Here is a 138,150-nt window from a genome sequence, read left to right on the forward strand (position 1 = left end):
ACCAAATCTAAATCAACATATTATCTCCTGTCATATTTTTTCGGCTCAACTCCATAAAAGGTACAGCAAAAGCTCCCGCTGAGGACCTTTTGAGGCCAATCACCCTAAGAGACACCAAAACCGCTTTTTCAACCCCTGAAAGGTACGACGGGCACCCCCGTCCTTTTTATGTGGGAGTCCGCCCCTGATTCAAGTTATTTCCCGGTTAAGTCAGAAGAAACCATCAGATGTCTGATGATTTGAGACTGATGAAATGGTTTTAATTAATTTGTTGTCCAACGGCGATAGAGTTTCCTTTATATCCATAGGCCGGCCATGTATGTTGAGTGGTTGTTTAGGATAATTGAGTAAACAGTAGCTTATTCAACTACACCGCATGCAATCAGACAAATATATTAAGACTTGACACTAAGTACGCTAATCGACTCGTGTGGGGGCTAATCGACTTTGGGCTAAACGATCAATTTCCGCGTATCGAAACAGAACTGATGCAGTGAACTTTGTGACTCGCGGTATCAGCTGAGAGTCTAAATTCACGCCAAAATAATTCGATTTATATAAGATAGCCAGATCAATGTTTGCGTAAAGCCCTGGCCAAACGGGTTCACAAGTAGTCGCAAGTTGAACTTGCATAGAGACTTGTGTTGGGTGGCCAAACAAAAAATAACGGACCCGCAAGTTTCTTCGCAAGTACACGCAAGTCACAAAAAAAATAAAAACATTTTAAGGCAGACATGTCTTGCATTTCATGGGCTTATAGGTTGCTATAACAACAAAGAGAGGTCACTCATTAACTTGCGTTGACTTGGGCTGGGTGACCAAACGGTGAAAAACTTGCGTCGAATTACGTGCAAATTTGATCTCGACCAAATTGATCGCAAGTCATCGCAAGTCAACGTAAATGTGCGTAAGGCCTGGCCAAACAGAGTCGCAAGTAGACCCCAGTTTTCTACCTGCGTCTACTTGCGAATAATGTCTTTCCAAATGCACACCTAGCAAACATAGTTAATCCAAGAATCTCCTGCCCTATGGGAAGACCAACAAATGTCTTATCACCAATCAATTTACAAGCAATTGCAACTTCCCTCGTAAAACAAATTTTCAAAATCGCGATCTACGTTTTGGAGATGCAGACTTTTGGGTTCGACCCTCTAGAGTAATCTGGGTCAAGATCGGTGATCCAAGATTACTCAGATCATATATGGCCAATCAAAGGAACCGATGAATCCATTCTGGTCACGAATTCATCGGCTCCTTTGTTGCACCACGATCCGAGCGATCTAGGATCACTGATCCTGATCCAGATTACCCCAAAGGAACGCACCTTTAGCTAGACTCCTTCGCAGCTGTTACATAGTTGGTCACACAACGCTTCTACTATAAACGCTACTAACTTTCCACAAGGAGTGAAGCGTTGCGTGACGATAAAAGGGAGACTATGCAGGGTTGATGCCATGCGGAGATTCTTGATGATGAAAACACGAGTAAAATACTCGGTCCACCCTGTACAATCACTTAAAAGTGGCCGAAGCAACCAAAAAAGTATGGGCATTCACGGTTAATATTTTACATTATTATATGGCTGTGTCTCACAAGGACTGGGAACTACAGAATTCACGAATTTGATTGGCTGAAATCGATATTGACCGCGGTCTAGATTTTCCCATCTAGACCGCCATCTAGACCGGTTTCATTTTGCGTTGAAAAAGTAGCAAACTAAAATACAAAAATGTTCACCATTTTCTTTTATTTTCTTCTCAATCATTTATGGAAGTGCCAAAAAGCCTGATGACAAAAAGAAAGTAAAGAGGACGAGCAAATTTCGGCAGGTTTAAGTTAAGCTCATCGCCGTTCGCAAGCAAAATGTTAGGAAACCAGTTACATTAAACGAATTAAAGTTTTCTTCTTTGCCATACAATAAACATCTTATTAACCGAACTAAGTCGGTCTGTATGGGAGAATCTTGACCTCGGTCGTGTGTACAGACCTCACTGCGTTCGGTCTGTACTCACGACCTCGGTCAAGATTCTCTCATACAGACCTCCAGCTCGGTTAATAAGAGCTAAGTCACGTTAGATGAGCGCACAATTTTGTTGCGATTGTCTGGGAGGTCTGGGGACGAGTCGGCCGGACAAAGGTAGCGCAGCGTCGACGCGCAACGGAGAGCGATGTAGAGCCGGGCGCTTATATGTAGAGGGATCAACTGCACCAAGTGAGCTAAAAGGGTATGTATTTCAAACGTTCTTGTTCTACATTATCAGGGCGAAGAATTATCTGTTAAAGATGTTGATAGCAAGCTAAGCAAATCTGCAAGCCGTGATGCACAAACTACACAAATACTCTTGACGCGTTTAGGACAACGAACTCAATACGATTTACGATTATAAGCTTAATTTCACGACTTGAAGCTAAGCAATGTCTTTTTAATATTAGTGCAATTTACACTCTATTATACAAACAAAATCTACAAAAACATGCGACAGAAATTGTCCGCTTCGTTCAAACTGGTGAGCTTTTCTTCATTTCTCCATTTGCTTTATCCATTGTAGTAAATAACTCAAATCCTCACGTGGCGCTTTAATGAAAAAGCCCTGAGGATTAAAGACAAATGACTGGGTTAATACAACTGCAGACACAAAACTGGACAAAGAAAGTTTTTTTTTTTATCACTAAAACATCTTTTATGTCTCACAGAGCACTCGATCCTAAGGATGAAAATACCAGTTCTCCTTACTGGTTTTCTTATTCGTTATTTGGGATAGTTACGAGAATTTGATGGTGAGGGGCTATAGGAAGACCAAGAAATCTAGGCTTTCGCTAACTGGTCATTTGATCTGTCACATTGCTGTTCTTATCAAATGATTTCATGATCTGAATTCAGCAAAATGACTTTTACAAACTGGTAATAAAATATTATTGAGCCAACCCCAGTGACTATTATCTCATGGTTTGAAGTGGTCTCCCCTTTGTAATACCCTGGGTGCCAGTGGCTTTTCTTGCTGGTTAGTGTAGAACACAGACTGCGGACTGCAGACTGCAGACCGGAGGTAAAATGCAGACATCAGACTATAGACCTTTAAGTATATATTGGATTATTTCCATTATTATACATTGAACTCACTATCTCTTTTCTGATTGGTGGAAAGCGTACGGTGAATTTTCAAAATCAGCGCCCGTGACGTCATAATAATCGCAGATTATACAATAATCATGTCAAGGACACTCAAGGTCACAGGTAATCATGTCATGTATGACCGCAGTGCATGATCTCTAAGGGTAATCATGTGAAGTTTGCGTGCTTTCTGCTGCTTGCCGTCAGTGAAGAAGCAAAAACATGACTATCATTTTTTTCCATTCAATATATAATAAAATAATTATTAGATTCGGTTTTTGTGATATCCAGAATAATTGAGGTCTCGGTAGGGGTTATTAGCCTCAGTGTTCGCCTTCGGCTGATAACCCCTACCTCAACCTCGATTATTCTGGATATCACAAAAACCTCATCCAATAATTGTTTATGATCAAGTGCTAACCATAAATAGGGTTATTCAGGCTAACTGCAGTGAAAGTCTACACTTTGGTTAGACTGAATATCACTCAGGTAAACCTAAATAAAGCTCCAGTAAGCCTGTTTAAGGTTAGCTCTCAGTGATGAAAATGGTAACAAATTTTAGTTAAAAAGTCTATAGTATACAGTCTGCCTTTTACCCCTGGTGTGCAGTCTGCAGTCTGTGTTTTACAACTGACTGCTTTTCTTGCTCGATTTCCGATTTCAGCCAGGACTTAATTGATGGTAAGCTGTCTTGCAGCTTACCGGGTCGTAGTGTTGGCCTCTGGTCAATGTCGATCCCACAGCACAAAAGAAAAATCTCTCTGCCTTCCAGGGTACTCTTATGGAGTGTAATCAGATTTCATACTGGCACCAGTTTCATTCTGTTATTTGCAGCAATATTTCATTTTGCACCTCCTTACTGAATCTGTTTTCATGCACATACAAGTTTCATTCAGAGACAAAGTGGTTCAAAGCACATGTCTGGTCCTCATGCGAGGGGGGACTCCCTTATGAAAAGGTCGGGCAGGCTTGTTGTCTTGCTTTAGGGTATAAAGCAAGGATTCCAATCTCACTAAGGTGTTCATGACAAAATGCCACTATTTTTAGCTATCAAGGTAAGTAATAATAAGCTGCTCATATGTCTGATTTTGGGCTTACGGACCAGTCTCTCAAGTCCGGTCTACTAGCACAGGCTCCTTTCCCAAACAGCCGTTGGTAATAAAGCCTATTGTGCAGTTCCAGAAAATATCTCTACTTCCCGTGCAGAATAAATTGGAATTTCCTGGGGGTGGGGGGGGGGGGGAAGGGGGGGGAGGGGCTCTGTAAGACCAAAACATTTAAAGAAGTATGAAGCTTAATTGGAATTTCCAGGGGTGGTGGTGGGGGATCTTAAAAAAAGTCCCTTCCATGGGGAAGGTATGGATATGTTCTGGAACTACACATTCTATTTAAGTGGTATCTTTTAGGGATCAAATAATGCTCAATCCACAACCAGATTGGTCTCCTTTAGGGGTTTAATTTACATTTACTCACAAGCATCCCCAACCTTTTCATATAGGAGTCTCCCCCCCAGGGTCTGGTCACTGACTTTGCATTGAAATGAGTAGTCACACATTCATGGCATTTTCATTTTGCATTCACCAAAATGAAAATCTATTAAATAATCCAAGATGAACTCATTGGATACCACGGCATCATTATAAAGCACATGCCTGTTGTGTCATGTAAATTAAGACCACCTTAAATGCCCCCTGGGGGGGTACTCTGTAAATCTTTCCAGGGTAGGGTTAAACCATTGGGACACTGAAACCCTTACCCTATACTAGGGGTTTCATTAACAATATTAGCAGAAAGGCAACTGGTTTTCACAGGCGGGCAAAACTATTAGAACTGAACTTCTTTGTAAGAAAACTTCACACTAGATGGTTAAACCAGCCAGGTAAATTGTCCTCGCAGCCATTCAATTTGCACGGTGCCTGGCCCTTTAAATGAAACTCCTGCTATACTAGACATGATTGACTTGAATCTGGAATACTATTCTACACTAGGCACCAAAAACCCCTACTCTATCCCAGAATGGCTATTTTCTATGTAGATAACCAAATTACAGTCATAGTCCAGCATATGCTAACTAAACCAATATCTAACAAAGTCACTTCCAAGTTTTAATTTCTATTATTAATGAACCGGATATAATAAACCGGGTATAATGAACCAGTTCTAGACTAAATTGTTTATACACTGGCCACTTTTCAGGTAAACGATACCCTATTCTGGACCAAAACTGACTGATTTTCTATACCCTATCCCAGACTAAACTGCCTGAAAACCATACTCTTCACAGTGGTACATAGCCCAGCAATAAGTTCATATAAGTGAGTTCTATGCCACTAGGCATGGAACTGCTGTGGCTTAAAATGGACTGACTGAGAAACAAGAAACATAAAGTTTATTGAGTTCTTTCAATAATAATTCAATAAAAAAAGGTCAGTTTTGGATTTCTTTATAGATTGAGTTCAAATTTATAACATTGTTTATCTTTTTTAGTTAAAATCTAGAAATATTGGTTAATTTGGAAGAGGGAGATTTGTTGAAAACTCTGATGTCAAGGTGAGAACTGAGAATATTGTAATAATTATTAATTTTACTTTTATTATCATATTGGGTGCAAGAATGAAATCAGACAATGTATAGAAACTATTCATTTGACACCTTTCCTACCTTGATGTTTAAAATCGAATTGTCATCAATAATCAATTTGAAATGTTCCAGATTTGAAGAGTACTGCATTTACATTAATTAGTCTTTAGTTTGACCTTTATTTTAGTCTATTTAAAGTTTTTTTTAGATATTTTTCCAGTTGATGATATTACTTTTGCTGTATACATGTCTGATAAAAATAATTTAAATTATCAGTAGAAAAGGACATGTTTATACTACATCTGAGTCAGATGAACTTAGTTGTTACACAGTAAGTGACATTTAAAGTTATTCAGCACTGAAGTATTAAATCTGAAGACACTTGGAATCAAGCCTATGGTTGTCTGCTGGCAAAAATGTTCCTGCGCTTAATTCTAGTGCCAATTATTAATAGTAATTTATTTCAAGTAAAAAAATTAAGCCTGAACATTAAAGATCCTTAGATGATCATTAATCAGTGACAGTGCTTTACCTTCCACCCCCTCTCCGTACCCTCAGAGGGGATGCCAGTCCATCATAGCCAATCTTGCCGCCCCCCATTTTGTCCCAACAATTTGTTTGTATCTATTCATATACCTTGGTGCTTGAAAAGGTCACAGTGTAAGGTGCATGTTAAGTGTCTTGCCCAAGAATACAACACAAAGACCCTGACCAGGGCTTCAGAACTCCAGAATCTGGGTTCTTAAAATGTTTTGAAGTAATCTGTATTATTGTTGGGGTAGGTGGCATCTCTGCAAATGAATGAGATGAATTTCACAGCTGAGTAGCTGGCTGAGATAATGATAATGGTAATTTTTATCAGCAATGGCTGCTTTTGACAACCCTACAAACTTCTCAATGTGGAGTCTTATGCACTTAATGGTTATGCCAGTGTGTTTCTACTGAAAATGTTTACCCTTTAGGCTAGGTGTGTTAAGTCTGCATACGAGCCATGTGGCCCATCAGGCCAGAGCTTATTCTGTAGCATGCAGCGACTAGGAGTATTTCTACTACCCCCTGAATGGGATGCTAGTCCATTGCAGGGTTACCCCCAGCATTAAGTTTGCCGGTACCCATTTGTACACCTGGGTGGAGAGAAACACTGTAAGAGTAAAGTGCCTTGCCCAAGAACACAACACAATGTCTCCAACCAGGGCTCACACCTGGATGCTTGATCTGGAGACAAGCGTACTAACCATGAGGCCACTGCCCCTCCACAACCCCATATGAGGCAATTTCTAAAGCTTGCTGGTATTCTGTAATGGTCATACTCAGATTGGTGAGAAAGCCTGCTGGTCATTTTACATGCTGTTCTACTACAAACATTACCCTGCACAAAGTAAATGTCTGATTTTATGGGAAGTCATGCTGTTAGTTTGTTATGGTTCCAATTATGGCAGTTAGGATCTTTAAATGTTTTGAAATCCCTGTCATGGTCTTAGTTTACCTTGCTTCATTTGTCCGTAGTAAAATGTTTACTCAGCTACAGTTGCATAGCTTTGCTCAAGATATTCTTTGCAGTTGCAAGCAGGAAGGCTATCTCTTTGTTTTCAGCTTTCTGTTTGACATTTTCTACTTTCATCAGTGTTGCTTTCTAAACACTATTTCTACCCTTCTGAAATCTCTATCATTCTCTTTGAAAAGAATGGAGTGCAATTCTGTCTGTGTTATGAATTGCTCAAGGGCTCATTTGCTTTTAAATTGTTTACATAATTCTCTTGGTAAATATCTGCTTATAATCCAGTACTAATGCACTTTTGGGTATAATTGTCTTCATGTAGTGCTGCATGAAATGTCATTCTTGATTGCCACCGAATTGCCCTATACAGTAGACTCACAAAAAAAAAAAAAATTTTGGTGTAAGTAGTGAATTGCAAGAGAAAACAGATACTTTTTGTAGGTCTGTACTGAAGAAAAAAATTGGAAATTATCTGGTTGCTATCCAAATGCACTTTTATATACTTAAGATAATAACCTTTCGGTTTACTGGACAATGAAAACAAAAAGTCTAGCTTGTTTTCTTTTGAAGTAAAAATCAATACCTAATTTCTCCTTACAATCCTAATACACTATCAAGCAAACAGGTAATGAGAATTCATAGAATCATCAACTAGGGGATATTGCCCTTAGGGGCCCTCATATAAAATTAGAGGATGAATGAAAGCCAATTTTGCCAATTGTACTGTGACCATTCGAATTTCAGTACGAAGTCACCTGGTGCAAGGTCTGGAACCGAGAAATGTTCGGAAACAGTTCGGAACTGTACTCTCGGTGTACGATCGGATCCTCCGAGAAAAGTAGATTTGCACGATACTTTCATTTGACTACGACTGCCAGAATCCTTCACTTTTTCTGTTTCTTATGTTAATTAGGGTAATTGTTCCAGACCCGTAAGTTTTCGCCTCCTGATTTCGCGCTAAATGAATGCGTATTTAAAATTCAAAATGGCCGCCACGAGGTAAAAGACATGCTGCATGTTTTATTTGTTGAATGTTCCCTAATTTTTATGGGAGGGATCCCTGGGTGTTGTCTTGATTCAACACCAAATTCTTATAAGCAATACCAGAGACGTAATGGAACCCGCTGAGGAGAATTTACATTTTCATACAGGTACTACAGGAGCTAACGTATCTCACATTCCCAGCGCTGAGTTTAAATTTCTAACTGCTCTTTTCCAACACTATTTAAAACACGATTTAAACGAAAGTTAGTCGCAGGTCATTTTTGAACATGAGGCTGGTTGATCTGAGGAAAATCTCTCCCATGATGAACTTAGGAAATGTGTGGTAATCTTAAAAGAGAATTTTGATCCTACGTCTAATGGTGTGGTGGGCTACTTTGACGCTTTTTTGGGTTTAAAACCACTAGAAAAACACAAAGGAAACACATGGAAGCTAGATGGAAAGGCTTGTGGATAACAGTGGGCGAGATGTAGACAAATTACATTGAGATAAACTTAATTTCTTTGTGATTGACAGGAATCATGAATTGGTCTGTTTTTGTCAAAACGTGATTTACAATTTCCTCAGAAATCAGCATTATTCCTGTGGTATTCGAGAACTGGGCGGTAAATGAATACATTGTATTTCGTGACATGTTTAAGCTTGCAGTTTAGAATTGCCCAAAACAGGCAACTGAATTCAAGAACAGCTTTAAATTTATTGCTACAGCCGGCACCGGGTTTTCTCTGAGTTTAGCCGCTAATTGCCTACGTTTTTCGTCAACACCTTCTTATCTTTTTGTGTCATGCAAGCAATGTTTGGAATGATCGGATATGCCTTGCTACTCAATAAAAGCATTGTTGGTTGAATAAACTATATTGGTCAGATATGCAAATGTATCAACTATTGCCTGCAGCAGAATGCTTTCCTACGCTTTGGTCGAATTCCTTCGACTAGAAAGGAGCCTTAATTACGCTCAGTGGACTAGTTGCTTCTAGAAGGTATGTTTTGGCTTTGTTTTAGGTATGAGTTCTGCAAAACAAAACTGAAATGATATCATTACTCCTAGACAAGTTAATATCACTAAACTACACAGACCAAAACGGGGCAGCTCGCATTTTCTGCCATATTGAAAAGGGCGCGAACGTTGTGTGGAATATACTGTTTCTTTGGGACTTCTATGTTCGCTTGTTAAGCCTAGCTGTATGTCAGAGTCCTTATTTAGGTCATCTTATACACAAATATCCAAAGGGCTTAAGGAGTGACTACAGACTAACACGTAAATCATATCCATCAAATCTGTTCAGTAAAACCCTTTATTGAAATCAAATTTACCATTGGGAAATCAGCTTTTGCTTTTTAGTCATTTCATACAAATAGTGATTCTTTCATGTCATGTTTTGTGCTGTTCAAAGTGGTAGATAAAAGTACGAGGAGGCTATTTCTTTTGCAGAACGGATGCTCTGGTTCACTACGAATGGTACGCTACAATAGACCTTTACTAAGCCTTTAACTCATTAACGCAGACTTAAAGTTTCAACTTCTAACAAGCGTGTATCAACATCTTTGACTTACAAGCGGAGTTCAAGTATTTTCGACAAATTTCAGGACGATGTTAAATGTCTGCTTGTGCAATGGCATTTGCGGCGTACAAAATCTGATGAAGGAATTTTTTCGCTTTTTTTTCTGTGCTTAACTTGAGTACATGTATCTCTTTATCCATTGTCAGGCATCTCTTTGAATATTCAGTTGTCAAAAGAGTTTGGCGAAACAGCAAGGAAATATCATGTCGTTGACGAGTACCTTTCTTCTCATCACCATCTTCCTTGATGATGTACGGTTATTGTTAGGAGAAACTGGAAGTTGGTCTCTCTCATGCCTTGAAAAAATGATGCTTTGCATGTTACCTGGCGTTTTGTTTATGCCATTAACTACCAAATGTTGCTTTTCGCTCTGTTTTCAACATTTTAAATTCCTTCTTGCATTACTTTTTTTCGTTGTTGTTATGCTTTCACTTACATATGTTTTTCTTATCTTCCTCTTGCTATTTTCACTTTGTCATCTCATCTTCTTTAACAAATACACTCAAAATCTTTCCCTGTCGGTTTCATTTTCAATTTAACTGAGATATTATTTTAAGCAAATCAGATACAAAGTAATTAAGTTAATTGGTCAGTCGGAACTATCTCAAGTTGGAGTGAATTCATTGTCTGACAAGAATTTTGACTATTTATTCGATAACGCTGTGCTGTCTGTTTGTTCTAATTTGCGCTAATTTTAATGTCATCTCTTGCAAATAATGAATCGATTCACGCTTACCTCTTGCTAGCGTCCCTTCTTGTTTTCAGTAGCAACAAGTCTCCCCCCTTCAACTTTGACTTCTGCAAGAAACGAAAACGAATTTTTGAGTGTTGTCTCTTTGACATACGTTTTCGTATACTCTCAGCAATACAACTTCTCACCTCCGCTCGTGAATCGCTTTACAACGATGATATGATTGTCAGGGCAGGCGATAACGATCCGTTGATAGGGTGACGATTTTGGTCCATCACTGCTCCCTGAAAACTCCGCTTCTTTGTCACCTGTCGCATTCTCCATGTTCTCTTGAACTTGGAAAAGCTAACTCACCAAGGTGGAGTGCTTATTTCAACTGAGCAACCTTATGACGCCTTTTTCTGTTTACCGGTGTGTTCGTTACGTTTCGGTAGAGGTATGCGGTGAATTTTACTTCTGCAAGCATTTCCATCTATGTTTTAGTTGTGGCTATTACAACCCTGCTATTGGCTAACTGCTGTTTTACCTTCACTCAGCCAATCGTGACAGCTCCTTGTCATGGGGGAATCCCTAGATATTGCTTCTTCATTTGAAAGAGTGATTACAAACTCTGTCTTTTGTCAGGGGTTTTTTCCCTGGTTGTTTCCCTAGAAAAGAACGATTTCTGTTTGTTTTGTATGCTCTTGGAGGCCTGTTAACCCTTTGAACGGTTTTGACGTAAAACCTCGAGTCATACGATGCGGCTTAAACTGCCTGATGCTATTGTGTGACCATTCAAATGAAAACTATTGAGTAGTGCTTTCTTGTGATACTGTTCATTATGCGACACAAGGTGGTGCTAACTTTTTATGATATGGATAACGCACTCTTGTTGTGTGACCATTCAAATGAAAGCTTTGGAACTATGCTTTTATGTGGTAGCGTAAAAGGTGGCTCGAACTTTTGAATCTGGATGAAACCCCATTGTGTGAACATTGAAATAAAGCTATTGAGCAGTACTTTTACGTGGTACTGTTTATTATGCTGTACAAGGTGGTTCGAACTTTTCAGTCTGTGGACGAAACTTCGTTGTGTGGCCGTTCATGTGAAAGCTATCGAAGAATACTTTCTTATGATTCTGTTGTTAAACTGAACAAGGTGGTTTCAATAAGTCTGGATTAAATTCTAATGAAAGCTATTGAAAGCAGTTTTTTCAGGTCGTACTGTTTACTATCATGTACAAGGTGGCGTTAGCTTTGAACTCTGGATAAAACAATAGTGTGTGAATATTCTAAGGGCCGATTTACACGGTACAACTTTGTTGCATGCGACAAGCTTACGACAGGCCTACGACATGAATTGTTTCGTGTAAATCAAACCTACTACTCGCTTACGACTGTTGTGTAGGTCAAAAAAATGTCGTGGGATTTTAAAACTATCGTAGCCGAAATCGATAGAAAATTAAGTATCTTGTGACAAATTTCTACTGAGTAGGGGACGAAGGTGATGTTTTCTTGCGTCAAAATGGCGGACGAAGTTGCTGTTGACTGATTCACATGAAGTCGTTTCTCGAAAAGTATTGAACGAATTAAAGCGAAAAACATCTCGTTAGAAAGTGTTTTCAAAGCGCAGGACAGCTAAAATATTTGTTTACCGTTTGTTAGAACTTTCGCTCCGAAAATCCCGGTGCAAACTCTTGCAAATTTAATTTTGTAAGTGAAGATGTCGTGCGCGTTTAAATGGTCCTAAGTCATGTTGTGGGCCTGTCGTAAGCTTCCCGCATGCGACAAAGTCGTACCGTGTAAATCGGCCCTAATGGAATCTTTGACCGTATTTTCCTGTGGTGTTTCTTTGACATTTTACAAGAGGGCAAACTTTGTCAAATTTGTTCAGTTTGACTTATCTACATTGCTGAACTGCTGGTTTTGAACATCTACAGAACATGATGCAGACAGACATGATTTAGTCACAATCGCTATGGCTGCTCAGGGTTGTACTGTTTCATTAGGATGTTCTAGAAGAGTCGATCACCAAGTGATCAAAATGGATCTATGGCCATCTTTTAGTCAGCCTAATGTCAGGGAAAAACAACCCTTAAATATTGAATGTAGCCAATTTCATTGCAATACGCTCACAAGCATAACTTACGCCAATTTGTTGGGAGAATATCGAATGAAGCCAACAGTCTTTGGGGCAAATTACTCACAAAACGAGCGAAAGTTGTGTGTGGTTTTAAAGTATGTTTTTTCATACGATAAAGCCTCTAGCAATATGAGTTCTTCCTCTGAGATGGACGCTAGTAAACAGCACACTAGTACAGGTTCTAAAATTCTGTCAGATGGCTAGATCAAACGCCAAATGGCAAAATTTGCTAGTTGCCATTTATACACCAGGGAGGAGAGGGTAGCGTGTCTTGTCCAAGGAGCCTGGTCAGGGATTAAACTTACTGGAGAATCTAACGTAATATTTGACACGTTGTTATGATTGTAATGTTAATTATATAAAAATAGTTTGAATTTGGATGGTTCTTGAGCAGCTTTATCCTCGAAAGGGTATAAACTGAACGTTGAGTTACTATATTTTTGATCTGGATTGTTTATTTGTGCTTGTCGTGTCTTACCACGTTGTTATGTACTGCTAAAGAAAAGGGACGTTATATCATCAAAGCATTCAGACATTCCAAGTATGACACAAATAAGCAAATGAAATACGTTCCAATTCGTTTTTCTGTCGCGATTCTTCCAAATGACGTGAGGTAGATGTGTCTGTTTCGTAGTATTCTGTCTTTCTTCTTCTGATTGTATTGCCCATTGCTTTATGGAGAGAAATGCGAGGAGACCTCTGGAATTCCTTCCATTGATCTATTCATTACGTTTCCATGTAAAGAAAAGACTTTGTAACGACCAAGCGCTCAGCTTTCCTAGCATCTAGTGTGTTGTATAGAAACGCCACTGTGTAATTTTATGTATTGATCACACAAGCACGAGAAAAATCGAGGGCCTAAGAAAGACATATCATTGTTTGTGAATGACGTCGGTGATTGACAAGCTGTCAAATTATGGCCTGACCTCCTCCAATGACGTTTTGCCCCAGGTGCTTTGGGGAATGTGCGTCCCAACAAAATAAAAGTACACGACCAATAGCTTCTCATAAAAGTATAAACGTCACACTTTAAATTTTCTGTGGCTGTTTAAGAGGCAAGGAAAGTTCCAGTCGTTCTGCGATGTTTATTGCGCAGTAGAAAAAAAAAACGTGTTTCAGAGAGATTTTAATGTTCGTAAATATTGTGTTTGAGACATACAGTTTGAGTAGAGAAGAGCTATGGAGGAGATGAACGCAATTGAGGGTGCGTTTCCTCTTATTTGTTTCTATAATGATATAAGGCTTAATAATCTGCGCTCTAAGCTCGGTCTTGTTCCATCTAATTGTTTTCGACTGAGCCTGTTGTAATTGAGACGGAAGGTAGTACGTAGATCGTGAAATTCTGATCCACTGTCTCTTCTGATTTGAGCATTAAGTTCCCATGATAGTTTTTGTCCGAATTTAGACTGCCTCGTTTCGTTCAGTTAGCATTTCGTCACATTTCTGTGATGTACCTTTACAATCAGTTTCGATGACAAATGGAATGGCTAACTCGATTGTTAAATTTTACTAGTGTTGGCTGTGTGTAGTAGGATAAAACGACAAAAATTTTCGCAGGCGCCATATTTTACTCTGGAATCTTTTTTAGCCAGTCTTTGTGGATAGATCTCAATGTTACGTAATGTGCGCGCCTCGTTTGTTTGTATAATCAGTCGCAGTTTAGAATCAAAATTGTCGTTTTGACGGTTTTAAAGCGGCTCTATGGTTTGATAGCTTTACAGAATGTACTCTTTCAAGTAAATAGCAAAATGTGTTTTAGTACAGATCTCCCAACATTGAAGAGCAAAATGTCTTGTTATGAAAACGTAATTCCATGATGCTTTTTCTCAGCGTGAGGTATCTGACTCAACAACAAAGAATGCTTATTAATCAGTCCTCCTTAGGAAGAGGATGAGCGAAGGTAGGGAGAGAACAAATTTGGATCTCTAGAATCGCGCGCGTGCGGGTCTTAGCATTTCGAGACATGACATGGCATTTAATTAAATGAGATCTTTTCACTCTTCTGTATAATGCTCGTGTTGTGAACGCATTTCTGATTTACTATTCGTCGGTTAGTTTGATTATATTTAAAGTTCCGACTCGTTTCTACCGCAGTGCAAGTGTTATAAAAGTTTAACATCATACGCGCGAAGTATAGTTGAATGGTCTACACTTGAATTTAACAGAATCAGTTTATTATCAAGATCAGCAATGTTTTTACATGTAACTACTATTAATTTTGTCATGAGGCATTCTGTAATTGCTGATTCTTGCTTAAGTCGTCACCAATCTGTTGAGAAAATGAATTTTGCTTCAATCTATGTCTAGATGTTTCGTAAATGAATGTAAAACGGCAACTAGCGTTGAGCTAGCGAACGATTTAAAGATACACGAGAATGTCAGAACGCTGTGATTTGTCAGTAGATGAAACCGTAGCTGGCTTGTGTAAGCGCTATGTTAAGGACTGATCTTGGCAATGCGCCATCGTGTTTGTGTTGCTTATACTAAATTCAGTATTACTTTGCGTCTTAGAAATTTGTCATTTGTTGGATCGATTATTCGTTGCGTTTATTGATAAAGAGATAGAAGTCTCTTACCTTGGTTTTACCTAGCTGGCAAGTAAGTTCTTGACGTGGAGACCTTGCCGTTTCCATCTGCAATTGTGTATTTGCCTTCGTCTTTTCCTTTAAAAGTACACAAAATTATCGAAGAAGTTGGCTACAAATAGCAGCAAGACAATAACAGCGTGGCAGGGTATATTTCATTAAATACCTGGTTGTCGTTGAATCGTTTTTATTTCTCCTGTAGTCGAGATGATTTTAAAAGCCTTGTTGCCATTCAGTGTTCCTTCTTCAATAATGTACCCTACTTGAGCCGTAAACCCTACGATGGTATAAGACAGTGTTTGTTAAAAAAAACTGCCGTGAAACTGTTGGAAAGATGACGCAGAATGTACTTACTCCCGTTTCTCGAATCGTACATTACGACTCCTTGTAGATATTTGTCGAGGAAACCTCCCCATACTTGAACAAATTCAACGAAATTATTCGAAGGATCTCTCAGCTGGGCCATATTGGGTTTGATTCGAAACTGTAATTGCACTCTTTAAGTTGAAAGTGCCCTGACTCTTGCTCAGAACAACGTGCTTTAATCGGCGAGTGATATACCGACCACGCGCGCAAATTATGCTAATACCTTAATGACGGCAGCACCAGAATAATCTAATTTTAGTCCTCTCTGTCAACCAGTACGTTCTCTCACACGCGTGCGCGTGAAAACGCGTCCCCCATACGCGCGCGGTAGCGTGCAAACGCTTGTTAGTGATTTCTTTCTTTTGAACCTGTCAAATAGAATCGAAGCTTTGCGTCATCGTCGGTTGCATGGCTCTAAACCTGTTTCTAATATTTGTCGAACTTAGCAGTCCTGTATATTTTGTTTCCTGAGAAAGTTGAAGTATTTGCCCTTTGGCTTTGCTTGTCGCATATTGAATGTGGTTATAAATGGGAGGGTTAGAGGTAGAGGGAAAATAGTTTCGGATCAGTAGCACCTCGTGGGTTTCAATCGATGTTTCTAGACGCTTGGCACATTGCATAACATCTTTCACCACCCGCGAGATTCGTGTTTTCATCTTAAGTCTTGTCGTGTCCAAAAGGCTGTGAATTACAGTATACTTTGCGCGCACCAAATGACGAGCCATTTCACACAAAACAATTTCATAAAGTTGATATTTCACTGATTTTATTTATCGATCAGTCACATCATCATTAAATCCTTTTGCAAAGGTGTCTTCCTTTCGTGGTCAACCTCGTCAACGTGGTGTCGAAGCTGTCGAGGAAATTGAACTTTTGTCAAGCCTTTGACAACATGACGTTTACAAATGACTGCACAACAGGAACAAAGCTCAGGTTACTCAAACTTGGATACGCGCGCAAATCTGTTAGTTTCACTGGATAGATAACTCATAAAGAGCTGATGTTATTCTTTGATTATGCGTCCTAACAAACCAGCAGAAGACATTTTACTAAGGCTGTAACTGGGCACCTCACAATGCAAACATGGATGTTCTTTTTGTATTATTTTGGTGTTGAATTCTACAGACTAATTCGAACAACAGTATTCAAGAGTAGGTTGTATTTTCAGTGCGCCTGTGTTGGCTGCAGTTGAAAGACCTTTTCTGATTTCGTTTTAGGAAACAAGAGGTTTTCTTCAAAACGGACACTGGTTTTGATCCAGTTGAATCGATAATTAAAGTGCGCACGATAAATGCGTGGTATATTTCTTACCTCACTCAAAATTTATTCTTTTCTTTGTGAGAACTTCTTTGATAATCTCGTAACCTTAAAAGAAAACATGTTTCTTGTAGCATAGCCTTGCTAACTTAATGTTAAAATTGATCATTTGGTGAATCAACTAAGACGTCTTTACCTGTTTCACGCTTTCGCTGAATTTCAACGATTTCTGCGTCTGATGTTACGAGCTTGAAGCGATCCCTATTTCCCGAAATCTTTCGTCCTAACTGGACTTCAATTTCTGTAACAAGTACAATTAAATGTTACCTGTTGGAATGATTCTGGAAAGGTGCGCGAACAAGAGGAATTCAGCAGCATTACCTCCGTTTGAGTCATAAATTATGATTGCCACAGGCTGGGCACTATAATGATGCTTCCAAATTTTGATCATTTCAACAAAATTGTTATTCGGATCGTCCATGTTCAGTTTTAAGACTTCTCTCGCGGTATGGATAAGTGGTATTTCTAAGTTGCATATGACGTGGATTCCAAGCGCGTCCACCTATTAGGTTTATCGGCGCCAATGACGGGTTTGCGCAGACAAAAGCGCCCAGATATATCTTTTGTAAACAGATTTTTGTCGATATTGGGTGGTTACCCACGTCGACTAATAACCGCAACAATTTCGCGCGCGTAGGGCGTCTTTTTCGTCTCGGGCCGTTTCCTGTTACATGTACAGAGCTATTTTTATTCCCGTCACTTTTGAACGCGAACAAAGAAATCTAAGAATCTTAGTGATGCAGAAATTGTGTGGCTGATTGCCATGTTCATCCAGTGAAGGATAGTTAAGTCATAATATTTGCCCTCGGGCTGCTTTACAGACCTGCAGCTCTAATTATGCGATCTCTCTCCAACTGTAACTACAATTAGTTTCCGCCCAAAGCAAAGAGGAGGGACTGAAGATTCAAAGAGGTGTTATTTTAATCACTGGACATGGAGATGAGCATTTATGTCCGCAACTTCGTCATGTTTTGAAAGATAGCTCTCTAGTGCTCGCTGATTCGTTACCATGTTTTGGTCGCTGTTGCCGGAATGTGTTGTAGTTCGCGCAAAGCAGAACATTTGCTAATGCAGAGGTGCCGAACGTTGTGCGCGTAAAAGCTGATGGCCCGCCTGTCAAATGTTCGACCGCAGTTTGACCCAAGCGCTTCTATATGCGCGCGCGAAACTTGCTCGAGCATTTACACGGGTCATTTTACGCACAAGTAGATGGTATATTTTAGGTCTGTTAGCGAGTAAAACTCGGTCATTGGAAGGACGCATAATAAATCGCCTTAAAAATTACACATACACACGTTTCTGCTTTCAAAATGTGTTCTTTATAGACTTAACACTGTGCAATTCTTTGAGCAGTTTGCAGACATCCAAGCTTTCCATAATATTCTGCAAGCAAAATCACAAAGGAGAACATTATAATTGCTAAATCGACAAATTGCAGACATTTTAGAGAAAAACATGCATCTAGTTACAGACATTCTCTTAAATCTCGTAAAGCACAGTTTGGATGAGTAAAGTGTTTCACCTCCTTACCTTAATACTTTGGATTCTTGTACCTTTTCTCAACTTTTATCCAAGTGCAACAATCGTCGACCTGGTATTCTGTTGTGAAGAACAAAAAGAAGTATTTTTTGACGTTGAAGTGATTTGATTCACTTAACGTCTCAATTCTCGATACAATAGAAACACTCTGCCAAACAAGCAGGCCAAGAGAATTAAGAAAATTGTGGACTAGAAGACATTGTCGTGGGGGAGTTTTAGCAAACCACAGGCGTAACGCCAACAAGAACGTCGCTAAAAGCGTTCCATGAAAAGAGCAGTATCTGTACTCGTGCGTTATTTATCTTGGCACATTTCTTTGCCGTCTCTGCAAGACAAGTTGAAGTGATCAAATTCTGTGTTACGCCGGCGAGAACGGCAACCACATGGTCAAGACTTAATTTTTCTCTTTAGAATTAAATGCTGTAATTCGATATTCATTTGAAAGATGGCTTTACATGCGGCAGGTAAATTGAATAACTGTAAATGATGCGGAAATTGTTTGTAAAAATATCAACTCCTGTTTTAATTCACGCGGTACTCGCCGTCGCAGTCGTAGTTGTTGAAACTCCCTTTGAAAAGAAATCCATGGCCGTGTGCGAACAGAAAGGAAAGTTAATAATAGGTAATGTGATCATCCATACAAACCTCCTCCTGGATCTCGCGTGATGTGGAATTCGCATCCTCCCTTAGCTTTGACTGTTAATTCAGTTGGTGTGTTCGTTTGTGTTCGTTGTGGCGTTTTTCGGATAATTCTTCCATTCAGGGCCCTGAAATCTAACAGAATTCAACTCAAATTTAAATAAATTTAAAACTTTTTGCAAAGCGAAATTGTGGTATAAACACCAACCTCCAGTGCTTGAGTCATACTCTAACATGACATTGGAACAGCACAGAGGAAATCGTCTTCCAAGACGCACCTCTTCCAAAAAGTCGTTTGTAGGATCGTCTGGACCATAAAGTGCCATTTTTCGTCAGATCGTTTCGATAGATGTTTCCGTCTTTTATAGCGAATCAATGGTTGTTTTCGCGTTAGCAATATTATTCTGGAAATCTGCTTCGCTAAACAAAAGTTTATTCAAATTAGGTCTTTGGGACACCGACGTCATGGCATGTATCTTTAAGCTCAGTGGGCGGAGCAGGCGGAAGGGAGAGAACCGATTTTGAACAGATTGTCCTAAGATCGTTTTCACGTGACGTCAAAAAGTTCTAAAATCTTCGAGATTATAAACGTAAGCCAGTAATTCTATTCTAAATATTACGTATGCACAATTTCTAGGCACAAAACATGACCTTTATTTCTTTCTCGCTACAGTGCTAAGGAAAGGTTGCGTTGTTTTTCTCACTGGCGTGCGCGTGTTAATCGAGGGTGTGCTTGTAATAGATTCACGCGCCCTCTCGCGTGCACGTTTCATTCTCGGACGACTGCTGGCTGTGCGTTTGTTTATGTATTTCCTCGCAGTTAATTTCAGTCTCTTCGACGCGAACGAATATTTTAGCTCCACATTTGTTTCTTCCTGGTTTGAATTTGATTTCTTATGAGTTGTTTGCTAGTTTAAAACTCCTTTTTGTCTTAGCAGCAAGCTCTATTTTCTTGTGCGTGGCTCATCAAATCTCTAATCTTTCCCTGTACGCTTGAATGGAGTAATTCAAGTCCAGTGGGCGGAGCAGGATGAAGGGAGAGAACCGATTTTGAACAGACTAATGTGTCAGAAGTCTATGCTCATTTCCGACTTGTTGACGGCGCATCATATCCTGTTTAGAAAGTGTACGGTAATTCCATTTTGACAGCAATTGGTCCTTTTTCTAAGCCTCGTAACCAATTGTGTGCAATTTTTGACCTTGAGCGTACAAAGTGAATACAAATGAATTAGACTATTGCAGTAGAGCAGGATTGTTGTGGCTTGAAAGCTGTTTTGAGGGTGTAGTCGTCGGATGTGGTTGTTTTGTGAGTAGACCTAGACAAATAAAATCCGTTCCATTATAAAAGGGTCCACGCGTCCCTTCTCGCGCGCGCTTGTCCCTGTTGGTTGTTTTCATTTTTTAACTAGCATCACTTCTTGACGAACACAGGGAAAGTAAAGAAGCGAAACTGTATAGCTAAGCGACACAGTTATCCACCTTAGCATATCAGAAGTCAAATATTTGCCCTTGCGTCGCTTGTTGGAAGCGCGCCTTTATTTATGCGTATCTTTCTTACGAAGTGTGAATTTTTAAGGTGCATGACATGGATTCGAAGCGCGCCCATGTATGAACTTTGTCGGCGCCAATTGCGTCAGAGCTACTTGTTTGTGCAGACAAAAACGGCCAGAAATTACTTTTATAAGAAGATTTTTGTTTATATTGGGTGGCTGCCCACGTCGACTAATAACCGCAACAGTCTCGCGGGTGTAGTGCGTTTTCTTAAATGTGCGCGTTTTCCTGTTGCAAGAACCACGGCTGTTTTTATTCGCGTCACTTCTATACCCGTACAAAGAAATCTACGAAGCTTAGTAACGCCAGAAATTGTGTAGGTGATTGCTATCTTCGTCCGCTTGAGCATCTCGAGGTCAAAATATTTGCCCTTGGGCTGCTTGTCAGACGTGCAGCTTTGATTATGTTGATCTCTCTCCAGCTGTGAATACACTTGGTTTCCGAGAAATGAGGAGGCACCGAAAATTCAAAGAGGTGTTATTTCAATCACTGGACATGGAGATGAGCATTTATGTCCGCAATTGCGTCAGGTTAGAAAAAATAAAGCGCATTTTCTTGACTTTTCGCTGACTCATCGTATCTGTTGCCGTTCGCGCGCAAAACAAAACAAGTAGACTTAAACCACGAAATTGACATTTATTGGGTTAACTACACTGTTACAATGCCTTTTCTTTGACTTTCTTCGCCTTATCAGACCATTCTTCTTTACTCCATGTGTTGTCACTCGTTCTGTTGGTAGAGTTAATGTTGGTTCATTTACTGTATACTTGCGTCGAATTACGTGCAAATTTGATCTCGACCAAAGTGATCGCAAGTCAGTGTAATTGCGCGTAAGGTCTGGCCAAACGGAGTCGCAAGTAGACCCAAGTTTTCTACTTGCGTCTACTTGCGAATAATATCTTTCCAAACGCACGCCTGCAAACATAGTTCGAGAATCTCCTGACCTATGGGAAGACCAACAAATGTCTTATCACAAATTGCCCTTTACAAGCAATTGCAACGTCCCTCGTAAAACAAATTTTGCAAATCGCGATATACGTTTCGGAGATGCAGACTTTTGGGTTCGATCCTCTGGAGTAATGTGGGTCAAGATCAGTGATCCAAGATTACTCAAATCATATATGGCCAATCAAAGGAACCGATGAATCCATTCTGGTCTCGAATTCATCGGCTCCTTTGATGCAACCTGATCCGAGTGATCAAAGATGATTGATCCTGATCCAGATTACCCCAAAGGAACGCACCCTTAGCTAGACTCCTTCGCAGCTGTTAATAGTTGGTCACATAACGCTTCTACTAACGCTAGGAACTTTCCACAGGGGGTGAAGCGTTGCGTGACGACAAAGGGAGACTATGCAGGGTTGATACCCTGCGGAGATTCCTGATGATGAAAACACGAGTAAAATACTCGGTCAACCCTGTGCAATTACTTACAAGTGGCCGAAGCAAGGAAAAAAGTATGGGCATTCACGGTTGATATTTTACAGTCACGTCAGTTAAGCGCACAGTTTTGTTGCGATTGTCTGGGGGTCTGGGGGCGAGTCGCCTCAGGGCGCACCTGGTCGCCCGGACAAAGGTAGCGCCTTGGCAATAGCGTCGATCGCGCAACAGAGCGATGTAGAGGGATCAACTGCGCCAAGTGAGCTAAAAGAGTATGTATTTCAAACGTTCTTGTTCTACATTATCAGGGCGAAGTATTATCTGTTAAAGATGTTGATAGCAAGCTAAGCAAATCTGCAAGGCATGACGCACAAACTACACAAATACTCTTGACGCGTTTAGGACAACAAACTCAATACGATTTACGATAATCTTAATTTCATAACATGAAGCTAATCAATGTCTTTTTAATATTGGTGCAATTTACACTCTATTATACAAACAAAATCTACAAAAACATGCTACAGAAACTTGTCCGCTTCGTTCAAACTGGTGAGCCTTTTCTTGCTTTCTTCATTTGCCTTGTCCATTATAGTAAATTACTGAAATCCCCACGTGGCGCTTTAATGAAAAAGCCCTGACGATGAAAGACAAATGATTGTGTTAATACAACTGCAGACACAAAACTGAACAAAGATTGTTTTGTTATCACTAAAATATCTCTTATGTTTCACAGAGCACTCAATCGTAAAGATGAAAATACCAGTTGTCTTTACTGGTTTTAATACAATTCTTATTTGGGATGGTTATGAGAATTTGATGGAGACTAAGAAATCCAGGGCGCTTCATTATGCCAGAGCGAGTGGTCAGAGACCAGTGGGAATGCTCGAGGAAAATGGAACAACATTTTCCGATCAAACCGGGCCATCCAAGAGGAATGGCTGTTACCCTTTTTTTTCCTTTTCTGAATTCCCTACGTAAGTGAAGAGACGTAGAGCAATGAACTGGTTTGTCAAAATGGAACAGCAAATCTTGGTTGGAATATTCTGACCAGAATATTCGGAATCACCTCCATAGGTGAGCCCGAATATTCCGGTTGAAAGGAATTGAAGCGGGCCTTTCCATTTGATTTCCGACCAAAATTTCTGGAATCTTTGGCATAATGGAAAGCGTGCCTAGACTCTCGCTAGGTGGTCATTTGATTGGTCACGAGCTTGTTCCTATCAAATGATTTCATGATCGGAATTCAGCAAAATGACCTTTACAAACTGGTAATAAAATATTATTGAGCCTACCCCAGTGACTATTATCTCATGGTTCGAAGTGGTCTCCCCCTTGTAATACCCTGGGTGCCAGAGGCTTTTCTTGCTCGTCAGTGTAAAACGCAGACTGTGCAGACTGCAGACTGCAGACCGGGGGTAAAATGCAGACTGAGGGGTAAAATGCAGACTGCAGAGTATAGACCTTTTAAGTATATATTGGATTATTTCCAGTATCAAGTGCTAACCGTAAACAGGGTTGTTCAGGCTAACCACAGTGAAGGTCTGCACTCCCGTTAGACTGAATACCACTCGGGTTAGCCTAAATAATGCTCTGGTTAGCCTGCTTACGGTGAGCTCTCAATGATGAAAATGGCAACACAATTCAGTCTATAGTACGCAGTCTGTCTTTTACCCCAGTGACGTCTGCAGTCTGTGTTGCTTTTCTTGCTCGATTTCCGATTTCAGCCTGGACTTAATTGATTGTAAACTGTCTTGCAGCTTTTGGGGTCATAGTGTTGGCCTCTGGTCGGTATCAATCCCACAGCACAAAAGAAAAATCTCTTTGGCTTCCAGGGTACTATTATGGGGTGTAATCAGATTTCATACTGGCACCAGGTTCATTCTGTTACTTGTAGCAATATTTCGTTTTGCACCTCCTTCATGAATCTGTTTTCACGCACGTAGAAGTTTCATTCTGAGACAAAGTGGTTCAAAGCACATGTCTGGTCCTCATGCGAGGGGGGATTCCCTTATGAAAAGGGCGAAGGTGCTTGTAATCTTGCTTAGGGGTATAAATCAAGGATTCTGATCTCACTAAGGTGTTCATGACAAAACGCCACTATTTTTAGCTGTCAGGGTAAGTAATAATAAGCTGTTCGTATTTCTGATTTTGGGCTGATAGGCTAGTCTCTCAATTCCAAGCTACTAGCATGGGCTTCTTTCCAAACAGCAGCCGGTAATAGCCTATTGTGCAGTTCCAGAAAATATCCCTACTTCCCATAGAGAATAAATTGGAATTTCCTGGGGGGTGGGAAGGGGGGTCTGTAAGACCAAAATATTTAAAGAAGTATGAAACTTAATTGGAATTTCCAGGGGGTGGGGGTCTTTAAAAAAAGTCCCTTCCGAGGGGAAGGTATGGATATTTTCTGGAACTACACATTCCGTTTTAAGTGGTATCTTTTAGGGATCAAAATAATACTCAAGCCACACCCAGATTGGTGTCCTTTAGGGGTTTAATATAAATTTTCTAACAAGCGTCCCCAATCTTTTCATATAGGAGTCCTCCCCAGGGTCTGGTCACTGACTTTGCATTGAAATGAGTAGTCACACATTCATGGCGTTATCATTTTGCCTTTACCAAAATGAAAATCTGGTAAATAATCCAAGATGAACCCATTGGAAACCACTGCATCATTATAAAACGCACACCTGATGTTTCATGTAAATTAACACCACCTTAATTGCCTGGCGTGGGGGAGGTACTCTGTAAATCTTTCCAGGGTAGGGCTGTGCCATTGGGACACTGAAACGCTTACCCTATACTAGGGGTTTCATTAACGATTTCAGCAGAAAGGCAACTGGTTTTCACAGGCGGGCAAAGCTATTAGAACTTAACTTCTTTGTAAGAAAAACGTCCCACTAGACGGTTAAACCAGCTGGGTAAACTGTCGTCACAGCTGTTCAATTTGCGTGGTGCCCGGCCCTTTTAATGAAACCCCTGCTACACTAGACATGATTGACTAGAATCTGGACTACTATTCTACACTAGGCACCAAAAACCCCTACCCTATCCCAGAATGGCTATTTTCTATGCAGAAACCGAATTACAGTCATAGTCCAGCATATGCCAACCAAACCAATATCTTACAAAGTCAGTTCCAAGTTTTAATTTCTATCATTAATAGAACTGGATATAATTAACTGGATATAATGAACCAGTTCTAGACTAAATTGTTTATACAATGGCCACTTTTCTGATAAATTATACCCTATTCTGGACCAAAACTGTCTGATTTTCTACACCCTATCCCAGACTAAACTGCCTGAAAACCATACTCTTCACAGTGGTACATAGCCCAGCATTAAGTTTATATAAGTGAGTTCTATGTCTCTAGGTATGGAACTGCTGTAGCTTTAAAAAGGAATGACTGAGAAACAAGAAATATAAGTTTACTGAGTTATTTCAATAATAATTTAATAAAAAAGTCAGTTGTGGATTTCCTTATAGATTTAGTTCAAATTTATAACATTGTTTGTCTTTTTAAGTTAAATTTTAGAAATATTGGTTAATTTGGAGGAGGGAGATCTGTTGAAAACTCTGAAGTCAAGGTGAGAACTGAGAATATTGTAATAAATATTAATTTTACTTTTATCATCATATCGGGTGCCAAAATGAAAGCAGACAATGTATAGAAAGTATCCATTTGGTGCCTTTCCTACCTTGATGTTTAAAATTAAATTGCCATCAATAATCAATTTAAAATGTTCTAGATTTGTAGAGTACTGTATTTACATTAATTAGCCTTAAATTGTAGCTTTAGTGTAGCCTATTTAAAGTTTTCTTTAGATATTTTTCCAGGTGATGGCATTACTTTTGCTGTATGTTTGATAAAAATGATTTAAATTATCAGTAGAAAAGGACATGTGTATACTACATATAAGTCAAATAACCTTAGTTGTTACACACTAAGTGACATTTAAAGTTATTTAGCACTGAATTATTAAATCTAAAGACACTTGGAATCAAGCCTGTGGTTGTCTGGTATCAAAAATGTACCTGTGCTTAATTCTAGTGCCATATTATAGTAATTTTTGTTAAGTTAAAGAAATTAAGCCTAAACATTACAGATCTTTAAATGATCATTAATCAGTGACAGTGCTTTACATTCCACCCCTCCCCACTCCCCTTACCCACAGAGGAGATGCTAGTCCATCATAGCCAATCTTGGCCACCCCCCACCCCCCAACCCTTATTTTGTCCCAACAATTTCTTTGTATTTGTTCCTATACCTTGGTGCTTGAAAAAGTCACAGGGTAGACTATTTGTTACATGTCTTGCTGAAAAGACAACACAAAGACCCTGGCCAGGGCTTCAGAACTCCAGAACCTGGGTTGTCAAAATGTTTTGAAGTAATCCGTATTAGTGTCGGGGTTGGTGCCATCTCTGCAAATGAACGAGATGAATTTCACAGCAGAATAGCTGGCTGAGACAATGACAATGGTAATTTTCATCAGCAATGGCTGCTTTTGACAACCCTGCAAACTTCTCTAAGTGGAGTCTTATGCACTTAATGATTATGCCAGTGCGTCTCCATTGAAAATGTTAACCCTTTAGGGTAGGTAGGTAAAGTCTGCATACGAGCCATGTGGCCCATCAGGTCAGAGCTTATTCTGTAGCATGAAGTGACTAGGAGTATTTCTACTCTCTCCTGGATGGGATGCTAGTTCATCGCAGGGTTATCCCCCAGCATTAAATTTACTGGTACCTATCTGTACCCATGGGTGACGAGAAGCACTGTGAGAGTAAAGTGACTTGCCAAAGAACACAACACAATGTCCCCAACCAAGGCTCACACCTTGATGCTCAAGCTGGAGACAAGCGTACTAACCATGAGGCCAGTGCCCCTCCACAACCCCGTATGAGGCAGTTTCTAAATCTTGCTTGCTTGCTTGCTGTTCTACTACAAACATTATCATGCACAAGCGTACTAACCATGAGGTCACTGTGCCTCCACAACCCCGTAGGAAACAATTTCTAAATCTTAATGGTGTTTAATGGTCATACTCAGATTGGCGAGAAAGCCTGCTGATCATTTTACATGCTGTTCTACTGCAAGCATTATCATGCACAAAGCAAGTGTCTGATTTCATGGGAAGTCATGCTATTAGTGTGTTATGATTGCGAGGATCTTTAAAAGTTTTGAAATCCCTGTCATGGTCTTAGTTTACCTTCCTTCACTTGTCTGTAGTAAAATGTTTACTCAGCCACAGTTTGCATGGCTTTGCTCAAAATATTCTTTGCAGTTGCAAGCAGTAAGGCTACTTCTTTCTTTTCAGCTTTCTGTTTGACATTTTCTACTTTCATCTTACAACTTTCATCTTACAGCTTTTAAATCATTTTATTCTGTGATTTAGTTATACTTTTTGTACTTTTAATTGATTTTATCTCTTATCTCTTGTATTTTATTCGTTATATTATTTCATAGTTATGCCATAGTTTTACCATCCGTATTGTACATAATTTTTAGAGAGCCACTGGTTTGTTAGTATTTTTATACTATTTTAGTGCTACCCTCTTTAAATATAGTCTTTACTCACTCACTCACTCACTCACTCACTCACTCACTCACTCACTCACTCACTCACTCACTCACTCACTCACTCACTTATATCACTGTTGCTTTCTTAAGGCTATCTCTACCCTTCTGAAATCTCTTACTATGTGTCTATTTGAAAAGAATGGAGTGCAATTCTGTCTGTGTCATGAATTGCTCGAGAGCTCGATTGCTTTTAAACTGTGTATATAATTCTCTTGATAAATATCTGCTTATAATCCAATACTAATGCACGTTTAGGAATAATTGTCTTCATGTCGTGCTGCATGAAATGTCATACTTGATTGCCACCTAATTGCCCTATACAGCAGACTCACAAAAAAACAAATCTTGGTGATAGTGGTGAATTGCAAGAGAAACTAGATACTTTTTAAAGGTGTGTACTGAAGAAAAAAAATTGGAAATTATCTGGTTGATATCTAAATGCACTTCTATATACTCAAGGTAAAAACCTTTCAGCTTACTGGACAATAAAGACAAAAAGTCGAGCATGTTTTCTTTTGAAGTAAAAATCAATACCTAATTTCTTCTTACAATCCTAATACATTTTCAAGCAAACAGGTAATGAGATTTAATAGAGTCATCGGCTAGGGGATATTGTCCACAGGGGCCCTCATATCAAATTAGAGGATGAATAAAAGCCAATCTTGCCTGTTGTACTTTGACCATTTTGAATCTCAATACGCAGTCATGTGCTGCAAGGTCTTGAACCGAGATATGTTCGAAAACCGTTCGGAACTCTACTCTTGGTGTACGATCGGATCCTCCGAGAAAAGCAGATTTGCACGATAGTAGGGTAATTGTCCGAGACCCCGTAAGTTTTCGTCTCCTGATGTCGCGCCAAATGAATGCGCACTTAAAATTCAAAATTCCCGCCCCGAGGCAAAAGACAAGCTGCATGTTTTATTTGTTGAATGTTCCCTAATTTTTATGGGAGAGATCCCTGGGTGTTGTCTTGATTCAACACCAAATTCTCATTACCAATACCAGAGACATAATGGAAGCCGCTGAGGAGAATTTATATTTTCATACAGTTACTGCAAGAGCTAACGTATCTCACATTTCCAGCGCTGAGTTTAAATCTCGAACTGCTCTTTTCCAACGCTATTTGAAACACAATGTAAACGAAAGGTAGTCGCAGGTCATTTTTAAATATAAGGCTGGTTGATCTGAGGAAAACTTCTCCAAGATGAACTTAGGAAATGTGTGGGAATCTCAAAAGAGAATTTTGATCCTGCGTCTAATGGTGTGATGGGCTACTTTGACGCTTTTTTGGATTTAAAAACACTAGAAAAACACAAAGGAAACACATGGAAGCTAGATGGAAACGCCTGTGGATAACACTGGGCGAGATGTAGACAAATTACATTGAAATACACGTAATTTCTTCGTAATTGACAGGAATCATGAATTGGTCTGTTTTTGTCAAAACGTGATTTCCAATTTGCTCAGAAATCAGCATTGTTCCTGTAGTAATGGAGAATTGGGCAGTAAATGAATGCATTGTATTTCGTGACATGTTTAAGCTCGCAGTTTAGAATTGCCCAAAACAGGGAACTGAATGCAAGAACAGCTTTAAATTTATTGCTACAGCCGGCACCGGGTTTTCTCTGAGTTTAGCCGCTAATTGCCTACGTTTTTCATCAACATTTTCCTATCTTTTTGTGTCATGCAAGCAATGTTTGGAATGATCGGATGTGCCTTGCTATTCAATAAAAGCATTGTTGGTTGAATAACCTATATTGAGCAGAGAAGCAAATGTATTAACTATTGCCTGCAGCAGAACGCTTTTCCACGCTTTAGTCGAATTCCTTCAACTAGAAAGGAGCCTTAATTACGCTCAGTGGACTAGTTGCCTCTAGAAGGTATGTTTTGACTTTGTTTTAGGTATGAGTTCTGCAAAACAAAACCGAAATGATATCATTACTCCTGGACAAGTTAATATCACTAAACTACACAGACCAAAACGGGGCAGCTCGCATTTTCTGCCATATTGAAAAGGGCGCGAACGTCGTGTGGAATATACTATTTCTTTGGGACTTCTATGTTCACTTTCTAAGCCTAGCTGTATGTCAGAGTCCCTATTTAGGTCATCTTATACACAAATATTCAAAAGGCTTCAGGAGTGACTACAGACTAATACGGAAATCATATCCATCAAATGTCTTCACCGAAACCCTTTGCTGAAATCAAACTTACTGTTGGGTAATCAGTTTTTGCTTTCTGTTTACTTCATACAAATAGTGATTTTTTTCATGCCATGTTTTCATCCTGTTCAAAGCGCTAGATAAAAGCACGAGGAAGAGGCTATTTCTTTTGCAAAACAGATGCTCTGGTTCACTACGAATGGTACTCTACAATAGATCTTTACTAATCCTTTAACTCATTATTACAGACTTCAAGCTTCAACTTCTAACAACCCTGTATCAACATCTTAAACTTACAAGCGGAGTGCAAGTATTCCCGACCAACAATTTCAGGACGATGTTAAATGTCTGCTTGTGTAATGACACTTGTGGCGTACAAAATCTGATAAAGGAATTTTTTTCGCTTTTTCTCTGTGCTTAACTTGGGTACATGCATCTCTTTATCCATCGTCAGGCATCTCTTTGAATATTCAGTTGTCAAGAGTTTGGTTAAACAGCAAGAAAATATCATGTCGTTGACGAGTGTCTTAATTCTCATCACCTTTTTCCTTGATGATGTATGGTTATTGTTAGGAGAAACTGGAAGTTGGTCTCTCTCATGCCTTGAAAAAATGATGCTTTGCATGTTACCTGGCGTTTTGTTTATGCCATTAGCTACCAAATGTTGCTTTTCGCTCTGTTTCCAACATTTTAAATTCCTTCTTGCATTACTTGTTTTCGTTGTTGTTATGCTTTCACTTACATATGTTTTTCTTATCTTCCTCTCGCTATTTTCACTTTGTCATCTCATCCTCTTTAACAAATACACTCAAAATCTTTCCCTGTCGGTTTTGTTTTCAATTTAACTGAGATATTATTTTAAGCAAATCAGATACAAAGTAATTAAGTTAACTGGTCAGTCGGAACTATCTCAAGTTGGAATGAATTCATTGTCTGACAAGAATTTTGACTATTTATTCGATAACGCTGTGCTGTCTGTTTGTTCTAATTTGCGCTAATTTTAATGTCCTCTCTTGCAAATAATGAATCGATTCACGCTTACCTCTTGCTAGCGTCCCTTCTTGTTTTCAATAGCAGCAAGTCTCCCCTCTTTAACTTTGACTTCTGCAAGAAAAGAAAACGAATTTTTAAGTGTTGTCTCCTTGACATACGTTTTCGTATAATCCCAGGAATACAGCTTCTCACCTTCGCTCATGAATCGCTTCACAGCGATGATGTGATTGTCAGGGCAGGCGATAACGATCCGTTGATAGGGTGACGATTTTCGTCCATCACTGGTCCCTGAAAACTCCGCTTCTTTGTCACCAGTCGCATTCTCCATGTTCTCTTCAAATTGAAAAAGCTAACTCACCAAGGTGGACTGCTTATTTCAACTGAGCAACCTTATGACGCCTTTTTCTGTTTACCGGTGTGTTCGTTACGTTTCGGGAGAAGTATGCGGTGAATTTTACTTCTGCAAGCACTTCCATCTATGTTTTAGTTGTGGCTATTACAACCCTGCTATTGGCTAACTGCTGTTTTGCCTTCACTCAACCAATCGTGACAGCTCCTTGTCATGGGGGAATCCCTAGATATTGCTTCTTCATTTCAAAGAAGAGCGATAACAAACTCTTTGTCTTTTGTCAGGGTTGTTGGGTTTTTCCCCTGGTTGTTTCCCAAGAAAAGAACGATTTCTGTTTGTTTTGTATGCTCTTGGAGGCCTATTAACCCTATGAACGGTTTTGACGTAAAACCTCGAGTCATACGATTTGGCTAAAACTGCCTGATCCTATTGTGTGACCATTCAAATGAAAGCTATTGAGCAGTCCTTTCTTGTGTTACTCTTTATTACGCTGTACAAGGTGGTTCGAACTTTTCATTCTGTGGATAAAACTCCGTTGTGTGACTATTCAAATGAAAGCTATTGAGTAGTGCTTTCTTGTGATACTGTTCATTATGCGACACAAGGTGGTTCTAAATTTTCATGATGTGGATAAAGCACCGTTGTGTGACTATTCAAATGAAAACTATTGAGTAGTTTAAAACTCCGTTGAGTAGTGCTTTCTTGTGATACTGTTCATTATGCGACACAAGGTGGTTCTAACTTTTTATGATGTAGAGAAAGCACTGTTGTGTGACCATTCACATGAAAGCTTTGGAACTATGTTTTCATGTGGTACCGTAAAAGGCGGTTCGAACTTTTGAATCTGGATGAAACCCCAGTGTGTGACCATTAAAATAAAGCTATTCAGCAGTAATTTCACGTGGTACTGTTTATTATGCTGTACAAGGTGGTTCGAACTTTTCAGTCTGTGGACGAAACTTCGTTGTGTGACCGTTCATGTGAAAGCTATCGAAGAAAACTTTCTTATGGTTCTGTTTATTATGCTGAACAAGGTGGTTTAACAAGTCTGGATTAAATTGTAATGAAAGCTATTGAAAGCAGTTTTTTCAGGTCGTACTGTTTACTATCTTGTACAAGGTGGCTATAGCTTTGAACTTTGGATAAAACAATAGTGTGTGAATATTCTAATGGAATCTTTGTCGCCATATTTTCGTGTGGTGTTTATTTGACATTTTACAAGAGGACAAACTTTGTCGAGTTTGTACAGTTTGACGTATCTACCTTGCTGAACTGCTGGCTTTGAACTTCTAGAGAACAGGAAGCAGACAGACATGATTTAGTCGTAATCGTTATGGCTGCTCGGGGTTGTACTGTTTCATTAGGATGTTCTAGAGGACTCGATCACCGGGTGATCAAAATGGATCTGTGGCCTTCTTTTAGTTAGCCTAATGTCAGGGAAAAACAAACCTTATATATTGAATGTAGCCAATTTAATAGCTATACGTTCACAAGTATAACTTACGCCAATTTGTTGGAGAATATCGAATGAAGTCAACAGTCTTTGGGGCAAATTACTCACAAAACGAGCTAAACTTGTGTGTGGTTTTAAAGTATGTTTTTTCATACCATAAAGCCTCTAGCAATATGAGTTCTTCCTCTGAGATGGATGCTGGTAAACAGCACACTAGTACAGCTTCTAGCATTCTGTTAGATGGCTAGATCAAACGCCAAATGGCAAAATTTGCTAGTTCCCATTTATACACCAGGGAGGAGAGGGTAGGGTGTCTTGTCCAAGGAGCCTGGTCAGGACTTAAGCTTCAAGTGTGTTATTGGGGAATCTAACGTAATATTTGATAAGTTGTTATGATTGTAATGTTAATTATATTAAAATAGTTTGAATTTAGATGGTTCTTGAGGAGCTTTATCCTCGAACCTGAACGTTGAGTCACTATTTTTTTGATCTGGATTGTTTATTTGTGCTTGTTGTGTCTTACCACGTTGTTATGCACTGCTAAAGAAAAGGAACGCTATAACATCAAAGCATTCAGACATTCCAAGTATGACACAAATAAGCAAATGAAATACGTTTGAATTCGTTTTCTGTCGCGATTCTTCCAAAAGAGGTGAGGTAGATTTGCCTGTTTCGTAGATTCTGTCTTTCTTCTTACGAATGTATTGCCCATTTTGCTTTATGGAGAAAAGTACGAGGAAACCTCTGGAATTCCTTCCATTGATCGATTCATTACGTTTCCATTTAAAGGAAAGTCTTCGTAACGATTAAGCGCTCAGCTTTCCTAGCATCTAGTGTGTTGTATCGAAACGCCATTGTGTAATTTTGTTTATTGATCACACAAGCACGAGAATAATCGAGTGCCTAAGAAAGACATATCATTGTTCGTGAATGAAGACGTTGATTGACAAGCTGTCAAATTATGGCCTGACCTCCTCCAATGACGTTTCGCCCCAGGTGCTTTAGGGAATGTGCGTCCCAACAAAATAAAAGTGCGCGACCAATAGCTTCTCATAAAAGTATAAACGTCACACTTTAAATTTTCTGGGGCTATTTAAGAGGCGAGGAAAGTTCCAGTCGTTCTGCGATGTTTATTGCGCAGTAGAAAAAACAATGTTTCAGAGAGATTTTAATGTTCGTAAATATTGTGTTTGGGACATACAGTTTGAGTAGAGAAGAGCTATGGAGAAATGGACGCAATTGAAGGTGCGTTTCCTCTTATTTGTTTCTAAACTGATGTATGGCTTAATAATCTGCGCTCTAAGCTCGGTCTTGTTCCATCTAATTGTTTCGACTAGGCCTGTTGTTGTACTTGAAACGGAAGGTAGTACGTAGATCGTGAAATTCTGATTCACTGTCTCTTCTGATTTAAGTGTTAAGTTCTCATGATAGTTTTTGTCCGAATTTAGACTGCCTCGTTTCGTTCAGTTAGCATTTCGTAGCATTTCTGTGAAGTATCTTTACAGTCAGTTTCGATGAGAAATGGAATGGCTTACTCGATTGATAAATTTTACTAGCTGTGGCCGTGAGTAACAGGATAAAACGACAAAAGTCTTCGTGAGCGCCACATTTTACTCCGGAATCTTTTTTAGCCAGTCTTTGTGGACTGATCTCAATGTTGCGTGATATGCGCGCTTCGTTTATTTGCATCGCAGTTTAGAATCAAAATTGTCGTTTAGACAGTTTTAAAGCGGCTCTATGATTTGATAACTTTACAGAATGCACACATTTAAGTAAATAGCCAAATGTGTCAAGTACAGATTTCCCAACATTGAAGAGCAAAATGGCTTGTTATAAAACTTAATTCCATGAGGCTTGTCCCTAGCGTGAGGTATCTGATTCAACAACAAAGAATGCTTGTTAATCAGTCCACCTTAGGAAGGGGAGGAGCGAAGGTAGGGAGAGAACCAATTTGGATCTCGTGCACCGCGCGCGTGTGGCTCTGAGCATTTCAAGACATGACATGGCATTTAATTAAACGAGATGTTTTTCTTAGAATGCTTGTGTTGGAAGCGCATTTATCATTTACTATTCGTTGGGCTGTTTGATTATATATACAGTTCCGTCTCGTTTCTACCGCAGTACAAGTATTTTAAAAGTTTAACTATATATGCGCGAAGCGTAGGTGGTTGGCCTACACTTGAAGTTTACAGATTCAGTTGATACCCTAGATCGGCAAGCATCCTCTGTAATTCCTGATTCTTGCTCAAGTCGCTAAGCTGTTGAGAAAATGAAGTTTGATTTAAACTATGCCAGGTTAGATTTTCACAAATGAATATAAACTGGCAACAAATGTTGAGCTAGCGAACGACAAGATGCTCGTGAATGTTACAATGTTGTAACATGTCAAATAACTGACGTCGGAGTTGCTAAGACTGATCGTAGCAATGTTTCATCGTGCGTGTGTTGCTTACACTGAATTCAGTAGTTCTTTGGCGTCGTATAAAACTGTCATTCAGTGGATCGATAATCACGTTGCGTTCATTGACAACAAGATGGAAGTCTCTTACCTTGGTTTTGATAAGTTGGCAAAAAAAGTTTTAGACACGGTGATGTCCTTTCCGCTTCCATCTTCCATGGTATATTCTCCTTTAAAAGTAGACAGTATTTGCAAAGAAGTGGGTTACAAACAGTGACAATAAAATATCAGCGTGGCACGGTGTATTTCAAGAAATACCTCCTTGTCGGCGCCGAATCGTTATCATTTCTTCGGTACTCGTGATAATTTGTAAGCGCTTCACACTATTCACTTCTCTTTCGAAAAGCTTGTATCCTACTTGAACCGTAAACCCTGCAATTTTTCGAGAAAGTGTTTGCTGGAAACTTTCTCAGACTTTCGACATAAGACGCAGCATATGTACTTACTCCGCCTTCGTGAGTCGTACATTATGACCGCTTCCAGATAGTTGCTGAGGACACCTCCCCATACTTGAACGAATTCGATAAAATCATTTACAGGATCTCCCGGCTGGGCCATATTGGGTTTGATTCGAAACTGAAATTGTAATCTTTAAGTGGAAACTGCCCTCACTCTTGCTCAGAACAACGTGCTTTAATCGGCGAGTGATAAACCGACCATGCGCGCAAATTATGCTAATACCTTAATGACGGCAGCACCAGAATAATCTAATTTTAGTACTCTCTGTCAACCAGCACGTTCTCTCACACGCGCGCGCGTGAAAACGCGTCTCCCATATGCGCGCGGTAGCGTGCAAACGTTCGTTAGTAATTTCTTTCTTTTGAACCTGTCAAATAGAATCAAAGCTTTGCGTCATCGTCGGTTGCATGGCTCTAAACCTGTTTCTAATATTTGTCGAACTTAGCAGTCCTGTATATTTTTTTTCCTGAGAAAGTTGAAGTATTTGCCCTTTGGCTTTGCTTGTCGCATATTGAATATGGTTATAAATGGGAGGGTTAGAGGTAGAGGGAAAATAGATTCGGATCAGTAGCACCTCGTGGGTTTCAATCGATGTTTCTAGACGCTTGGCACATTGCATGACATCTTTCTACGCGCGAGATTCGTGTTTTCATCTTAAGTCTTATGTCCCAAAGGCTGTGAAATACGCTATACTTTGCGCGCACCAAATGACGAGCCATTTCACACAAAACAATTACAAAGTTGATATTTCACTGATTTTATTTATCGATCAGTCACATCATCATTGAATCCTTTTGTAAAGGCGTCTTCCTTTCGCGGTCAACCTCGTCAACATGGTGTCGAAGCTGTCGAGGAAATTGAACTTTTGTCAAGCCTTTGACAACATGACATTTACAAATGACTGCTCAGTAGGAACAAAGCTCGGCTTACTCAAACTTGGATACGCGCGCAAATCTGTTAGTTTCACTGGATAGATAACTCATAGGGAGCTAATGTTGTTCTTTGATTATTCGTCCTAACAAACCAGCAGAAGACATTTTACTAAGGCTGTAACTGGGCACCTCACAATGCAAACATGGATGTTCTTTTTGTATTATTTTGGTGTTGAATTGTACAGACAATTCGAACGGCAGTATTCAAGAGTAGGTTGTATTTTCAGTGCGCCTGTGTTGGTTGGAGTTGAAAGACCTTTTCTGATTTCATTTTAGGAGACAAGAGGTTTTCTTCAACATGGACACTGGTTTTGATCCAGTGAAATCGATAATTAAAGTGCGCTCGATAAATGCATGTTATCTTTCTTACCTCACTCATAATATATTCTTTTCTTGGTGAGAACGTGTCCTCCTTTGATAATCTCGTAACCTTAAAAGAAACATGTTTCTTGTAGCATAGCCTTGCTAACTTAATGTTAAAATTGATCATTTGGTGAATCAACTAAGAAGTCTTTACCTGTTTCACGCTTTCGCTGAATTTCAACGATTTCTGCGTCAGATGTTACGAGCTTGAAGCGATCCCTATTTCCCGAAATCTTTCGTCCTAACTGGACTTCAATTGCTGTAACAAGTACAAGTAAATGTTACCTGGTGGAAAAATTTTGGTAAGGTGCACGAACAAGATAAATTCAGCAGCATTACCTCCAGTTCAGTCATAAATTATGATTGCCACGGGATGGACACTGTAATGGTGCTCCCAAATTCTGATCATTTCAACAAAATTGTTCTTCGGCTCGTTAATGTTCAGCTTTTGAAGACGAATGTAGCGGCAAGTCTGCGAAATATGAAACTTCTCGAGCGGTATGGATAAGAAGTTTTTCTAAGTTACATATGACATGGATTAGAAGCGCGCCCACCTATTAGGTTTACCGACGCCAATGACGTGTTTGCGCAGACAAAGCGGCCAGAAAAAACCTTTGTGAGCAGATCTTTGTTGATAACCTCAAAAATTTCGCGCGTGTAGGGCGTCTTTTTCGTCTCGCGCATTTTCCTGTTACATGTGCACAGCTATTTTTTATTCGCGTCACTTTAAAGCGCGTACAGAGAAATCTAACAATCTTAGTAACGCAGAAATAGTGAAGCTGATTGTCATGTTCATCTAGTTATGCGAGCTATATCAAAATATTTGCCCCTCGGGCTGCTTGGCAGACGCGCGACTTTAATTATGTGATCTCTCTCTAACTGCGATTACAATTAGTTTCCGCACAAAGCAAGAAGGAGGGATTGAAGATTCAAAGCAGTGTTAATTTGATCATTGTACATGGAGATGAGCATTTATGTCCGCAACTTCGTCATGTTTTTGAAAAATAGCGCATTTTCTCGAGTCCTTGCTGATTTGTTGCCCTTCGCTGTTGCCGGAAGATGTGTTGTAGTTCGCGCAAAGCAAATAATTTGGTAATGCAGAGGTGCCGAAAGTTGTGCGCATAAAAGCTGATGGCTCGCCTGTCAAATTTTATACCGCATTTTGACCCGAGCGCCTCTATATGCTCCCGCGAAACTTGCCCAAAATATTTACACGGGCTATTTTACGCACAAGTAGACTGTATATTTTTAGTCTGTTAGCGAGTAAAACTTGGTCATGCGAAGGATGCATTTTCAGACTGTAAATCTTCTTAAAAAATTACACCTACATGTGTATTTTTTAACACATATATGTGTTCTTTATTGACTTAACACTATAGAATGGTGCCTGAGCAGTCTGCAGACATCCAAGCTTTCCATAACATTCTGCGATCAAAATCACAAAAAAAGAGGTAAATCGACAAATTCGAGCCATTTTAGAGATAAACATGCATCTATTTACAGACATTCTCTTAAATCTCGTAAAGTACAATTTGGATGAGTGAGATGTTTCACCTCCTTACCTTAGTACTTTGAAATCTTGTACATTGTCTCAACTTTTATCCAAGTGCAACAATTGTCGACTCGGTATCTTGTTGTGAAGAATAAGAAGTACTTTTTGACGTGGAAGTGATTTGATTCACTTAACGTCTCAATTCTCGATACAATAGAAACACTCTGTCAAACAAGCACGCCAGGAGAATAAAGAAAATTGTCGACTAGAAGATATTGTCGTGGGGGAAGCTTAAGCGAACCATAGGCGTAACGCCAATAAGAGCGTCGCTAGAAAGGTTCCATGAAAAGAGGCAGTGTCTGTACTCGTGCGTTATTTATCCTGGTACATTTCTTTACCGTCTCTACAAAAGTGATCAAATTCTGTGATACGAAGACGAGAACGGTAACCACATGGCGAAGACTTAATTTTTCTGTTTAGAATTAAATGTTGCAATTCGATATTCATTTGACAGATGGCTCCACATGCGGCTGGTAAATTGAATAACTTTAGATAATGCGGCAATTTTTTGTTAAAATATCATCTCCTGTTTTAATTCACGCGGTACTCGCCGTCTCACTCATATTTGTTGAAACTCCCTTTGAAAAGAAACCATGGCCGTGTTCGAACAGAAAGGAAAGTTAATTATACGTATTGTGATCATCCATACAAACCTCCTCCTGGATTTCGCCTGATGTGGAATTCGCATCCTCCCTTAGCCTTGACCGTTAGTGTAGTTGCTGTGTTCTTTTGTGTTCGTTGTGGCGTTTTTCGGATAATTCGTCCATTCAGGGCCGTGAAATCTTACAGAATTCAACTCAAATCTAAATAAATTTGAAATTTTCTGCAAAGCGAAATTGTGGTATAAACACCAACCTCCAGTGCTTGAGTCATACTGTAACATGACATCGGAATAGCACAGAGGGAATCGCCTTCCAAGACGCACCTCTTCAAAAAAGTCGTTTGTAGGATCGTCTGGACCAAAAAGTGCCATTTTTCGTCAGATCGTTTAGATAGATGTTTCCGTCTTTTATAGCGAATGGTTGTTTTCGCGTTAGCAATATTATTCTGGAAATCTGCTTCGCTAAACAAACATTTATTCAGTTTAGGTCTTTGGGACACTGACGTCATGGGATGTATCTTTTAGCTCAGTGGGCGGAGCAGGAGGAAGGGAGAGAACCGATTTTGAACAGATCGTCCTAAGATCGTTTTCACGTGAAGTCATCAAGTTCTAAAACCTTCGAGATTATAAACGTAAGCCAGTAATTCTATTTGAAATATTACGTATGCACAATTTTCTAGGCACAAAACATGACCTTTATTTCTTTCTCGCTACAGTGCTATGGAAAGGTTGCGTTGTTTTTCTCACTGGCGTGCGTGTGTTAGTCGTGGGTGTGCTTGTAATAGATTCATGCGCCCTCTCGCGCGCACGTTTCATTCTCGGACGACTGCTGGCTGTGCGTTTGTTTATGTATTTCCTCGCAGTTAATTTCAGTCTCTTCGACGCGAACGAATATTTTAGCGCCACATTCGTTTCTTCCTGGTTTGAATTTGATTTCTTATGAGTTGCTTCTCGTTTAAAACTCTTTTTTGTCTTGGCAGCAAGCTCTATTTTCTTGTGTGTGGATTATCAAATCTCTAATCTTTCCCTGTACTCTTGAATGGAATAATTCAAGTCCAGTGGGCGGAGCAGGATGAAAGGAGAGAACCGATTTTGAACAGACTGTGTCCGAAGTCTATACTCATTTCCGACTTGTCGACGGCGCATTATATCCTGATTAGAAAGTGTAGGGTAATTCCATTTTGACAGCAATTGGTCCTTTTTCTAAGCCTCATGAGTGATGGTGTACGATTTTTGACCTTGAGCGTACAAAGTGAATACAAATGAATTAGACTATTGCAGTAGAGCAGGAATGTTGTGGCTTGAAAGCTGTTTTGAGAGTGCGCTACTCGTATGTGGTTGTTTTCTGAGTAGACCTAGACAAATAAAATCCGTTCCATTATAAAAGGGTCCACGCGTCCCTTCTCGCGCGCGCTTGTCCCTGTTGGTTGTTTTCATTTTTTAACTAGCATCACTTCCTGACGAACACAGGGAAACCGAAGATGCGAAACCGTATAGCTGATCGAAACAGTTATTTACCTTATTGTATCAGAAGTGAAATATTTGCCCTTGCGTCGCTTGTTAGAAGCGCGCCTTTATTTATGCCTATCTTTCTTACGGAGTGTGAATTTCTAAGGTGCATATGACCTGGATTCGAAGCGCGCCCACGTAACAACTTTGTTGTCGCCAATTGCGTCAGAGCTACTTGTTTGTGTAGACGAAAACGGCCAGAAATTACTTTCATAAGCAGATTTTTGTTGATATTGGGTGGCTGCCCGCGTCGACTAATAACCGCAACAGCCTCGCGGGTGTAGTGCGTTTTCTTAAATGCGCGCCTTTTCCTGTTGCAAGAACCACGGCTATTTTTATTCGCGTCACTTCTATACCCGTACAAAGAAATCTAAGAAGCTTAGTAACGCCAGAAATTGTGTAGGTGATTGCTTACTTCGTTCGCTTGAGCATATCCAGGTCAAAATATCTGCCCTTGGGCTGCGTGTCAGACGTGCAGGTTTGATTATGTTGATCTCTCTCCAACTGTGAATACACTTGGTTTCCGAGAAATGAGGAGGCACCGAAAATTCAAAGAGGTGTTATTTCAATCACTGGACATTGAGATGAGCATTTATGTCCGCAATTGCGTCATGTTAGAAAAAATAAAGCGCATTTTGTTGACTTTTCGCTGACTCATCGTATCTGTTGCTGTTCGCGCGCAAAACAAAACAAGTAGACTTAAACCACGAAATTGACATTTATTGGGGTAACTACATTGTTATAATGCCTTTTCTTTGACTTTTTCGCCTTATCAGACCATTTTTCTTTACTCCATCTGTTGTCACTCGTTCTGTTGGTAGAGTTAATGTTGGTTCATTTACGGTATACTTTTGTCGAATTACGTGCAAATTTGATCTCGACCAAAGTGATCGCAAGTCAGTGTAAGTGCGCGTAAGGTCTGGGCAAACGGAGTTGCAAGTAAACCCAAGTTTTGTACTTGCGTCTACTTGCGAATAATGTCTTTCCAAATGCACGGCTGGCAAACATAGTTAATCCGAGAATCTCCTGACCTATGGGAAGACCAACAAATGTCTTATCACAAATTGCCCTTTACAAGCAATTGCAACGTCCCTCGTAAAACAAATTTTGCAAATCGCGATATACGCTTCGGAGATGCAGACTTTTGGGTTCGACCCTCTAGAGTAATCTGGGTCAAGATCGATGATCCAAGATTACTCAGATCATATATGGCCAATCAAAGGAACCGATGAATCCATTCTGGTCTCGAATTCTCCTTTGATGCACCATGATCCGAGTGATCAAAGATGATTGATCCTGATCCAGATTACCCCAAAGGAACGCACCCTTAGCTAGACTCCTTCGCAGCTGTTACATAGTTGGTCACATAACGCTTCTACTAACGCTAGGAACTTTCCACAGGGGGTGAAGCGTTGCGTGACGACAAAGGGAGACTATGCAGGGTTGATACCCCGCGGAGATTCCTGATGATGAAAACACGAGTAAAATACTCGGTCAACCCTGTGCAATCACTTACAAGTGGCCGAAGCAAGGAAAAAAGTATGGGCATTCACGGTTGATATTTTACAGTCACGTCAGGTGAGCGCACCATTTTGTTGCGATTGTCTGGGGGTCTGGGGACAAGTCGTCCCAGGGCGCACCTGGTCGCCCGGACAAAGGTAGCGCGGGTGCAATAGCGTCAATCGCGCAACAGAGAGATGTAGAGGGATCAACCACACCAAGTGAGCTAAAAGGGTATGTGTTTCAAACGTTCTTGTTCTACATTATCAGGGCGAAGTATTATCTGTTAAAGATGTTGATAGCAAGCTGAGCAAACCTGCAAGGCGTGATGCACAAACTACACAAATACTCTTGACGCGTTTAGGACAACAAACTCAATACGATTTACGATAAGCTTAATTTCACAACATGAAGCTAGCAATGCCTTTTTAATATTGGTGCAATTTACACTCTATCATACAAACAAAATCTTCAAAAACATACTACGGAAACTTGTCCGCTTCGTTCAAACTGGTGAGCTTTTTCTCGCTTTCTTCATTTGCTTTGTCCATTGTAGTAAATTACTGAAATCCCCGCGTGGCGCTATAATGAAAAAGCCCTGACGATGAAAGATAAATGATTGGTTAATACAACTGCAGACACAAAACTGAACAAAGATTGTTTTGTTATCACTAAAATATCTCTTATGTTTCACAGAGCACTCAATCGTAAAGATGAAAATACCAGTTGTCTTTACTGGTTTAATACAATTCTTATTTGGGATGGTTATGAGAATTTGATGGTGACCAAGAAATCCAGGGCGTTTTCATTATGCCAGAGCGAGTGGACAGAGACCAGTGGGAATGCCCGAGGAAAATGGAACAACATTTTCCGATCAAACCGGGCCATCCAAGAGGAATGGCTGTTACCCTTTTTTTTCTTTTTCCGAATTCCCTACATAAGTGATGAGACGTAGAGCAATGAACTGGTTTGTCAAAATGGAACAGCAAATCTTGGTTGGAATACTCTGACCAGAATATTCGGGAACACCTCCATAGGTGATCCCGAATATTCCGGTTGAAAGGAATTGAAGCGGACCTTTCCATTTGATTTCCGACCAAAATTCCTGCAATCTTTGGCCTAATGGAAAGCATGCCTAGACTCTCGCTAGCTGGTCATATGATCGGTTGCGTGCCTGTTCCTATCAAATGATTTCATGATCGGAATTCAGCAAAATGACCTTTACAAACTGGTAATAAAATATTATTGAGCCTACCCCAGTGACTATTATCTCATGGTTTGAAGTGGTCTCCCCCTTGTAATACCCTGGGTGCCAGAAGCTTTTCTTGCTCGTCAGTGTAAAACGCAGACTGTGCAGACTGCAGACTGCAGACCAAGGGGGTAAAATGCAGACTGAGGGGTAAAATGGAGACAGCAGACTACAGACCTTTTAAGTATATATTGGATTATTTCCAGTATCAAGTGCTAACCGTAAACAGGGTTATTCAGGCTAACCACAGTGAAGGTCTGCACTCCCGTTAGACTGAATACCACTTGGGTTAGCCTAAACAATGCTCTGGTTGGCCTGCTTACGGTGAGCTCTCAGTGATGAAAATGGTAACACAATTTAGTTAAAAAGTCTATGATCTGCAGTCTGCCTTTTACCCTGGTGTGCAGTCTGCAGTCTGTGTTTTACACTGACTGCTTTTCTTGCTCGATTTCCGATTTCAGCCAGGACTTAATTGATTGTAAATTGTCGTGCAGCTTTTGGGGTCGTAGTGTTGGCCTCTGGTCAATATCAATCTCACGGCACAAAAAAAAAGTCTCTTTGGCTTCCAGGGTACTATTATGGGGTGTAATCAGATTTCATACTGGCGTCAGTTTCATTCTGTTATTTGCAGCAATATTTCATTTTGCACCTCCTTCATGAATCTGTTTTCATGCACATACAAGTTTAATTCTGAGACAAAGTGGTTCAAAGCACATGTCTGGTCCTCATGCGAGGGGGGATTCCCTTATGAAAAGGTCGAAGGTGCTTGTAATCTTGCTTAGGAGTATCAATGAAAGATTCTGATCTCACTAAGGTGTTCATGACAAAACGTCACTATTTTTAGCTGTCAAGGTAAGTAATAATAATAAGCTGCTCGTATCTCTGATTTTGGTCTCATAGGCTAGTCTCTCAAGTCCAATCTACTAGCACGGGTGCCTTTCCCAAACAGCGGCCGGTAATAAAGCATATTGTGCAGTTCCAGAAAATATCCCTACTTCCCATAGAGAATAAATTGGAATTTCCTCGGGGGTGGGGGGGGGGGGGGGTTGTAAGACCAAAACATTTAAAGAAGTATGAAGCTTAATCGGAATTTCCAGGGGGGGGGGTGGGGGTCTTAAAAAAAGTTCCTTCCGTGGGGAAGGTATAGATATTTTCTGGAACTACACATTCCGTTTTAAGTGGTATCTTTTAGGGATCAAAATAATGCTCAAGCCACCCCCAGATTGGTCTCCTTTAAGGGTTTAGTATAAATGTTCTGACAAGCTTCCCCAATGTTTTCATACAGGAGTCCCCCCCTCCCCCCAGGGTCTGGTCACTGAATTTGCATTGAAATGAGTAGTCACACATTCATGGCATTTTCATTTTGCCTTTACCAAAATGAAAATCTATTAAATAATCCAAGATGAACTCATTGGATTCCACTGCATCATTATAAAACACATGCCTGATGTTTCATGTAAATTAATACCACCTTAAATGCCTGGTTGGGGGGGTACTCTGTAAATTTCTCCAGGGTAGGGTTGTGCCATTGGGACACTGCAACCTTTACCCTACACTAGGGGTTTCATTAACGATTTCAGCAGCAAGGCAACTGGTTTTCACAGGCGGGCAAAACTATTAGTACTGAACTTCTTTGTAAGAAAAACTTCCCACTAGATGGTTAAACCAGCCGGGTAAATTGTTCTCACAGCTGTTCAATTTGCATGGTGCCCAGCCCTTTAAATGAAACCCCTGCTATACTAGACATGATTGACTTGAATCTGGAATATTATTCTAGACTAGGCACCAAAAACCACTACCCTATCCCAGAATGGCTATTTTCTATGCAGAAACCGAATTACAGTCATAAACCAGCATATGCTATCTAAACGAATATGTTACAAAGTCACTTCCAAGTTTTAATTTCTATAAATAATGAACTGGATATAATGAACTGGGTATAATGAACCAGTTTTAGACTAAATTACTTATACACTGGCCACATTTCTGGTAAATGATACCCTATTCTGGACCAAAACTGTCTGATTTTCTATACCCTATCCCAGACTAAACTGCTTGAAAACCATACTCTTCACAGTGGTACATAGCCCAGCATTAAGTTTATATAAGTGAGTTCTATGTCACTAGGTATGGAACTGCTGTGGCTTAAAATGGAGTGAGTGAGAAACAAGAAATATAACTTTATTGAGTTCTTTCAATGATAATTTAACAAAAAAGTCAGTTGTGGATTTCCTTTTAGATTGAGTTCAAATTTATGACACTGTTTGTCTTTTTAAGTTAAATTTTAGAAATATTGGTTAATTTGGAGGAGGGAGATCTGTTGAAAACTCTGAAGTCAAGGTGAGAACTGAGAATATTGTAATAATTATTGATTTTACTTTTATTATCATATTGGGTGCAAGAATGAAATCAGACAATGTATAGAAACTATTCATTTGATGCCTTTCCTATCTTGATGTTTAAAATTAAATTGTTGTCAATAATCAATTTAAAATGTTCCAGATTTGTTGAGTACTGTATTTACATTAATTAGTCTTTAACTTTAGCTTTACTTTAGCCTATTTAAAGTTTTCTTTAGATATTTTTCCAGGTGATGGCATTACTTTTGCTGTATGTTTGATAAAAATGATTTAAATTATCAGTAGAAAAGGACATATGTATACTACATATAAGTCAAATAACCTTAGTTGTGACACAGTAAGTGACATTTAAAGGTATTTAGCACTGAATTATTAAATCTAAAGACACTTGGAATCAAGTCTGTGGTTGTCTGCTGTCAAAAATTTACCTGTGCTTAATTCTAGTGTCATATTATAGTAATTTTTGTCAAGTTGAAGAAATTAAGCCTGAACATTACAGATCCTTAAATGATCATTAATCAGTGACAGTGCTTTACCTTCCACCGCTCCCCCCCTCCCCTTACCCTCAGAGGAGATGCTAGTCCATCATAGCCAATCATGGCCACCCCACACACCTATTTTGTCCCAAACATTTCTTTGTATGTATTCCTATACCTTGGTGCTTGAAAAGGTCACAGGGTAGGCTATGTGTTACATGTCTTGCTGAAAAGGCAACACAAAGACCCTGACCAGGCCTTCAGAACTCCAGAGGCTGGGTAGTCAAAATGTTTTTAAGTAATCCGTATTATTGTAGGGGTAGGTGGCATCTCTGCAAATGAACGAGATGAATTTCACAGCAGAGTAGCTGGCTGAGATAATGATAGTGATAATTTTCCTCAGCAATGGCTGCTTTTGACAACCCTGCAAACTTCTCATTGTGGAGTCTTATGCACTTAATGGTTATGCCAGAGCGTCTCCATTGAAAATCTTAACCCTTTAGGGTAGGAAGGTAAAGTCTGCATACGAGCCATGTGGCCCATCAGGCCAGAGCTTATTCTGTAGCATGAAGTGACTAGGAGTATTTCTACTCCCTCCTGGATGGGATGCTAGTTCATCGCAGGGTTACCCCCAGCATTAAATTTACTGGTACCTATTTGTACACATGGGCGAAGAGAAGAGCTGTGAGAGTAAAGTGACTTGCCCAAGAACACAATGCAATGTCCCTCACCAGGACTCAAACCCGGGCCACTCGTCCAGGGACAAGCGTACTAACCATGAGGCCACTGTGCCTCCACAACCCCGTAGGAAACAATTTCTAAATCTTAATGGTGTCTAATGGTCATACTCAGATTGGCGAGAAAGCCTGCTGATCATTTTACATGCTGCTCTACTGCAAGCATTATCATGCACAGAGCAAATGTCTGATTTCATGGGAAGTCATGCTGTTAATGTGTTATGGTTGCGAGGATCCTTAAAAGTTTTGAAATCCCTGTCATGGTCTTAGTTTACCTTCCTTCACTTGTCTGTAGTAAAATGTTTACTCAGCCACAGTTTGCATGGCTTTGCTCAAGATATTCTTTGCAGTTGCAAGCAGTAAGCTTTCAGCTTTTTGTTTGACATTTTCTACTTTCATCAATGTTGCTTTCTAAAGACTATCTCTACCCTTCTGAAATCTCTTACTATTTGTCTCTTTAAAAAGAATGGAGTGCATTCTGTCTGTGTCATGAACTGCTCAAGAGCTCGATTGCTTTTAAATTGTTTACATAATTCTCTTGATAAATATCTGCTTATAATCCAGTACTAATGCACTTTTGGGTATAATTGTCTTCATGTTGTGCTGCATGAAATGTCATACTTGATTGCCACCTAATTGCCCTATACAGCAGACTCACAAAAAAACAAATCTTGGTGATAGTGGTGAATTGCAAGAGAAACTAGATACTTTTTAAAGGTGTGTACTGAAGAAAAAAAATTGGAAATTATCTGGTTGATATCTAAATGCACTTCTATATACTTAAGGTAAAAACCTTTCAGCTTACTGGACAATGAAGACAAAAAGTCTAGCTTGTTTTCCTTTGAAGTAAAAATCAATAACTAATTTCTCCTTACAGTCCTAATACATTGTCAAGCAAACAGGTAATGAGAATTAATAGAGTCATCGGCTAGGGGATATTGTCCACAGGGGCCCTCATATCAAATTAGAGGAAGAATAAAAGCCAATCTTCCCTGTTGTACTTTGACCATTTCGAATTTCAATACGCACTCATGTGGTGCAAGGTCTTGAACCGAGAAATGTTCGAAAACCGTTCGGAACTCTATTCTCGGTGTACGATCGGATCCTTCGAGAAAAGCAGATTTGCACGATAGTAGGGTAATTGTCCCAGACCCCGTAAGTTTTCGCCTCCTGATTTCGCGCCAAATGTATGCACATTTAAAATTCAAAATGGCCGCCACGAGGCAAAAGACATGCTGCATGTTTTATTTGTTGAATGTTCCCTAATTTTTATGGGAGGGATCGCTGGGTGTTGTCTTGATTCAACACCAAATTCTCATTACCAATACCAGAGACGTAATGGAAGCCGCTGAGGAGAATATATATTTTCATACAGGTACTGCAAGAGCTAACGTAGCTCAAATTTCCAGCGCTGAGTTTAAATCTCTAACTGCTCTTTTCCAACGCTATTTAAAACACAATTTATACGAAAGGTAGTCGCAGGTCATTTTTGAATATAAGGCTGGTTGATCTGAGGGAAATTTCTCTCAAGATGAACTTAGGAAATGTGTGGGAATCTCAAAAGAGAATTTTGATCCTGCGTCTAATGGTGTGATGGGCTACTTTGACGCTTTTTTGGGTTTAAAACCACTAGAAAAACACAAAGGAAACACATGGAAGCTAGATGGAAAGGCTTGTGGATAACACTGGGCGAGATGTAGACAAATTACATTGAGATAAACTTAATTTCTTTGTGATTGACAGGAATCATGAATTGGTCTGTTTTTGTCAAAACGTGATTTACAATTTCCTCAGAAATCAGCATTGTTCCTGTAGTAATGGAGAATTGGGCAGTACATGAATGCATTGTATTTCGTGACATGTTTAAGCTTGCCGTTTAGAATTGCCCAAAACAGGGAACTGAATGCAAGAACAGCTTTAAATTTATTGCTACAGCCGGCACCGGGTTTTCTCTGAGTTTAGCCGCTAATTGCCTACGTTTTTCATCAACACCTTCTTATCTTTTTGTGTCATGCAAGCAATGTTTGGAATGATCGGATGTGCCTTGCTACTCAATAAAAGCATTGTTGGTTGAATAAACTATATTGAGCAGATAAGCAAATGTATTAACTATTGCCTTGAGCAGAATGCTTTCCCACGCTTGGTCGAATTCCTTCAACTAGAAAGGAGCCTTAATTACGCTCAGTGGACTACTTGCTTCTAGAAGGTATGTTTTGGCTTTGTTTTAGGTATGAGTTCTGCAAAACAAAACTGAAATGATATCAATACTCCTGGACAAGTTAATATCGCTAAACTACAGAGATACAGACAAAACGGGGCAGCTCGCATTTTCTGCCGTATTGAAAAGGGCGCGAGCGTCGTGTGGAATATACTGTTTCTTTGGGACTTCTATGTTCACTTGCTAGGCCTAGCTGTATGTCAGAGTCCTTATTTAGGTCAACTTATACACAAATATTCAAAAGACTTAAGGAGTGACTACAGACTAACACGTAAATCATAGCCATCAAATCTCTTCACTGAAACCCTTTGTTGAAATCAAACTTACTGTTGGGTAATCAGTTTTTGCTTTTTAGTCATTTCATACAAATAGTGATTCTTTCATGTCATGTTTTCGTCCTGTTCAAAGTGGCTATTTCTTTTGTAAAACGGATGCTCTCGTTCACTACGAATGGTACGCTACAATAGACCTTTACTAAGCCTTTAGCGCATTAACACAGACTTAAAGTTTCAACTTCTAACAAGCGTGTATCAACTTCTTCAACTAACAAGCGGAGTTCAAGTATTCTCTACCAACAATTTGAGGACGATGTTAAATGTCTGCTTGTGCAATGGCACTTGTGGCGTACAAAATCTGATGAACGAACTTTTTCGCTTTTTTTTTTTTCTGTGCATAACTTGAGTACATGTATCTCTTTATCCATTGTCAGGCATCTCTTTGAATATTCAGTTGTCAATAGAGTTTGGCGAAACAGCAAGGAAATATCATGTCGTTGACGAGTGCCTTTATTCTCATCACCATTTTCCTTGATGATGTACGGTTATTGTTAGGAGAAACTGGAAGTTGGTCTCTCTCATGCCTTGAAAAAATGATGCTTTGCATGTTACCTGGCGTTTTGTTTATGCCATTAACTACCAAATGTTGCTTTTCGCTCTGTTTCCAACATTTTAAATTCCTTCTTGCATTACTTTTTTTCGTTGTTGTTGTGCTTTCACTTACGTATGTTTTTCTTATCTTCCTCTTGCTATTTTCACTTTGTCATCTCATCTTCTTTAACAAATACACTCAAAATCTTTCCCTGTCGGTTTCGTTTTCAATTTAACTGAGATATTATTTTAAGCAAAGCAGATACAAAGTAATTAAGTTAATTGGTCAGTCGGAACTATCTCAAGTTGGAATGAGTTCATTGTCTGACAAGAATTTTGACTATTTATTCGATAAAGCTGTGCTGTCTGTTTATTCTAATTTGCGCTAATTTTAATGTCATCTCTTGCAAATGATGAATCGATTCACGCTTACCTCTTGCTAGCGTCCCTTTTTGTTTTCAATAGCAACAAGTCTCCCCCCTTCAACTTTGACTTCTGCAAGAAACGAAAATGAATTTTTGAGTGTTGTCTCCTTGACATACGTTTTCGTATACTCTCAGCAATACAACTTCTCACCTCCGGTCGTGAATCGCTTTACAACGATGATGTGATTGTCAGGGCACGCGATAACGATCCGTTGATAGGGTGACGATTTTCGTCCGTCACTGCTCCCTGAAAACTCCGCTTCTTTGTCACCTGTCGCATTTTCCATGTTCTCTTCAAATTGAAAAAGATAACTCACCAAGGTGGACTGCTTATTTCAACTGAGAAACCTTGTTACGCCTTGTTCTGTTTACCGGCGTGTTCGTTACGTTTCGGTAGAAGTATGCGGTGAATTTTACTTCTGCAAGCACTTCCATCTATGTTTTAGTTGTGGCTATTACAACCCTGCTATTGGCTAACTGCTGTTTTGCCTTCACTCAACCAATCGTGACAGCTCCTTGTCATGGGGGAATCCCTAGATATTGCTTCTTCATTTCAAAGAAGAGCGATAACAAACTCTGTCTTTTGTCAGGGTTGTTGGGTTTTTTCCCTGGTTGTTTCCCAAGAAAAGAACGATTTCTGTTTGTTTTGTATGCTCTTGGAGGCCTATTAACCCTATGAACGGTTTAGACGTAAAACCTCGAGTCATACGATGCGGCTCAAACTGCCTGATCCTAGTGTGACCATTCAAATGAAAGCTATTGAGTAGTCCTATCTTGTGTTACTCTTTATTATGCTGTACAAGGTGGTTTGAACTTTTCATTCTGTGGATAAAACTCCGTTGTGTGACTATTCAAATGAAAACTATTGAGTAGTGCTTTCTTGTGATACTGTTTATTATGCCACATAAGGTGGTTCTTTTCATGATGTGGATAAAGCACCGTTGTGTGACCATTCAAATGAAAGCTTTGGAACTATGCTTTCATGTGGTACCGTAAAAGGCGGCTCGAACTTTTGAATCTGGATGAAACCCCAGTGTGTGACCATTAAAATAAAGCTATTGAGCAGTTCTTTCACGTGGTACTGTTTATTATGCTGTACAAGGTGGTTCGAACTTTTCAGTCTGTGGACGAAACTTCATTGTGTGACCGTTCATGTGAAGGCTATCGAAGAATACTTTCTTATGGTTCTGTTTATTATGCTGAACAAGGTGGTTTCAACAAGTCTGGATTAAATTCTAATGAAAGCTACTGAAAGCAGTTTTTTCAGGTCGTACTGTTTACTATCTTGTACAAATTGGCGTTAGCTTTGAACTCTGGATAAAACAATAGTGTGTGAATATTCTAATGGCATCTTTGTCGCCATATTTTCGTGTGGTGTTTATTTGACATTTTACAAGAGGACAAACTTTGTCAAGTTTGTTTAGTTTGACTTATCCACATTGCTGAATTGCTGGCTTTGAACTTTTACAGAACATGAAGCAGACAGACATGAGTTTGTCACAATCGTTATGGCTACTCGGGGTTGTACTGTTTCATTAGGATGTTCTAGAAGAGTCGATCACCGAGTGATCAAAATGGATCTATGGCCATCTTTTAGTCAGCCTAATGTCAGGGAAAAACAACCCTTAAATATTGACTGTAGCCAATTTCATTGCTATACGTTCACAAGCATAACTTACGCCAATTTGTTGGGAGAATATCGAATGAAGGCAACAGTCTTTGGGGCAAATTACTCACAAAACGAGCTAAAGTTGTGTGTGGGTTTAAAGTATGTTTTGTCATACCATAAAGCCTCTAGCAATATGAGTTCTTCCTCTGAGATGGATACTAATAAACAGCACAATAGTACAGCCTCTAGCATTCTGTCAGATGGCTAGATAGAACGCCAAATGGCAAAACTTGCTAGTTCCCATTTATACCCAGGGAGGAGAGGAAAGGGTGTCTTGTCCAAGGAGCAGAATCTAACGTAATATTTGATACGTTGTTATAATTGTAATGTTAATTATATAAAAATAGTTTGAATTTAGATGGTTCTTGGGGAGCTTTATCCTCGAAAGGGTATAACCTGAACGTTGAGTTACTATTTTTTTTGATCTGGATTGTTTATTTGTGCTTGTTGTGTCTTACCACGTTGTTATGCACTGCCAAAGAAAAGGAAAGTTATAACATCAAAGCATTCATACATTGCAACTATGACACAAATAAGCAAATGAAATACGTTCCAATCTGTTTTTCTGTCGCGATTCTTCCAAAAGACGTAAGGTATATGTGTCTGTTTCGTAGTATTCTGTCTTTCTTGTTATGAATGTATTGCCCATTTTGCTTTATGGAAAAATGCTAGGAAACCTTTGGAATTCCTTCCATTGATCGATTCATTACGTTTCCATGTAAAGGAAAGTCTTTGCAACGACTAAGCTCTCAGCTTTCCTAGCATCTAGTGTGTTGTATCGAAACGCCATTGTGTAATTTTATGTATTGACCACACAAGTACGAGAATAATCGAGTACCCAAGAAAGACATATCATTGTTCGTGAATGAAGACGTTGATTGAAAAGCTGTCAAATTATGGCCTGACCTCCTCCAATGACGTTTCGCCCCAGGTGCTTTGGGGAATGCGCGTCTCAACAAAATAAAAGTACGCGACCAATAGCTTCTCATAAAAGTGTAAACGTCACACTTTAAATTTTCTGTGGCTATTTAAGAGGCAAGGAAACTTCCAGTCGTTCTGCGATGTTTATTGCGCAGTAGAAAAAAAAAATGTTTCAGAGAGATTTTAATGTTCGTAAATATTGTGTTTGGGACATACAGTTTGAGTAGAGAAGAGCTATGGAGGAGATGAACGCAATTGAAGGTGCGTTTTCTGTTATTTGTTTCTAAGCTGATATAAGGTTTAATGATCCGCGCTCCAAGCTCGGTCTTGTTCCATCTAATTGTTTTCGACTAGGCCTGTTGTTGTATTTGAGACGGAAAGTAGTGCGTAGATCGTGAAATTGTGATTGACTAGCTGTTCTGATTTAGGCATTGAGTTCTCATTGAGTTCTCTCCGACATTTAGACTGCCTCGTTTCGTTCAGTTATCATTTCTGTGATGTACCTTTACAATCAGTTTCGATGAGAAATGGAATGGCTTATTCGATTGATAAATTTTACTAGTTGTGGCTAGGTGTAACAGGATAAAACGACAAAAGGCTTCGTAAGCGCCACATTTTACTCTGGAAACTTTTTTACCCAGTCTTTGTGGACGGATCTCAATGTTGCGTGATGTGCGCGCTTCGTTTATTTGTAAAATCAGTCGCAGTTTAGAATCAAAATTGTCGTTTAGACAGTTCTAAAGGGGCTCGATGATTTGACAACTTTACATAATGTACACTTTCAAGCAAATAGCCAAATGTGTTTCAGTACAGGGCCTCCCAACATTAAAGAGTAAAATGGCTTGTTATAAAACATAATTCCATGAGGCTCGTTCCTAGCGTAAGGTATCTCAGTCAACAACAAAGAATGCTAATCAATCAGTCCTGCTTAGGAAGGGGAGGAGCGAAGGTAAGGAGAGAACGAATTTGGATCTCCAGTATCGCGCGCGTGCGGCTCTTAGCATTTCGAGACATGACATGGCATTTAACTAAACGAGATGTTTTCACGCTTCCGTATAATGCTCATGTTGTGAGCGCATTTCTGATTTACTATTCGTCGGGTAGTTTGATTATATTTTCAGAACCGACTCGTTTCTACCGCAGTGCAAGTATTATAAAAGTTTAAGCGTATACGCGCGAGGTATAGGCGAGTGGTCTACACTTGAATTTAGTAGATTCAGTTTATTATCAAGATCAGCAATGTTTTTACATATAACTACTATTAATTTTATCATGAGGCATCTGTAATTGCTGACTCTTGCTTAAGTCGTCACCAAGCTGTTGAGAAAATGAATTTTGCTTTGAATTATGTCTAGATTTTAGCAAATGAAACTAGAATGGCAACAAACGTTGAGCTAGCAAACGACTTAAGATGCTCGAGAACGACAGAATGTTGTGATATGTCAGATAACTGACGCTGTGGTTGCCTTGTGTAAGTGATATATGGACGACTGATCGTAGCAATGTTTCCTCGTGGGTGTGTTACTTACACTGAATTCAGTAGTTCTTTGGCGTTATAGAAATTTGCCAATCTGTTAGTTCGGCAATCACGTTGCGTCCATTGACAACACGATGGAAATCTCTTACCTTGGTTTTAAGGAGTTGGCAAGTAAGCTCTTTTCACGGTGATCGTTCTGCTTCCATGTACTACTGTATATGTGCCTACGTCTCTTCCTTTGAAAGTAGACAATATTTGCAAAGAAGTGGGTTAAAAATAGTGGAAAGAAAATAACAGCGGGGCAGTGTATATTTCATTAAATACCTTGTTGTCATCGAATCGTTATTATTGCTCCTGTAGTCGTGATGATTTGTACCCTTTTCAGACCGTTCACTACTCTTTCGGAAATCTTGAACCCCATTTGAACCGTGAACCCTGCAATTGTTCACGTTTTAGACAATGTTTGTTGTAAACTCTAGCGAAATCTTTGTAAATATAACGTAGCGTGTACTTACTCCCGTTTCTCGAATCGTACATTACGACTCCCTCCAGATACTCGTCGAAGCGACCTCCCCATACTTGAACAAATTCAATGAAATCATTAGGAGGGTCTCTCGGCTGGGACATGTCGAGTTTGATTCCAAACTGTAAGACTAATCTTTAAGTTGAAAAGGCCCTCACTCTTGCTCAGAGCAACGTGCTTCAATCGTCGATGTGATAAACCGACCATGCGCGCAAATTATGCTACTTCCTTAATGACGGCAGCACCTGAATAATCTAATTTTAGTCCTCTCTGTCAACCAGAACGTTCTCTTACACGCGTGCTCGTGAAAATGCGTCCCCAGTACGTGCGCGGGTAGCGCATGGTATTTCTAAGTTACATATGACATGGATTAGAAGCGCTCCCACCTATTAGGTTTATCGACGCCAGTGACGTGTTTGCGCAGGCAAAAGCGGCCAGAAATGGCTTTTGTAAGCAGATTTTTGTTGATATTAGGTGGTTACCCACGTCGCCTAATAACCGCAACAATTTCGCGCGCGTAGGGCGTCTTTTTCGTCTCGCGCCTTTTCCTGTTACATGTACACAGCTATTTTTTATTCGCGTCACCTTAGAGCACGTATAAAGAAACCTAAGAAACGTAGTAACGCAGAAATTGTGTTGTGGATTGCCTTGTTCATCCAGGTAAGGATAGTTAAGTCAAAATATTTGCCCTTGGGCTGCTTGGCAGACGCTCAACTTTAATTATGTGATCTCTCTTCAACTGTAAATACAATTAGTTTCCGCACAAAACAAAGAGGAGGGACTGAAGATTCAAAGCAATGTTATTTTGATCACTACACATGGAGATGAGCATTTATGTCCGCAATTGCATCATTTTTGTGAAAAATAGCGCATTTTCTTGGGTTCTCGCTGATTCATTGTCCCATCTAGGTCGCTAATGCCGGAATATGTGTTGTAGTTCGCGCAAAACAAATCATATGCTTATGCAGAGGTCTCGAAAGTTTGCGCATAAGAGCTGTTAGTGCAGACTTGATCTCATGAAAGCTTGATGGTTCGCCCGTCAAATTTTCGACCGCAATTTGATCCGAGCGCTTCTATATGCACGCACGAAACTTGCCCGAACATTTACACGCGCCATTTTACACCCAAGTAGATGGTATATTTTCGGTCTGTTAGCGAGTAAGACTCGGTCATGGGAAGGACGCATAACAAATCGCCTTAAAAAATTACACATACACTAGTTTCTGCACACAAAATGTGTTCTTTATTGACTTAACGCTGGAGAATGCTTTGAGCAGTTTGCAGATATCCAAGTTTTCCATAATAATCTGCAAGCAAAATCACAAAGGAGAACTTTATAACGTGTAAATCGACAAATTGCAGCCATTTTAGAGAAAAACATGCATCTATTTACAGACATTCTCTTAAATCTCGTAAAGTACAATTTGGATGAGTGAGGAGTTTCACTTCCTTACCTTAATACTTTGAAATCTTGTTAATTTTCTCAACTTTTATCCATGTACAACAATTGTCGACCTGGTATTCTGTTGTGAAAAACAAAAAGAATTTTTGACGTTGAAGTGATTTGGTTCTCTTAACGTCTCACTTCTCGATACAATAGAAACACTCTGCCAAACAAGCAGGCCAAGAGAATAAGGAAAATTGTCGACTAGAAGACATCGTCGTGGGGGAGTTTAAGCAAACCACAGGCGTAACACCAGCAAGAACGTCGCTAAAAACGTTCCATGAGAAGAGCAGTATCTGTATTCGTGCGTTATTTATGTTGGTACACTTCTTTACCGTCTCTACAAAAGAACTTGAAGTGATCAAATTCTGTGGTACGAAAGCGAGAACGGCAACTGCATGGCGAAGACTTAATTTTTCTGTTTAGAATTAAATGCTGTAATTCGATATTCATTTGACAGATGGCTCCATATGCGGCTGGTAAATTGAATAACTGTAGATAATGCGGCAATTTTTTGTTAAAATATCAACTCCTGTTTTAATTCACGCGGTACTCGCCGTCTCAGACGTATTTGTTGAAACTACCTTTGAAAAGAAACCATGGCCGTGTTCGAATAGAAAGGAAAGTTAATTATACGTAATGTGATCATCCATACAAACCTCCTCCTGGATCTCGCCTGATGTGGAATTCGCATCCTCGCTTAGCCTTGACCGTTAATGCAGTTGCTGTGTTCTTTTGTGTTCGTTGTGGCGTTTTTCGGATAATTCGTCCATTCAGGGCCGTGAAATCTAACAGAATTCAGCTCAAATCTAAATAAATTTGAAATTTTCGGCAAAGCGAAATTGTGGTATAAATACCAACCTCCAGTGCTTGAGTCATACCGTAACATGACATCGGAACAGCACAGAGGGAATCGCCTTCCAAGACGCACCTCTTCAAAAAAGTCGTTTGTAGGATCGTCTGGATCCAAAAGTGCCATTTTTCGTCAGATCGTTTCGATAGATGTTTCCGTCTTTTATAGCGAATGGTTGTTTTCGCGTGACCAACTTTATTCTGGAAATCTGCTTCGATAAGCAAAAGTTTATTCAAATTAGGTCTTTGGGACACCGACGCCATGGGTTGTACCTTTTAGCTTAGTGGGCGGAGCAGGAGGAAGGGAGAGAACCGATTTTGAACAGATCGCCCTAAGATCGTTTTCACGTGACGTCATCAAGTTCTAAAATCTTCGAGATTATAAACGTAAGCCAGTAATTCTATTCGAAATATTACATATGCACAATTTTCTAGGCACAAAACATGACCTTTATTTCTTTCTCGCTACAGTGCTATGGAACGGTTGCGTTGTTTTTCTCACTGGCGTGCGTGTGTTAGTCGTGGGTGTGCTTGTAATAGATTCACGCGCCCTCTCGCGCGCACGCTTCATTCTCGGACGACTGCTGGCTGTGCGTTTGTTTATGTATTTACTCGCAGTTAATTTCAGTCTCTTCGACGCGAACGAATATTTTAGCTCCACATTTGTTTCTTCCTGGTTTGAATTTGATTTCTTATGAGTTGTTTGCTCGTTTAAAACTCCTTTTTGTCTTAGCAGCAAGCTCTATTTTCTTGTGTGTGGATTATTAAATCTCTAATCTTTCCCTGCACGCTTGAATGGAATAATTCAAGTCCAGTGGGCGGAGCAGAAAGAAAGGAGAGAACCGATTTTGAACAGACTAATGTGTCCGAAGTCTGCACTCATTTCCGACTTGTCGATGGCGCATTATATCCTGTTTAGAAAGTGTAGGGTAATTCTATTTTGACAGTAATTGGTCCTTTTTCTAAGCCTCATAAATGATTTTGAGCAATGTTTGACCTTGAGCGCACAAAGTGAATACAAATGAATTAGACTATTGCAGTAGAACAGGATTGTTGTGGCTTGAAAGCTGTTTTGAGGGTGCAGTCGTCGGATGTGGTTGTTTTGTGAGTAGACCTTGACAAATAAAATCCGTTCCATTTTAAATGTTGCACGTTTTCCTTCTCGCGCGCGCTTGACCCTGTTGACTGTTTTCATTTTTTAACTAGCATGACTTCTTGACGAACACAGAGAAAGCTAAGAAGCGAAACTGTGTAGCTAATCGACACATAGCGTATCAGAAGTCAAATATTTGCCCTTGCGTCGCTTGTTGGAAGCGCGCCTTTATTTATGCGTATCTTTCTTACGAAGTGTGAATTTCTAAGGTGCATATGACATGGCTTCGAAGTGTGCCCACGTATTAACTTAGTCGGCGCCAATTACGTCAGAGCTACTTGTTTGTGCAGACAAAAACGGCCAGAAATTACTTTTATAAGCAGATTTTTGTTGATATTGGGTGGCTGCCCACCTCGACTAATAACCACAACAGTCTCGCAGGTGTAGTGCGTCTTTTTGGTTGCGTGCGTTTTCCTGTTGCAAGAACCACGGCTATTTTTATTCGCGTCACTTCTATACCCGTACAAAGAAATCTGAGAAGCTTACTAACGCCAGAAATTGTGTAGGTGATTGCTATGTTCGTCCGCTTGAACATATCCAGGTCAAAATATTTGCCCTTGGGCTGCTTGTCGCACGCGCAGCTTTGATTATGTTGATCTCTCTCCAACTGTGAATACACTTATTTTCCGAGAAAAGAGGAGGGACCGAAAATTCAAAGAGGTGTTATTTCAATCACTGGACATGGAGGTGAGCATTTATGTCCGCAATTGCGTCATTTAAAAAAAAAATAGCGCATTTTCTTGACTTTTCGCTGACTCATCGGATCTGTTGCCGTTCGCGCGCAAAACAGAACAAGTAGACTTAAACCACGAAACTGACATTTATTGGGTTAACTACATTGTTACAATGCCTTTTCTTTTCTTTGACTTATCAGACCATTCTTCTTTACTCCATGTGTTGTCACTCGTTCTGTTGGTAGAGTTAATGTTGGTTCATTTACTGTATACTTGGACATTGGCATTGAGGGCGCTGCGACAAGATTTATCTAATATGATGCGTGACAGGAATTGTGGACAGGACGCGCTTTCCAAGATGAGCGACGAAAAATTGCTTTGTCTTGTTTTGTTCATACCGCATTTAGAATGAAAGAACAGTAGAACCTCTGATCTAACCTAAAACTAGCTGAATGAATGAACACAGATCCTTGTTGGAGAAGCGTGTTATTGAAAAGAAACACAAACAAGACGGCGCTAGATTGATGTCTATTTTCTATTTGTTGTGACTCGACTTGAGGCGACTGATTTCAACGCTGAATTGCGTGAAAAGTGTGTCGGCTGCCTTACATTTGTAACATAAATGGAATAGGTAGGTTAAATTGTAATTCAAAGTAAGTAAGAAGCTGTGCAAAATGGCTGAATTTCGTAAGGAATATTTACCTAGTCTTCTAAGTACACTCGTTTCATCTCCCCCCAGACTTTATCCTTCGAAGTGGTGAAGGTCCAATCTTGAAAAGAAACGAGAAATATTAAAATGCCCAATCCCTATTTTATTTTCTTAATTGACTTTAAGACAGACTTTTACTTACTGCCTTTACCGCCTCCAGGACTACGAGCGATACCGAACGAGTATCCCTTAGTGGCAACAATTGTTAGCTTGCGTTGTCCTGAGTAGCGGACGGTCGACTCGTCGAATTTAATTCCTCCCTGGACTTTGAAATCTTATGAAAAACAAGCAAGGAAATGTTGAAGCAACTCCTATATAGTTCTGGCGATTACATCGTGAAAACCATTTGGAATTGTGATCTCGACCTACCTCCTCGTCCTGATTTAAACTTGTAGAATATCGTCACATCGTGAGGACGAATTTCTAGACCATTTTCTTTTCTTCCAACGTGAAGTATTTCACAGAATTTTGTTGCTGGTTCATCTCCCTCATACGCTGCCATCTTATTGCTGAGAGGTTTTAAGTTAAGATTGTTAAACTTTCGGACTGGCGAAGGTTTTAGTGAGAAAACGTGCTCCTGTAATCAAATTGACGGGGGCTGTTTGATCACATGACCATGCGCCAAATTGGGGATATTGCTGTAGTGTCGTGCGCAGGGCGGAAGAAAGTTTCATTTTGCAAGCGCGTGTCCTTTTCCGCTGCAGTTTATTAGTGCGATTTGTAGTGGGTTTTACTTTAGCGAATGTGGAAATCGAGCTTGAGTTAATCAACTGCTAATGCATAGGTCGCGAAAGTTGCGCCCGTCAGAGTTTTAAATGCAGACTTTATCAGTGATCATATGAAAAGCCGATAGCTTATATGTCAAATTTTTGTCTCGAGTGACTCTAACTGTGCGCCTGATACTTACCCAGGAAACTGTGCGCCGTTTCGCACACGAGGAGATATTAAATTGGTAAATTTCGGGCTTCTACCATAGTATTTTTAAGTCTGTAAGCGTGTAACGTTCGGGCATGGTAATGCCGCGATTATTTCAAGCCCGTTACTTAAGATATTACATATGCACACTTTTCTAGGCACAAAACATGACCTTTATTTCTTTTTCGCTACAGTTCTATTGAAAGGTTGCGCTGTAAACAATGTGGATTGGGCTCCTACATCAGCACGCTCCAAAACATTCTACAATAAGATAAGAAAACAGAAAATTATAGGAGGAAAATCGAAAAATTATTGTAATTTCAGTGCTATTAGTGCGATGTATTTCAACATAGGATATGCTTTAGTTCAACCACGCATGTTAACCGAGAAGCGTGGTCCACAACGGACGCAAATTTATCTTGACAGGCTATTGAGTGTTGAAACAAGGCTTCAATATCCCCTAGAACTCAATAGCAAAGGCGATGATTACTTTACGACGATCTCAGGGTAAACAGAAATGCCTAGGAATACTGAGCATAACCTTTCACTGACAATTTGCAGTCGTAACATTCGGAGTTTTGGGTTTCGTCTACTTACCTCAATTTATTGGACTCTATCGACCCAAGTCCACATGGTCTCGGCCTTGTAGTCTGTGGTGTGAAGAATTAACGGAAAGAGTAGTTTTTATGTCATAGAAGTGATTTATTGAACTCTGAAATACGAAACATCTGATTCCCGTTACTAGATCAATACTCTGTTAATCAAGTAGGCGAAGGGAGTTAAGAAAATAGCCTTGTTGCAGAGGAGTTTAATAGAACCAAAGCGGCGCGAACGCCAACTAGAAGGTCGCTAAAAGGGTTGAATGATCTCAGCAATGCTTCCACACGTGCCGTTTACATTTTGATGCATATCTTAGTGGTCGTTTACAAAACAGCGCGAGTGACCAAATTCTGCGGTGACGCCGGGTGAAGTTTTTATGTACGTTTTGTTTTAGAACTGAACGCCCTCTTTTCAAACTAGAGTATAGTTTCGTCACCAATCGATACGGATAGGCGAGCTCAATGTTCCATTCATACAAACCTCCTCGTGGATGTCGGCTGACGACGTAAGTGCTCCCTCCGTTAGATTCCACTGTCAGTGTAGTAGGAGTTGATCGATTGATCCGCTGTGGAGTTTTATTGATAATGCGTCCATTTCGTGCGTTGAAATCTAACAGGTTGTAATTTAAATGTAAGTAAATGTGAAATATTCAGCAAAGCAAAACTGTGACGAGGACGTACCCCCTGAGCGCGAGTCGAAAATTAATGTTACTGCAGCACTTCTACAGGTTGTACCAATGCGCACCTCTTCAACGAATTCGTTGTACGGATCGTCTTTTTGCACCCCTGTCATATCCCGTCAAACCTGTCACGGATATTTGTCTGCGACTTGTAGAGAACACAGTCGTTTGCGCGTTGTGAATTTCGTTTAGGAAGCTGCTTCGCTCAGCAAAAGTGTATTCAAATTAGGTCTTTGTTATGTAGACCAGAAATTCTTTTGATCGGTGGGCGGAGCAAGAGAAAGGGAGAGAACAGATTTTGATCGAGGTTATGCCGCTTGACTGCTTTATCTTTGGTTTGTTGACGTCACGCCAAATATCGTTTTACAAAGTGCAAAGGCAATTTCCCCTTAGGAGTGATTGGCGCTTTTTTAAGCCTGATGGCTTGGAATTACAAAGTAGATACAGATACTAGGTTGTAAATTTTCAACTTTTCTTTTCTTGGAGGAAAAACATTTTGTTCCTTGAAATTTACTTCAAACTACATAAGTAGAGCCGGGTCTGTGTGGCTTGAGAGCGTTGTCTTTGTACGCCTTGACTATTTCGCAGACATCGGCTGAATAATCGGTCGTTTGATAGCCGTACATTTTGGTGTGAAAATTTGTATTATAAATAGAGAACTCGAGCTAAGTGCAGGGACCGCGAAAGATGTGCTGTCAGTGGTTTTGACACTTAAGTTATAAATGATGTCATAGCATTTTCGATCCCAGAGCTCTTTCTTGCGCGCGGCAAATCCTGCCTGAGCATGTACGCGCGCCTTTTCTAACGAATTTGCCAGCTTCCATTAAATTGTAGTTGGTATACTTTAGAGTTGGGGCGAGCACTATAGTTTTCTAAGTCTCGAAAGAAGTACAATTCGGCCGTGGGAAGGACGTGTTTTGAGCCCATAAATCTAAATTACACATTCACAATGCGCAGTTGTCTACAGCAAAATATCAACCATATTTATTTCACATATCACATTTCACATTTGTTGTAAGAAATCCGCAGACATCCGAGGTTGCAGCGCTCCGGGGAACAATCTGCAATTAAGATCAGAAAAGAGGGAAATTGTTAATGGAAAATCGACTGTTAAAAGGAATTTCAGTACAATTAGTGTGATTTATTTAAACGTAGGATTATGCTTCACTTCAACCACGCATGCCAACCGTCAAACAAAGTACACAACGTTTTGTCGGTTGATTGAGTGTTGAAAGAAGAATTGAATATCGCAAAGCACTCAATAACAAACGTCATTATTACTGTAGGACGACCTTAAGATGACGAGATTTGTGTGAAGACATTAGGAGTCTTGTACTTTGCCTTCTTACCTTAGTTCACGCGAATCCTCTCAACTTTTACCCAAGTCCACCACCTGTCGGTCTCGTATTCTGTGGTGAATAGTTTTAGACAATGAAGTGATGTTAACTCTTTCATTTTCAAGAACGTCGGACGTATTTCTCCATACAAAATAAACACATTATTAAGGAAGTTGTTTATCCATACCTCCTCCTCGTCGTCGAGTTACAGTGAACCGGTGGCCATTGTCTGATACGACTGCTAGTGTGGTAGATAACCCCCGCTCAGCATTTTGGGGGACAATCACTCCGTTTAGTACTCCGTACCCTGACAGGATTCAACTAAAATCTAAGTAAATCTGGAATAATTTTCAAAAAGAAACTATGATAGGAAAAAAATCGAACGTACTTCCTGATCTCGTGTCGTAAGTTACTGTTACATCGGAAGAGAAATGGGGAAGTCTCCCAAGGTGTGCTTTTTCAAGGAAATCGAGTTTAGGCTCCCTTGGCGCAAACAACGCCATTTTTCGTTCGATGGCTTAGAATGTATTGGATAACTTCGAGTGAACGCGTGTTTGCGCGCTACAGATGTGATTCGGGAAAACTGCTTCGCTAAGGAGAGGTTTATTTAAATTAGTTCATTATTATGCAGACGCAGTGGATGTTAATAAATAATGTCGCATTATCGCTTTCGCTTGCGCGCGTTCTAGAGGCACAATTGTTTACCTCTCCTTCACGCTCGCGCGCACGATTCGGTTGCGCGTTTTTCTTTCACGCGTGCCTTGCTGCGCGTTTGTGTATGTTTTTGCTGTCAGTTTATTTCGATCTCTCACTTAAACGTATCTGTAGCTCCGCATAAGTTTATTCTTGTCGAATGCTAGTGCAAAACAACTTTTTCTCTCAGCTAACAGCTCTATTTTCTCCTGCGTTGGATTATCAAGCTTCTGATCTTTTCCTGCAATTGATCTGTTCTATACGCGCACACGTGCTGCAACACTTGAATGGTTTAATTTAGCTCAATGAGCGGAGCTAGAAGATTTTGAACAGACTAATGCGTCTGAAATATGTTTTCATTTCCGATTTTAGCAACGTCACATGAAATCTCGTTTTAGAAACTGAAGTGCTGGGGTAGTCCCCTTTTGGCAGTGATTGGTGCTTTTCTAAACCTTCTAATTGATGGCTAGAAAGCTTGATATCACGCTTGCAAATAAAACAGAGGTACTAGGTTTAAGTTTCAATGTTGTTTTTATTGCAGTAAACACAGTATTTTGTTACATGGGAATTGAATAGTGGAGCAGGATTGAGGCTTGAAAGCTGATTTCAGCATGCTCCTATAGAATGAGGTCGTTCTTGAGTAGACCTAGAAAAATAATATCCGTGTTATTTAAGATATATTCCCTAAGCGGAATTATACAGTCTTAACTTTGTCGGTAGTTAACTGGGCCACTCAAAACGCTCATTGTAAAGAAACTAGGTGGCGTTTCTTTGGTGTAACATGGCTGTTTTGTGATGAAGAGAGCTGCGTCGCTAAGATCATTACAGTTCTCTGTTTCTTGTGTCAGAGATATAAGTTTAAATTATTTGCTTGTAAGAGCTTAGGAAAACGGAGGCAGCGATAGGTAAATGTTTAGCCTCATTTTAGTCAAACTTCCTCTTAAATTCTGCCCTTTTCTTGTCGCTTTGTGATAGTTGCTTAAGTAATCTTAATTCTTTGGGGCTAAGGAAATACTCGAGTCTCGTATAGCAATAGTTTGAAATGCATAACAAAGCGCGCTTGCGAAGCGTGTTAACTTACATTCATACTTTCACTTTTCTTCCATCAAAATAATATTGTTTCCCGTTGGCGTCTACGTTGTATTCTTCGAAGAAGAAGAGACAGATCGTGTATTAAACTTTTTTCCACTAAAACTAAGATTTCTGTGACTCTTACAGAGACTCACCTCCGTTACTATATCGTTTGACTTCTATCACGTTAGCCTTCGAAGTAACAATTTTTAATCGTCGAGCCAGGGAGTTCTATGGTCAATGCGTCCAAACTGCACGTCGAAATCTGAAAAAATTCAGTTTTAATTTAAGGATAATTCGAGATTTTCTGCGAAGCAAAACTAAGTGAAAACCAACCTCCTTTCCTCGAGTCGAAAGTAAATTGAACATCGGGACATAGATGGAGACGTCTTCCAACCTCCACTTCTTCAGAGTAGTCGTTGTGAGGTTCATTTGAATGAAAGCAATTCATATTTGTTCAGACCGTTTAGGTATCTGTATGCAATTGGGAGAGAATAGTTGTTTGCCCCCTGAAAATATTGTTGGACAAACCTGCTTCGCTAAGCAAACGTTTATTCAAATTAAGTCTTTGTTTGTGCAGACGCACAGTGACTATCAATAATATTGTCGCAATGTTATTTTCTCTTACTCACGCGCGCGTGTCAGTCGTGGGTGTGCTTATTATGGATTCGCGCGCCCTCTCGCGCGCACGTTTCATTCTGGTACGACTCCTGGCTGTGCGTTTGTTTATGTATTTCCTCACAGTTAATTTCAGTCTCTTAGACGCGAACGAATATTTTAGCTCCACATTTGTTTTTTCAAATACAAGGAAAGCTAAGAAGCGAAAACACATTTATCCACCTTAGCATATCAAAAGTCAAATCTTTGCCCTTAGGTCGCTTGTTGGAAGCGCATCTGTAATTGTGCCTGTCTCTCTTACGAACTGTGAATTAAATTAGTTCCACACGAGTGAGAAGGCAGGGGCGGCGGTAGGGAGAGAAAGGAATTTCCGCCTCGTGGTAAGCATGTTTAGCTCTAGACTACATCATATCTCTGTAACAAAGTACATAGTCGCAAAGAAATGCTTGGATTTCTCGAGTTTTCCGTATGATCTCGGTGATAGCATTGTATTTATATTTCTTCTGTAGTTTTATTCTTGAGAGCGGTAAGCAGTACTTTTGCGCGCGCAAAGTAGAATGAATAGACATAAACACATAACATGTGAAAAGAACGTTTACTATGTGAATATCACTATTACAGCACGTTTTTCTTCACTAATGGTCTTGTGGTTACATGCCTTGAGTTTTCCTTCACCTTCGTCGAACTGTCGAGAGAGTTAAACGACGTTGTTTTAGCCATTCGGCCATGCTCGCAACATTTTAACGATCACAAAGCATGGCAACATCGACGACAATTGTGTCTATAAACACCTAATATATCGCTTACGTTAAACGCAGAATAAATTAATCCAGTGAGAAGCGTCAATGATCATTTTAATCTTTTAAGTTAGCGAATGGTATAAGCAAGACCAAAATCGTAGCGATGCAGTTATGCTATCCACCATCTTGTTTGCTCAATTGCGGAAAGAATTGAATAACTTGTAAGCTATGTGACTCCTTTCTCAACAGATCATCACAAATAAAGCAATTATTATTTACAGGCAGATTTTCAGCACATCACTTCTTAATTGTAATCGGTTAAGTTACTTCGATGGCGCGGACTCCATGACATCTTGTGCCATCTAATGTCTGTCTTGTTATTGAGAACTAAAGTGACACAATTTACAGTCGACTTACCTCGTTCAAACCGGTACAAATTTTGGTTCAGTTAATGAATGTCCAGCGGTGATCATTTGGTATTCTTAAAAGTAGAGAAAAACATTTCACTTACTTTCTTGCAATTATAGTAAATTCAAACAAGAAAAGCATTTGCGAAATACCTCCTGTCCCTCGGCGCTCGAACTCCACCACGTTGTAGGAAGCTGTTACGATTTTAAGTTTTCTTTTGTATCCAATCCAATCTCGGTTTCGTTCATTACTCACCAAGCAAGCTCCGTGAACTTCAAACTCTGTTGCAAGTAAACGATGAAGAAAGGTAATCGTAAAGGGTTTGATATTTTAACAAATAACGCGTCAAACTTGCTCAGAGTGCCTCACCTCCGTTTGGCTTTCGGAAGATCGTCGCTTCATGTTGATTTGGTTGATAAGGAATTATTCTGTATAGTTTCACTACCTCGCAAGCGTTACTAAAATCAGTAGTCTGATACCCACTCATTTTCGCCAGAAGTCTATATTTGAAATTGCAAGATTCGAACTCGACGACTTTCGATATCGATGTATCGCAATATTTTTACGAGTCAGCACTTTATGCACAAATGATGTCATATGTGAGTGATGTCATTTGTATCCCAAGCTCCTCTTGCGGGCGGCAATATTTATGCCACGAGTACGTCAGTAGTCACGAGGGTTGGTTGAAATCATAACTCAGTACAGCGTAGAAGTTCAACGAATTGTAGTTATCGCATACAGCTAATAAAGCTGCGCCATCGAATTCAGTACAGTTATGTATGTTCAATAAGCCAATTATACATGGAAAATTAACTCTTAAATCGGGCGTGATTCACTTTGCGCGACCAGAAGAAATTGTTTTCGCTTGCTTGGAGGCGAATTACTGTCCAACCTCTCGCTTTTTTAAAACAAACTCATGTGGTTAGAATTGCTACAATCCCACAGGCAACGCATGAAAATGTCTTCCAGAACTGGCTAGGACTCGCTTGAAGTGTCAACGAGAACACTGGTTTATCAAGCCCAAATTTTCATGGAGCTAAAAATCTCACGAATGTCTTTAAGATTTTAAACTTACAGAGACGTGGGTAGGATTCAATGTTGGGCCATTTTGTGGAGAGTAGATTTATAAAGCTCAAACTGTCGAACGACCTGTGACAATTAACTTGACGAAGTCTGTCACGCGCGCGTTTCTTTCGTGAATTTGTTATTGATCTGGGTCCCTCTATATTTTGTACCAGTAAAGTGAAAGGGTTTATGCTAAGGATCTCCTTTATGTGGAGCACAATCAGTGTTGAGTCAATCGTTTATATTATACTGATGCATGTTTCCCACACAGAATGATAAACTTTAATTCTTTGTCACTACAGTTTCAAATAATGCGTTACAAGCGATCTCAAGACTTCTATGGTCGCTGTGCTCCGAAGCAATCTGTAATCAAGATCAGAAAGGAGAAAATATAAATGGAATTATCATAGCAATTTCAGAGATAATGCGCGTCCATCGGCATGCTATCTCTTTTTGTAGCATTAGAAGTCTTATTCTCATGTTTCAACTTCTTACCTCATTTTAATTGAGTCCTCTTGAAGGTTACCCAAGTAAACCAGCTTAGAGCCTCGTAGACTATGGTAAAATTATGCAAGAATGATATTAGGAACTGAGATGATTTACTGAACTCCTAAATTTTCAAGAGTGCTGCCGGACATCTGGCTCAACCTTAGAATACGCGGCCGAATGTACAAGCGAGGAGATTGTAGACATTTCTGAGAGATACTTTAGGAACAGGCGATTACTCAGCACTCTAAAATCGCAGTAGATTTCTTCGCCGTCACAGCAAACAAACTGCATCAAATGACTAAACTCTGCTTTATGTAGAGTACTAGAACTGCCGCGGTAAAAATTCAGTGTTTCTATGTGCAAATGAAAGCTGTATTTAGTCGTTCATTTCTGGAAAGCTTTGCACCCGTTAGGCGAACTGGATAGCTCTACATAATGGCATCAATTTCCTATTTAATTCTCGCTGTACTCGGCGTGGCCGTTCAGTGGTTGCTAAATCTTCCTATTTTAAGAAATATTTGGCGATCAGCAAGTTAGTGAATGCCTAGTCTCTCGACTAAAGTCTAAAGATATCATCAATACAAACCTCCTTTTGGTTTTCGGTTGACAACGTAACGGGATCCTCTATACGATTGAACTGTTAACTTAGTTGTTGTTCCTTGGGTTATCCGCTGCGGAGTTATTTCGACAATATATCCCAACTTGGCGGTGAAAGCTAAGAGGTTGCAGTTTAAATCTAAGTAAATTTGTAATTTCCAGCAAAGGAAAACTGCGACAGAGACGTACCTCCTGTCCGCGAGTCGAAAGATACGATTACATCGGCATGGCGATGTATACATTCAGTGCCAATTTTCACTTCTTCTAGGAAGTCGTTGTAAGGCTCGTCTTTTTCCGTCCCTGACATTTTTGCTCGGATCGTTTAGATATTTGGTTCACAGCGACTTAGAGGGAATAATTGTTTGCGCGTCATAAATATCATTTGACAAAACTGCTTCGCTAAGCAAACGTTTATTCAAATTAGGTCTTTGTTATGCAGAGGCATTGAGTGTTAATACATTGTATGAACGTTAATTTCCTTCATCGCGCGCGTTTTAGTTGCGCGTTTTACGCAGAGTTAATTTCACCCTTTGACGCGAATGCATATTTTAGCTCCACATTTTTTTTTCCCCTAGTTTGCATTTAAATTCTTGCTATTCTGAAACTCCTCTCAGCTACAAGCCCCATTTTCTTCTGTGCTGGATTGTCTGATCTTTTCTGTAGTTTACCAGTTCTAAACGCGCGCGCGTGCCTGTAACACTTGAATGGTTTAATTTGAGTTCAGTGGGCGGAGCAAGAGGAACGGAGAGAACAGAGTTTGAACAGACTAATCCATCTTGAGTGTTTTATTTCCAATTCATTGACGTCACATCAAATCTCGTTTTACAAAGTGCAAGGGTAATTCCCTTTTGGCAGTGATTGACGCTTTTCTAAGCTTTGCTATTAATGGCAAGTAAACGAATACGTTTGACCTCCATTTTTCTTGAAGTAAATTACTGCTGCAAGGTTCCCATTGTCTCTGTGCACTTTGGCTATTTCACAGACTTGGCTACGAAATCGTTCGTTTGTAAGCTGTACATTTTAGTGGGAAATTTTGCATTACAAATAGCGCACTGGAGCTAAGCAACACTGATATAGATTAAGCCAAAGATTTGCTTCTAGCGTTTTATCAGTGATGTCGGTCACAAAGCACTTTTGCGCGCAGCGAAGCTTGCCTTCGCGACTTACGTGCGCGTGGTTTTTGCGCATTTTGCCAGCTTCTAATGTAGTTCGTAGACTCGGGTAAGGGTATAGTATCTGCAACCATACAATATACAATATTACTATTTCTCGTAATACTAATCGCGAATACAATAAAAGTAAGTAGTAACAAGTGTAGTAAGAAGGAAAATTCGATCATGGGAAGGAGGCGTTTTGAGCCAATAAATCTGTTTAAAACAATAACGCATACCCAGTACTCTACATCAAAAATCGAACTTTATTCACTTCACACTAGAGTTTGAAACATTTTGCTGTGAATAAATCTACAGATGTCCGATTTCTTGCAGCGCTCCGCGAACAATCTGTAATCAAGATCACAGAAGAGAAAATTAATTCTTGATAATCGACAGTTTATAGGCATTTCAGTGCTTTTAGTGTGATTTTCGTAAACGTAGAGTTATGCTTGCGTAAGTAATCTTAATTCTTTGGGGCTAAGGAAATACTCGAGTCTCGTAAAACATTACTTTGAAATGTATAACAAAGCGCGCTTGCGAAGCGTGTTAACTTACGTTTATACTTCCACTTTTCGTCCATCAAAGTAATATCGTTTCCCGTTGGCGTCTACGTTGTATTCTTCGAAGAAGAAAAGACGGATCGTGTATTAAACTTTTTTCCACTAAAACTAAGATTTCTCTGACTCTTACAGAGACTCACCTCCGTTACTATATCGTTTGACTTCTATCACGTTAGCCTTCGAAGTAACAATTTTTAATCGTCGATATCGTCGCCCATAGTTATGCCGTTCTTCATCTTCAGCCTTGAAGCCATCGCTGATTTTGAATTCTATGTACATGAAGAATACTTGAGCGTTTTAGCGACAATTTCACGTAAATTCATCTCAATTTTTGCAGACGCAACAACGAAATTTTTAAACTCAAACCTCTTTCTGGAGTATAAAAGATGGTCACTTCGGCGGTATCATCTTCAATTCCGATCTGGATCACTTCGCAAAATTTACGCGCGTTTGGTTCATCTGGGTTGTATCCGTCGCCCATTTTATCCGCCGTCTAATGTTGAAAGCTAGCTTATAGTCGAGTTCCTCGATTCGCTTGACGCTCCGGTGCGTCAGTTCGATTGTTCTTGCGCGTATGCGGTTGTAAACATGCGCGCCAAGGCACATGCTGATTTGCGTATTTGATATGTTTGGTAATCGATTATTTTTAGCTTCTTCCTATGATGTAAGAGAGATTTTGTGACAACATTGAAATAGAAAAACACGCCACACAATTCAAAACTTTATTACTTAGAAATGCTTTACAAATAAAAACCGTTATTTTAAAGTGTTATATGAAATCATTAATCTTGGGAATAGGTTCTGGTCCTCGTCAGGTAAGTCTAAATTGGAAGAAAAAGTAGAATTAGAGTATTTAGCCCGTTGTATGAATGAATGCAAATTGAACTCCATTTATCGACGTTTGGCGCCGTTACTTTGTTTCAGTAAGACTGCGACATGTATGTGCTAGACTGTCCGCACAGAAATAACAGATTTAGCCTATGTTCGACACAGTTGATGATTGATTTATCCTACGTTCGACACAGTTGATGATTGGTTTTTCATATTATCAAACTGCAGTTACCTTTGGGTTAGAAGTATGTACGTCCCAATTCTTTCTTCCAGAATCCACTGGTGTTTAAATAGTATCCTTTAAGATAAAAATGAATTGTCTTAGCGACACAAGTTTGATCGTATTTGTCTCCGACTGAGAAGAATGGAGCAGACAAAGACACAAACCTCCTCTTCCGCGACGACGGGTGATACTAAATCTTGCTCCGTGTTTAGTCTCAACTCTAAGTTTTCGATTTGTTTCGTCTGGCCTATCCCAGATTTTCTCTCCTCCGTCTGTGACACTGAACTCTAGTAAAAGATTGAAAGCAAACGAATGTTGGATATATGTATTTCAAAGCATTGCAAAGTCAAGATGGCGCAAAAAGCTAGAAGGAAACATTTTTTAGTTACCTCCTCTTCCTCGATTGTAGACAGTGTAAATGATTCTGACATCGTGGTTAGAATTACCATTTCTTCCGACCAGAACCTCCTCGTAAAATGAATTTGATGGATCCGGTGGCTGATGCAAAGTCATATTAGTTTTAGAAGGGTTGAATTACAGCGAAAAGTTGAATTATCACGCCTGTTATCGAGACTGTAGTCGCCGGGAATAACGGCATCCGTTGGAAATTTCACAGAGACTGTTGAGCTCATGATTATGTATACATTAAAACGCAACGCGTGATTGGCTGCTGAAACGGCACGTGTGCAGGGCTTCAATTAAACGCGCGCGTGTTCTCGAGTACGTTCTTATTTTGCGCCGCGCTTTCTTAATGTCTGTTTTACATTACAGAATAGTAACACAAATGACAGTAAAGTAAGGTTATACTGTGATCATTTCCGATGTTGTCAGGGTCACACGAAATCTCGTTTTTCCGTTGTTATTATCTCGTTTGACGTCTATCACTTGAGCCTTCGAAGTAACAATTTTTAGTCATCGATATTGTCGTTCTTAATTAATCTACTCCGCTGCCTCAGTTCAATTATACTCGCGCGTTTCCGCCGTACGTTATGCTGAGTTGCGCATTTTCATGTGTTTGGTAATCGATTATTTTTAGCTGCTCCCTGTGACGTGAGGGGATTATGTGACAGCATAGAAATAAACAAGAACGCCACACAATTCTCTTCTTAGTAAGATAAAACAACTTTATTACTTATAAACTGTGTTCACAATAAAACAATCGTTATATGAGGGTCTCATACTAAATCATCACTCCTAGGAATAGGCTCTTGTCCTCGTCTCAAAGGTCTAAAGTGGAAGAACAAGTAAAAGCACGTTGTATGAATTAGTGAAAATTGGAATATATTTAGCAGCGTTTGGCGCCGTTACAATTTTTCAGTAAGACTGCTACATGTATATGCTAGACTGCCCGCACAGAAATGACAGATTTATCGTACGTTGTTCGACACAGTTGATGATTTGTTTTTCTTATTTTCAAATTGCAATTACCTTGGGGTTTAATAGTAGTATGTTCGTTCCAGTTCTCTTATCCAGAATCCGCAAGTGTTTAAATCGTATCCTTCAAGATAAAAACGAATCGTGTTAGCGGTACAAATTTGGCCGTATTTGACTTCAACTCAGAGAAATTTAGCACGCAAACACACAAACCTCCTCGGTGACGACGGATGATTTGAAAAGTATTCCCGTATTTAGTTTGAACACCAAGTCTTCGATCTCCTCTGTCTGGTTGGTCCCATAGAATGCTTCCTCCATCTGTGACTTCAAACTCTAACAAAAGAAGACAAGCGAATGTTGGATATATTTACTTTACGGTGTTGCAAAGTCGAAATGGCGCAGGAAAAAACAAGTCGAAAGGAACAATTTTGATTTACCTCCTCGCCCTCGATTATAGTAGTAGATCGTCACTTCGTGGTAAAACCTGCCCTCTCTTCCGACTTGAACGGTCTCGCGAAAAGAATTCGTTGCATCTCGCGACTGAAACCAATTCATTTTAGCTTGAAAAGTGTCGAATTAGCGAAAAACTGACTAATCACGCCTGTTAGCGAGTCTCTAGTCAGCGGGAATAGCAGTGCTTGTCTCAATTTATTCAGGGTATTGAGCGAGTGATGGTGCAATACACTGATACGCAACGCGTGATTGGCGACGGAAATAGCAGATGTGCATGGCTTCACTTTGACGCACGTGTGGTCTCGAACATGTTTTTATATTTGCGCTGCGCAGCACCAACTGTCAAAACACATTTCAATATATGACAAATGAGACAAGAGAGGAAATGAGAATTTAGTTTTAATCACACCTGATCTTTCTTCATCATTTACGTCGGTCTACCTCGGATATCGTTGATGAAAAACATTCTAACCTTACCTGGAAGCATTTTATTTAGCGGCTCGACACTAGCTACAACACAAACCAGTAATAAATTGATTAGACGAAATAATTTGCTCAGGACAATTAACCATTCGAGTCAAAGTAATTTCAGAATAGTGCTACATTCATACTACTTTCTTCTACTATGACAGGGCTTTGTTTCTCCACATACAACCTGTGATAAAAATAAGGAATTGATGTAAACGGCGCCGGAATCGTGTTCTTCAAATCATAGCCTTTCTGTCGTCGAAAACGTGTATGAGTTGTTAGGTGATATTATTCCACTGGACACGTCGCGTATAAGAATGTTTCTGTGCATGTAGTGTCTGTAGTGATTAGGTACCTGACTCCGATTTTCCGGTATTTTCTGACGTTGTAGATGGCTTTAGTTATGGAATAAATGCCCGCATATTTGGACGGTATTTGATGTTTGTTGTTACTAGTTCTACCGCGTAAAGATGCTCGCGTGTCAAACGAAGAATTCTAAAATAATAAAACTACGACATTTAACTGAATTACCCTACCTTGCTTTAAAAATGAACTAGTTTAGGTCCAGATATTCAGTATCCTTCATCGACCCAGTAGACTTTCAATAGGAAACAGAAAGCAATTTTAGCACGGTTGTTGCAAAAATGATTGCGCACTTTTAGCAACATATTTTACCTCCGGTTTAAAAGCGCGTAAAATAAAAAGTGTGGCGTTCGTTAGCCATTGTAATCCACACTTGTCGATAGTCCGCCGTGGAATTTTCCTTAAGCTTGCACCCGCCTTCAACTTTAAATTCTAAAACGATCGAAGTAAAACGAAACCGCGTTGATTTCAACGGTCTACTGCTCGTAACTGGGGAGAAAATATCGACTTACTCCTATTCTCCGATTTGCAATATATTGTTACATCTGAAGACCAGTGGTAATCTCTGACAACTTAAATGATTTCAACGAATTTATGATCAGGCTCGGGTAGCTCCATGGCCAGAAATCTCGACCGTAATTATGAAATACTTCGGTAAATAAGAACTCGTCGCCAGAATGTTTGGTTTATTCTGCGTGTCATTATTGCGAGTTTCCTCGCAGGGTGCGCGCGCGCGTTTCGATGTATTATTTTGTGCTCTGAACTTGAACATATTACTTAACTTAGACATGAACCAAGCGAGCTGTCATCGCCAAAAGCAGCCTGTGCGAAACTAGCAAGACCTTATCCGTATATGATGGCAATATGTCTTGTCAAAATATTTTAGCTTGTTTGCACGGGAGACACTCAAGCCATCAGCATGACTAACGTGCTATTTTAAGAAATGCTTCGGTCGGGATAACAGGAAGGAGAAAAGGTACTTTGATTACGCTGAAATATAGGAACATTTTGCATTTTATATGGAGCGCGCATTATCGCGCATTATCGCGCATTATCGACGACAACACAAAGTTGAGCGATTAAAAGATTTCCTTTATTACTTCATGGCACAGGACAATATGGAACTCTCATTACATCGAAATAGCTATTTCTGGTTTAACACACAAGCTTGGTTCTATGTTAAATGCTGTTTCCTCTAAGGCGCTTGTGATAAACTCATCTACTTGTGAACCGCTGATGCTGAAAATTAAAAAAATAAACTAAGATCGGTTTGTTCAACGCTGTGTATATGATCCCTAAATTTGGAGTAAAGCTTTCTAGTCAGTGTGCTAAGTCGATTTTCACGTGCTTTTGTCAGAAGTAATTCCACCCAATATTCCTTATTCATGCTAAAATATCTAGATCAGGAGAGATTAGAACAACACAAAATGTTCTACATATGTAAATCAATAGTGTTTCTCGTTCGGGCAAGTCCCTGTCGTTATTTATTTATGCGCCACTCTAAAATATGCTTGCGGAACATCTTACCGAAATTCATCGCTTGCCAACATCCACTTGGCTTAAAACACGATATCCAGATGTGGTTACGACGAAGTCTAGGAAAATAAAAACGGTTGCAATAAGGCATCTTTACTAGAGTATGCTAAAGAACTGAAATGCGGAAAATCACCTCCGTCATCATTTCGGTGAACAAAACATTAGCTTTCCTGTTGGAGTGACTATTTTCAATCTTTGATATGATCTGCCGAGTCTCACCCCTTCATTCGTTTCTACTAAATAGCCGTTTTAAACTTGGAATTCTAACAAATACGAAACCAACAAATTCAGGTCGAAGTCTTCGAATTATGCGCGAGAAAGATAATCTAGTCTACCTTCGTTCGGCGGATAGAAGATGGCTAATTCCGCTTCTTCCTTGTTATTTTGCCCAATCCTTTTTGCCTCGAAGCTCTCATCGTATTTTGGATCGTCACCGTCACCATTCCCGCTCATGTTGGAATCAGTTGCTTGTCGTGTTTTCGTACACCAACAGGGTTTCAACCAAATGGTTTTCTTTTCGCGAAGGATTTGTTTTAACTGCCACGGCACAAGTTGGGTTAAAAAAATGCGCGTCTGCGCACAAGTAAAGAACTGCGTCATGGTCTATTTTTGATCCCAGCTGCGCGCGGTTACCTGGTATTGCTCGCGTATGCACAGTAAACAGACGGACATTTCAAGCAATCAAATCATCAACTTTATTGTGCAGTGATAAGTGGAAAGTTACAAAGGTGCTAAGTTCAGCATTCTTCTTTACTACAACAAGCTGATCTGTAAGGTATTCTGCAATCAAGGCAACAAAAGCGTTTTCAGACAAAATTCAACCGCAGATATTTTTATGCATCCATGATTGTACGCCCACACTAGACTTTACTTTGCTATTATGCTTCACAATCCTTCCTCTCTTTTCTTTCCTATTCTTAATAATCAACCCATCGTCGATACTTTGGCGATATTAGAATTTTGATAGTCTCAAAACTTTTGCCCCAAGAAAAAACGTTATGAATTGAACTCGTGTTTAGCAATCGTGAAACAAAACAAGTTATAGATAACAGTGCGTACTTACTTTGTACTAAGGAGAAGGGTCTTCCACAAGGACTTCGCACACATCCATTGAAAGGCTCGGCTCGATGGTGTACTTGTTCTGTAATCGAGGAACGGACTGATCTCTAGTAATTTTTATCACGCTACCATGTGATGCCAAAACTCGGAGTCTTTCAACGCCATATCGCTCGCGAGGTTCTTCGAGCATAAATCCATTATCCACATGATATTCTGTGGAAAGAAAAATGCTTAGATTAGTGTGGATGTCTTTCCTAGTCAAATGCGTTCGCAAAATTCGCCTTCACCTCCCCTAGAATTTCTGTAGATGTTAACAACTCCATGGGTAGGAACCCATATCTTGAGTATCTCGTAACGGGAATGGCCGGGAGGTTCGGGTTGGTTCATAGCGTAAGCTCGACAAAATTGCACTTAGCAGGCTAAGTTTTCCAGTGGCTCTCTTCGCAGTGAGCGCAACTGCAAAACTGTATTCGCGCTAGGTATTTATACATTGTAATTCATTGTGTGCCACTTATCCAATCAAAATGGGACACCGGAGCAGCAAAAAGGGAGAAATCCCTTGAATTTTGGTGCAGTTTCCCGCGTTACGTTATTAAGTATATCAGGGCGCCTAATTTTGGCCCTTGCACGTGCGAAATGAATTTCTGTGTGCGTCATTTGCTGGGGCGCTCGCGAAACCAAGATTGTAACTTGCTTACCAGTCCGTAGCTTTCATAGAGTACGTAGGGTGCTTTGGATTGTTTGCGCAGAAACATTTCTTATGTAGCTGGTCAATTCGTGGGTTACGCTTACTACGAAATAGAAGAGAGACGTGTTTTTCATTTCCTTACGCACTAAGAGTTTGGGGATGCAACGCGCATTAAGTTAATATCTTCCGCACTTCTCGAGAACGTGTAATTAACTTCCTAAATCTCATTGAAGGCGTGCGCAGTTTATATGGAAGCCTCGCGCATCGGGCTTTACAGTCATTGCTTGCTTAGATAAATACCAGAATCAAAAATTAGTGAATTGCGAACAATTTCATGTAAACAATGGAAGGTGTTATAGTTTTGAATATGAACACAATTGAAAGGAAATCTTGTGTATATCTGTCAGTGTGATCTTGTTGAGGGCGATTTTTTATAAGCTCATTTCCTCGCTTTCTCATACCCATTGCTCTGTTTAGCGTTATGCAAAGACTTACTTGTTATTCTGCCATTGTAAATGTGATAACGAAATTATTTCACGCTTACAAAGAAATACAAGCAAGTGGTCAGAAATGGAAACTCAGTTGAGTTATATATCTGAACAATAATTCGATTTCAATTCTTTCAAAATCAAGGGTAAATAAGATCCTCAGACCAAGACCTGGACTGAAAAGTCATGCACCTATTCGTCTCATATGAACTCAATCGTACTGAGATCTCTCAGAGATATCGGATAAACTTGCTATAGATTATTTTGCATTAATCCCTGTGGAAATCTAATGGTTATTTCGGAGTTTCTCGAACGCAGTTACTTCACCAAACAACGCTCGATGGATATTTTGTTTTCAAGGTTAGGTTTAATAATATTTGTGTCAGAAATACATACAAAGAGAAGGCATCTTTTAACAGCGAAGACTGTACGATCTTCACCATACAATTTATAAATAATTTCTCGTTGTAACTTATTAGGTTGCTCGTACCTTGCTAAATCATGGACGGCCATTGATGTTCCTTCCGAGCTAGGAGGAAAGAAAAGAAACATGTTTAATGCCCTTTAATCAAAATGTAATACTTAAGCACGGTGAGGAACAAAAGTGACTGTAGGATGCGAGAACGATCGGTGTTGATCGCTTTCCTTGGATTAAACCAAAGCTTTTCTTTAATGCAGGTTATTCCAATATTTCTTCAACATACAGACACGAGGCAAAAGAAGTATAGCGAAATGATTCGTACCTGGTTGTGCATACCTGCAGCAGAAGCTAACCTTATTTCTGTTAGAGATGATTAGTAATTTCATCTGGGTAGTTTTACTTACCTTCCTCTTGCTCGACTTTCGGGAAACAGGGATGTTTGTTTTGGTAGACAAACACACAGAGAAATTTTTCGCGTAGGCCAAACGTAATACATCCACGTTTCATGTGACACTTAATTACAGTCAAAAGGATATTGACATGGCATCTCTGCACGTAATCAAAATTTCCTTAGATTTTGTAAAATTCCGCTGTTCCGCGATTCCTAAGTTAGACAACCCCACAAAAATCTTGTCTAGGTAATTTAGCGTCTTTGAAATGGCTTCTAATCGAGCAATTTACAGCGAGAAGATCAAGGCGTAGATTCTCCTCACGTGCACCTGTCTCTGAAAGGTGATCGACTGCCTGTCAAGGATGCAGTGGCTTGAATCGTACGTGTCGTTCACCTTGGCAAAAAATGTATTTAGAGTAAACGGTCTTTGTTGTCGTGAAGCAAAGGTGCTTGCAAAGCCTTTCAGTTTCGTGTTTATTGTTACATAAGCGAACAAGAATGTGCTAAGCGACCAGTTTCGAATCCGTGGAATGTGCTAATGAAGCAGCTGTATTGTGAGCGAGCACGTTCTGCTATAATCTTTACCTTATTTGGTCATTTCTGACTTCATAGAACGGATCGTTAGAACGGTCAGATGGTCGATCCAGGGCGGTGAAATTGAGGTTTTGGACGAGCAACTTGATCCAAATTGTTCATGTCTTTTTGTTGAAGTCATTGCGTGCAGAAGCGTTTCCATGTTTTTTATTTGCATAAACGCTCGTGAAGGTTTAAGATCCTCGTTTGGTGATTGGTTGATCAAAATGTAAATATAGCTACCTCCACTGAGACATCAATTATTTCTACCCTGCAAGTGACATGGCTGTCCTGTTTGCAGAACGCTGATTGGTTGACAGAGCTCTAAGCGTTTGCGCTTGTCACAACAAACCTGAGGGCACGAGATATTGGGACTCCCCCGTCAGCTGTTTGTGGTATTTTAATATTCAGGTCACTGCCTCCCACGTTGGGCTTTGTGAAATTTATCATTTGCTATATTCATTCGCTGCGATTTGCGTCTTACTTCTTGTATAAACGAAATGGAGCCAGCCGCCGACGGAAAAGGTCTCGAAAAACGTCTCAAAGTGGCCGCTTTAGCATGGGGTTGTACACTCACACCACCAACGGGCTATGAACATCGAGAACCAGAGTTACCCAATGGTTTGTTTTGCTTTTATTTGAGCGATCTCAGGGCATCTTCGCTTCTGCATAACGTCTAACCCAACGCTAACGTTATTTCTTCGTTTCTTAGATGACACCAAGATTAGACGATGGCAAGAAGGCCGAAAGAGAAACACAAACGAAGTCAAACGATGAGAGTGCTTCGTGATTGAAGGTTAGAAACAACTCATTATCTTGCGTTGCAGCTCAGGTTTTGGACTCGAAACTGAGTAGAAAGCTATCTAAGTCAATATTCCGACGAACGGCTTCCTTTTGGCTACTTTTCTTAAGTGATAAATTGTAGAATAAGTCCTTAATAGGTGCTATAGTGAGGTTGAATATTTGCTTTTTGCACAAGATTGCTATTATTGAAGAATCGAGTTGTCTGTTTGTCTAAGGTTATCGGCCAAATGCGATCATCAGACAGTGCAGTATTTAATTCAGTGTTGATTTCAGCATTAGAAAGTAATAAATCCTCTTTGCTTTTGTTGGCAGGATAAACTCGGAAATGAACACACTATTTCACTGGACCAGATCGCATGAACGCCGAGCAAAGTGCTTTAACCTGCTTAGAAATAGCCAGCAGTGGATTTCTGGTTGATAGGATAAAAGAGTTGCATTGTTAGAACTGAGATATTTCAGAACCAAAAATCCCTTGTAACATATAAGTACTTTAGGCGAGATCGACTGAAAAGTTGGAAATTGAAACGTAGCGTTATTTAAGAGGCCGTCATAATAAAAATTCATGTATTTAATAATTGCCGATGGCCACACGTCACCTGGTTTGTTTCATTTTCGTTTTTGCGAAAAATGCTCTGTTTGAAACGTTTTTGCCCAAACACGTCCCCTCTAATTAACTACTATCTCTCATCAATATTATACCCGGTCATTACCTTACAGCGCTCAGTGTTTAAAAACTTGTTGGTCTGTTTTGCTTGTAAACATGAACTTAAACGCAGGTCTCTATCTTCTGTTCAACGTCAATAAAATCAAACTATAAGGCAAATAACTGTTCGTTGTGATATGATTACAGTTTAAATCGCTACTTTGAAGATTCTGTCGTATTGAAAGTCGATTACTTAAGATTATCTTATTGCAATCTTATAGTAAACAGTTACTATTGTTCTTTTAAGCTTACTCCTATCTTTACAAGTGATAAGTCCTTTATAAGCCTTCAATATCGGTAACATAGTGCTATAGAAAAGCTTTTTGTTCGTTACTACGTGAAGTTAAAAACGAATAATGTCTGAGCATGGAGTGAACAAGCTAGTGATGTAAATATTATTATGAATTTCGTCCCAATAAATTGTCAAACGTTTATGTCTGTCGTTATTTTAGGTAACTATGTCCATGTTGAGTCGTCTTACAATGTTTCTCAATTACTTTTTTGCTGCCTATTTATTCTCCTACTAAGAGAAGCAAAAAGAAAGGGTGCAATAATCGCAGCAAGGGTATAGTAAATGTCTTTGAAGATGACAGTTCAAGTCATCACTTAACAGGTATCACATATGGTTAGAAAGCAGCGAAATATTTTCCATCGAAAATACGCCAATGTTTGCTCTTTCTTTCCGAACAGAGCGTTACGTTATTTATAATCGACTGTACTAAGGACTTCATCGAAAATTTGTTCTTTCAAAACCTAGCTCTCGAGTTAACCTTAAAATCCATGATGTTTCGCTACAACGGGGCTTTCAAAGTGAAATGAAAATATTTCCTCGCTATGTAATGGAAATTTTCCTTCGTTTTTGGGGCTTTCCCTTTCGTAGTTGTGGTCACGTCACTTGGCAACTGCTTTCATTGTAAAAATAGAATAGAAATTAAGAACGTCGTACGATTTGTGACTCAAAACGATAAAAATTTCCCCCAAACACAAACTTTACAAGGCGTCCGTTTTCGTTTCCGCGTGGAGTCTGGAACGACTAGAGAAATAACTCGATTATTCTCACGAAATATTCGCTTCAAAGGGATTATTTTACTTTCCAGACGAAGAAAATTTAATGGTTCACGTATCGTTAGCACTTTATTTTCTATAATTAGTCTTAAAAGCTCGTGAAAATCATCGACAAAACTAAGTGATGTAAGAACTTAATGACCTTAATTGGATTCGGAGAAAAGTCCCTTCAGATTCCCGGAATTGAAACTGTCACGCAACCTTGAACGTAAGTTAACTTTTTCTTGATATACTGAAGTTAGCAGGCAGGAAATCTCGGTTTTTTTATGATCTTGCACTTTAATTAAGCCTTCTATTCCTGCCTGTTGAGCTTTTAGGTCTATAATATAGAAAGCTTATATTTTTAGTGACAACGGCTTTAATAAACAATCGATGCCATAAACATTAAAGGGTTTTCGAAAATTATTTCGGCTTACGCTTGTACTTTCATTCTATTAATTGGTCACGTTCTTGGTCTAAATCTAGAGACCTAATTTAAAGGTAAAATAATTTTGTGCAGCAGAATTCATCACTTTCAAACGAAATAGTGTTCAACAGAATTCACGTAAATTGAATTTCGGCGATGGGGTTTAAGTGAAGACGTCCATGTAACGCAAGACAATCCATGTATTTAAAATCATTTCATGCAAATTCCAGTCCAATGTCTTTCACAATACCTAACATGAATGGTTGTTACAAAATCATGTTTCACGACAGAGTAAGTAATAACTGGTTATAACTCGATTCTGACTTCCCAAGTTGAAGTACAGTTGAACATGTTTAACACAAAATATGTTTAACACATATGGACACTACGGAGGCATGCCCCTACAGGGGGGTACTCAACAGAGTTTTACACGGGGTATGCCCCAAGGTCCAAACCCTTACCCTTTAATAGATCCTTTTGTCAGAAAAGGCAACCCTTTCATATACCTTCTAAGAAAATGGTATCCCTTTCACATGCCATATACATAACGCTCTTGCCGACCCTAAAAAAGTCCTGCAAAAAATCTTTCTACCCAAAAGAGATCTACCAGAATTTTTTTCTTCTTACAAAAAACCAAATTGTTTATTTCAAACCCAAAAAATTTCTTTGCACCTAGTCACTAACATACCTGTATGAGGTATTTTTAAAGTCCCTTTTGGATACCTAAAGGACAGTTTTTCCTGCCTGGCTCAATACTTCAACTCATGCAAACCGTACCCTTTTATATACCTTCAGCCTGAGAAAGGACCCTCCCCATATGGCCATTATAGGGAGTGCCCCGTAAGGGCATGGGCAAACATCCTTATTGATGAGGTGTCCTTGTTATAGAGATAGAGATTATATTCACGAATCATATTCTGGTATCTCTGGGACAAACTGAACTGTTCATATTATAGAGGTGTCGATATTATGGGGGTGTCTAGAGGGCGAGGGACCACTAAATTAGGGCTGTCATTAAAGGCCATAACTCGTAACACATCAAGGGTGGATCCAGGATTTTCAAGGGTTGGTGGCTGGTATGTAAGGGTGTCAGAATCCATGGGTTCATGTCCTCAAACTGTTGCAATTTGAGAATTGGAACCAGATTGAAAACTGTTATAAACAATACTAGATGAGGTTTTTGTGATATCCAGAATAATCAAGGGCGAGGTAGGGGTTATCGGCTAAAGCAGAACGCTAAGGCTGATAACCCCTCCCTTGATATGGAATATGAACTAAATATATGGAATATGAAGTGGAATATGAACTAAATATATTAGGGGAAATTGTGAATGATATAAAGAAGATTTAGGAATTGTAGAAAGGTTTAATTCTATGATTTTTTAAAACATATTTTTGAATTAATTGTAATGATAATAGGTTACAGTATTTAGTATTTTTTCTTTTATTTTATTGCACGGGCCCCATAAGCTTATAGCTTTAATCTTTACCGTGGATAAATAAAGTCTTGATTTGATTTGATTACCCTTAGAAATCATGCTCCGTGGTCATACATGACATGATTACCTGTGACCTTAAGTGTCCTTGACATGCAGCTAGATGACATCACAGGCGCTGATTTCCAAAATTCACTGTGTGCTTTTGGACAATCAGAAAAGAGATAGTGGGTTCAATGTAAAATAATACCAGAAATACTTAAGCAATGCAATTACAATTAGCTACTTGACCAGTATGTTATCATTTATTTCTCTATAATATTCACAATATTTTTAATTTTTTTTAAATTTTTTGCAAGGGAGTTGGGAGGTGGGTAGCCTCCCTGCCCACCCCTCCCCCCCCCCCCCCACATCCACCCCTGTAAATCCGTCCCAGCACCCATCCTGGCATTGTATGCTTGAGAGGCTCTTGATGTTGTTGGTGAACTGGCTTGTTGCTGATTCATGCTTATGGCTGTAAACATCAAGATAACCAGCAACTCAAAGCTTTACATGTATGTCAGTCCTGTGTATAGTGAAAATTGTAAGAAATCACAGCTCACAGGTACTTGCCATTTCGCCATTGTTTCCAACATTTATGGCCCACCCTTGTAGGTGGGAAAGGGTAAATCTAAACTGGAATTGTGTTTTTCAGAAAATATCTGAGGTTATGGAAAATATTTTAGTTTCTATCCCCAACTGTCCAGAAATCTAAGTTTAGGTTCATGCTTGGAGGAGAATTTTTTATTTTCCTGAAAAAATTCTAACATCCACTCTCCAGGAATAAAATCTTTGTCCAAAACTATTCAAATTTCTCACCCATGTGTGACTATTATGTCAATTAATTCCAGAGATTGTGAGACAGTGAGATTAAATATTGAAATATCATTTCTGTAGCCCACTGACTTTGTTAGCCTTGAAAAAGAAATTGAGACTCTGGGACAATGTTGCCAAAAAAATTGAGATGAAGACACCCGTGAAATATGACTAAAATTCTACAAAATGCATAAACATATTTTCTGCAGGGCTCTTTGCCCCCTCCCATCTAATTCTAAATTAAAAGAATACTAAAAACATCAAAACAAAGCAAAATCATAAAAATTTCCCTCCCTGGGGTAGGTCTGGGGTGGGGTATGCAGATTTCGGTCAAAAATTAAAAAAAAAAAAAGAGTCATTATTGGTGTGCTTACCTGAGCTCAGAATGCCTGGAATCCCATTTCTGAGGACCTCAATTTCAAACATGGGGGAGGGGGAGAAGGGCAGGGGAGGGGAGGATGCCCTACAAACCCCTACATGGGACCACCTTCGATGGTACATATCTTGACGCCCCCTCCCCACTCTGAAATGCTGTATCCTCCCAAGCCTCCATCACGAAGTGACCTGAAGAAAGCCCCCTGTGATGCTCATTAACTAAGCTATCAAAATGTTGGACAAGTAAGCAATATTTGTATTGATTTCTTTACCTATAATAGAGAACATATTAGCAAGGTGCACACAGTTGCCATTGTTTAATACTTGGTTCAAAGCAATGATCTCATTGAGAAACAAAACTGTAGATACAGTTGAACCCTGCTATTCCAGACCTCGGGGGAAACAAAAAATAGTTCAAAATAACGGGAGTTTGAAATAACTGATAGTAAATGACTAAAGGGTGAATCCACTTGAGAAATGATTTTGAGTATGAAATGACAGGGAATTCAAAATAACCAACTGTACTACCTAACAACTGTTGATCTCAAATAACTGTAATATTCAAGCTCTACAAAATAATTCATTCAAGTAATAAATTTTCATTAATAATATTTATTTCTGAGCAACGACGTTTCGGTGTCATCCTGGCACCATTTTCAAGTTAAAAAATATTTGTGCGAAAAGTAAATTAATTTATACCAATGGTAGAGGTGCGAAATTGAATAAATTAAGATTAAGATAGCTGTTCAATGTTCATGTTCATTCCAATGAGGTGTCAAACACTGGTAATGAGTTCAGTGTCTGTTCAAAGCCTAAACAAATACTTTTGCGCGAATGGAGTCTGACTGTGTGTTAAGGCTCGGTTTCTTCTTGCGAATCCACAACATTTCGTGGATCAAGCAATCGAACTTTCCCTGACATTTCTTTAGGATCTTAAAGTTATTAGTCAGGTCACCAACTGTATCAACTCGGTGTTCATTTTGAAGGTGTTTTCCGATGGCGGTAAATCGGTGTTCCTCAATGCGCTTGTAAAGATGACGGCTAGTGTAACCGACGTATTCTGCATCACACAGATCACATATATAGTTATAAACAACGCACTGTTGATTGATCAAAGGTGGTTTTGGCTCTTGTACTTTGAGATCATCGCCAATTTTACGGCTTCTGAACACCGGCTGTAGTTTGTGATCAAGTTTATTACTCAAGTCCGAGAGATGTTTCTTTACTATGTCCGCTGATTTCTGGTCTTTAAAAGGCAGGACAATGCGGTAGATATTCTCTGTTGGAGGCGTCGATCTTGTGTCTGGTGACATCACTGAATTAACGAAACGGGTGATGGTGGAGTTCACAAGAGAATCTGAGTACTTGAGGTTAGAAAAGATCAGTTTAAGGCGTTCGCATTCTGTTGAGAATAGTTCCCATGTTGAGGACAAGCGGTAAGCACGGTTTAACATGGTTTTAACTAAAGATCTTTTATAGCGGTTGTCGACATGACTTTGGTGGTGTAAGAGGAGACCAGTGTTTGTGGGTTTACGGTAAACACTTGTTACCAGCTTGCAGCCCTTCTTGCATATTTCAATGCCGACAAATGGTAGTTTACCGTTAGATGCGATCTCCATGGTGAAGGATATGGATGGATGACAGTTGTTCAAAGTCTTCAGAAAGGCTTCTGCGGTTGGTATGTCTTTCATTGTGGCTAGTGTATCATCCACGTAGCGTCTGTAGAAGTCTGGCAACTTGTTCTCGTTTTGTAGCTTTTCCTCGATAGAACAAAGAAAAGTATTGGCCATTAGGGGACCCAAGGGAGAGCCCATCGCTACGCCATCAATTTGTTGGTAGAGTTGACCGTTAAATTGAAATAGCTGGTCCTTTGTTGCTACTGACAACAGTTCAATTAGATCAGCTTTGCTGATGTTTAGATGGTGTGTTTTGTTAAACCAGTTGTCAACAAAAGCTCTATCAGCAAGGATCTCGATGGTTTCTTGTAGTGGGACGTTCGTAAATAGCGAAGAGACATCATAAGATACTAGGATGTCAGATTCGTTGAGGCTCAAATTGCGAATCTCATCAGCGAAGGAAAATGTGTCAGATATTGTGTAGCTGTTGATCGACAGGGGCTTCAGTTTATCGTCGAGCCATCTCGCGAGGGCGAAGTTGTAAGTACTTGTGGCGGATAGAATGGGCCTCATCGCCAGTTTTTCTTTATGAGTCTTTGGCAGACCATAAAGATGGGCGAGTCGTGATCCTTTCGGGCAAACTGAGTCGGCAATCTGTTTTGGGAGAATTTTGCGCACGACAGATTCAAGGTGTTTCTCTTTCTGCAGTAAAGGGTGGTAGTTTTTGAGCGGTCGTCCACGCGTCTTGGGTCTCTCCGAACTTACGGCTAAAAAACGATACAGCTAAATTTACCGCCGTAAGTTCGGAGAGACCCAAGACGCGTGGACGACCGCTCAAAAACTACCACCCTTTACTGCAGAAAGAGAAACACCTTGAATCTGTCGTGCGCAAAATTCTCCCAAAACAGATTGCCGACTCAGTTTGCCCGAAAGGATCACGACTCGCCCATCTTTATGGTCTGCCAAAGACTCATAAAGAAAAACTGGCGATGAGGCCCATTCTATCCGCCACAAGTACTTACAACTTCGCCCTCGCGAGATGGCTCGACGATAAACTGAAGCCCCTGTCGATCAACAGCTACACAATATCTGACACATTTTCCTTCGCTGATGAGATTCGCAATTTGAGCCTCAACGAATCTGACATCCTAGTATCTTATGATGTCTCTTCGCTATTTACGAACGTCCCACTACAAGAAACCATCGAGATCCTTGCTGATAGAGCTTTTGTTGACAACTGGTTTAACAAAACACACCATCTAAACATCAGCAAAGCTGATCTAATTGAACTGTTGTCAGTAGCAACAAAGGACCAGCTATTTCAATTTAACGGTCAACTCTACCAACAAATTGATGGCGTAGCGATGGGCTCTCCCTTGGGTCCCCTAATGGCCAATACTTTTCTTTGTTCTATCGAGGAAAAGCTACAAAACGAGAACAAGTTGCCAGACTTCTACAGACGCTACGTGGATGATACACTAGCCACAATGAAAGACATACCAACCGCAGAAGCCTTTCTGAAGACTTTGAACAACTGTCATCCATCCATATCCTTCACCATGGAGATCGCATCTAACGGTAAACTACCATTTGTCGGCATTGAAATATGCAAGAAGGGCTGCAAGCTGGTAACAAGTGTTTACCGTAAACCCACAAACACTGGTCTCCTCTTACACCACCAAAGTCATGTCGACAACCGCTATAAAAGATCTTTAGTTAAAACCATGTTAAACCGTGCTTACCGCTTGTCCTCAACATGGGAACTATTCTCAACAGAATGCGAACGCCTTAAACTGATCTTTTCTAACCTCAAGTACTCAGATTCTCTTGTGAACTCCACCATCACCCGTTTCGTTAATTCAGTGATGTCACCAGACACAAGATCGACGCCTCCAACAGAGAATATCTACCGCATTGTCCTGCCTTTTAAAGACCAGAAATCAGCGGACATAGTAAAGAAACATCTCTCGGACTTGAGTAATAAACTTGATCACAAACTACAGCCGGTGTTCAGAAGCCGTAAAATTGGCGATGATCTCAAAGTACAAGAGCCAAAACCACCTTTGATCAATCAACAGTGCGTTGTTTATAACTATATATGTGATCTGTGTGATGCAGAATACGTCGGTTACACTAGCCGTCATCTTTACAAGCGCATTGAGGAACACCGATTTACCGCCATCGGAAAACACCTTCAAAATGAACACCGAGTTGATACAGTTGGTGACCTGACTAATAACTTTAAGATCCTAAAGAAATGTCAGGGAAAGTTCGATTGCTTGATCCACGAAATGTTGTGGATTCGCAAGAAGAAACCGAGCCTTAACACACAGTCAGACTCCATTCGCGCAAAAGTATTTGTTTAGGCTTTGAACAGACACTGAACTCATTACCAGTGTTTGACACCTCATTGGAATGAACATGAACATTGAACAGCTATCTTAATCTTAATTTATTCAATTTCGCACCTCTACCATTGGTATAAATTAATTTACTTTTCGCACAAATATTTTTTAACTTGAAAATGGTGCCAGGATGACACCGAAACGTCGTTGCTCAGTTTTTTCGCTAATCTTTATCGTTAACTGTATTTCCAAATTTAATATTTATTTCAGATTTTATTTTAGTGTATTAAATTTAATTATTAATTTTTTTATATAATCATCTACTGAACCACACAAACTTGTTAGGTTAACCTATATTTAAATAGTTTTTATTATTTGCCACAAAATCCCATGTTAAAGCCCCCCCCCCCAGTTATAAGACCCCCCCCCCGAATATAAGCTCTTCCATTTGCTAACAAAGAACAAAGATATTATTCTGGATATAACCCCGTCCCCCCGGATATAACCCATCTAATGTATATGGACGTTCCTTTTGCGTTTCTTAACAAACAACAAAATTTTTAATCAAAGTTATAGGCTAATAGATTAATAATGTAATTTGTGATAATCGATATTGACGTAAATTAATATTTTGATGACACGAAACAGAGAACTGGGTGCTAGCGTAGTTCGCAAAGGCTCATGGTTAGTACGTTTGTAAAAAGAGACGGTTGAGAAACTTGTGACATTCTACGGTCAGCCTGGCCACTAGCACTTTCGCATAAAGTTTATTTTTATTGTGTGAATAACGTTATCTGATATATCTTTCATTCGTTGCTCATATATCAACTTTAAAACCCCAAAGATGGTGCCACTATATTTGGTCACGGTCCCAATTTTTCATAATACGAGGTTTTGGGGCTTACGTGTCCGGCTTTGGCGCATGTAGGATGTTATTTGTTGTATCTCTTATCCGCTTTGTTGTAAGCTTATTGTCACAATGGAACATATCTTGGGCCTGGCTGACCAACGCGCCCATGCCCCAACCTTGAAGTGTTTGGTTGTGTAGTGAAGGCAGAATGGGCTAGATGTAACGGTATGTTAGCTTTAATTCGTTTCTCAGATACGTTTTATTTCATCGTTCCGAAACATTTTTGTTATTCCGCTTATATGCCCCCCGGATATTAGCCCCTCCGTTTATAAGCCCACTCAAATTCCCTTATTAAGTTATATAAGCCCAGGGCTTTAACGTGGGATTTTACGGTTTTATATTTTGGGGGGGGGGGTGGGGGTGGGGGGTGGGGTGCTTTCAACTAACTTTCAAGAACATTTAAGGTGATTCCTCACATTTGCATTGCGCATCCTTACTGCGCATAATTTATGGCGTCATTCGCGCGCGCTTGTGCATGCGAACATTGAAAACATGGCGGATTTGCCTTGAAATTGAGTTCCGTCAGTTGAAAAATGGCTAAAGCTCACTAACAAGCTCGAGCACCCCAAATTTATTTCCAGTTATTTCAATCAACTAATCATTAGCTTTTCGTGAGAAAAGACTGATCTGATTTTTATTATTGAAAACTGAATAAATAACGAAAATAGCAGCACTGTAGTCTTTTCTATTTTGCAGTTTAATAGCAGTGGCAAACAATTTGTTTCCAATATTTTAACAAGGATTTAGCTGTCTGTCAAAATCAAACTTAAAAAGTTTACTTGTGTCCGACTCAAGTATTGACTGTAGTTTGAGGCGTGTTTTCATCAGTCTGGGCTCACAAAGAGTTTACAATAACTTGGAATGCGTTCTTGTAATAAGCATTAAGTAATGCTAAAATGGGACATTTTCAATGCCTCACTGCTCCTCAACGAGCATGGGCATTTCTCATGATAAATATCGAGTGGACAAAGTTTGAACAAAAATCTATTGACAGTAATTCCAGGGTAATTACCTTAAAATCGTTTTCCTTTAACTGTAGTATGCCTTATGTAAACTTATTAGCCCCAAGGTAGTCCACCAGGCAAGAAAACATCATAAACCCGAATCTTGAATGATAATTATTTAGCAATTCTGCACGTATAACTTCCAAATGACTTTTCCCAAACTAATCGTAGCATCATTAGTTTGATGAATTCAGAAGAAAACTACTTGTCGGAAAATAATTTTAGCAACCACTGTTCAGCTGCTGCTGTTATCAGTCTAAGAAAAAAAAAAGAAAAAAATCAGTTCATATTTCATTCAGTGGCCTGATAACAATGCGCCCAACTTCTGTAGTCCAGCGTTCTACCACTCACGCGAGCTTCATTCACATATTTTAAATGCAGATTCTCGTTACTCCAGTTTAAGTGATAATGAGAGGAGTTAGTATTTACTTACAATAGACAATTAAGTTACATCTAAAGGAATAGATAAACACATTCATTTAATGTTTCAGAAAAGGAAAGAGATTCTTACAATGTAATTCACCAATGTGATTAGTGGTATGAGATTTCCAATTAATTGTATACGGATATGGTAAATGTTATTTTGTATTTTTATTAGTTAATGTTCGAGCCTTTATTGTAACTAGACCAATACCTCCCTTTCGAGAGTAAGGCACAAAAAAGATATACTATTACTCGCTCGCTCGCTCACTCACTCCTCTTCGTACCCATTAGCGCGTAAGGCAATGACCAGAGACCGGCCCTGTTTCCTGTCTTTCGCTTCCCTCCTTAGCTCTCTCCAGCTGACTCCGTCTGCCCATATCTCCTTTAATTCGCTACTGCCCGTCATCAGGTCTCTTTCGGTCTTTTTTTTTTTGTTTTTTTTTTCATCTTTTCCTGGGTGGGGTCCAGTGAATGGCGACTTTGGGATGGCAGATGGCCGTCCATCTTGAGGGCTTCACCAATCCCGGCCAGCGCTAACTTCTCTTCTTCATCTCAGAGTTGATGTTGTTTGTTGAGTTTGTCCGGGGTAGCTCAGTGTTCGAAATAGTGTTTTGCCAAAAGATGTTCAGGATAAGGTGCAGTATGCCGAGGTACGTAAACTCGTTGACTTTCTTCGACTACCTTTAAATGCAGTACGATCGGTGCGTCTGAGCTGTGGTTCATTCTCGTGTGCTTGGTTTTGTTCGTGCTGATCTTGAGTCCAAGCATAGCAGCTGTGGATGCTAGGTACACAGTCATGACCTGCATGGCTGTGTGGCGGTGGGCTAAGAGGCAGATGTCGTTTGCAAAATCAGGTCGCTGAGCACGCGGGAGTCGATCGGATGCCCCTTGGTTTTTTTTGCGACGCTTTTCATTACTTATTCGATACAGAGAAAGACAATAGAAAAGGGCAGAGTATGCATTCCTGCTTGACGCCTCACGTTTGGGGGAAGGCTTTGTCAACTTGTTTCCGCAGATTACTTGGGCTTGGCAATCGTGGTACAGCATTCTACCCGAGAGTAAAGATACATGTACGGTCACTGCAGAACCCCTCTTTGCGGAGGCCAGCTCGCTGTTTACCAATATTCTTCTCCAGGACAGCAGTCATGCGTTCTTACATGATCTCCCTGAACACTTTGCGTGTGAGCCTCAAGATCGTTATGCCCCTGTAGTTGTTACAATCAGAAAGATCGCCTTTTGTCGCGAGTTTCACGATCAAACCAGTCTTCCAGTCTTCAGGCACTTTCTTGGAGGACTAGATGTCGTGGAAGATCTTCAGACGGATGGTGACGTGGAGGATTCTCCTGCTTAAGCGGTTCTGTGATGATGCTGTCTGTCCCAGGCGCTTTACCATTCTTGATTTCGCCGATGACCTTCTTGATTTCTTGGATTAAATATTGACGGAGGCTACGTGTTAATTTCGACGTCTTTAGGCTTCACGTATTGAGGCTCTATCTTCAGGCTCTGATCGGTTGAGGATACCCATTCTGGAAATTTTCTTGCCATCTCTTCATATAGTCTTCTCGTTAGAACACTCTGCCGTTCTCATCCTTCACAGGCATGTTCGTTGCTGTATCTACCCCTGAGTTTCTTCGCGATAGTATACAACATCTTCTGCTTTCTCAGCCAGGCTCTCGATGTAGTCCTTCTTGTCCCTCTTGGCCATCCTCTTCACCTCCTTGTCCAGGTCTAAAGATAGCATTTCTAAAGATGACTATATTGAAGTCTCCCAACTGATACAAAAGTTTTTTAAATTAACATAGTTTATAATAATAATATTCTAATCGCTCATGTATGTGCACATTACACTGTTACTTTGTTTTCGGTCACCTGTATTTTTTCTATTGTCTCTATGTACCTTTCGTAATTTTGTTGTAAATTCTCATTACTTTTTTTCTTTCTTTCCTTTTTAATATCTACTCTTACCCCCGCCTCAGTTAGTTCTGAACTGTAGTTGCGGGAGCAAGCAATTATAGCTGTATGGAAGAAACAAAATAAAATTAAAGTTCAAGTTCAAGTTCTTTTTGTAGCGGTCCCTCACACTCTCTGATCTTGTTGAGTTTATTTTCTCTTTCGTCTGTTTTCTTTCTGTGATCTTGTCCCATGTTTCTTGCTGTATCCATTCCGAGGATCTCTTCTCCTGCTTTTCTCACTTTCCAGTGGAAACTCCTGAGGCCGATTCTACCCGTTCTTCCGCAAGGGTTTAGAACCGCCATGCTAACGGAGCTATAAAAACATTGTCCCAGTTAGCTCGAGTTGTATTGCTTCACAAAATTGTAAATTACTCTGGCTTTCAAAAACTGCAAAATTTCTGAGTGGCAAAAGCGCTAATGAGCTCCGACATTCTTTGTAAAATTTTGAGTTCTTAAACCCACGTCGCACAAAAAGTATTCAATACATCGTGATCAATTTCCATGGGAGAGTTATTCATGCTATGCCCTTTCAATCTTCAGAACTAATGTTTTTGTAGTTCCATCAGAAACTGTATCATAAATGCTAATGAGGCAAATGTTGTAAACAAACATTCTCCTATATTCTTTGCAAGAACTTTTGGTGACCAGATAGGAAGCGCATTTCCCTTGCTAAACTTATTAGATGTTCTCAAAGTAAATAACGAGTTTATAGACTCCGATCAAGCCCTGAAATTCACGCATCTTTGGCATAAAGGTCTCGTACCAAGCCTGTTTCAAGATCTCTTCCAATATGCCATTAAAGTACACGAATACAATTTCTTACCGAACGACTATTCTTTAGGACAATATCCCTACTCAATGCCTTCAACTTCTCTAAGTAAACGAAATTGTATTTACTGTCTGAACAACATTCTGTAAACTTGTATTGTTTTTCTCCATTCTATTATGCCATGTACACATATATCTTCTCTTAACAGTTCTGTATTATCTTAAATATCTATAGAAACCTTATGATAACTGGAGACTGACTAGAAAACTTTCGGGTTACTTCAGTTTCCAGTCTCAAATTGTACATTTTATTTGTGTTCTTCTATTTATATAGTATATTTATAAAACTGTAAATGTACGAGTGAATGAATAAAGTTGTTGTTCATGCCAAGAATCTTTCATTTCTCAGTTTAACGTTTATTTTACACAGAGAAGTGGCTGTTTTTTATTATTAACGCGAAAAACGATAAAAAGTTCATACCTCCATGGTTAAATTAAGTGTCATGTTATGTATGTAGCTGATAGCAAAGAATGTAGAGTGAATTAGATTTCTAATGATTTTGATGATGGTTGTTGGAAGGATGAATCAAACCAGGGTTGTGTTCATCTCACGATAGTTCCAATGTTTGAAGTTCTTGTTTGGGGATATCAAAAATTGTTAGTTCAATATACACGGTAAATGTTATCTAGTTCTTTCGAGGATAATATTATCAAACACATTTTTGTGGAAGAAGAAAATTGCGAAGACACTTTGGCCGTTACCCATAGACGTACGGGCACCCTCAGACTTAAGGAGGGGGTGGGCGGTGACCTTCTTGCCCAAAACAAATTACGCATTGCCTGAATGCGCGAGTGTCGAAATCGAGATGAAAACGCACTTAAATTGCTACAAATAGTCATATTGAAAGCTTGCATACTCAATGACCTGTATCATCAGCCTCAATTTTTGTCAATTCTTGCCTGAAAAATTACATAATTTCCGTAGCTGGGGGGCTGCAGCCACCCGCCCCCCCCCCTCCTCACTTCCCCCCAGCTCGAACGCTTATGCTGTAAGGTCAGCGAGATCTCTGCCACAGGATTGGCTATTTCTAGACCGTTCTGCTGAAGTTCCTCAAGCTGGCAATGATCTAAAAATAACTCGAGTGGTATTACCTTGGCAATAGAGCGAATATGAGGGATTTACTGTCTCTCCCTTCATGCTCTCTTAATCAAAAGAGATAAAGTCTTAGCGATAACTCCCTTCCAGGGACATGATAAACCTAAGTTCCACCCGCAAACTTGGCCTTTAAATTATCCCAAAGCGTTTACTGATTTCTCGTTTGTGCATTTTCGTCTTTACCGCTCAGCATATGGAATGGTTCAATGGACATTTGAACCCCGCAATTTCAAACTTTCAGGGGAAACCAAAAACAGTTCCAAATAACGAGAGTTCGAAATAGCCGATAGTAAACGACTGAAGGGTAAATCCAAGGGAAACGATTTTGAGTTCGAAATAACAGGGAATTCGAAACAACCAAGTTCGAATTGGCGAGGTCCAACTGTACGTGTGAAAAGAATCGATTTCGCGGGGCGACTTTAAGTTAAAGACTTTTTCAACAAAAAGTCTAACAACAACACCCACTCCTTCAGGTGCTAAGGGTTCTAGATTCTCGTAATGTACGTAATACTAAACTGTTTCAAGTAAGTTTTCTGACATCATTGAAAGCACATAAACTGCTCTGAGTTTTCACGTTCAACCCACGCGTACTGTACGAACTTATGTTAATTCAAGGTAAAACAGACATAACAAAAAGTTCACGCCAATATTTCACTACTGCCTTACATCGAGCTTAACGATATTAATAATAATAATAATAATAATAATAAGAAGAAGAAGAAGAGTAGCATTAATAATTACATTTATATTGCGCAGGTTACATGAATATATGATCACCTGCGCATTACAAAAGTGAGCTATAAAACAATTAAAAACTAAAAAGTATAATAATGTAAAATAAGCTAAAAGCTACAATAAAAACTAGATAAATAAAGATTAAATAACTTGATAAATATAGATAGATGCAAATAAATAAATAAATAAAATTGATTCTAATTAGGTCAAAGTTTTAAAAGCTAGCCTGAATAAATGCGTTTTCAATATATCTTAAAATTATCAAAAGTTCTACTGTTGTGAATTTTACTGGACAGCGAGTTCCATAGCTTGGGGGGCGACAAAACAAAAAGCCCTGTCCCCCAATGTCCTCTTAAATCTCTCTCGTGGCAACTCAAGGAGAAGCTCATTGTCTCACCGAATAGCGAGATGTACTCTTAATACTATTTAAATAATTGATATATTCCGGTGCAAGACCGTGAATAGTTTTAAATGCAGTACCTAGTAATTCAAACCTAATTCTAAATTGCACTGGCAGCCAGTGAAGCTTGAAAAGTGCAGGCGATATATGATCAAAGCGGAAAACATTGCAAATAAGGCGCGCGGCTGTGTTTTGGACACGTTGTAACTTAGACAACTGTGTTTGCTGCAAACCATATAATAAACTATGGAGCGAAGGAGCAAAGTCACTTTTGTATTGAGTGAAGCAAATTTTGTTGTGTAGCGATCTAACTTTTGGTTGGAGCGAACGGACTTGAAGCAATCTAACCATGGAGCGAAGTAGCCGGGTTCCGCATATTCGTTAGAAACAAACAAGGTCTGTTTTTTTCCAAGCCTGCCCAAACTCACCAAACCATGCAGCAGCTACAAAAACGTGTAGATACACTTATTAACACGGGGAGGGAATCTGGAACTGTAATTATGGACTACAGCTGGTTCATCAATATAAACATGAGACGGATGAAAGGTAGTTAAAAAATGAAAAACATTTTCCAAGTTTCTATCGATTTTTAGTCTAACCCGCTCACCCACCATCAGGTAAATGTGCCGGGCAAATGTTAGGCCACAAAGGGGCAGTCTAAATAACGATTGGTTTATTTGCTCGAGATTTCTATTTATACAATAGAGTGTTTCTGTCGAGGAAGTATCGGCTGATAGTTGCCCCGCGGAAATTTGGTGTTCTTAAAACAAATGTGCTAGTTTTAAGAACATCAAATTTTCCAGGGGCAACTATCAGACCGATAGTTCCGAAACAGAAACACTCTGTTGTCTTTATTGTTGCCCTCTAAATTTTCTTCCTCGCGCAAGTTCAAAAATCATGTTAACTAATTTTCAACTTTTTTAGATGAAAGTCATGAAAGCCAAATGTAAAATTTGAAATTGAAAACAGACAAAACCCATTTAATGCAATTTCAATTGTTTATTTTCCATAAAACCGCTTGTTTCTAGAAGAATTTTTACGGACGAGTACTATCCATCCGGGTATTTTCCGCGGACTGGCAGTATGGGCTGATAGTGTCTCTTTGCGGATGAACACTATCGCGTCACGTGATCAATTCAAACCAATAAGAACCGGAGAAAATTTAGTGGTGAACTATAATGGCTGATAGTGTGCAATAGCTCAGCCCATCAGATTGCAATATTTGCATAAGTGTATGAGTAGCATTCTACTAATTATCGATAAACAGCACCGGGAGCTGATCAGTCCTTGAAAATGGCATCAACTTCGCGTTTTTCGTGAAGTTTCAGAGATAAAAATATATTTTTTGGTTATTTCATGGATCGGTTAGTGGATTATGCAAATACATTGCTACCTGGTTAATGCGGACAATAAGGGGACATGCCATGGCGTCCGTATTATCCATTTGTCCATATTAAGGGGGCTGCACAGGGGACCCGAACACTGTATCAGCAATAACATAATCATTTACATTAATGTAAAACAAACTTACTATTATTTGGCTGTGTTCCTCGGTCCGCTATGAAACCTGAGAATCTTTCCCCCGATGACAGTTAAGAAAGAGGGACCGATTAAAACTAAACATGTCACGCTATTTTGCTACTATTTTGTAGTAATAATATCGTTTTAACCCTTAGAAATATGTTGTTATTTGAAAAGATTACAATGTCTTCAATTAGCACATACAGTTGTGACAATTAAATAGGCATTACACAGATAACCAGTGTTCTTAAAGTGGGGTTGACGATATATGAGAATTTTTTTAGGGGAAAATATAAGAGCTGCTCGTCGGGACAAAGGAAACTGTCCATTATATGCGACTGTCCTTATTAAGCAGGTATACGTAGAGCGGAGTTCCACTGTACGTTTAGGCGGCTTACTCTTCGTTTCTACCGACGGTGACAGTTAGTGAGGGGGGAAGTCTGACCGATAGAAACCTCGAACTTGCCTCCTACTTCTTAAATCGAAAAAAAGAGTGGCAGTTTTGGGAGAACCAGAAATGCCGTAGGAACACGAGTCGTAGGAAGGAATCGGTCCACAGCTTTTTGAGTTCTCCCAAACTTTCATGAGGGTTTCTTTACCTCACTAGATGTAAAGAAAACGTTCACTATTTCACTCATTTATTTCGATTGTCAAGATGTAATTCATTTTGCTCATACCGTCATTATACCAACAGCTTGTGCTATAGTTCTGTGCTGTTTTCGAGTTATAGAACGGGTGGTTTTTGATAAGCTCTGCAACAAGAAATCCAAATAAATTGTAATCAAAGACATGAAATTATAGAAGTGTACACCAAGCGCTGATTTATAAATATGTCCGAATTGGTGAAACAACCTTCCAAAACCTCTTTTGCGACTCTTACAGGAGAGCTGGCCATTTCCCCATTCTTCCACAACCTCGCCAGCCTGGAAACCCTAGACGTTCTGTTATTTCCAGCAGAGGTGGAATACAGAACGTATTCAAAATTTGTTGACTTCCACCTTAAACCTTCTGTACAGACGTCCCCATCCTACATCAAAGATATCATCCATTTTCTCTACCAGCTTCTTAAGCTTGGACCACTTCCCAATGACTCTACCTTCGCTACACTTGATGCTTTTACGCTGTACCCTCGCAAACACCGTTAAGAAGGATTAGAGACATGTCAAAACGAATAACTTCCTTCTGAGAGAAGATATCAATTCAGCTTGGACAATTTTACTATTAGCGACCAACACTTCCAACAGATTACTTGTACAAGAACAAATAACATGCTAGAGCTATTCCCGTCCTTTCTTATCCCTTCAGGGAATGGCGGAAAGATCAGAACCTATGCGATTTTGAGAGCTTGAAAACTGCAGAAAATCGTTTCAAGTGTATCTGCATCTGAATCTAAGCAATATAAAAGATTGTTGTAGAAAATCTTGAAATTGAGATGCAAAGATGCCGCACAATAGGGCAAATATTCTTGAATATTAGTAATCCGTCGCTTTCTTACCAAAAATCCCTTTTGATCCGTATGCCTCGTCAGTGCGACCATTAACACTTTTTGAGGTACCCAGCCTTTAGAAATGAGATTTTTTTAAACAGGAATAATAGTAGACCGTAGTGGGACGTGTTGACGAGGGATGGTTGTCTGATTTGATTAAGCTTTTATCACGGCCAAGAATGCTGTAATTAGTTAAATAAAAAAGGAACCATCAATCCTCATCTTGTTTGTCCGCAGTAAGGCGGCAAATAAAAAAAGAAGAAAAAGAAATGCGATAAAAAGTTGTTTTCGTCTAAAATAAAAAGATGCTTTATTTCCGTTAGGTTTACCGCGAAAAGGATTAGATGAGAGCTGAAATTCTATTATGCTCGGCATAGTATAATAATTTGTTTTTACGCCGCTACTACGGCAACCACCCCTGTTACTTGTAAGCCAACGTTTATGACACGTTTATGGTCTTTTTATTAGTGGCAGGCGCGCTGGCCTCATGGTTGGTACGCTCGCCTCCGAATCTGGCGGTCCGGTATCGAGTCCTGACCGGGGACATTATGTTGTGTTCTCGAGTAAAACACTTTACTCTCACAGTGCCTCTCTCCACCCAGGTGTATAAATGGGTACCGGCGAATTCAATGCTGGGGGTAACCCTGCGATGGACTGGCATCCCATCCAGGCGGGAGTGGAAAGACTTCCAGTCGCTTCATGCTACAGAAAACGGAGATATGCGCCAGACTGATGAGCCACCTAGTCCGTATGCAGACTTAACCTTTACCATGGTCAATTTAACCTTTGTTGAGGTGTTTTAAAAATTCTCCCAATAAGCATAATAAGAAATGTGTCTATCTGGTACATGATCTTCTCAAAGCAAATGGGAAATTTCTTTCTCACTCAGAATTCATCCAAAAATATGATCTTAGATGCAACTTTGTCATCTATTTTCAAGCAGTTTCTGCTATTCCTAGACACTTCACAGAAAGTGCGAGGGCAAAAAACACGGACAGATCAGATCTGCTGTTAAATAGCATGTTTCAGCTTTCCCCAGAGGTCTCCATAAATTAAACTAAAATGAAAATAGAGACTATTATCGGCTCCTCATAAACAAAGAACCAATCAAACTGAAGGCTAACTCTAAATTGGGAAAGAGACCTGCAAATTGATCAAACATCTCTAAAACATATTTTTTTAGCTGCGTGAAAAGTGTATGTAAAGATAACAAACTTAGGGAATTTGGAGCAACTTCAGAATACCCGGCCACTTCATTTACATGTGTCGGTGTGCTTTGAAGAACGAGGTATATAACAATAGTTGCTATTCTTATTCAATGAGATGCAAACTTTTATTTCAAACTTTTACATTATTCCTCTTTGGTGAGGCGGAGGACACAAAGTGTCCATATTGTGAAATGAATGATTCCACGATTCACACTTTCTATGGCGTTAATTGGAGCTAATTTTTCTCTTTAGAGGTCATAAAATGGTTCAACAAAGAAAATATCACCTCCTTCAGCCTTTCACTAACTGAATTAATTTTTGGTATGAAAGTTGACGCTTCAAGCTAAGCAAGGAATCAAACATTATCAGAAAGTTAAACTTCACCTTTTTATATGCCACATATTATTTGTACAATCAGAAATTAATACATGGCGAGTTATCTGTAAATGAATTTATAGTCAATCTTAAGCAAAAATATATTTTCGAAAAATTCTTTGTGTAGCCGTAGTAATGATGTTGATAGGAATGTAAAGCACTGGTTACAATAATTGTACATGTCAACTTAGTTAATTGTCTTCCCCTTTTGTCTCTCTCTGCTGTTGCTGTTTTTTTGTACAATCCAATTTTTACGTAATCTACTCCTTGTTTTGTCTGCCAATTAATATTTTTGCATGGCAGATGAATGTATTGTCAATCTTAAATGTAAGTAAACTCTTGACCAATTTTTGTATAGCTAGTAGCGATGTAAATAGGAGTGTAAAGTAGGAGTTACAGCCCCAGTCAATTGCACATGTTAATTTTGTTATTTGTTTTGTTTGTTTGTGTGTTTGCTGTGCAACAGAACATAATAAATAAATAAGGAAATAAATTAATAAAGGAAAAAAATAAGCAATGTAAGTATTTAATTATAAGTAGAATATTGTGCATTTACTAGTGAAAGAAACCAGCAGAGTAGGCAAAAAATAAGGTATGAAATTGTAAGCGACTAGTATTGCAAGGAATGTAAATAATGTACTGTAAATCGAGTATTGCAATGTGAGTGGTGTAAATAATGTAATTTTGTAAAGTAAGTATGTAAGTGTGTACTGAATGTACATAAGTTACCAATTAAATTAAAATGTTAAGAGGAAAGTAAAGATTATACGGTGACGAATCACCCTTTAGGTTTTTGTTGGATCCGTTAGGTAACATGTCATTATGTTTAGATAGACGTTTTTGCCTTTTTTGTGCCAAGTAATGTAAACGAGTGAAGCATATACAGTACGGTGTAGGATTATCGTCATAGCCGCCTAATCCCGCCGGAGCCCAGAATATTTTCACGCTTGCCTTGATTGCAAAGTCGACTGATTGGGAAGGATAATAATTTGTTCGCTTCATATTATTTTGATGTGAGCAAGGTTGCCAGAAAAAAGAAAGCAGATTCCTTTTTTTTTATTATGCAAACTTTATTACAAACACCTAGGAGATACGTCAGTTTCACAGTATACTACAAAGAAATAGAGTTACAAAACAGTAATCGTTGGATGTTGTTTCAGTTTCAGTACTTACAGTATACAGTTAAGACATAATACAACTATTTTGTTACTTAATGTATGTAATGTATGTAGTGCATTTCTGCAGTTCATACATTACATCCTTTATTAACAAAATAGTTTTTTCATCGATTTCGGTTTCCAGAAAATTCCTGCTGAAAATTATGTAATGGTGACAAGATTCACCCATGATGAAACCGGTCAGTGTAAATCGTAGATTGCAGACCGTGGGATAAAATGCAGACTGAGGGTCAAATGCAGACCGCAGGCCAGGGGTAAAATACAGATTACAGACTACAGACTTTTTAAGTATGTATCGGTTATTTCCATTATCGAGTGCTAACCTTAAACAGGATTATTCAGGCTAATCGCAGTGAAAGTCTGCTCTCCGATTAGTTTGAATATCACTTCGGTTAGACTGAATATCCCTCGGGTTAGCCTGTTTACGGTTAGCTCTCAATGATGGAAATGGTAAAACGATTCAGTTAAAAACGCCACAGTCTGCATTTTACCCCCAGTCCGCAGTCTGCAGTTTACAGTCTGCAGTCTGCGATTTACATTGACCGATGATGAAACAGTCTCGACGATAGATTTTTTTTAATTCTGCAGCGAATTTTATTTAGAGGCTGTAGATAAAAAAAGCAAGGGTAAATGCGATTAAATTAACAAATAATGTCCGAAGCTGCCAAAGAATTATGAGGCTATATATATTTACGTGTTGGCCTACTAGTAGCAATAAACGTTTTTGTGTGTGTGTGTGCAGCTAAGCAGGTATTCAACCTGTTTCTCTTTTGCTCAAAGTTCCCAAACTATAAAGCAGCATAAAACTCACGAGAAGCTAATGTGGAGTGGACCGAGTATCTTTGCATTTCTTGCTTCGTCATTATAATTCTTACTGTAGGAGAGAGACTTTCTTTATTCTCATTCAGCAAGTAGTTTCATCTTCCTCTTCTGAAACAAGCCTATAGATGCAGGCTGGGCTATCAGGTCAGTGCAAAACGCAGACTGGAGACTGCAGATTGCAGACCGGGGGTAAATTGCAGACTAAGGGTAAAATGACGACTGCAGACTGAAGGCTTTTTAACTGAATCGTGTTACCATTTCCATCGCTGAGAGCTAACGGTAAACAGGCTAACTGGAGCGTTATTCAGGCTAACCTGAGTGATGTTCAGGATAACCGGAATGATGTTCAAGCTACCCGGTGTGATATTCAGGCTAACCGGAGTGCAGACTCGCACCACGATTAGCCTGGATAACCCTGTTTACGGTTAGCGCTCGAAAATCGAAATAACAAGATATATACTTAAAAAAGTCTGTAGTCTGCAGTCCGTATTCTTCGTTTTACATGACTGCCGGGCTGTCACTACTCTGCTGTTGTTGAGAGAAAGAAACTGTTTCTTGCTCTCAAATGATAATTAGGCTGCCTTAACTAGAAAATATAACGTTGTATTCAAGGGAAGCTCTTACAATACCCTACGTATAAAAACATCAGTATCTAATCAGGACTTTCACATAACAACATTCGTTAGAATACACATAACGAAGCATTTGGAGACTCTATCTATTTGGACTCTCTATCTAATCTATTTGGAATCTCTATCTATAATTTCACCCAGGAATTTAACCTGGAGCTTTGATTCAATCGAATAACTCTGATGCCATTTCATTCCATCGCTGTAGGATGGCTGGGACCGATGCAAATGCAATTGATGCTATTTCTGTCCTCGATGCGCATTGGTCGGTTTAGCGTTGTTCACAGGCCTTCTCATTTATACAAAAAGGCGCGGCGACTAAGTCGACTCGAGAACATGTGCAACTTGACGAAAATTGTGACTCATGGAGAAAATTTTGGCCCTTATAGCGGTATCTTTAGGCAAAAAAGCTACTGTGTATGCCGTGGGAAGGGTGAGTACAAGCAATTACCCTGAGGTCCAGTCTTGTCGGTTTACAGATTTGCTGTAAGATGTAAAATTGCAAGGGTTATCGACTGAACTAAGCCCTGTAGCGACATTGTGAAGTTGTGGCAGAATGTTTTGTTGAGCTATGATATTTACCTGAATACGTTGAAAAACGTCTGTGACTGCCAGTAACTGAAGTTTTATTCAATCAAGTTTTCTATGAAGGCGACCCAGTGGCTTGCCTATATTTGGGTTAAATTTAAGGACAAGATAGGATATGTTTATAACCTCATGTGGAGATGACGTAATATATAACGCCACTTAAAATTTTGTTGTAAAACCAAGTTCGGTATGCTGCTGTTGTAAAAGAAAAAAGACAACAGCAATAGCCAAGGTCGCTTCTTGGAAAGATTGTAAGGTATCATAACAAAGTTTTTGTCAAGCAAAATGTTTTGTAAAGTTTGCATGTGTCCACTATGTTGTTTGAAGGTACATATTGAGAGCTGCTCTTCATGCTCTAAGTACCGGTACGGCAGTCACAACTAACCACTTCGCAGGAAAGTGGCAAACTATCTTTAATTATTATTATTATTATTATTGTTTACTCTTATTTCACATTTAAGAAATAGAAAACATGTACCGTGTTTCTGTCGAGTTATAGAAACACGAATGAAAGTTTGGGAGAATAAGAAAGGCTGTGGGACCACAAGCTGATAGGCGAGCATTTCCACAGCTTTTCTGAGTTCTCCCAATTTTCCACGAGTGTTTCTATAACTTGATAAAAACAAGGAGAACATGTTTTCTATTTCTCTTAGAAAAATACCACGATGACAAAAAGAAAAATGACTTCTTTACTTTGACCATCAAAATGTAAATTCTCTGCTCATGCCATCATTACGTCGACAGCTCATACTAGTTCTGTGTTTCTATTGAGTTATAGAAACACAATTTTAAACCGATAACAGGGCTCAAAATTGCGACTCACTGGTCGCCAATGCGACCAAAAATTGAGCACTGGCGACTAAATTTTCAGAACTAGTCACCAGCTGGCGACTCGCGTTTTGTCCGATAACTAAAGAAAACCACGACACAACTTTTGTTATTAAACCTTTATACTAGGAAATCAATTGGATATGGTAGCTAGTATACAACTCACCTTTCCGTTCCCAGTAAAATAATGTCTGAATATTACAAGATAATCGGAAAAATTGAATGTATTTTGACATGTCGATACTGCGTTCACGGCGCGCCATATTGTTTCAGCAGTTTCTTCCGAAACTGGGATCACAGGCGCACTTCAACACCATGTGTTTTTCATTTGCCGTGAAAATGGTGGCAGATACCAATCAGTTGAAGGAATTACATGAGTTTTACGTGCAGGGAATGAAGAATCAGCCAAAAGGTTAATCCGAACTTTGAATCCTTCGAGTAAAGCAAGTCAAAAATAAAGAACGGCATTTCGAAGAAGTAGCAAAGGGAAAATATGCAAGGACCCGTGTTTGTCTCACAATGAAAATCATGGACTTAAAACGTTTTATGCTTCGCTTCATTTAAAATGACTATGGAGACAACCATCACCTTTGGACCAGAGACATATCACCTGAGAACAACGGCAGCTTTATAACTAAGTGTTACTCATGTTGTTTCTAATTGTTTTCGTTCTTCAATTGTGACTTTTCTTGCATGCAAAGTAATGTATAAAATCGTGTTCTTGTGTAAGTTATTTATACAATAAGTTGGCGACCAAAATTTACGATCTGGCGACCAAAATTTTTCTGTTAGTCGCCAGCTGGCTCCTGAACGAAAAAGTTAATTTTGAGCCCTGGATAAGCACACATATTTTCTTTGGGCTATTTTCTAAACAAGTTTAACTGCACTAAACCTTAAAATGCTGAATAGATAAGGAAGAAAAAAAAATCAAAGAAGAGGTAATGCCAATCCAAACTGAAATTAAGGTTGTCAACTGTGAGCAAAATTAAGATCTATTAAAACTATAAGGGCCATAAGCAATTATGAAAAGAATTTCTTCAATAATTTGTATTGAAGTTAATTACTGCTTGATTTACATTAGACCTGCATACTCTGTCGTGCTAGCCCAGTGACATTGTCATTTTGAAATGTTATTTTTTCTAGTATTATGGATTTCCACGCCTGTATAGAAGATTTGCAGAATTCAACAGAAGAGTAACCTCCAACAGACAAACACTTAGAAGGAGACAGGAAGCGATGAAGTTTGTTTTTAGAATTCCAAATAAGATTTTAGCATTTTTCAGGTAGGTTACTAACGTGTTGCCTACGTGTGTACGTACTCCTACAATCCCAGACAAAATTAGTAAGTACACTTGAGGTGGATCATGTATCCCCCATCCCTCCTAATCAATGTTGGAAAATGTCGTGTTTTTTCAACATAAAGGGATAACATCACCTGATTATCAACATTGTAAGTTGGGGAGGGGAGAACTTGCTTGGTGTCCCAAGATTTTTGTCCGGTATTGTAGATTTGTTGATTTAGCATACGTGCAATGAGTGACAACAGTGTTGAGACACTTCACAGTGAAATTTGATGTTTGAATGTCTTGGAAACATTTTGGCCCTTTCTCCTCAAAACAATGTTGATTTTTTCTAGTTCTAAGATTGCATAGACCACAGCACCTACACATATTGAATTAGGGCAGGGGGTATCTGAGAATAATGCTATCCAAAAGAAATTTAGAATAAGATGTTAAATTTGAAAAAGCATCACTTTCTAAAAGTTACTCAACTACTTTTGTCACCCATTGTACACGTGGCAGGGCTCGACACTAACGGTAGCCAACTAGCCACAGACTAGTGGAAATTTGGTTTTGGCTACTACATTTTTGGCTTCCACTAGCCACTTGGGCTAGTAAACAAAATGAAATTGGCCGAACTACATGTAGTTTCTGTCTTCCTCAAGGAAGTCAAACACTAACACTTTACTCAGAAGTAAGGTCAGAATTGTGGACGTATCATGTTTACCTTTCACTGTGTGGTACTTGAAGGGTGTAAAAACTGAACATGTTATTATATTGAAAGAAATATTTGACAAACAAGACAGCTTTTTCTGAAAGCACACATCGATGTTCTTTTTTTGTTACATAATTAGTAGAACAAAACATGAGCATCCTGATAAAATCATGCGCAAAATCGTACGCAAATGTAAAAGGATATCATTTCATTTAGTGTAAAAACACATAGGTGATTTGTCATTGTGTCCATACTGACAAAACTTACCACTGCAGAAACAATTACATGAGAAATATTTATTTCCTTTGACATTTTTTGGCAGTTGAGCTTAGCTAATGCTGCTTTTGAAACAGTTTGACTGCTACAGCTCCTGTCTGTGAAGAGACTGAAGAAGTCTCAACAGTTTTTACAATGATGTCTTGCGGTCTTGATATTCAGAGTCCTGAAAGTCTTTTTGGGAAAATGCTGATTTTTCTTTGTGATCTGTTGGCCTGAGAGATTTGATGTGAGGAAAACATGAGGCTATTAAACAAAATTAAAACTGGCATAATTCGGTGATAAATTCCTTCGCCCTAGTGTTTAACAATACCATTCAAGTGTGACACAAGCTGTGCCGATGATATGTTAACTGGTCAAGAGGTTTCAGATGCAAAATTGCATTGTGTTGTTTTTCTTAAAATTCCATAATGGATATAAGAGGGTTTTTTACGAGCAGTAAGAAAGAAGAAGCCAAAAAACGAGAGTTCTGAAAAGAAACGACCTGCTCAGGAACAAGATGTAAGTCTAAAAAGTCCACCGCCAAAATGCTAATGCACTCTTTTTCATTTTTCACATTGTTTTATTAAAATAACATACTGCATCTTGTTGTTTTATTACTGGAACTGGTTTAAGTACAATGTAATTACCAACAATATGTATTAAAGAGAGACGCTTGCATGGTGCTTCTTGCTAGTAATTCTGCTGTTATTGGACCTAGCCAACATCAACCCTTGGCTAGTGAAATTTTTGTTTGGCTAGTAACATCTAAGTTGTCATTAGCCACTAGGCTGGTAAGTTGAAAAGTTAGTGTCGAGCCCTGACATAGTTTTCAGTTTGTACCTGGAAATTTTGTAACACTGTATTTTTCTGAGTGATGAGCAAACTATCTGCATGTATTTCATGATGTGCTTTATTTTCCTTGTATTTTAGGAATATTTTTTGCTTCTAATGAGTGTAGTTATTGTATTGAATGCTCCAAACTTTTGCCATTCTTATTTGTCTGAGTAACTCTCATCTCTCGTCCAATGGACTGGTAGCATGTCATCAGGAAATTTTCTGTTGCACATGAAAACATAAACACCATTGTCTCCTCTGCATTATATACACTCTTGGAGATTCAGTCCTTGACGGCAAATTTTCATAATTATAAATCTCACTCAAAACATTTAGCTTGAAAACTCATTTTGCGAAAACAAAACTGAAACCATTGAAAAGCATACAAAATTTAGGATTGAAACTAACCAATCAACAAATGGCAAAGTTTCTTGAGAGGTTTGCAACACCTCGCACTTTGTTGGGTTTTCAATTTTGTTATTAAGATCTATTGTGCATTTTCTTCAATGTTATCAGATTATTTGAGAAAAAGATTGTTATCCTTTGTTCTTAAGTAATGTTCTGATTGGCCAACTCTTTTCCAAGTGACCCGATTTGAGCAGTCGCACTGTAAATAAGATTGGTCAGTTTTGCACAATATTGGGTGTTTACAAGTCTTGTGGAAATTCAACCAGTTTAGGGATTAGTCAACCCTGGTAAGTTTATACCTGTCTTTAATTGTCAGTCAAATTGAAGTCTATGTTTTGTGTATTCTCTTGACCATGCCTTTACAGTCAATTAATATATAGTTAGGACTTTTTGACATTTCACAGTAATTCAAGTGTGATCTTTAAGTACTTCATTTCTCCCTGCTAAACTTACTAGACATTTTATTGACTGGCAATGCCAAGAACGTCTTATTTCAACATTTTCACTGTAAGAACAGTGACTGACCATATCATAGCTTTACCACTGGAGTGAAACATATGAATTCTCAAAGAAATATTCATTTCGTCCTCTTGGCTTGCATGTACATTGTAGAATTCTAATGGATGCTTTTTACTTCCGCAGAAGAACAAAGAGCATTAGATGACAAAGGGGAATGTAGAAATCATGAAAGACATTGAGAGAAATTCACTGTACATATTGAGCATCAGAAAGATTTGAAGACAATTGGTTCATTGTTCATTTGTAAATAAACACACTTGAGATCTTACTGTAACCAGTCACTCCACTTGTAAAGTTGTACAGCCAAAAGACTAAGTCATTCAACACTTTAAAATTTGACTTTTTAGGCTACCTCCTACAACAGGTACACATCTCTACTTTGAATGTAAACTTATGAGGGGTTAACATTGCGTCCTCGTGTAGCCAGGATCTGGAGGTAGGGTCTGATAATGGAAAATTTCCATTTCTGTCAGATCTTTGTGGGGACATTGTCATAGTGATTTGGGGGCATTTTTGGTAAAAACAGTGCTAAAATTATGACAGAGTAACTTTGCTCATGTACAAAATGCTCTTAAGACACAAGGATCAAGATATTCTGGGAATGGTGTGGGCGAATGAACTTTATTAATGTGTCTAATAGTATTTAGGAGAGAGAGAACCCTCTGCTGATGCAGAACACCTAACTAAGAGTAAACCAAATTGTGATAGTTGTAAGCATTTGTCAAAGGCAGAATGACTGAGTTTGAAATAATCTGTTAGACTTCACAACCTTTGTGCATGCAAAGCTCAATGCTGACTCTTAAATGTGGTTTATGTGGCGAGAAGTGACTCTGGGTATTTCAACTTTCCATTACATGCCACCTACAGAGCATTTTATTAGGTACTCATTCATACACCTGGACAGAGACAAGCATTGTCCGAGTAATGCCTTGCCCAAGACTACAGATACAGTGACCTTGAAGAGGGATTGAATCTGGACCTGTTGGCTTTTGTATGGGTTCTATTTGATTTGACGCTTGCGGGGGGCGGGGGTACTTGGGGTTGAAATATGGAAATATTACTAAGTTAACAGATATCCTGCTGATTCTAGTTCCTGTCTAATTCCTGTCTCTCCTTTCCCCAGCCCTGCCCCCATGCCCACATAACATTAAAATCGTATCAGACAGAACCAATCGAGACAGTGCTACTACACGCAGTAAGGGAGTGTTGTTTCAGTTGTGAGAGTAATTGCTTTCTAAGCAGTGTGGCCTGGATTCTGGCTTCTCTGGTTTATTCCCTTTGCAAAAAGAAACATTTAAATTCCATTTGATCTGAAAACAGTGGCCAGTCGATGGGTTTCATTTGTAGTCACTGTTTTGTGTTACCCTGGTTTGTGTGGTCTTGTGGTACTCTACTTCTTCCTATTGTTGCGTTGACTTTTAGAAGGTTGTGATAGGGCTTGGGCAGTGAATACAGTTAAACTAATGGCCATAAACTTATTCGTAGTTCACACATCTTTTGTGAATCTTTTATTTACATCTAACAATATTTTTATTAATAGGTCTCAGGGCGCGAATAACTTAATTTAATAGTATGTACAGATACTAATAGCTAATAATAATTATTAAGTGCACCGAACTTCAATAAATTAAATAATTTCAAGCATTTTTACATTTGCACAATATTGATAAATACAGGTATTGCTAAGATTAATGTCATAATGTACTCAGCCAAACCAGGTTTTTCTCGTTTTGTATTTTGCTCAGTGAAGTTCTGAGTGTTAAGGAATATATAACTTGGCAAACAAAATAAGGTCATTCATCCATTCTCGACTTAGATAATGTAATCTTACTTACGTGTTTAAATTGAACTTTCTGTTAAAAGTCTTGAAACTAGTAGCTCAACACGCACATCAAATATGAGTGAGCCTGGGGCTATAGCCGAGCGCCCAAGTGTTAATGGCACTTTTTCTTTTTGAACTAATGTTCTGAAGGAAATGAAAACTGATCGAAAACCAGAGCAAGAGTAAATAATTCAGCTATAACCTTTAAGGGTTTGTGAAGTAAGCAATTACTCCAGTGATTTTTTTGGTCTAAATTGCGGAAAACCGTCGGGTGCGTAACGCGACCTGGGAGGTCTTTCGGAGACCGCGCTCGGTTTAATCAGTTCGCTTCACACTGGAGAGCCTATATCAAACAAGGTAAAGGTAAAGTCTGCATGCGAGCCAAGTGGCCCATCAGGCCGGAGCTTATCCCGGTTTCTGTAGCATGAAGCGACTAGGAGTATTTCTACTCCCCCCTGGATGGGATGCTAGTCCATCGCAGGGTTACCCCCAGCATTAAGATCGCCGGTACCCATTTATACACCTGGGTGGAGAGAGGCACTGTGAGAGTAAAGTGTCTTACCTACGAACACAACACAATGTCCCCGGCCAGGGCTCGAACCCGGACCGCTCGATCCGGAGTCTTCTCAAATAAGCTATTGGACGACGCAGATTGCAGACTTTGCGTTCGGTTTCTGTAAGGCCGTCAATGTCTTCTTCTTGAACAGAGCCGCTTCGCCTGAAAGAAATGGCAAACAAATATTATAAAACATATCGATATTAGTTTAAATCTACTAGCGTTTTATATCATGAATGTCGATCGCTGATTGGCTACGATACTCACTATCTATTCTGTTGTAGATATTGAGTAGCCTAGCAGTGTGCGCTTGTTAGCAAAATGACGGCCGATGCTTCGTGTTTTGAACTGCTGGTAGATTTATACTGAAACGATTAGATTATTCGCTCACGATTTCTATGCGTGATCTCGAGCTCTTAATCTGATCGCTTAATAGCATTATTACTCTCTGCGATTGAACAAGAAGCTCAATATGGTTATTGAATATTCTTAGTTTTCCAAGGCAGAAGCTTTGTACGCACCCTTTCCTTGTGAAATTAGTCTGGCCACACAGAGAAACTCAAAGAAGTCCACAGTTCCGGAGTCGTCTATATCAACCTCTAACATTGCTTCCTGCAAGAGAAGTTTTCGGTTAACAAACTTGTTTCAAATGTTGCACGAATTAAATATAAACACTAGCAACTCTAGCTGCGCTCTACGCAAGGACTATCCGACATATTTCATTAAGTTGTTGACCATTGATACTTTGGAGTTTTTCAGCGTTTAACACTATATATGAGATGCAAATGCCCGGAAATGTCGTTTTTATGGTTAGTAAATAATACGTCTGACGAAAACTTCTAAGATCGTTAAGATTTAAAACAACCTTTGTCTAGACTGACAGAAGTTTAATGAAATGCGATTTTTACAAGAATATATGTTTGAGGTGGAGAAATGTAAATATGAACTCTTTTCCATTGGGGTTTATTGTTTGTTTGTTTTACATTTGTTTTTACATGCTTTACTTACAGTGTCGGAAACTCTTCAGGTTGGGGGGAATTGTATTAAGCGAAGGTGTGTTCTAAGCCGATACTTTCTGATCTCTGACTATTTCATACCTTTATTTCCTCTGTGGTCGCCATTCTACCCAGCGTGTCAGGAATTGCCCTTAATAACTGTCACAGGAAAAAAAATGAAAATAAATTTTTTTAAGGAACAATCTCCTACTGGATGAAATGTATTGTGGTGCTAAACTGCAGTATCAAATTCTACTGTGTAAGCATGTACAGCCGTGTAGGTCGCCTTTACCTCTTGCGTGTCCAGATTATAGTCGTCATTTGTGTCAAATCTTCTAAACTGATCAAACATGTCTTGGATCTAATAAGGAATGAAATTATTCATTTCTTTAGGTTGGCCAAATGCCAAAAGTTTAACCTTGATGGGTGAATTGTAGGTCAGGGAGTGTATTTGAGTTCAATAAGAATTGAATCATTGGGCAATGCAATTCAAGAGTTTTCATTGGCCCAGCCATCGTGGTTAATGAGCAATTATGCCCTGCTCTACAAATAGGTTAAGCATTCGCAAAATATTTGGAGGCGTTCTCATTTTTTATTTCACTTTAGTTTGCTATATTTGGGGGTCGTTTTTAATACAACAATTATTCCACTCGCACTTGTTGGATATGAGATGGTAGATAGCCACCTCGGCGCCAGGCGCCTGGTTGGCTATCTACCATCTCATATCCAACGCACGCTCGTGGAATAACTGTTAATTAATAACCTGGAGAATTCAAGTGGCCCTCATCATATCCGACACTATAGCTCCAGTTTCTTATAGCGAGAAGCAACCCACCCCCCCCCCCCCCACCCCTCCATTCATCGTTCAAAAGTCCAACACATCAACCAGTACGCGAATTCGTCACTGACCACCCCTCCGCTAGGCTAGAGAGGATCTCTACATGTAGTACAGGTTTCAAACAAATTCTTGTATAGTATTATTCAAAAGAATTTCTCTCGTTACCTCATTTTCGGACCATTCTGGAAAGTGTTCTTTAGCTTCTTTCAGGAGCGGTTTGCCGACCTTGCTGTCGACTAGACGCGGATGAACGCCAGTAACTAAAATATGTTCAAAAATATTGGTTAGAAAATGATAAGACGACAGCAAACCTCGGTGAAGACGGATCTCAAGAAAGCTTGAGAAATTAATGATAAAAATGATCAGAAATTATAAATTTTCCAGTGTGTGGTTACCGTAATAATTCAATTTAGCTGCCAGAGCGCTAATTTACTTCTAGTAACTCAAGGGGAGGGGCGCTTATTGGAGAGGGGAGCTTATTAAGGAAGGGGCGCTACTTTCTTTTTGAACATATACATCTGAATGTGATCAATTGTTTAAATGAAAAGCATTGTGCCAACAGATACTTTAACTCAAGAAACATAACAATAGGGGCTCTGATAGTCGTAATGCTCATTACTACTTTTAGATGTGAGAGCAAACTTCATAATTCGTTCACCTAATAAGCCTTTTTTATGTCACTGTCTTGGGTGTCATTCACAATAGGAGCGCTGAGGATTGGAAGGTGGTGCTCATACGTGGCGCTTAATTATTGGAAGGGGCGGGCTAAATCGAATCATAACTGAACCGTACTTTCGATTTCAAGGTGATTTTTTTACACTAATAATGAGCCTTGGCTCAAGAAAATCTGATGCCCTGACCTCGCTCTACAAGCAAATAATACATGCCATGGATGGAGTCGAATTTGATTGAATACTGACCAATAAATGAAGTAATAACCTCTTACCTTTGGATGATTTTGATTTGGAAAATTTCCGTGCATTTGCCTTCGCACTCTCGGACCTTCCTTCCCTCCATCCCGTCAGCAAAGGATGGTTGATATCAACCCTGCAATCATCAGATATTAAATAACCACAAAAATAAAGCTTTGAGATATTTTATAAAAATAGTTTTAGTTACCATTAAAGTTTTAGACCCGCGAATTTTCAGTTCTGAATAGACACGTTTGTGCAAGTTGTCCCTTCACCCATAGTTAATAGAGGGAAATAGTTAAAAAGGCCTGTAAACATCCAAAAAATAAACAAACAGACTAAAATTTATGTTGGCAGGTCCCTGACCCTGCACATCTTTTGTTTTATACTCATGGTCATAGAGTGTACATGAATTACAATCGCAATGCTGCTATTGGTTAGTTGATCCTCAATTTTCTTTGCAAATGTGCATTAAGTGTCAAGAGTAAATAAAGCATTGTTGTTCTTGTTCTTGTTGTACGGGCACACATAAACACCTTTTGCATTTTGCCAGGTTTTGTGCAAGGTCAACCACCAAAATAGTCAACAAAAACATACAACAAAGAACTTTGCAGGGTTTCCTAACCATTTCCCTCTATTAATTATGGTCCACCGCTATCATTTTTTGTTTTTGATCAAGGTATAAAAGGGTCACGAGATATTAGGAAACGCGCATGCTCGAGTCAACGTTCGCGTTCATTACGGAATCACAAGAACGTAAAAAAGATTTAATAACTTCTGAATGACTGAGTACAGTTTTCCTTCTTAGTTTGTCTTTTCTCTCGTTGTCTGTTTACTTGCCATGTGGATCTTTTTCTGTAATTAAGGTACCAAAGCTGGTTTTCCTCACCTAAACTCGGTATCCTCAACTTCTTGTAAATATGATTCCAAATCTTGAAATGGTCTGGTGAGTTTTTTGCCAAGTGGATGGCCAGAGAGATCCTGAAAGTAACATGAAAAAAACAAGGAATACTATTAACATTTAGAACAGGTAACATGTAAACGCAGGTTTAAGAAAAACTTCACGACTTATATCTATCGATACAAAAGTTGAAACACCTGAGAAATGTGTGAGACAATTTAAATGATATACAGTGGCCTTCAACTGTTTTTCGAGTGCATGGTTACATTCTTAATGGTACTTGTCTTTCAAGTTGATTTTTGTTTGTTGTTGATAATTTGATAACGAAGACAAAACTTTGATCTCTTCTAGCCAACGAGGATATTGACTTCTCAGTAAGAACAAATCCTGTCAGTATTACAGTTTGTTGGCGACTTTCCCGCGCTTTTAAAGAGTCTTATGTTCTTCAGCACTTGTCACCGGGTTACATATTTTCCAGGTTCTGTGATTACTTTTATATTTATTTAGTGTTGCTAAGGTTTTACTACAGACATGAGGATTTACTGTTCATTTTTACCTCGTTAATTCCAAGATAGTGTGAGGGCAAAGTCGCTCTAAAATCCGTCAAAGTTCCTAGAGAAGATGTATCAAGAAAAATCAAGATCCGCTACTTGCTACAAACGTATTAAAACTCTAATTTCAGAAGAACTGCTTATCAGTTATCTCCGCTACTAAAAATATGAGAAGCTAGTTAAACGAATTCAGGAAAGGAAGTAGCAAGATGAAGTTACCGAGACTGTCAGTTTTGAGGTGACTTACGTTCAATATTTCTAAATTTTTAAGGTCAGTTCACACGAGGAATTGCGCGGCAGGATCAATCGCAGCGACATGTAGCAACAAAGAAATTGCGAACTTTTCACACAAAGGGCCTTGTTACACGAACAAGTCTTAGCGAAAGCCCGTGCTGCACAATCTAGAATTTATGGGGACATGAGGAAACGAATAAATATGTCCCTGCAAAAGGACTCCTTAAGAAAAGCGACCTTTTTAGGTGTTTGAAAGACAGAAAAATCAAAAGAAATTTTAAGGTGCTAGTTGTTGTAGAACACTAGTCCTGTTCACTCACCTTCTTTTGCCGCAACGTACATTTTGTTCAGCATGGATGCGTAAGCTTTTTGATCCTTATTGTAGTCTTTAACTGTCAGATGTTGTCTTTCTAACATAATTCTGCAATATAATTATGAACGGCAACTTTAACAGGTACAATAACGAGTTATCACTGTAATTGCAACGGTTATGAAAGTTGCAGTATAGGATCAAACACAGCTGCATAGCTTTCTTGTGACGCTTACCTGAAGTCTCTGCTGAGTCCACTCATGAATCCTACGTAGTATTTTTGCTGTTTTTGAATCTCTCCTTCCGCTACTACTAGTAACTGAAAGAACAAAAAAGGCTCCGTCATAAGTCGATAATTTTCTTTGCATAGATGAAACAAATGTGGCTCTCAGTTTGTTTGATTTCTACTGAGTTAGTATGTAGATTCTGAACTGCGTTACCTGCCTGCTTGACCGGCCCTACCAATCTTTGGGAATTTATGCCCTTATCATCTGTCTTTCTGGGTTTCTGTTCGTCTGCCTGTCTGTCTGTTTGTCTGTCGGTCGGTGGGCTGACCGGTCTTTCTTTCTGTCGGTCTGTCTGTCGGAATATCACTCGGTATGTTGGTCCTTCCGTCCGAAGCTGGCTCGCCTGTAAACCTGTCAGTCCGCCTTGTAGCCAGCCAGTCCTGGCGTCCATCATACATCTGTCTGTCTATCTTTCTCTATCTATCTGTCCAACTGACTCTCTGTCTGTCTGTCTGTCTGTCTGTCTGGCTGGCTGGCTGGCTGGCTGCCTGTCTGTCGGTCGGTCTATCGCTCGGTATGTCGGTCTTCTGTCCGATCGCTTTCCGAATTGCTTGCTCGCTCGTATGCCTGTCCGCCTTGCAGCTCACCAGTTTCTGTCCAGCTATATGTCTCACTGGCTGTCTACATGTATGTCCATCGCTTCGTCCAATCAAGCGTTCGTTTTTCTGTCCATTCGTCTGTCTCTCTGTCTCTCTGTCTGTCCGTCGGTCTCTCTGTCTGTCTGCCTGACTGTGCGTGTACGTGTGCGTGTCTTTCTCTCTGTCTGACTGTCTGACACATGACTGAATTCTCGGGTTACGTACCCTGTCTTTTAGGAATAATTGCTGTTTTGCTTTCTCCATCTCGCTTGAAGAAACATTGGGCACTGAAATGAAAACAGACGTGAAACGAAATAAAGAATTGACACATATAAACAGGAAAAAATGGAGTAGACGGAAATCTATTGGTTATCTAAAGTTGCTAAATTGATCAACATTAGAGCTGGTCTACAACAACATTGTAAGTGTTATATTCCTTATTGTGTCCATAATTCTTGGTTTTGCCTTATGTGTTTATCATGGGTTACGTAACCTCCTTTGGGTATTATTAGCGGGGCGTCGGTATATATATTGCGTTATCTTCATTTGTATTCATTCGAGTCATACGACCGCCTCTTCGTTCTTGTTTTATACACGGCTCGTGTTGACACACCCCACAAGTGGTTGCTCATTACATGATAAATGTTTTATATTCGGTTGAGCGGGGCAGCGAATTAGAATATAAATCATGATATTTACCTCCAGGTCCATGTGTTCTCACCGTCCCATTCTTCAGGTTTTTCTCTAATTTAAGGTATTTAACTTGATCCATTAATTCCTAGGAGAAAACAGAGGGCCATAAATTGATTTTGTATAAAGTGAAATCAAAGGTTAACAACTTTTCTCTTCGCTTTCTAATCGTTTAAGCCAATCAATAGCAGCTCAGTGCACGTGCAAAATCTCGGCACGTGAAATCTCGACGTCATCGTCCGTCGGCTGACAAACTTGCTCTTGATTGGCTACCGAGCAACGAGAAAGCCAACAAAAAGATGCTAAGCTTGTTTGTTGAAGATTAACCAAAATCTTCCTGTTATGTTGTATAAAATAACGTCTCAGTGTAAAGCAATTTATATAGACACAATGCTTTTTTATTCCATACCATAATTCTTTGATTTAATCTCGATTTTGTATCTTCTAATTGATCTTTGGTCTCTTGAAGTTCCTTTGCAAGTCTCTCCTCGCTAAATACGAAATCAGACAAACACGATATGAGAAATTAAATTAAAAATTTAGTAGCACAGTTACCTTGTTGTAGCACAGTTACCTTGACTGGACGTCTTTTATTAGCTTCGCCTTTTCTCGCTGCCATAAACTGACAGTTCCCTCGCGATGAAGCCTGAAAGGCGTTATGGAAGGTCAGAGAAAACCTACATTAACAAAACAGCCTCATTTTACACATAACCGCACCCAAATTCGCAATTAGCCAATTAGAAGCCGTATCTACTGTCCTGATATCCAGCCATATCAGGTCACTGACCTGATATGGCTACGGTATCATGCTCACTTGGCCGAATTTGGGTTCAGTAAATACCTTATCGTACCTTTTCTGGTACGCTTCAGTGATATATCATGCTCGGTTGGTCTCGCCATGAGTATGTTAGCTTGAATACGTCTCGCCAAAATACGAACCATGTCTCGACCAAACTCGCCTCATATGCCGTCAAAGCGTACCAAAAAGATTCGATTAAGTATGAGAATTGTCTATAAAATTTTTAAGCAAGCAACCGGAACGATGATCCTGCTGGTATAGTACACCTTCAAAAAATCATTCTACGTTGTGTCGGTTTCTGCTTGTGTATTCTTCATAAGAATTGTCCACATGAGCAAAAGCTAGATATTGTGATGAAAGCACAACCGCAACCTGTATTCTTTTAACTTACTGTTGAATTTGTTTTCCTCTATCTTCTAACTGTTCCTCCAACTTTCTACACGTCGCAAGAACTGTATTCTTCTCGGCTACGGCGTATTCATGTCTTGCAAAATAGAGGGAGAAATGTTTTTAACTAAATTGTTGTGTTATTATCCGCGATTACCAAGACCGCATTTTCATTCGAGAAGCTCATGCACAACAGATTCCTGTTGCTTTTCTTTTTCTTCAGAAAATAGCAAAATTTGCGCTTATGAATCAGCTATGAATTGAAACAAACGGAAAATATTTTTTGTTGGGCAGAAACACTACCAGTTGTGGGAGTATTTGTGTTAAGACTTGTATTTCAACGGAAAGTCTCCGCTTTCTTCTGTTCTCACGACAGTGCGAATATTTGTTTCATCACTTCCCAGTGATATTTGACAGTCTATTTCCCTATGAAGGTGGAGCCGAGAGGTAAGGTGAGAGTAAAGTGTCCTTCCCAAAAAAAACACAGGAGTCAACCCGACCAGGGTTGGAGGACTTGAGCCTCTCACGTAGGGGCCAAACCACCGCCCAAATGTTTCATGAAGGCAATATTTGCTTGGTTTATATATTTCTGAACCAAGTTTGGCAGATGAACTTTCTTTGTTCTCCAGTTTATTTTAATTTGGAAGTTGTGACAAAATGCCAGATTATGACGTCATAATTGATGACGTCACCAAAACGTGCTATAATTTTTTGTAAAATCTGATGTAAAGATTATTTCATTGGAAAGGCCTTGACTTGAGGAGTAAAATGCTGAAAACCGTTTTTTGCTATGATGATTATTTTTTGAGATATGGTAAATTAAATATTTTTTTTGTTGTGCCCCCGGAATTTGCTTAACCATACTGTCCTTCTTAATTCAGTCTCTCTGGTTTATTTTTTTCAGTTTTATTCTAGGAAGGCTAATAATCTAGAAAAATAGAAAGTTTGATGTTGTCAAAAATCGTATGGTTTTAGAAATTTGATTTTCGGCTTTGTTAGGATGGTATTAATAGTAAAAAAACGGGTGAGGTCACAGGTTATGACGTAACAAAACTAATTTTAACGCAATAACACTAGAGGGATAATTTTTTATTCCGATTTTCTTCTTTATCTTTGCGTTAGTCATCTGGCACATCACATTGGCAACATAGCTGCATTTGCTGGAACAAAATTACGGCTCTAAATTTGGGAATTTTTCTCAAGGGGGGGACCCCATATTTTGCAGAGTTATTTTTCATATTTAAAAATGCCATATTTCATTTAATTTTTGTGATATGGACAAAATTTTTTCAGGTTTCAACTCCCCTTGATGTGCTCTTTCGAACACATTGTAAAAAAAATGCATATTAAAAACTTCAAAAGTGGCAAAAAACATGACGTCATAACTGTGGCGTCACAACTTTGACATTTACTGACATTTTTGACGTAAATATAATTGGCAATAGGTCTCCTGCTCATCTGCCAAGTTTGGTGTAGACAGAGTCAATACTTTTTAAGTAATGCGAAGTAATGTGAAATACCCAAGAACTGACGAAACATTTGGGGGGTGGTTTGGCTCCTACGTGTCTTGATGCGGAGCTCAAAACACGAAACAATTGACTAATGCGCCTACCAGAGTCTTCTAGAATACTTACGCTACATTCAATCTAGATTTCCCAGAAATTAAAGTTCTTTGTCCACATCACTTACTTTTGTCGTTGATGCATCGACTCAGCTTGTTCACGTTGTAAATCAACTGCAATTGACAGCAATATAAGAGTTAGCTTCTTGACTGACAAAAATTGGGGCTTGTTAGAATACGAGCCGTCCCTCTGTCGCTAAGTCCGTCATGCGTGACGCGAAAGACAATCGGGAGAAAAAATGGCCTCGCGAAGTCCTGGGGGCAAGAAACGCGCTTCTCGCCTCCAGGATTTCGCGCGGCCATTTTTTCTCGCGGTTCATTTATGGTCATGCTCCACGGACTAAGCGAGAGAGGGGTTACTTGTACTCTAGGTGCTTGCAACAAGACTGAGAACCCCTAGCCAAGAGAAATTGATCAAACCACACAGTACACTCACGTTTGAGTTTCATGTTTTCTTTCGTAAGCAATTGTTCAGCTTTAGTTTTTTCCTACAAATGTAAAATATGCAACAGTGAGAGTCTATTATTAACATTTTCAGTTTAAATTATGTTATTTATTATAAATACGACTGGAATAATTACTTCATTGGCTGAGAACAGCCAATTTATCGGTAAATTTTAGTTTCAGCCGTAGTGCAAATTAACGCGCGTACGTTCGTAATTTTCTCAGTCGTAAAACAAATGAATAGTTATACAAAACTTCGAGATATTAAGGATTTACACTACTCGCGAAAAATGACAATTTTTTGAAATGCAGCCGTCGTGGAGGCATGGTTGCCTCATGGTAAGTGCGCTCGTCTCCGAATCGAGCGGTCCGTGTTCAAACCATGGCCGAGGACATTTGTGTTGTGTTCTTGGGTAAAACACTTAACTCTTACAGTGCCTCTCTCCACCCAAGTGTATAAATAAGTACCGGCGAATAAGATCTAAATGCTGGAGGTAACCCTGCGATGGACTAGCATCCCATCCAGGGGGGAGTAGAAATACTCCAAGTCGCTTCATCCTACACAAGCCGCGATAAGCTCCGGCCTGATGACCGCATGCAGACTTACCTAGAGCAATTTTAAGAGAATTTTCAAATATCATTCGTGCTGTAATGAAATCCATAACTATACTCGCATTCATACGATTATCTGTACCGTGATCACATAGACTAAGAGTTTTACCTGGATGTATTGAATGATACTGTTCTTTAAGTTTTCCAGATCTTGAGAAACGTGGTTAATATACTGGATGTAAAACGTATCTGGAGATAAGAGAACACGAAGGGGTTAGACAAACGAATCAGATACGGTATCCAACAGAACAGAAAAATGCTCAAATCAAATTTTGCGTTTTTACCGTATTCTTGAGCATCTTTTAAATTTTCTGTGTCCTGAAACAGGTCAACTTTTTGAGGCTCTTTCTGTAAGATGAAGACAAAGAACATCAAATAAACCGAAATTCTTTTGATCATTAAAGTCTGTGGGAAATCAAATGGCCTAAAAAGTCAGTCACTGGATTTCAGGTTTAAATGTTTTGTGTTCTTGATAATGATAATGATAACGATGACGATAACGATGGCGATAACGATGCCGCTGCTGCTGCTGCTGCTGCTGATGATGATGACACTTCAGTCATTATTTCGAAGCCTCTCTTTTTAAGCGCCGTGTTTGGTGAATTTCGCGGAGGCAACCGGACATCGTGTTGTCTGTCAGGGAGGGGGGGGGGGGATATGTGATCAGTGGACTAGCATCATACCCCATTACATCCAGTTTTCTCGTTACAGCATCGAAACTTGAGAACGCCTAGCATAAATCATTCTTATTAGGGTAACTTACTTAAGGGAAGTCCCAGCTCTTTACTGATTAACATGCAAGCGTTTCTAGCTCACCTCAAGTTGCTGCTGAAGTGTTTTTAGCTTCTCTATTTCCTGCAACAGTGTAGGACGAAATGTTGATTAGTTCTTTTAAGGAAAGCTGTTGCCATTATTTACGGCATTGTTAAAGTAAGATTAATAATGCGTTGGACGTCTCTCTCAACAACTTTGAGAGCTTGTAATTCACGAGATTTACATTTAACCTTTGGAGTGCTCTGCTCACATTCTGCATGGATTTTAAGTTTTATATAAACAAGGAAAATTCTTGGTTTATACCTGTCATAAAACCACTACACTTTTATGTCTTTCACACCGTTACAATGGTCAACAACTCTTGATCAGATCACGTGATATCTTCTCTCAAGGTGCAAAGAGTTTAAAAGGTATAGCTTGCATTGTAGCGAAACGTGCACTAATTTTGACAATTATATTAACTCTGATTATTCTACTTACATTCGCACCCGTGAGGTAACTGAGATCTTGTTCTAACTCACTTATAATAATTGCCTAATTGATTCGTCGTGGCCAATTATGCCTCGCTGACTTCATGGACTCGTCAATTAGTCATTGAGAATTAAGAGCAAAGCATAAGATTCTTACCAAATCGAGTTTCCTTTTCGCTGATTCGCTGGTGGGGTTGTGATTAAACTCGATCACTTTATCGAACAGATCAAACATCTGAAAGAATCAAACCCAAAAGACAGTAATTAAACTACGTTCAAGTTTGTGTAGACAATGGCAGTGTCCAGAGCTCAGAACGAAGCCTTTCCCACGCGATGTGAAATAAGCCTACCTGACTAATCATTTCGCCACAGTGCGAAAGAAAACCAACAAAGGCTTGCATTTTGGTGGATTCCCGATTACTTTTCGTCCAGAAATGTGCAAGAAAGCCAGTTCAAATCAAACTGTTTTATCTGTACTTCTGTTCGTAGACAACAATACCATGGCGACCTCAAAATGTAAATTAAACCACAAACCGTTTTTAATTTGAGGTATTTTGTTCTTTTTTAATTACTTGCAAGAAACCCTGACGAGACTACATAATAGAACAGTATGCAGTCGTTCAGACAATACAAGACTAATACAGTAATCGTAAAGAAAAAAAATCAAGGAGGACTGAAAATTGTTATGGACTTTCGGTAGCCTTTGTCGACCTTTAATTTCCCGGAAATATACTTCGAATTAGTTGGGACTGAGCTAGAGAATTAGTTGAGACAGCTGGAATGTGGCATTGTCGTTACAATCCTTCAATTTCTAAGCCACGCTTCAAATAGTATTGCAGTGCTTGTCCCAGAGTTGATTTATCACCCAGGGTGTTACAGTTAGGAGCTCAAAGCCCGTTGGTTATTAGAGACACGGGGCACATTCTTTCACTTGTTACTAGGTACTCTGGGAGTCAGAGAGTGTCTGTGGTTCGCTTTCTTGTGGTAGCTTATAACTGCTCATTTTTCTTGACAAAGAAAAAATATCCCCGGGCACTTGGAGTTGTACTTAATGGGTTAAAAACCTATAAGTGCATGACTTTTATTGTTGACGCGAGAATATCGTTGTCTGGCGGTCTTTTCCTGTGTTTCTTGTTATGCCTTATTTGTAACTGAAGGCTAATTTGCATTTTCAGCAAACTCTGTATTGCGTTTAAAACATGGTTATATTTGTTCCCTTACAAAGATGCTCAGTACTATCACATTTCATAGACCTTTTGAGATTCTAGACAAACAATTTATCCTAAAGTAGATATATGGTGTATACACTGATGTATAATTAATTTCACCGATGATTTTTCTTCAGTTGCCGGTACAAAACTTTAAAAAGATTTAAAGGTACAAGCTGAAAAAAACAGCCACAATTTATTTTAATGTGTCCAAAGAATTAACAGTGATGCTTTGGTCACAATTTATTTTATTGAGTATCAAACAAAATAGTATAAATATGCAATGTAACGGAGGAGAGGACGGATCTAAGATATCTAATTGGTTGATAATCTTTCAAGTAACCCGTTTAGTTTTATTGCCTGGCAATTAAACCAATAAAAAGAACAAATGCCTACATAGAGAACCCAACTAAAGACTTTAATTAACTAGACTTTACTGGCTTAACAGAAAAATAGTGCATTTTCTGTATTTATTTGTAATATTTCAATGGATTCTGACCACGGAAGAGTAGTCTAAGTTGTAGCTGTCAGGCAAAACTATTGACTTTTATAAAGATCTTTACCTGCGGTCTGGTTGGCTTATTAAATCTTTCGTTGCATGCTTAAACAGCGAAAATAATAGGGTTTGGAGAAAACGTCCCTAACTAATTTCCAGTAGATTTTTCACTTTTTGAGGGGTTAAAAGGAGTTTCGTTCTCTATTTATCCACTAAGTAATCGGTGTAAAATTTTTGTAGTCAGCTGTGTGATGTCTTTACGTGACTTGGTCGAAAAAAGAGCTTCCAACCAAATTTATACGCGAGAGGGCATTTCGGTTTTTTAACTTTATTAGTTACGAGGTACATAGCTGCCTTGAAGCAAGAAAAAAAATTATCCCTCATTATATAGCAATATTGAGAAGCAAACGAGCCTTTGATCACACCTAACGAGGGATTATGTACACTTAGGTACACGAAGCAATAAATGGGACTTGGCCGCACGGATCCGTACGTGACAGGAATGTCTAATAAACGCACATAATTTTCTCAGTCTCTTATGAGTGTGACAACGAACAAACAGTACATAAGTGTTTTAAAAACACTATGACGCTGTATATATCTGCCAGGGAAAGTCAATGCAATATAATAAAACTGTGTAAAAACGCTTAATTAAACGGCCAAATTTTTAGATCATCAGTTTCTCTCTAAAGTGACAAAACGAATCACAATTTAATTCTAAACTTATGGTAATATCTAAACAAACATAATTTAAGTTTTAACATATGCCAGTTGTTAATTCGAACATGTCTTCAGTTGTGAAGTTGAACAACTAAATATTACTTGCAAAGCAAGGCACAAATTTCTTTATTTAGTCGAAATAGGAAATAAAATTAATTACGTTCAGTTTGTTTGCCATACGAAGGTTCGCCCTGAAATATATTCTGTGTGAAAGTTCAATGTCACTTCCTCGATGCAAAGATGCAATAAAAATATTCTCGATCGATGATGTCAAAAATCTTTAGAAATTATAAGAAAGATGACCATCTCTTTAAAGTGTTCCTTTTGCCAATTTGCCCCCAAGCACGATTTGGTAAAATCGTTATGGTCAAATGATCTTGGTTACTAGGCAATAAATGAACATTACTAGTGAAATTGCACCCATTAAAATAATATTCCGTGTGCTCAAAAAACAGCTGTCAAAATTTATGTATGCCCAGTGAATAAAACGCAAAGATAAGAAAGATTCTTGATAATTTACTTCGCTTTCGAACGTTAATTGTAGAATCAGTAATGGTTTTTGCGACCTCAATAAATGCTTTGTTCTTCGGCCTTAGTTGTGTATGTTTCGGAGCAAAGTCTGCGGTAATATCATGCCTAATTTTGGTTTTGGTAAAGATATTATTTTAAGTATTGATCAATTGCCATGATGCTCTCGTATACATTCGAGTCTGAAGTTAGGTTTCAAAAACTTGCGTTCGATAATCCAACTTCCTCAATAGTTTGGCTAATTATCTTTAGTTTACTAGAATCAAAGATGTCTCACATAATCATATGAGCTTCGTTTGTTTTGGCTGATCTCAGGAAAAGCTCTCTAATAGAAGATAACGAGAGAGTAAACTTTCCGCTTACGGCTGAATAGTTTCATCGACGAATTGAATTATTCAGAGCATTAAAGCAATTTGCCGAATAATACAGGCGAGGATAGTTTCATGTGAAACGCGAAACAGTGCAGTCGAACTAAAAGAGGTTCATAGAGATTACCTTCGCAACTCGTATTTTCATTTCTTTGGTCCTCTTCTTCATTTCAACGGATGAGCCATCCTCCTGTGAGATATCATCATAAACTGGCATTATGTTTTGCGGTTTATTCGACGAAAAAGAACATTCGATGAAGAGACACCGTTGTCCGCGTAACTGAGTGGATTCAACAATTGGTTGAATTGTTTACGAAGCGAGTGTTGATAACTCGGTCCAATATTATCTCACCTTCCCAGTGTTTCCACTGCGCATAGTTGTTGTCATTATAAGTGTGCGTCTGCAGGTTTACATATGTGTCATCCTTGCGGCCTTAAAACCGAAAGGTCCCAAACTGTCTCGTGTGGTGAACTGTAAACTAATCCCTTCACGCTTTCGCTGCGAAGGACAATGTTGCCATGGATGAATTACTTCATTTCAGCGAACAGAAGCCGAGTAAACTACGACCGAAATTTGGATTTCTGATTAGAAATTTTCCCTCTTCCTATGTAAACACAAAGCAATTTCCTCTTAGCTACCGCATCTGCTTATTAACTCGGTTGAATATTAAAAAGGCTCGGGGGAATAGGTCAATATTCGCCTGCCCAAAGCACTTCTGTGGGACGTCAAAACATGTTTAAAATTCATTTACTTCGCTTTCGCACTAAAAATCTTTTGTATAACAAACAAAGCACTTCAAAGCTAACTAATGAGTTTTTATTACCTAAATGAATTGTGGTCAAGCTTTTCGCTGTTTTATCGACCATGAAAATTAGAAATACACAATGACGATGAAAATTAAATACATTTTATCTCAACTTCGCATTTGACATTATAAAGTCGTTCCAGTGATACGGATCAATCCGCAAAAGTCATTATTTAGAAAACAAAGGGCGCAATTGTTTTCAGTCTAAACGTAACCATCAGCAAGACTGCTCGATTCAATGTTGAACATAATATCTGCAATAAACCTATTCGACAAATCTTCAGAAGTTTACGGTGAGCAAAAAGGAGACTAAGCGAGTTGAGAGAACCATTTCTGAGGAAGTCTTTCGAGCCACCTGCTATAGAAATTACACATGCGCCTTCGTATTAAAGATTGCTTTCTTTATCTTTACCTCCTTTGAAAGACCGACAAGGCTGGCCTCGACCGGCCGGTCTAATATAATTCGCATTAAGCTCATATCGGTCTATATCCGTTTATATCCTGTCTTCAAGAAATTTAACGCGGAATCTTGTAAAACCTAGATTGCTAAAAATGTTTCAAAACGATAATTAATTAAATTGGTTTTATTTATTTCTTTTCCAATTCCCCCTTCCACAATTCCATAATTGTGTGTTGCTAGGCGACAAGGTGGGGTCACAAGTTTCGGAGTTCGACAATTTTCTGCTTAGACAAATTAAAAAGAATATTGGTTACTCGACGTGCACGGATAGGAACTCAAGTGTCAAGGTTTCAGGCCGTCGCCAAGAGATTCTTCACCAAAGATAGCCCCCGAAAACCGCAATTTCTACTCTGAATTTCAAGAAAATCTTACACAATTTTTACACAGATACGGCAGTTTCTTTAATTTTGTGATTCTGAAAGTCAGGCGGCAAAGAATTGAAGTGTACTGAGATTTTTGGAGAGACCTGAGAGCCCCCCGAAGGGTAGGCTCGATTTCCAACCGATTTGGGAGTCCGGTTGTTTATCAATTCGAGCAGGCTTGGCTGTGATTGGCCCAAAAATACGATGGATTGACCAGTGATCCACCTGTGGTGTGGGGCAAGGAACGCGGGCTCACAAAACGGCTGGAAGTCGAGCCTACCCGAGGAGGGGGGGGGGGGGGGAGGTAATATGTTCCCTTGATCCCTTGAAAATGTCACCCTTTCTTTCTTGTCCCCTGTTAATAAATTCCATTGCTCCCCAAATGCCTTGTCAAAGTTCCTTGGCTTTAATAGCAGTTATGTCCGGTGTTCCCTCACATTACTCAAATTTATCTCAAAAAAATCCCTTGTTCCCTTCAAATAAATGATCATGTTCCCTCGTTCCCCAAAACCCCACCCCTGTAGGTCACAAATGAGGTAATGCCAGTGAGCTGGACTCCGGAACGAGCGATCCGGTCTCGAATACTGACCTTTTAGTCGTTGTTGTTGTTGTAATCTCGGACAAGGCACTTTACTCCCACAATGCTTCTTTCCATCCAGGTCAAGAGAAAATGACATGGTTTCTTGATCCAGGGGTATAAATGCTTGGGGATAACTTTTTATTTTGCCTGTAAAACTAGTATTACATTTTTTATTCCTACAGTGAGTTTAAACTTTTGATCTTCGTAGGAAAGCTATAGCCAAAGATCTAGTTCAGTTTTACCTCGCAGTATTCTTATATATACTAAATTTTTTCACACGTAAACTTCCCCCCAAATATAAGCTAACTAGTTTTGAAACGCAAAATTTCCGGGCCCAACGGAAAGCACCGCGAAAATAATAAAGGTAAGCTCAGAATTACTTGCGGAATTTCGCGGTAAAAGATATCAATGATTAACTGCCATTGGTTTTGTTTTGTTCTTTTTCCGAGAGCAAAATAACACTTAATAGCAAAATGGAATAATTCAAATTCCAGAAGAGGAGCCTGGGAATATATATTTTAATAGTTCACTTAATCCTTAAATTTGAAACACAGCAGGGTTGTGCGTCAGAGGAGCCGGACGGATACGGCTGTTGGCCGAATGCACGAAAACAAAACGATGATAAACCTTGTCGATAACAAGAGTTATCGGAGGCTAGCTGTTAGGTAATTTAATTGCTCTAGAACTGAACGTGAGTTTTTGTCAAAAGCACCGCAATTGTATTAAAAATATTCATTTTCCCAAACAAAATAAAGTCGACTTGGACAAAGGGTTAAAATAAACCATCTTCGTGCTGAGATAAGAAAAGAACTTGTTATATAATTTTTTTTTGTAACTCCAATTTTAAGCACGTGTTAGCTGTACCTGGGCATAATAATTCTTTCGATTGTCGACTCTGGTGCTAAAATTTTAACTTTCCAAATAAATTGGGTTTTCAAAACACTTTCAATTGTTATCGATAGTCACAAATGGCACTTTTGTATCCGGACAATCTGTCAAATAAATACTTTTTGGTAGGAAGTAAATTTTGTCTGACGACTGAACAGCGATCGTTGTCTTGAAATTATATCATTATCACGGTTATAGGCTCACAGTTATCAATCCATGCTGAAAAAAAAGCGATAATTGAAAGTTGTTCCATTTTTCTCATTGCAGGTGTAAATAGGCTGTTTACTGCAAGTGAAAACCGAAAACACCAAATCTTTTCTAACCTAAGTATCTGATTGAAAAAAAATATTGATACTTTTTGTTTTGGAATTCGCTCCTTTTCGTTGAATTTTTAGTCCCGATTTTATCAGTGTTTTGATGCGATTGTAGAAAATCACTCGCTACTTTCATTTGTTGGTACTGCAGGTGATTGACAAGGCGCCAAATTTCCTTTCAGCAAGTTCCGATAAAAATCTCTCGCAGAGAAAAATATTGTATCATGTGCCATGAATAAGGCAAATATTCAAAATTCGCCTTGACTTTAACAGAAATGTGAGCCGAACATGGACAAAAGATGTTTAGTTTTGTTAACGGCTGCCGACCTTGAAAACGTCAAATTGGATTTGGTTAAAGATTTAAAATTATTACTCCTATTCCCACTGCACTTAAAACCAAATTGTTTAGTTTGCTTTAGGGAAAAATGCGGGTGAAAATCAATGTTAATGACTTTAAAAATTGTTTTAGCCGGACTAGATAAAGTCACTTGCGATATTTAAGTTTACCCTCGCGGCTAAAAAAATATATACAATTAAACTAACGTGTTTATAAATAGGGTTATAGACTTTGAAAACTCGTCGGCCATAATTCAGCCCAACTTTATCTGATTCACAATGAATGAAAAAAATCACGCTGTGAACATCCATAAATTCATCTCAAACAGGGTCATATTCAATGGTTTTAGCTCAGTTTACGTTTACATTTAGGAAGACAGTTTTCTGTATTCAATACACTGAACAGCCGCTTTGTATTCGAAACCCAAGAGAACAACTATTTGTTGCGCAAATGTTTACACCTGTCGGGCTGCCGACGGCAGATTTGCATTGTTTGAGCATTTAGAAAGAAAACAAGGCATTAAAAAGCCCTGTTATCAATCGATAAACCGATTTACGAAGCTTCTTCGTGAAAAGAAAGAAAAGACACACCTTTTTCTCAGGCACATCTAACGCATTTACATTCCTTTCATGAAATATATCAATTATCCTTGTAAATTAACTTGTCTCACTACTGGAAAATAATGTTTCGAGAAATACACTCTGTAACTTAGGAAATTCGGATTTTCTTTGATTGGTTTAAGCCCCCTCAAATTCGAGATTAAAACCGTTAATCGGCATTTGCAAGTTTGTCATTTATGCTTAAGTTTCGAAGTTCACATAAGGAGACTTTCCATTCCACGAAGTTTACGTGCGTTAAGTTAGTTTTCCAGTAAATTTCACGGTTAGTTTACGCTCGGTTTGGTAAACACAAGAAAACTGCAGCTATTTAGTCTTAACCTCGCGTAGACTAAACTTGGAATTCAAAATGAACTCGGGAACCAGCAGTGAGATTCATATAGTGATCTGCCTTGTGAATTCGCTTCAACTTCCCGCAGTGAGCCCAAAATCCCATTTGCACTTCATAATGGACAAATCTTCACAAAATGCCATATTGCTCCATTGATACCACGACAAAACACAGCTAAACACCGTTTGGCAAGTAATTCTCGGGTTTGTGGGACGTCATTAGCATTTATGCAACCTCGGTGTACAAAATGTGAATAAACGAAATTTATATTCTTATCTTTACTGTTTATGGGGAGTCTGCCATGTTGTTTAGCAAGCCAGTCAATTCCAACACGATATTTTCTTCATTTCTGCTTCATTTACGTGTAGCAAAAATATCCGGCTTATCCCAGACTCTGTCTAAAAGAAGAAATAATATCCAGAAAAAAAGACTCAGAATTAAAGCGATCCATGTGTACTTGATCCAGTTCTCGCCTGCTGAGAAACTTCTACTGTCTTCGGATCGTTCACCTTTTCCTCCCTTTTTTCGTTCTTCGTTCTCGCGTTCGTCGACGAAGTTTTCGCTCCCACCTCCGGCAGAGAATGTTGCTTCTTTACGCTGGAATAAAAATGAAAGCCTTCGCTCTTTGGTCCGTTTTCAGGCGAAGAAACAGGCGAACTTGGAGTCTCTTGGTCGTTGGTACATCCGCTGTCAGAATTCGCTCTTTCGTACATTCTCCGTCTCTGCGCTCGACGAATGTATGACAGCATGGTTTCTTGTTTCTTTCAACGTTGATTCAAGATACAAATTGTTATTTCTCTCTTCAGTAATTCAGTGAAATCGATGTGAGTACTTGTTTGACGACTATTTACATATTCTGTTTTCTTAAGGATTTGATATTATGAATAATAATGAGATAGGCGCAAAATTCAAACCATTTATGGTAATTCATGAATATTCTTTCCCATAATTTCCTTCCCCGCAGTAAAAATACTCGTCGTCATTTATTGTTTCGCCCTCAGAAGACAAACAATGCCAAAATGTTTCGAGAGCTTCCCGTGCACATCTTTTGGCGTCAAGAGAATAACATTAAGAACATTCAGGTGCAAAGCGAAATTTTTATTGAAAAAGACAGATTTTTAACAATTCAAATTGTTTAAAGCTCCGCCTTGCATTTAAATGGTATTTAATAAATTAGTCGCCCTATCACTTTGGTTGTTCGAGCCATTGTAAACCAGGTCACAAATTCGATCTGCAGGGTTCGTTTTCCAGCGATAGAACTACAACGAATAATCAAATTTCTCGAGAAAATGCTGCCTGCTTGTTGAAAAAAACCGTATTACAATCTCATGTTTTTTTCTCCTCGGAGTCCGAGGATTTAATCAAACTTCTTTTGATACTTCTCCTTATTTCCGATTTGTCCCTCGTTAAACTGTTCAAAATTGAGCCAGCTTTTTTTAATGCAAGATTTCGTTTTTGTTCCTTTCTCTTACTTCAGACATTAATTGCGAATGCTTTTTATGGAAAATCTAAGGTGGCTTTATATTTTAAATGTCATGATTCTGCGAGGAAACTCATTCGTAATTGAAGTTGAACGACATTGTAACCGCAAGTGACTCTTCTACCTTACTTCAAAAGAAACATATCTAGATTAAACAACCCATCAAATATTTTGAGCGTTTTTGGCAAAATCGATTTCCTGATATCTCAAGGGCGTTGTCATTGTTATTTAAATCCATGCAGCATAAGAGCGTTTTTTTTAAGAGCATATGTTACCACTTAGAAAATTCTGGTAACTTATTCGCCATGTACATCGTATTCCTTCTCTGAAATAAACCTGTTTCATTTACTCGTCCTACAGTCGACACAATATTGTTTTTATCGATAATTTGTTCACAGCGTTATGACACGCGCAGAGAAATCACTTTTAGCTTTGTTTCGTCTCAAATCTACCTTTTGACGTTTAGTCGTATTACGAGTGACGGAAACTAATTTAAAACTCAGATACGGGTTGTTTCGCATGTTTTGTAATTACAGAATGCTCAGACTTTTGATGACTGTAGAAATTGTCTCGTGTCTACAGAGTTCAATTTCCCCTTCAATTCAGTATTGCTTCATGGAACTGTAATCTCTTAGATACAAAGTCGCTTAAAAATATAAACCCGGTCATTAACATTTCAAGAGGTTTCCTTTTGATAATACACGTGCCCCCGAGAATAAATCTACCCATAAAAAGCCTTTACAGTAAAGCTAAGCTCGTGATAAATTATCCGGATTTTTACGGTATCAAAATATATTTAATATATAAAAGTACGGTTATGATCTATACAATGCTTCATTTTCATGATTTTTCTCATTTTATTTTCAAGATGACGTTTTAAATATTTTAATAGCCTTGTTTACTGCGAATGTCAAATGCCACACTGAACCCACATAAATATTTCACCTCTAATATCACACACACACACACACACACACAAATAAATAGAAATAAATCTAAATAGTTCTAAATTGAAATCTAATCAATTTGATGGCACAAGCTGTCCTGGGTCAACCAAGTTGGTAGTCCGCCATAGCGATTGCATACAAAGTGCAATGTAATTTTTCCAATAACTTCGTTGTAAAGACTCTGTAAATTATTGTATAACTTAACTTTGCTACACTATTGTCTGATATTTTTATCAAACAAGGAAGCACGCGTAAAATAAGTGCACAAAATTAACAATCTTTCCAACAGTCACTACTAAAACACTACAGTGAAAACCCACGTAAAAGAACCTGATATTTGCCATTTTATACCTAAAAATATAAGAACCTGTTTAGGCAAGCAAGATCAAGCAAGTTCTTATATGTTGGTTACAATTAAATTATGATGAACATTTCAGCCAAGGAGGGTGACCTTGAGATTGCAAATATATTTACAAGAAAAAACGTAATATAACTTGCTGAGAATAAATACTGTATATTTAATGACCAAGCCCAAGTTAATTTATTTTCCTGGTAATCAACAACTACATCTCCTTCATAGAAATTAAGAACCTAATCAAGAACCTTCTTAGCCTAAATTGCCAATAGCTACCTCAATTTTGCCAGACTTTTTACAGGCGGGTTTTTACTGCATATTGCCTCTTCCAAAATGAGGCCTTGTAAAACGCCTGTGGCGTGAAGAATCAGTTTCATTCACATGGTATCGAGCTTTCGAGTAAAACTAATCTTCATGTGAGAGGCCTTTTACGACTTTTGCTACGTCTTGAGTCGGGACAAAAGGTAACTCTTCAATATCAAAATTTGTACAACCCCTTGGGGAAGGAATAAAATTTGCGCAGCCTCTACGCAAGAAAATTGTTTTTTTGTTATGCCACGAAAGAACTACCGATCACTGCTTCATATATTAGATACTTAGTAAATTATATGCAATTTAAAAGAGGACGTGGGACCCTCACATCCCTTTTCCCCCTTATACTTCCCTTCGTTATCTCCCTCGTCCCCTCCCCCTCCCCCTCCCCCTCCCCCGTCGAAATACGGACACGGGTTTTGGCCCTACATAAAAGTCCTCATCGTTTTCGTCTCCATCTGTACTATCAGAGGTTGAAGTTTCTTCCTCGGCAAGGTCCACGCGGTCTTTCCCGCGCCTGCTCGCAGAAGTACTGCGCTGTTTTCTCCTTGTTTTTACGTTGTTTGTGTACACATCATCGACTTGTGTTTCTACTCTGTTATTGGCAGATGTTGAAGGCCGAGCGCGAGTTCTTAGAGTTCTCTGATTGCTGCCTTTACTGATAAAGTCTTCTTGATTCTCCAGCGAGGTTATCTTGCTTGTTTGCTGACAGGAAGATTTCTCAGAATTTTGTTCAACAGAAGCTTCCAAATTAGGAGTAGCACTACTGCTCTTACGCGCTTTCCCTCGGCCGCGTCCCCGACCTCTAGATCTTCCCCTTGAGCGGTTCACCTCTGGAGAGCATGCGCCAACTTGGTCGTTCTCTCCCTTCGCGCGTTTTACTCGATTTGCACCAGTCTCGTCTTCCTCTTCACCTATACTCGCTTCTGTTGAGAGAGATCTCTTTTTATCTTGAACCCTCTTTATTTTCGTCGTTTTACCAGATATTTTATCACTGTGCTTTTGGTGCTTTTCGTTATTTTCACCTCCGTCCTCACTGTCGCTACTGCTACTCGAGGGATTAAACGTACGATTCAAAACTCGTTGAATCCGTTTGCTTTTAACTTTTCTCTTCTCTTGGAATTTCACTTGGAAATATTGATCAATCTTTATTTGCGCCTACAAGAAAAAAAAACCAAAAGAAAAAACTAAACATCAGATAGATGTTAAGGTACAATTTTCAACCATAAAACATAATAACCATTTAAGCCTGAATAAACATTTTTCAAAAGCAATTCTAAATTAGCGTTCTGCTTTCAAACAACCGAAGCCTGGTAATTGCCACGCAACGCTATTCTAGGGACCAAACGTTGCGTGACTGTTGAAACTGAAAATAACGCTTGCAAAATGTAGGAGGCAATCGCACATTCGTTACAAATCTCCGTATCGACTGTCGGCAAGCCTCTTTGATTGCTGTACGTGGCCATATTAGCGCTATACAATGTCTACAGCATAGCGACTCACAAGCCACGGAGTAAAACGGAAGCGTAACATGAGGAGAATGAACCTCTCTATACTGACTAACCTCGTTCTTGTTGAGTTGTTTTAATACTGGCAATAGAATCTCATCTGTCCTTGAAGAAGACCAACCAAGCTTTTCGAAAGCGTACGTGAGCATGTTAAGGTGTGATTGAAATGTACTTTCTCTTAACAGTACAATAAACCATAAGCACACAGGTGATGACAAATTACAAAGTCATCATCTAAGGGACATAGTCCTACGTAGCTGGCTTAGCGGGTATGGTAAGGTACTAAGGTAAGCTAGGGTAAAGTCTGCATATAAGCTAACTGGCCCATCAGACCAAAGCTTATCTCGGTTTCAATAGCATGACTTCAGCGACTAGGAGTATTTCTACTTTCCTCTGGATGTGATGCTGGTCCATCGTAGGGTTGGCTTAGCGGATAGGAGCTTAATTCTGGATTTAGAATCATTAAGAGACAAAGGGTATCGCCACATTCCCTGCATGGGATGCTTGTTCATCGCTAGCTTCACTCACCCCCTACCACCAGCCCTCCCTCCCACTACAAAAATCCTTTTTGACAAATTGCTCTTATCAATTTGCCGGTACCGGTTTATACTCCAGAGTGGAGATTAAAGGGTCTAGCCTAGAAACACGACACGACAACTCCAGCAACGGATCGAATTCAAACTTTCATCGGGCGTCCGACACTTTGAGCTTTGCGAAAAGTACAAGTTTAGAGAAGTGTTTCAGTAAATGCCATTTTTGAACTCAAAGGATATAATCTAAGAGAATGCAGGTCTGGTTTTCCCCACTCAAACAGCTCCGTTGATTCATCAACTACTGGATGCAGATAAGCTTCAAACACTTCCTCAGACGGAAAATCAGCCGGCAATACCACAGACCTCTAAAATGAGCAAAAAAAGATCCATAAGGATTGACAACTTTGTGATGACATATTTTTGTTGGCTTTCTAAACTTCTCGACCAATCAGAAACAAAGACTGTAAGAGTCATTCTGCAAGAGAAGTACTCGCTTCTCTTCAGTGATCTCTTACCATTTTCCTTTTGACTTTAGTTTCTTGGGGATGCTTTGTTCGCTTCTGTACTTCCTCATGCCATAATCTGAAAGATATGAAGAAAAGACTGATCAGCGCAGTTCTACACACAACTTAAGCAGTTGTGAAATAAAGGCCTGAAAAAAAATTCAAGCTTGACCGGGATTCGAACCCATGACCTCTGCGATACCGGTGCAGTGCTCTACCAACTGAGCTATCAGGCCAACGGGGAGCTGGTCACCTTGTGAGTTCGGAATATATGAGTAGACGGTGAAAGAAAGCAAGTGAATCTATGAAAGGTCATATATTTAAACTGCGCAAAAAGATATGAAGACATGATTGCTCATCCCAATCATATACATAACTTAAGCAGCTGTGAAATTATAGCCTGAAAAAAAATCAGGCTTGAACGGGATTCGAACCCATAACCTCTACGATACCGGTGCAGTGCTCTACCAACTGAGCTATCAAGCCAGCTGGGAGCTGGTCACTTAGTCAGTTCGTTATATACCGGTGCAGTGCCCTACCAACTGAGCTATCAGGCCAACGGGGAGCTCGTCACCCTGTGAGTTCGGAATATACCAGCAGATGGTGAAAGAATGCAAGTTATCATTTGAAAGATCATATATTTGAACTGTGGAAAAAGATATGAAGGCATGATTGCTCATCGCACTTATATACACAGCTTCAGCAGCTTTGAAATTAAAGCCTGAAAAAATTTAGGCTTGAACGGGATTCGAACCCATGACCTCTGCGATACCGGTGTAATGCTCTACCAACTGAGCTATCAGAGCTAACTGGGAACTGGTCACTTTGCGAGTTCGTTATATACCCGTAGATAGTGAAGAATACAAGTGAATATATGAAAGATCACATATTTGAACTGCAGAGAAAGATATGAAGACATGATTGATCGTCGAAAGATTCACGCAGGAAAAAGAGAGACAAAAACCTGAAGAAACACCCTTGTGACAAGCTGATCCCTAGACTCCAACAGAACGAAGCTGTCGAAACGAAATAATTGACTTTTCCACCCCTTTGTATTCTTCAATTTTCAAAACTAGTTGCCTTCATAGGGTTCAAAATGCACAAAGATTTCAACTTACTTGAACTTCTTGAGTCCTTCAAGCCGCTCGCCAGAAAACTCATGTAAAATCTCCATAGCACTAACTGCGCCAACACCTGGAAAAAGAAGACAAGTTCATTAGAGAGATAAAAGACAGATAGTTACCCGCGCACTCTCCAGAAAATGTAGCACTACTTGATAAATGCGAAGGGAATGACGGTCCGTGACCAACTAAGGTTTATTAAAACGCTACAGCGGCATTGCGTGACACCTTAATTGTGAACCAAGTGCAAGTGAATCTAGGGAGTGACACTGCGTTACCGTCTAAGTTTTTTAGTAACGCTAGACAGCGAGTCTCATGTGGCGTGACAAATCACGTCTTGTAAGAACAGTACAAATACATGTAAGAGTTGGCAAAGCTAGTATTTTTCCTTTAGAACCACTTTTTCCCTTTTTACAATTTCATGCTGTAAGTGGGTTAATTGATTTGTTCGTGACAATACAAATCAATTGGATGCTCTAACGTTAACTTACCTGGTATGCCTTCAGTATAGTCACTTCCGGTGAGGAAAGCGATGCAGATAAGTCGAGAACGGTCTAGCGCTAAAACAAAACACAACTCGTTTGACTAAAA

At 39.3% G+C, this 138,150-nt stretch overlaps 14 protein-coding genes and 6 long non-coding RNA genes across 30 annotated transcripts in view; 4 read left to right on the top strand and 16 right to left on the bottom strand.

Moving 5' to 3' along the window:
• Positions 1-1,567: 1,567 nt before the first annotated feature.
• LOC110042013 (uncharacterized) lies at positions 1,568-45,976 on the top strand. The gene is made up of 7 exons (XR_016208497.1): positions 1,568-2,225; positions 5,600-5,662; positions 21,884-22,216; positions 25,472-25,534; positions 41,758-42,090; positions 45,383-45,445; positions 45,696-45,976. It is a non-coding gene; the product is annotated as an uncharacterized LOC110042013 (long non-coding RNA).
• On the bottom strand, positions 14,720-15,959 carry LOC110041986 (uncharacterized). Its single transcript, XM_089293844.1, has 4 exons — positions 15,507-15,959; positions 15,319-15,429; positions 15,144-15,230; positions 14,720-14,836 (listed from the first exon to the last, which is right to left on the bottom strand). Exons 1-3 carry the CDS (start codon positions 15,616-15,618, stop codon positions 15,151-15,153), a joined length of 303 nt encoding a protein of 100 aa, XP_089149970.1. The 5' UTR covers positions 15,619-15,959; the 3' UTR covers positions 14,720-14,836; positions 15,144-15,150.
• On the bottom strand, positions 16,268-39,313 carry LOC110042011 (uncharacterized). 3 transcript variants are annotated; one of them, XM_089293836.1, is made up of 14 exons: positions 38,257-38,330; positions 37,034-38,119; positions 36,849-36,953; positions 36,702-36,761; positions 35,387-36,244; positions 35,199-35,312; positions 35,032-35,110; positions 30,730-34,740; positions 19,222-22,581; positions 19,020-19,148; positions 18,366-18,434; positions 17,157-18,218; positions 16,830-17,076; positions 16,268-16,371 (listed from the first exon to the last, which is right to left on the bottom strand). In XM_089293836.1, the coding sequence occupies exons 5-8, from the start codon at positions 35,496-35,498 to the stop codon at positions 34,728-34,730; spliced, it is 318 nt and encodes a 105-aa protein (XP_089149962.1). In that variant the 5' UTR covers positions 35,499-36,244; positions 36,702-36,761; positions 36,849-36,953; positions 37,034-38,119; positions 38,257-38,330; the 3' UTR covers positions 16,268-16,371; positions 16,830-17,076; positions 17,157-18,218; positions 18,366-18,434; positions 19,020-19,148; positions 19,222-22,581; positions 30,730-34,727. The 3 variants fall into 3 exon arrangements, with proteins under 3 accessions (XP_089149962.1, XP_089149963.1, XP_089149964.1); XM_089293837.1 differs by lacking the exons at positions 16,830-17,076; positions 17,157-18,218; positions 18,366-18,434; ... (4 more) ...; positions 35,199-35,312; positions 35,387-36,244 and adding exons at positions 38,899-39,028; positions 39,102-39,313 and having other exon boundaries at positions 38,257-38,324; XM_089293838.1 differs by lacking the exons at positions 30,730-34,740; positions 35,032-35,110; positions 35,199-35,312; ... (3 more) ...; positions 37,034-38,119; positions 38,257-38,330 and having other exon boundaries at positions 16,830-16,883; positions 16,972-17,076; positions 19,222-19,471.
• LOC149109088 (uncharacterized) lies at positions 42,272-52,069 on the bottom strand. Its single transcript, XR_016208495.1, has 3 exons — positions 50,339-52,069; positions 50,196-50,257; positions 42,272-42,454 (listed from the first exon to the last, which is right to left on the bottom strand). It is a non-coding gene; the product is annotated as an uncharacterized LOC149109088 (long non-coding RNA).
• Positions 52,070-53,978: 1,909 nt separating this feature from the next.
• LOC110042012 (uncharacterized) lies at positions 53,979-55,116 on the bottom strand. Its single transcript, XR_016208494.1, has 4 exons — positions 54,770-55,116; positions 54,579-54,689; positions 54,404-54,490; positions 53,979-54,094 (listed from the first exon to the last, which is right to left on the bottom strand). It is a non-coding gene; the product is annotated as an uncharacterized LOC110042012 (long non-coding RNA).
• An 881-nt stretch (positions 55,117-55,997) lies between these two features.
• On the bottom strand, positions 55,998-57,297 carry LOC149109089 (uncharacterized). The gene is made up of 4 exons (XM_089293839.1): positions 57,083-57,297; positions 56,881-57,009; positions 56,232-56,300; positions 55,998-56,084 (listed from the first exon to the last, which is right to left on the bottom strand). The coding sequence occupies exons 1-3, from the start codon at positions 57,198-57,200 to the stop codon at positions 56,233-56,235; spliced, it is 315 nt and encodes a 104-aa protein (XP_089149965.1). The 5' UTR covers positions 57,201-57,297; the 3' UTR covers positions 55,998-56,084; position 56,232.
• Positions 57,298-59,027: 1,730 nt separating this feature from the next.
• Positions 59,028-60,234, bottom strand: LOC149109090 (uncharacterized). Its single transcript, XM_089293833.1, has 4 exons — positions 59,979-60,234; positions 59,752-59,883; positions 59,603-59,670; positions 59,028-59,135 (listed from the first exon to the last, which is right to left on the bottom strand). The coding sequence occupies exons 1-3, from the start codon at positions 60,109-60,111 to the stop codon at positions 59,603-59,605; spliced, it is 333 nt and encodes a 110-aa protein (XP_089149959.1). The 5' UTR covers positions 60,112-60,234; the 3' UTR covers positions 59,028-59,135.
• A 440-nt stretch (positions 60,235-60,674) lies between these two features.
• On the bottom strand, positions 60,675-61,944 carry LOC149109091 (uncharacterized). Its single transcript, XR_016208493.1, has 4 exons — positions 61,805-61,944; positions 61,605-61,733; positions 61,122-61,174; positions 60,675-60,785 (listed from the first exon to the last, which is right to left on the bottom strand). It is a non-coding gene; the product is annotated as an uncharacterized LOC149109091 (long non-coding RNA).
• Positions 61,945-66,098: 4,154 nt separating this feature from the next.
• Positions 66,099-67,251, bottom strand: LOC149109092 (uncharacterized). Its single transcript, XM_089293840.1, has 4 exons — positions 67,040-67,251; positions 66,823-66,951; positions 66,680-66,743; positions 66,099-66,207 (listed from the first exon to the last, which is right to left on the bottom strand). The coding sequence occupies exons 1-3, from the start codon at positions 67,155-67,157 to the stop codon at positions 66,685-66,687; spliced, it is 306 nt and encodes a 101-aa protein (XP_089149966.1). The 5' UTR covers positions 67,158-67,251; the 3' UTR covers positions 66,099-66,207; positions 66,680-66,684.
• A 743-nt stretch (positions 67,252-67,994) lies between these two features.
• Positions 67,995-69,272, bottom strand: LOC149109093 (uncharacterized). Of its 2 annotated transcripts, XM_089293842.1 has the most exons (4): positions 69,011-69,272; positions 68,811-68,939; positions 68,231-68,290; positions 67,995-68,098 (listed from the first exon to the last, which is right to left on the bottom strand). In XM_089293842.1, exons 1-3 carry the CDS (start codon positions 69,126-69,128, stop codon positions 68,232-68,234), a joined length of 306 nt encoding a protein of 101 aa, XP_089149968.1. In that variant the 5' UTR covers positions 69,129-69,272; the 3' UTR covers positions 67,995-68,098; position 68,231. The 2 variants fall into 2 exon arrangements, with proteins under 2 accessions (XP_089149968.1, XP_089149969.1); XM_089293843.1 differs by lacking the exon at positions 68,811-68,939 and having other exon boundaries at positions 69,011-69,138.
• Positions 69,273-70,218: 946 nt separating this feature from the next.
• LOC149109094 (uncharacterized) lies at positions 70,219-71,107 on the bottom strand. Its single transcript, XM_089293841.1, has 4 exons — positions 70,902-71,107; positions 70,676-70,804; positions 70,531-70,594; positions 70,219-70,323 (listed from the first exon to the last, which is right to left on the bottom strand). Exons 1-3 carry the CDS (start codon positions 71,014-71,016, stop codon positions 70,533-70,535), a joined length of 306 nt encoding a protein of 101 aa, XP_089149967.1. The 5' UTR covers positions 71,017-71,107; the 3' UTR covers positions 70,219-70,323; positions 70,531-70,532.
• A 136-nt stretch (positions 71,108-71,243) lies between these two features.
• LOC149109095 (uncharacterized) lies at positions 71,244-72,288 on the bottom strand. Of its 2 annotated transcripts, XM_089293832.1 has the most exons (4): positions 71,979-72,265; positions 71,754-71,876; positions 71,599-71,664; positions 71,244-71,356 (listed from the first exon to the last, which is right to left on the bottom strand). In XM_089293832.1, exons 1-3 carry the CDS (start codon positions 72,100-72,102, stop codon positions 71,606-71,608), a joined length of 306 nt encoding a protein of 101 aa, XP_089149958.1. In that variant the 5' UTR covers positions 72,103-72,265; the 3' UTR covers positions 71,244-71,356; positions 71,599-71,605. The 2 variants fall into 2 exon arrangements, 1 of the variants encoding a protein (XP_089149958.1); XR_016208488.1 differs by having other exon boundaries at positions 71,599-71,876; positions 71,979-72,288.
• Positions 72,289-72,687: 399 nt separating this feature from the next.
• LOC110041978 (uncharacterized) lies at positions 72,688-74,129 on the bottom strand. Its single transcript, XR_016208492.1, has 4 exons — positions 73,401-74,129; positions 73,177-73,296; positions 73,018-73,087; positions 72,688-72,816 (listed from the first exon to the last, which is right to left on the bottom strand). It is a non-coding gene; the product is annotated as an uncharacterized LOC110041978 (long non-coding RNA).
• Positions 74,130-75,318: 1,189 nt separating this feature from the next.
• On the bottom strand, positions 75,319-79,281 carry LOC149109096 (uncharacterized). Of its 5 annotated transcripts, XR_016208490.1 has the most exons (7): positions 78,844-79,281; positions 78,509-78,547; positions 77,541-77,633; positions 76,847-77,055; positions 76,119-76,563; positions 75,775-75,842; positions 75,319-75,486 (listed from the first exon to the last, which is right to left on the bottom strand). XR_016208490.1 is itself a non-coding variant. In XM_089293835.1 (4 exons), exons 1-4 carry the CDS (start codon positions 78,933-78,935, stop codon positions 75,467-75,469), a joined length of 219 nt encoding a protein of 72 aa, XP_089149961.1. In that variant the 5' UTR covers positions 78,936-78,996; the 3' UTR covers positions 75,319-75,466. The 5 variants fall into 5 exon arrangements, 2 of the variants coding, with proteins under 2 accessions (XP_089149961.1, XP_089149960.1); XR_016208489.1 differs by lacking the exons at positions 77,541-77,633; positions 78,509-78,547; positions 78,844-79,281 and adding an exon at positions 77,130-77,308; XR_016208491.1 differs by lacking the exons at positions 76,119-76,563; positions 76,847-77,055; positions 77,541-77,633; positions 78,844-79,281 and adding an exon at positions 78,762-78,776.
• Positions 79,282-79,557: 276 nt separating this feature from the next.
• On the top strand, positions 79,558-84,784 carry LOC110042033 (uncharacterized). Of its 2 annotated transcripts, XR_016208496.1 has the most exons (4): positions 79,588-80,024; positions 80,116-80,199; positions 80,520-82,183; positions 83,913-84,784. It is a non-coding gene; the product is annotated as an uncharacterized LOC110042033 (long non-coding RNA). The 2 variants fall into 2 exon arrangements; XR_002295855.2 differs by lacking the exon at positions 83,913-84,784 and having other exon boundaries at positions 79,558-80,024; positions 80,520-81,342.
• Positions 84,785-85,672: 888 nt separating this feature from the next.
• Positions 85,673-87,425, bottom strand: LOC149109097 (uncharacterized; the record flags this gene model as incomplete). Its single annotated transcript, XM_089293831.1, has 1 exon — positions 85,673-87,425. A coding segment is annotated over one exon (1,566 nt), but the record flags the coding sequence as incomplete, so codon positions are not given.
• Positions 87,426-87,436: 11 nt separating this feature from the next.
• Positions 87,437-89,261, top strand: LOC149109098 (uncharacterized; the record flags this gene model as incomplete). Its single annotated transcript, XM_089294590.1, has 1 exon — positions 87,437-89,261. A coding segment is annotated over one exon (1,593 nt), but the record flags the coding sequence as incomplete, so codon positions are not given.
• A 14,625-nt stretch (positions 89,262-103,886) lies between these two features.
• LOC110041974 (uncharacterized) lies at positions 103,887-109,279 on the top strand. Its single transcript, XM_020747293.2, has 3 exons — positions 103,887-104,008; positions 106,135-106,274; positions 109,129-109,279. The coding sequence occupies exons 1-3, from the start codon at positions 103,940-103,942 to the stop codon at positions 109,148-109,150; spliced, it is 231 nt and encodes a 76-aa protein (XP_020602952.1). The 5' UTR covers positions 103,887-103,939; the 3' UTR covers positions 109,151-109,279.
• A 1,201-nt stretch (positions 109,280-110,480) lies between these two features.
• LOC110042075 (uncharacterized) lies at positions 110,481-126,833 on the bottom strand. 2 transcript variants are annotated; one of them, XM_089293829.1, is made up of 23 exons: positions 126,458-126,833; positions 126,233-126,295; positions 122,943-123,020; positions 122,358-122,396; positions 121,826-121,889; positions 121,651-121,730; positions 120,922-120,973; positions 120,554-120,599; positions 118,869-118,961; positions 118,253-118,324; positions 118,088-118,169; positions 117,688-117,766; positions 117,214-117,275; positions 116,360-116,442; positions 116,134-116,234; positions 115,585-115,640; positions 115,017-115,108; positions 114,163-114,263; positions 113,382-113,476; positions 112,671-112,739; positions 112,481-112,537; positions 111,905-111,995; positions 110,481-111,545 (listed from the first exon to the last, which is right to left on the bottom strand). In XM_089293829.1, the coding sequence occupies exons 1-23, from the start codon at positions 126,491-126,493 to the stop codon at positions 111,463-111,465; spliced, it is 1,674 nt and encodes a 557-aa protein (XP_089149955.1). In that variant the 5' UTR covers positions 126,494-126,833; the 3' UTR covers positions 110,481-111,462. The 2 variants fall into 2 exon arrangements, with proteins under 2 accessions (XP_089149955.1, XP_089149956.1); XM_089293830.1 differs by lacking the exons at positions 126,233-126,295; positions 126,458-126,833 and adding an exon at positions 123,136-123,311.
• A 6,284-nt stretch (positions 126,834-133,117) lies between these two features.
• LOC110042009 (DNA excision repair protein ERCC-5-like) overlaps positions 133,118-138,150 on the bottom strand; it is a 12,841-nt gene continuing 7,808 nt past the window's right edge. Inside the window, exons 11-16 of the mRNA XM_089293964.1 lie at positions 138,051-138,119; positions 137,557-137,632; positions 136,451-136,517; positions 136,176-136,300; positions 135,459-135,543; positions 133,118-135,052 (exon numbers count right to left, since the gene is read on the bottom strand). Of these exons, the coding sequence (XP_089150090.1) occupies positions 134,252-135,052; positions 135,459-135,543; positions 136,176-136,300; positions 136,451-136,517; positions 137,557-137,632; positions 138,051-138,119 (1,223 nt within the window). The 3' untranslated portion in view covers positions 133,118-134,251. The remainder of the gene's footprint in view (positions 135,053-135,458; positions 135,544-136,175; positions 136,301-136,450; positions 136,518-137,556; positions 137,633-138,050; positions 138,120-138,150) is intronic.

Source organism: Orbicella faveolata, unplaced genomic scaffold, assembly GCF_042242905.1.
Source record: "Orbicella faveolata isolate gen_17 unplaced genomic scaffold, um_ofav_v1 contig_25, whole genome shotgun sequence".
NCBI classification, from domain to species: Eukaryota; Metazoa; Cnidaria; class Anthozoa; order Scleractinia; family Merulinidae; genus Orbicella; species Orbicella faveolata.

Bases quoted from the DNA above. Each gene is read 5' to 3' on its own strand.
- LOC110041986 (XM_089293844.1), bottom strand. From the start codon at position 15,618: ATGGCCCAGCTGAGAGATCCTTCGAATAATTTCGTTGAATTTGTTCAA. The intron at 15,430-15,506 runs GTAAGTACATTC...ATACCATCGTAG, and splicing joins GTACGATTCGAGAAACGGGA to GGTTTACGGCTCAAGTAGGG. The intron at 15,231-15,318 runs GTATTTAATGAA...GTACTTTTAAAG, and splicing joins AACGATTCAACGACAACCAG to GAAAAGACGAAGGCAAATAC.
- LOC110042011 (XM_089293836.1), bottom strand. From the start codon at position 35,498: ATGGCCCAGCCGGGAGATCCTGTAAATGATTTTATCGAATTCGTTCAA. The intron at 35,313-35,386 runs GTAAGTACATAT...GAAAAATTGCAG, and splicing joins GTACGACTCACGAAGGCGGA to GGTTTACGGTTCAAGTAGGA. The intron at 35,111-35,198 runs GTATTTCTTGAA...CTACTTTTAAAG, and splicing joins GATTCGGCGCCGACAAGGAG to GAGAATATACCATGGAAGAT.
- LOC149109089 (XM_089293839.1), bottom strand. From the start codon at position 57,200: ATGGCACTTTTGGATCCAGACGATCCTACAAACGACTTTTTTGAAGAG. The intron at 57,010-57,082 runs GTTGGTATTTAT...GAATTCTGTTAG, and splicing joins GTATGACTCAAGCACTGGAG to ATTTCACGGCCCTGAATGGA. The intron at 56,301-56,880 runs GTTTGTATGGAT...TTTTCACAACAG, and splicing joins CAGGCGAGATCCAGGAGGAG to AATACCAGGTCGACAATTGT.
- LOC149109090 (XM_089293833.1), bottom strand. From the start codon at position 60,111: ATGGCAGCGTATGAGGGAGATGAACCAGCAACAAAATTCTGTGAAATA. The intron at 59,884-59,978 runs GTAGGTCGAGAT...GTTTTTCATAAG, and splicing joins GTTTAAATCAGGACGAGGAG to ATTTCAAAGTCCAGGGAGGA. The intron at 59,671-59,751 runs GTAAGTAAAAGT...TTTCTTTTCAAG, and splicing joins TCCTGGAGGCGGTAAAGGCA to ATTGGACCTTCACCACTTCG.
- LOC149109092 (XM_089293840.1), bottom strand. From the start codon at position 67,157: ATGAGTGGGTATCAGACTACTGATTTTAGTAACGCTTGCGAGGTAGTG. The intron at 66,952-67,039 runs GTGAGGCACTCT...TACTTGCAACAG, and splicing joins CTTCCGAAAGCCAAACGGAG to AGTTTGAAGTTCACGGAGCT. The intron at 66,744-66,822 runs GTATTTCGCAAA...TCTACTTTTAAG, and splicing joins CGAGCGCCGAGGGACAGGAG to AATACCAAATGATCACCGCT.
- LOC149109093 (XM_089293842.1), bottom strand. From the start codon at position 69,128: ATGTCAGGGACGGAAAAAGACGAGCCTTACAACGACTTCCTAGAAGAA. The intron at 68,940-69,010 runs GTACGTCTCTGT...GCAACCTCTTAG, and splicing joins TTTCGACTCGCGGACAGGAG to CTTTCACCGCCAAGTTGGGA. The intron at 68,291-68,810 runs GTTTGTATTGAT...ATTTTACCATAG, and splicing joins CAACCGAAAACCAAAAGGAG to TCTACGAGGCTCTAAGCTGG.
- LOC149109094 (XM_089293841.1), bottom strand. From the start codon at position 71,016: ATGGGCGACGGATACAACCCAGATGAACCAAACGCGCGTAAATTTTGC. The intron at 70,805-70,901 runs GTTTGAGTTTAA...TCATGTACATAG, and splicing joins CTTTTATACTCCAGAAAGAG to AATTCAAAATCAGCGATGGC. The intron at 70,595-70,675 runs GTGAGTCTCTGT...TCTTCTTCGAAG, and splicing joins CAAACGATATAGTAACGGAG to AATACAACGTAGACGCCAAC.
- LOC149109095 (XM_089293832.1), bottom strand. From the start codon at position 72,102: ATGACTTTGCATCAGCCACCGGATCCATCAAATTCATTTTACGAGGAG. The intron at 71,877-71,978 runs GTAACTAAAAAA...ATCTTTTACTAG, and splicing joins CTACAATCGAGGAAGAGGAG to AGTTCAGTGTCACAGACGGA. The intron at 71,665-71,753 runs GTTTGTGTCTTT...TTTATCTTAAAG, and splicing joins CCGTCGTCGCGGAAGAGGAG to GATACTATTTAAACACCAGT.
- LOC149109096 (XM_089293835.1), bottom strand. From the start codon at position 78,935: ATGTATTACGTTTGGCCTACGCGAAAAATTTCTCTGTGTGTTTGTCTA. The intron at 75,843-78,508 runs GTACGAGCAACC...TTATTTTCCTAG, and splicing joins GCCGTCCATGATTTAGCAAG to ACTTCGTCGTAACCACATCT. The intron at 75,487-75,774 runs GTAAGATGTTCC...TTTAATTTTCAG, and splicing joins TTGGCAAGCGATGAATTTCG to CATCAGCGGTTCACAAGTAG.
- LOC110041974 (XM_020747293.2), top strand. From the start codon at position 103,940: ATGGAGAAAATTTTGGCCCTTATAGCGGTATCTTTAGGCAAAAAAGCT. The intron at 104,009-106,134 runs GTGAGTACAAGC...TATTTTTTCTAG, and splicing joins CTGTGTATGCCGTGGGAAGG to TATTATGGATTTCCACGCCT. The intron at 106,275-109,128 runs GTAGGTTACTAA...TTACTTCCGCAG, and splicing joins AAGATTTTAGCATTTTTCAG to AAGAACAAAGAGCATTAGAT.
- LOC110042075 (XM_089293829.1), bottom strand. From the start codon at position 126,493: ATGACAACAACTATGCGCAGTGGAAACACTGGGAAG. The intron at 116,235-116,359 runs GTAAGCGTCACA...ATTATATTGCAG, and splicing joins GGACTCAGCAGAGACTTCAG to AATTATGTTAGAAAGACAAC. The intron at 115,109-115,584 runs GTAAAAATGAAC...TGTTACTTTCAG, and splicing joins ACTATCTTGGAATTAACGAG to GATCTCTCTGGCCATCCACT.